We start from the raw sequence: 144,179 nt of genomic DNA, 5'->3' as shown, positions 1-144,179 counted from the left end.
TCCGGAAACATGTGTTTATTAACATGCACTGTCCCGACCAAATAAACCAATGAATAAATACATGAACATGAACGAACATGTGTTTATCTGATGATAAAGTGATCACTGAGTCAGAAGTGTGTGATCACCTGTTGCATGCATTAATGCATTAAGGCTCATGAGTCAAACACACGGCTCGTGGGCCAGATCCGGCCTAGGAGATGATTTAATCCGGCCTATGACTTGTATTTATTTATTGGTTTATTTGGTCGGGACAGTGCATGTTAATGAACAAACCTCTCTGGATTGTAGCCATGGGCTAATTTGCATCCGTCGTCCCACACTCGCACACTCAAACACACTCTTCTTTTGTACATGTTTGTGGTGGTAAGAAAAACAGAAAGGGAATTGAACCTGGACCTTCTAGCTGTGAAGCATGAGCACTAACCACTGCACCACCGTACTACCCCATAAATTACTGAGTGTTTTCTGTTTTTAAAGTAAGCCTCTTTATAGAGGGCTGCCTGATTAAGCACATGCCTGATTTGCATTTTTAAAGAAATAACCAGAATGGTCTCTTCAGCCAGTAGGGGGCATCTTAAATTAAAAAAAAAGGAACAGTTGAGGGCATTGACATAATAAGAGATCAGGGTATTAACAACACATTATAGCCACGTGTCAGTCTGTCCCAGGGCAGCTGTGACTCACTGACATTAATCTCAGAGACCTGGGATGATTCGTTTTCAGGTTAAACCCAGTTACGGGAAAAACTACTGAAAAAGGACGTTCCACTTTATTAAGCAGATCATCATTTTCAAGCAATATGGGAAAGAAAAAGGGTCTTTCTGCTGATGAAAAGTGTGAAATAGTTGAATGCCTTGGTCTAGGTATGAAAACCTTCGATATTTCATAAAAGATTAACTGTAATCTTCGTACTGTTAAGAGATTTGTGGATGGTTCAGAGCACACTCGGGTTTGTGCAGATAAAGGCACAATATGGACGGTTTCTGCCAGACAAACACATCAGATTAAGAGAACAGCTGCTACAAAGCAGCATACAGGTATTTGAAGCTGCTGGTGCCTCTGGAGTCTCCTGAACATCAAGGTGTAGGATCCTCCAGAGGCAGAAAATGCCACTAATGTAACATTGGGGAGAAAATGTGAAAACCCAACTTTACATAAAAAAAAAAAATTTTGTTAATAAGACTTTATTTGGCTTTTTTTTTTTTTTTTTAAATAACAAAACACACACACACATACACAAATAACACTGAGCAGACTATATAAAACAAATTAAACATGAAATAAATAGAAGATGGGCACACCATGAAAAAACAAAACAAAATAAAATGATTCTTCCAACACGGGCAACAACATCAAAGTTAAACATGGTATTATTCATCTAAAATATTAGGCTACTGTAGCTGATCCTTTAATAATAACATCTCTAAGATTTCCAGGTAGGTGATCTATAAAAGGCTGCCAAATATCTAAAAACAAATCATCATTTCCTCTCAATTTAGCACTTATCCTTTCCATTGGCAACATTTTAAAAATCTCACTGTACCACTCTGTGACTGTAGGTGGTTTGTCCATAATCCACTTGTTCAATATACTTTTCCTAGCCAAGGAAAGGAATTTTTTCAATAATTTAGAATTAGAATATGTTGTTTTAGTAGGCAGTCCCAATAAAAACTGACCTGGATCTAAGATAATTTGGCATTTTAAAATGGCACCTATCTCTTTGGCAATACAAGACCAAAAGTGTAATATTTTAGGACATGACCAAAAACAGTGCATGTATGTCGCCGGTGACTGCTTACACTTAAGACATGAAGAAGATCTAGAAGGATCCATTTTATTTAAAATGTAAGGGGTCCTATGCTGCCTATGAAAGATTCTAAATTGCATTTCTCTTAATCTGTTTCTCAGAAACACAGAGTAAATATCACGAATAGTTTTTTGCCAATCAGCTTCAGTATAAGTAAAACCAATATCTTCTTCCCATTTCTTAATAAGCTTCTCAACACTATCCCCAGTACATTTTTGCAAAACACCATAGCAATGGGAAACAAACCCCTTTGATAATTTAAACGTGGTCATGAATCTCTCAAGGGGATTAAGTAAAGGTCTATCCATATGTAAAGATTTTGCATGAGTATTAATAAAATGGCGAACTTGCAGAAAAGCAAAAAAGGCATTGTTAGGAAGGCCAAAAGCCTCCTTTATCTGCGTGAAGGACATAAGACAACCATCCTCATTGAAAAGGTTCTTTGCAATACGCACACCTCGTCTATACCAATCATTATACACAGTGCTACTTATTCCAGGAGGAAACATTTGGTTGTTCAATATAGGGGACAGAAAAGAAAAGCAGCCCCTCCTCCCAACATGGGGTGTCATATCCTTCCAGCTTTTAACAGAGTTTAACAACAAGGAGTTGTTGCGCACCTCAGGTGACATGTTCTTGGATGTAATTTGTCCTATAAGGTTATATGGGGCACATGTCCATGATTCAAGCGGGTTCCCATTTCCATTTAAGTACGTCTGTATCCACTCCCGGATGATACGGCCATGACAGGCCCAGCTATACATCCTAATATTAGGGAAAGCCAGCCCTCCCCTCTCCTTAGGCAGTTGCAATGATCTCATCTTCAACCTAGATTTCTTACCATTCCAAATAAATGCTGAAAAGACTCGTTCAATTTCTGTAACTTTCTTCTTAGACAAATATATAGGCAGCATTTGCAGGGGGTACAAAATTCTGGGAAAAACATTCATTTTTAACAAATTAATTCTTCCAAACCAGGATATTGGCAGATCTTTCCACCTTGTAAGGTCATCTTTAACTTTCTTACATACATCCTGAAAGTTAGATTTCAGTGTTGTCTGAATACATGGTGAGACATTAATTCCCAAATAGGTAAATCCCGAGGTAGACCAAGAAAAAGGGAAATCAGTTAGGGATGGTAGGTCCTGACCATAGCCAAGAGGAAGAGCAACTGACTTTTCAAAATTTATTTTATAGCCCGATATGTAAGAGAAAGATTGAATAGTTGTCATCAATTCAGGTACTGACACCTCTGGATTAGAGATAAACAACAATATGTCATCTGCATAAAGTGCAATTTTAAAAGTGTGATTATTCATTTCAAATCCAAAAATATTTCTGTGGGATCTAATAGCCTCTGCAAGGGGCTCTACTGCCAGAGCAAAAATTAAAGGGGAAATGGGATCGCCCTGACGAGTTGACCTACCCAGTGAAAACTCCGATGATTTTACTCCATTGACCAATACACTCGCTCTTGGGGAATGGTACAGCAACTTCACAAGCTGTATGAAGCTTGCACCCAGTCCAAACTTCTGCAACACTGTAAACAGATAAGGCCATTCAACCCGATTGAATGCCTTCTCTGCATCAAGAGAAACAATTAGGCCTTTATGATTGTTAAGATTTGCATGCTGGATTAGATTAAGTAATGTTCTCATATTCGTAAATGGTGTCCTATGTTTAATAAAACCCGCCTGGTCCGAATTAATTAGTTTCGGAAGGCACACTTCAAGTCTTTTGGCCAAGATTTTTGACAAAATCTTACTATCAACATTAATCAAGCTGATGGGGCGATATGAACTACATTTATCAGCAGGTTTATCCTTTTTTAATATTAATGAGATGTTAGCTGAGTATAGTGACTGAGGAAGGGAGCCTTTTTCCACCGAATGTAAATACATGTTCAAAAGAAGTGGATTTATAGAATCCTGAAGATGTTTATAAAATTCAGTACCATAACCATCTGGCCCTGGGGCCTTTCCATTAGGTAAGGATTTAATTGCAGCTGTGATTTCCTCAATAGAAATTGGTTTCCCCAAAGAAAGCCTATCTATATCAGAAAGCGTAGGTAGATTAAAATCGCTTAAAAAATCTTGTATTTGCTCTTCCGAAGCATTATTTTCTGAAGTATATAATTTTGAATAAAATAGCCTCATTATTTCCACCAATCTTTGGGACTCATAATGACTTTTACCATTATCATCTTGCAATGACGAAATTGCACTCATATGTTGTCTGCCGGCTGCCAACCGTGCAAGCAGGCGTCCTGGCTTATCACCCATTTCAAATAGTCTATGTTTTGCGTAAAGTATACTTGCTTCTGCCTTTTGGGTTAAGAGTTGATTAACCCTCGTGTCGCCTTCGCGGGTCTTTTTGACCCGCTGTCATGTTCCGGGCATTTGGATGCAAGGTGACACAAGGGGGCGCTCTTCCAACCTTCTCAGTGGAAATGTGAGTTGACTTTCTTCAGAGTGAGACTTTAGGTCAGACACCATGAGTGACAGTAACATGACGCTAAATACAGTGAGCTCTTTGTTTCCAGTAAAAAGTCTGAGGCCTCATTGCTCTTCAGTCACAGACTGAGAAGTGAAGAAGGAAGTCATGGAGCTTCTGCTTTAGACAGAACTTCAGACTTCTGCTGCATGTAGGGGTCATATTACATCAAATCAAATATTGTAATCTGTAAAGCACTTTATAAATAAAGATTGATTGATCATATTCTGAAAGTCAAAGTAGTAAAAACATAATATATGGAAATAATGATTACAATTACAAAAAGAAAAATATTTGAAAATCATGTATCTTATCAAAAAAAGGTTTTATTTACTCTGATTTTAAAAAAACAAACAAATAAATAAAACAAACAAACCCTAATCATTTGTATCTGCTGTAAAGTCATGTTTGTCCCAGTTCTTCTGAGTCATGGTGGGTCATGGTGGACCATGACAGATGTGGACAGGACTGTGGTAGATCTACTTTTACTTTGGAGAAAATAGTTACTATAGTAACTGTTGAAGAAATGAACCTCATGAGCTTCTTCTGTAACATCTGTCCACATCAGTCCTGCTGACTCATGAGTCAAACACACGGCTCGTGGGCCAGATCCGGCCTAGGAGATGATTTAATCCGGCCTATGACTTGTATTTATTTATTGGTTTATTTGGTCGGGACAGTGCATGTTAATGAACAAACCTCTCTGGATTGTAGCCATGGGCTAATTTGCATCCGTCGTCCCACACTCGCACACTCAAACACACTCTTCTTTTGTACATGTTTGTGATGGTAAGAAAAACAGAAAGGGAATTGAACCTGGACCTTCTAGCTGTGAAGCATGAGCACTAACCACTGCACCACCGTACTACCCCATAAATTACTGAGTGTTTTCTGTTTTTAAAGTAAGCCTCTTTATAGAGGGCTGCCTGATTAAGCACATGCCTGATTTGCATTTTTAAAGAAATAACCAGAATGGTCTCTTCAGCCAGTAGGGGGCATCTTAAATAAAAAAAAAGGAACAGTAGAGGGCATTGACATAATAAGAGATCAGGGTATTAACAACACATTATAGCCACGTGTCAGTCTGTCCCAGGGCAGCTGTGACTCACTGACATTAATCTCAGAGACCTGGGATGATTCGTTTTCAGGTTAATAAACACATGTTTCCGGATTGTAGCCATGGGCTAATTTGCATCTATTGTCCCACAATCGTGCTCTCAAACACACTCTACTGGTTTACTTGTGAATTCTGTCACAGAGCTTTACCTGAGGCTGCTCTAATGACAACCTGATTAAGAACAGGAGCTAAAATCCTTCATATCTTTCCTTTAAACGTCTCTATAGCAATAGGTCTATAATAAAGGCCCTGTGTTCACTTTGATCCAAATGCAAAACTTCGGGACAATTTGAATGTGCTTCGTTTGTGAAAGAGGAACATCCCAAAATAAAACATCCCAACGACTTCAGCCACACCCAGAACTGAGCAGCTCCTGCACCTGGAAAACCATTAACACTCTTTGTCAGTTGTTCACTTCAAAACTGGAACTTTCAAACCAAAATGATTTATTAAAAATAATCTAGCTTCATCCACTGTTATATTTCCTCAAACCAAAGCTGCGTTGCCATTTTCTGCTGAACTGACTTTCCTCTTTTCATACATTTAGCAGACATTGGTTGAGTGTATCTCTGCAGTCGCTTCATTTGTTTCTGGAGCTGTTTTGTTCTGTTGTTCCTGTTGTCATTGGCCTGTTGCCTCCTCCCAGTCCAGCTCCAGTGCACCTGCTGCAGCATTTTAGTTCATCTTTGTTAGTCTCAGTTCTCTTGTTTTATTCACAAGAAACTTCATTTGCAGAGGCTGTGACAAAACAGAATATGTACACACATACATCAACATCAAGTAAATCCTTTATTCACATCTCTTTAAATGATCAGGATTATTGTGTTTTAAGATTATCGATAAAAGCACCAGACTATCACCGCTGATCCCTCTGCTATAACGTACCGATATAGTGCTGTAACAAAATAATGGTGGCTTCATTAATAATTAATATTTACTTTTTTTTTTAAAGGCCACAAACTCAGACATTTTTTTTGTAATAAGCTCATGATAACTAATAATTCATGTGTTACTAATTAATGACACAGTGACCTGCATCAGACTGGACTTTTCAAAGTACAGTTAAATTCATCATCCAGGAATGGAAAGAGTCTGGCATCACTGCAAACCTACCAAGATCCGGCCGTCCTCCTAAACTTACTGACCGAACAAGGACAGCACTGACCACAGCTGTTACCAAGAAGCCTATGATGACCCTGGATGAACTGCAGAGAGCTACAGCTCAGGTGGGGGAAACTGTCCACAGAACAACTATTAGTCGTACACTGAACAAATCTGGCCTTTATGACAGAGTGGCATTTTTAAAAGAAAACCATAAGAAGTCCTGTTTTCTGTTTGCCAGAAGCCACATGGGAGACACGTGGTCCCACAAGATGGCCGCCACGTTTACCGTGTGATCTCGAGTTTTATGAAACACTTTTTAAAACGGCCTGTCATGGTTTTGGTGATACACTCTAATTCAGTTGGACAACAATACTAATACTTAAGTAAATAACAAAAGTTGGTAGTAACTATAGTCCTTGTTAATCTGGTGCTGGCCATCTCCAGCTGGCGTTGTTGGCATATTCATGTTTTAAACAGCTCAGTTAACGCTCGCATTGCCACATTTTGTTTACTTTATTGTCCCCGTAGGGAGATTTGTCCTCTGCATTTAACCCATCCTTAGATGTCGCTGGGGTGACCCGTAAGGAGCAGTGGTCGACAGCAGTGCCGCGCCCGGGGACCCGTCTCCATGATGTGAAGCCAGGTCAGAATCACTTGGCTGGAGGATTAACCTATTGTACATGTTTTTACTGGCAGGGGACACCAGAGTACTCGGAGGAAACCTTCGCAGACACGGGGAGAACATGCAAACTCCACACAGAAAGGCCCCGTCCTGGTTGGGAATCGAACCCGGGACCTTCTAGCTGTGAAGTGGAGGCGCTACCGTGCTGTTTCTATATTTTCAAACACCCTTAGGTATGTCAAAGATTAGCAACAACTTTAAATAGTTTTTATGGGAGTTCCGGTGATGACGTCAAGCTGAGAGGTGCGGGCTCGATAGCTCCCGACCAAGCTACCGCTAAAGTTATATTTTAAGGCTACATACGCAAGTTTAAATAAGTACAGCTGAAGCTTAAGGGGTCGCAACAATGTCTGGTAAGGATATGGCATCGGATAGCACCGATAAACAGAAGTCTCAACGATTCACCCGCAGCCAAGCTAACAACGAGCTCAACGCTAAAGATGGCGACGCTGCTGAGGCTAACGCTAATGACCTTAAACCATGCACGCAAGGGGACTTGCTAGCATTTTCAAGTAAGCTGTCGGATAATATTGTAGCAGTAATTGACAAGAGGATGTCACAGATTTCCGACAAGCTGGATACAATCACAGCCAAGATCGAAAGCGAGGCTCAGCGACTAGACCAGGCCGAGCAGCGCATCTCTAACACAGAGGACTGTGTGATGGAGTTGGAGGCTAAAATAGCTAGCGCTGAAGAAAAGCTGGCTAGCGTTACTAACCGACTGGACGAGCAAGAAGCAAGGAGCCGGAGGGACAACATCAAAATTCTTAACGTGAAAGAAGGCGTGGAGGGGCGCAATGCTATAACCGTCTTCGAAACCTGGATACCGACGTTTTTGAACCTGGAGACAGCTAATGGCCGTATTACACTTGATAGATGTCACCGCCTCGGCCGCCGCCTCAAATCAAGCGCTCCCAGGCCGGTTATAATGAAGCTTCATTACTCTGCGGATAAAGTGAAGATTCTGGCCAGGAGCGCAGGTCGTAAGTTGGAATTCGAGGGAAACACTATCTTTTTTCGTCAAGATTTCCCCCAAAATGTCACCCAGCAACGAAGAGCTTTCAATGATGTGTGCCAAAAGCTCATTGCCAAAAACATCAGATTCAAGATGAGATTCCCTGCGACGCTGGAGTTTACATACAACAGGAAGGAGTACTCTTTTGACAGTGCGCCAGCGGCTTCGGCCATTGTAAACGTGCTCGAGGAGGACATCTGTGAGTGACTGTACTTATTTGAGTTACCATAATGCTTGCCGTACAATATTTTTTGGGTCGGGAGTGAGTGAGTGCAGACATAGGAGACTATGATCGATACCCGGGAGTTCTTTATCTGCACTTACAATTTGCGTTGCTTCCTCTCGGTATCCTGGAACCAAGTTTTGTTGATTTTTGTTAGGGTTTTTCCCCCCTTTGTTTGTGTGTTACGTTTGTTGCATGTCAATGAGTGCACGTTTTTTGCGCTCAAAACTGTGTGTTTACTAGTTGTGACACTGAGCAGACGTTTTCTGTATTTTACAGTTGTATTTCTGTGTATGGGGCTTGGCATGAGAACCACTAACTTGGCTTTATTCTGTATGTTTTATTTTTTATTTGTTAAAGCTCATGTCTGCCACTAAATACATATCTTTCAATGTTAAGGGTATCAATAATGCTGTTAAACAGAAAAAACTTCTAACCTGGCTTAAGAAAGAAAAGGCTAATATTGTTTTAATGCAGGAAACGCATCTTATTGATAAGGAGCATGAAAAGTTACGGAGGGAATGGGTTGGACAGGTTTATTATTCTTCATATTCTTCAAGCAAAAGGGGAGTGGCAATATTAATTAATAAGAATACTCCTTTCACCTTAGAAAAATGCGTAAAAGACAATCAGGGGCGTTATGTTCTGATAACAGGATATTTGTATGGGGAACATATATTTATAGGGTGTGTTTATGCTCCTAATATTTACCAAAAAGAATTTTATTCTGATCTGTTAGGTAATGCCACTAACATGTCTTTACCCTTCAGTATTTTGGGTGGTGACTATAATTGCACTATGAATCCCGAGGTAGATCAGTTTCCCTCTTCCAAGCCAACTCAGTCTAAAATGAGACAATCGACCAATCAGCTCTGTCGTGACCTTCAATTACACGATGTATGGAGAGTTGTCAATCCTTCTGAAAAAGATTATACATTTTTTTCTAATCCACATCACAGTTACTCTAGGATTGATTATTTTTTTGCCACAAGAGGAGTACTGGATCGAACTGAAGAATGTAAAATAGGTACACGGTGATCACGCTGAAGTGTCTATGTTGGTCCTTCCCCCTTGTCCCCAATTTACATCAAGACATTGGCGCTTAAATCCCTCACTTCTTAACCAACCATCCTTTGTTACCTTTTTGAAAGAACAGATAAGAGACTTCCTTGCTAATAATGACAATGATGAAACTGACGCTTCTATACTTTGGGATACCTTGAAAGCATACCTACGTGGAGTTATTATTTCGTACAGCACAGCTCGGAAAAGGGAGGCGTTGAAAGCGCAACTAGGACTTGAAGCACAGCTTGTGGTACTTGAAAATCAGATGAAAATGTGTCCATCTCCAATACTTGCAAAAGAGCTGGAAGTAATACGCTCTTCCCTTAAACCCAGTTAAGGGAAAAACTACTGAAAAAGGACGTTCCACTTTATTAAGCAGATCATCATTTTCAAGCAATATGGGAAAGAAAAAGGGTCTCTCTGCTGATGAAAAGTGTGAAATAGTTGAATGCCTTGGTCTAGGTATGAAAACCTTCGATATTTCATGAAAGATTAACTGTAATCATCGTACTGTTAAGAGATTTGTGGATGATTCAGAGCACACTCGGGTTTGTGCAGATAAAGGCACAATATGGACGGTTTCTGCCAGACAAATACATCAGATTAAGAGAACAGCTGCTACAAAGCAGCATACAGGTATTTGAAGCTGCTGGTGCCTCTGGAGTCTCCTGAACATCAAGGTGTAGGACCCTCCAGAGGCAGAAAATGCCACTAATGTAACATTGGGGAGAAAATGTGAAAACCCAACTTTACATAAAAAACTATTTAAAGTTGTTGCTAATCTTTGACATACCTAAGGGTGTTTGAAAATATAGAAACAGCACGGTAGCGCCTCCACTTCACAGCTAGAAGGTCCCGGGTTCGATTCCCAACCAGGACGGGGCCTTTCTGTGTGCATGTTCTCCCCGTGTCTGCGAAGGTTTCCTCCGAGTACTCTGGTGTCCCCTGCCAGTAAAAACATGTACAATAGGTTAATCCTCCAGCCAAGTGATTCTGACCACCAGCCTGGCTCCACATCATGGAGATGGTTCCCCGGGCGCGGCACTGCCGTCGACCTCGGCTCCTTACGGGTCACCCCAGCGACATCTACGGATGGGTTAAATGCAGAGGACAAATCTCCCTACGGGGACAATAAAGTAAACAAAATGTGGCAATGCGAGCGTTAACTGAGCTGTTTAAAACATGAATATGCCAACAACGCCAGCTGGAGATGGCCAGCACCAGATTAACAAGGACTATAGTTACTACCAACTTTTGTTATTTACTTAAGTATTAGTATTGTTGTCCAACTGAATTAGAGTGTATCACCAAAACCATGACAGGCCGTTTTAAAAAGTGTTTCATAAAACTCGAGATCACACGGTAAACGTGGCGGCCATCTTGTGGGACCACGTGTCCTCCATATGGCTTCTGGCAAACAAAATGGGACTTCTTATGGTTTTCTTTTAAAAATGCCACTCTGTCATAAAGGCCAGATTTGTGCAGTGTACGACTAATAGTTGTTCTGTGGACAGTTTCCCCCACCTGAGCTGTAGCTCTCTGCAGTTCATCCAGGGTCATCATAGGCTTCTTGGTAACAGCTGTGGTCAGTGCTGTCCTTGTTCGGTCAGTAAGTTTAGGAGGACGGCCGGGTCTTGGTAGGTTTGCAGTGATGTCAGACTCTTTCCATTCCTGGATGGTGTTTCTAACTGTACTTTGAGAGATGTTTTTATAACCTTTTTTTATAACTTGATCCTGGACCTTTCTGGTGTGTTCTTGGACTTCATGAAGCTTCTGCTTTTTTTTTTAATTGTTTTTATAGTTTTTTTTAATTGAATATTGTCCCAGCTCTTATGAATAAATCATCACCACAGAGACATGTTTTTTTTATTCGTAAATATGAGAAAGACGTTCCTGAGGTTTATGGAGATTTATTGACCAGTTCTATTAACGGACAATATTTAAAGATGAAATATTACACAAAACAAACGACACAACACATAAAGCACGAGACGGGGAAGAAATGAGTTTGTTTTTTTCTGTTCTGTGTGGAGATCAGGACAGAGCGAGAGGAGAAAGGAAACATGAATGACATGTTTCTAATCCTGGAAACAAGTGACCGAGACGACAGACGAATAAACGACATCATCTTCAGAAAGATACGGCTCTTTAGACGGGATTTTACAACAAATGACTGATTAAAGCAAATAACAGACGTGTGAACAAATATAAACCATAGATTATAAGCATGCCTAGAGTTTAACACTACTACTACTACTACTACTACTACTACTGTTACTATTACTACTACTACTACTACTACTACTACTACTACTACTACTACTACTACTACTACTGTTACTATTACTACTACTACTACTACTACTACTACTACTACTACTACTGTTACTATTACTACTACTACTACTACTACTACTACTACTACTACTACTACTACTACTGTTACTATTACTACTACTACTACTACTACTACTACTACTACTGCTACTGCTACTACTACTACTGTTACTGCAACTAATACTACTACTACTACTGTTACTGCAACTACTACTACTACTACTACTGTTACTGCAACTACTACTACTACTACTACTGTTACTGCAACTACTACTACTACTAATACTACTACTACTACTACTGCTACTGCAACTACTACTACTACTACTACTACTGTTACTGCAACAACTAATACTACTAATACTACTACTACTACTGCTACTACTACTACTACTACTACTACTATTGCTTCGACTACTATTACTGTTACTGCAACTACTAATACTACTACTACTACAACTACTACTTCTCACAAACGGCTGGTCTCCGGAGTCGTCGTCTCTGAGCCGCTCATGTCATGAAGCTCTGCCATGTTTGTTTTTTTGCCTTCATGCAGGAGCCACCGACTTTCTGTAGCTTTGTTTTCGTTCATCAAACTTCACTTCGTTATGACTGACTTGCAGTAACTCGTCCACACAACAGACCTATCCTTGTTCTTTTTGTTTTGTTCTGACTAAAACTAGACGAAGATTATCACACTTAAAAATGACTTCATTTTTTTTGTGAAGTTTCTAAAACCCTGAACACTGCAGTCTGTCAATAGCGTTGCATTATTCTGAAGTGAATCCACACACGGTTGGATTCTGGAGTTATCAGTCACTGGAATGTCGCTGATGAGACGCCTCTGAAAGGGGGAAAGAGCAGACTGAAGCTGGCTGAGCTGGTGCTGGTGCTCCCTCTCACATGTGGAGCTTGTCCCATCTGTCAAATGAGTGTCATATATCTGTGTTCTGCTCTGATCATTTCATCTAAAACCATTTCAAATCTTTAAAAGGGTAGAGTTCATGGGCCCGAGTCCTCCGATGTGACGGAGACGTGAAGCACTGGTGTGAACTGCCAGTTTCATTTGGTATAATTACTATTATTATGGCAGGATTAGGCCGTGGTGGACATGATGTATTCAGGGGCTCATTTATAAAGTGCTAAATAGGGAACATATGTAAGCATGCTGGACCTAATTATGTGTGATATGTTTAATAGTAGGGCTATAAATGCGATCTGTAAATGTTGGAAACTATCTCTTTCATCGTGTCCTATTAATTGATGTGAAAGTGAGACTCGTCGAACTTCTGCAGACGATGACGAGGCCACAGCTTTTCCACTTCAGCCTCGGCCTCTTGAGACGTTTGATAACTTCTCTGATTAGACACAGGGCAGTTGTCTCTCTCGCAGAACCTCAGGTTCTCTCCGAGCTCGTGGTCTTCAAACTCCAGCACCTGAAATGCACAACACACGGCTTTAAGTCACAGCAGGATATGAGAAAAAGAAGCAACATGCGGTAACGGTCACGAATATTGCTCCAATGCATGAAACAAAAAGATAAAGAGTTTGTTCTTCTGCAAAACAAGACTCAAAAACACTAAATCAGCACCAAGAAGGCTAAAATTGGAACCAGATTAGGAAAATCACGTGGGAACTTCCATGTTTGAAAAGTTTGTGGTGACGTTTCAGAGTCCATATGTCCAAAACAAAGAAAGCACCGACGAAGACTGACGAAGACCGTTGCAACACCTGAAAATGTGGAATGAGTTTGTCTGTCTGCGCTCTACCAATCGTTCAGTTGCTTTTGTTCTCAGTTCTCCACGATGAACACCATCTTCACACAGACTTTATTCCTTCCCCAGGTGCCTGATCTCCCTGAGGGGGAGACGTAAACTGGCCTGCGTACACGCCTGATCTGGCTCTGTGATTACCGATCCCGGTTTATTTCATGGTATGTAACGATCGTCCACAGACCCTGAAGACCTACAGAGTAACTCACAATCTTCTCAATAAGTCTTTTGTCAATGCAGGCCAACATACTTATTATAGTGAGTTTAGTGTGGTGTTTATTATAGTGACATTAATCTACTGTAGTTTGGGTGTTTGGTCAATAGAGGGCACTATATGACTGCTGCTGATGGAGTCTGATTCACTTCAATGGCTGCTGTTCACCTCGTGCTGTAGCTAAACTAGATTACGGACGTGTCTTATCCCAGATCCTGACACTGACAATAACTGCCTCCTGTATTAGCTGTTCACATCATCACCCGGTGGGACTCTCTGTAAGTTTCACTGCCACTCAGAATGTTTCTTAATGTGATGTAGTGTCTTTGAAGCTCGATAACACTTTATTGTCAGCACAGAGAGTGCAGCGAACCTTAATACTGTCATCTTTATCCGACACAAACACCAAAAGTGACTATTTGGTATTTCCAGTGCCTCTCTCTCCTCCTCCTGTGGTTTGTCTGGGTAAGCAGCATTCCTCTTTTGACTCATTTGGCTGCACCTTCCCTCCCTAATGTTGCTTCCTTGTACAGTGTGGCACTTCTATTGGTGCTTTAGTGCGCGTTCTGTGCAGAAGCCGGGAGTCCACCTCCTTTGGGATCTAACTTGGGCTGCGTCTGAAACCGTCAAATTACAGACTCTAAGCCAGTGGTTCTCAACCTGGGGGTCGGGACCCCAAGGGGGTCGCGAGACAAATTTGAGGGGTCGCCAGATCATTTAGATAAAATAGACATATTTTCATTAGCATGTAATCTGATATTTTGTTGTAGCATGTGTGTGCTATTTTACCAGAGTGACATTATTTGTTTGTAGTTTGATGAATTTCATTTTAGCCAAAAAGGTGACGAAAAATTGATGAAAATGTGACAAAAAATGACCAAAAAAATGACAGAATGTTACAAAAACATTACAAAAATGTGATAAAAATTGGACAATAAAACTACCAAAAATTGACAAAAATTGACAAAATCAATGACAAAAACGTGACAAAAAAATGACAAAAACGTGACAAAAAATGACAAAAATTTGAAAAAAATGACAAAAATGTGATAAAAAAAATGACAAAAATGTGATAAAAAAATGACAAAAATGTGATAAAAAATGACAAAAATGTGATAAAAAATGACAAAAATGCGACAAGAAAATGACAAAAATGTGATTTAAAAAAATGACAAAAATGTGACAAAAAAATGACAAAAATGTGATAAAAAATGACAAAAATGCGACAAGAAAATGACAAAAATGTGATTTAAAAAAATGACAAAAATGTGACAAAAAAATGACAAAAATGTGATAAAAAATGACAAAAATGTGACAAAAAAATGACAAAAATGTGACCAAAAATGACGAAAATGTGACAAAAAATGACAAAAATGTGACAAAAAATGACAAAAAGTTCCTCTCGGTTCAGGCGGGGGTTAAGAGGTTAAGAATTATGTAGGCTACTATTTCTATTTCTCACGGTGTGACCCGAGCAGGGGTCATGAATCCCTTTTACTGTTAAAATGGGGGTCGTGGCTCCAAAAGGTTGAGAACCACTGCTCTAAGCACTAACACTAGCTACTGATCCTTAACCTTTCATGGGGTCGACTGTTAGATCTATGCAGTTAGGGAACTAGAGCTTCAGAGCTATTTTGCACAATCCGATCGTCCTTACCGAAGGGGAAGGGGGTGTGACAGAAGCGCATGTCGCCACCTATTGTATTGCATATGCAACAACAGAGTGTCCAAATAAAGACATTTAAGGAGAAAAAAAGAAACATCCAAATGAGACATCACTTTTCCCTTTAGCCTTATTTGATCTCAACAGTTGTTTCATAAAGCTACAGTAGCAAATGATCCATGTGGCTTAAGTTTCTACTAAATGAAGCAAAAGCACAAACTGCCTTCATTGAATCAGTTTCCTGAGTTTCCTCTTTAACACTGACATGTGACTGAGCTGTGGGGACGACAACATGGATATTGTCACTTTTATAAAGTTTGGCTTATGCACAACCTAATCCTACTTTTTTTTTGTTTTATTTAATGTGCACATGTCAATCAAAGTGGTTGCGCATGAATCACTCGAGGGTGGGGGCGAGGGGGGTGGGGGGATTTGGTGCAGTGGCTTATGGCAGTGGTTTCCAACCCTTTTTGCCTCGCGTACCCCTTGAGTCGTGGATTTATACTCTGAGTACCCCGTACCTTGAGGATTTTGCCGATAATATTACAAAGCGACCAACTAAATTAATATTATACAGTATTTAACAGTATGTTGTTGTTGTGTTCAAAATTATGCTAAAATAGTCTCAAAATCAAACCATTTACTGAAAAACATAACTAAAACTAACTTTCCTTTGAAAATCATATTGAAATTCTACTCAGTTTCACCTTCTTTTTTTTAATCTGAAATAATTCCAAGTACCCCCTGCTTAGTATTCAAGTACCCCCAGGAGTCCCCGTACCCCTGGTTGGGAAACACTGGCCTATAGGATGGCACATAGCTCCTAATCACTGGTTAGTTAGCATCAGAGGTCCCTATGCTAAAGTGGCTATGCTAGTTAGCATTGAGGCTCCTTTTCCTAACTCCTTCCTAACTGACAGCCCAATTCGGAAGCTCCTTATCATGGCGGACGCTGACGCACATCCGCTTTGGCGTAAGAGCTATTGCCAGTCTGCTCGTTTCAGACGGGGCATTTGTGTGTTTGCACCCCAGCAGGACCAAGCTACACCTCCCGCGTCCCACACCAACTTTTTAACTGTAAATATACCTGGTGTTTTAGTTTATTTTGCTTTTTGTGAACTTTTGTTTTTCTTTTCTTGCATGTTGTGTTTTATTGGAATTGAAATTGTTGTCTTCATTAACTTCCTCGGTTTAAAAGAAAAGCAACCGGTTTTAAAAAGAAATATATTAAATAAAAGTGTATTTTTATAACTAAGTCCTGTCTCTGCCCCTGCTTAAAGTAAAACTAACCTGTGTCTGCCTTGTGCGGGGTCCTCGGCCTACACTAGGCGGCATTGTTGACAATCCATAGCTACTTATCAACCTGCATTTCTCGTCATGCCACACACGTCTTCTGATCTCGATGGTTTCTCTGATCCAGCGCTAATACTTTGGGCATGGATGACACGCCTCCCTATTCCCTCTATGCCTCCAGGGAGCCGTGTAACATCGCAGTGAAAATTCATAAATCCATAAAAGGCAGAAGTTCCTCCTCCAAGAAAACTGCTGTGAGCTTTTCATGATTGCACGTGGTCTATTTTCTTTTGTAAATGAATAGATAAGCATCATATGATAAAATAAAATGAGCCTTTTCCACATCCAAAGAGTGTCCAAAACAAAAAAAACACATCTTAAACAATAACACGAAAAAGAAACCAAAACTATAGAACACAATTTTGGGTCAAGAAAATTCTGAAAAAGGCTTTGTGCATGTGCGCTACAAAAACACACACAAACATAAATGAAAACTAGAAATGCAATGGCTGCGCCATTGCGATTGACTGCGGAATTGCGGGAAGCGAATGCAGAAATTGCATAAACTGTTCAAATTCCATAAAGTGGTTAATTTGCATAATCTATTTTGCATAAACTGGTAAAATCATGAAATGTCATGTTGCATAAACTGTATAAACTGCATAAAGTGGTAAAATGCATTAATGGGTTAATTTGCATAAATTATGTAAATTGCATAAACTCTTTAAAATTCATAAATCCTAAATGGCATAAACTCTTAAGTTGCATAAACGGTTTAAAATGCATAAAGTGGTTAATTTGCATAAATTATTAATATTGCATAAACTTTTATATTCCATAAACTGGTCAAACTGTTGAAATGGCCTCAGTGCTTGATTGGCAGAAGCTGCACAAATGGCTGAAAGTCCTGGAGTTTCCCCATTGGCTGGATTCGCACATACACACCAATGCAAACATTTCAAACTCTCGTATAAAAAAACTGGAAATCTGCAGAAGGCCATTTTTTTCTCAAAACCCACAAGTTGCAGAAGCTAAACATGCACAAAGTGCAGAAATTGCATAAAATGCAGAAAAAAGTGCAGAAAAGCATGGATTTGCGGCAGCCCCATTATAAGTCAATGGGAAAAATCTCCGACATTTTGGCCGATTGCGGAAAAAACGTAAATTGCAGAAGTCCAAAAAGTAATAGCACCTTCTCCTCAACATGCGGAACATTTTGATGCATAACTTGCATAAATTGCACAAAGCATGAAGGTGCTGAAAGCTCTAGAAAATCGGGAAAAAGATGGAAGAGGAATAATAATAAAGAACATGAAAACCAATAATTGACTGCGGAAGAATACCGCAGTCAATCAATTAAAATTAATAATGATTTTTTTTTCTTTCTTTTTTTGGAGGGGTGCCACAATGTGTCGCTCCAAGTGCAAATCAAACCAACAGAGCCGGACAAACCTCATCGTCCACGTGCAGCGCCAGAGTCACATGGTCCCAGACGTAAAAATGGTCGAAGTGCACATTCTCCACGCGCAGCTTCTGTCCGTCCTCCACCAGCGCAAACCTGGACCGACAGAGGCATGACCGGGGTCAGACAGCAGGGGGCGATGCACATGACCAAACACCTATGTCTCATTATCCACCGCCACAGACTTACTTTATCAAGGTTAAAGTGTCTTTGTTATATCTAAGTGGTTACTACTGCATCTTTACAACTATTAACACACTTGAGAGGGATTTTGGACCTTTTTGAATAAGCCAGTTATCAGTGGCAAAATGTGTAAAAATTCAAATATCTCCTCGTATTTTGGGTTCAAAGCTCAATAAATCAGGCAGGAAAAAGATACTGAAAAATTCCTGTAAAAAAAAAACCCTTCCAAAGTGTGGAGTCTGTAGGAGCGACTAAAGTGGAGGTTGTTAAGGAGTGGAATGAAAACGGACCTCAAGTTTCGTCACTTTTGTGCACATTCTGTGTACATTTATCCCGTGTTTAGTCTTCTGTCTCCCATAAAGGAAATGACCATATTTGGATTACAGTGTCATCTCGGTCACAGACTTTCGTGCTACACGTGGATACCAAACATGTCAGTATTTGTGGATAAATAAGCATGGGAAAGACCAGGGGCGGACTGGCCATATGTCCATGCTGGAAGAGCACAGAGGGGCCACTGGCTCTAGGGCCACCGGTCTGGCCCCTCACTTTACCTTACCCTTACCCCCGGGCGCAACCGAGCTTTACCCAAATCTAAAAGCTTAAAAGAAAAGCATCCAAAAACAAAAATGTGCTGGAAAAGCAACAAAAAAGTGACAAAAACACAACAAAATGTGACGAAAACGTGATGACAAAGCAATGAAAAAAGCGGTGGAAAAAACAACAACATGACAAAAAATAACCTGAAAAGGACAGACAAAAACACAACGAAAAAGCCACAAAAAAGTAGTGAAAAACAGCAAAAAGCAACAAAAACAAACAACAACAAACGAAAATGCAGCGACAACGTGACAAAAAGTTACCATCACTTTTCTCGATTTTAGCTTTCAAATTAGGCGTTACAGTGTTGCTCTCCAGTCAAGAAGCCTTTGGATTTGGGTAAAGCCGAAATGGAGAAAATGCTCTCGGTTAAGGCGGGGGGTATGAGGTTCACATATGTATTTGTGGAAGTGTCGCATTTACGCTAATTTGGGCCAGGCTGGCCAGAGTCCAGGGCTTTTTTTCAGTAGTCCGCCCCTGGGAAAGACCATGGAGCGCCACAGCCATGTTGGAGTTACTTAGCGTAATGCATAAAACAGTCTCTTTAATAACATTACTGGTGGAATGACTCGCCTGTGTGTCTCGCTCATGGCCTGTGGTCTCCAGATGAAGTGCGGCTCCGGCTCTGCTCTGAAGGCACAGATGCAGTGAGGCGTCTCCTCCAGCAGGGGGAACTGAGAGAACTTGTTGTTATGTTCCGGACTGTGGACCAGCACTGCATACATCACTTCCTGTTTGTACAGGATGGTGGAATAGACCCTGAGGACGGGCTCCTCTCTATCACAGAACTGCACACACACAGAAGATATGAAATTGTAGCTGTTTCCATTGTTGGGACTTTAAAGTGATCGTCTGTGAGATTGCAAAATGAGGATTAGAAAGAGAGCTTTAAGTTAAAGAGGAGAGAAAGCATAGAGTGAAGAATTAGCTCTGCGCATGCACAGTTATGTACAGTGGTATGCACAATTGTGTCTTTCACATAAAATTTAAATTAAATATATTTCTGTTTATGGTCCATAGTATGGCAAAATTTCGAAAAGTTAAAGGGGGGCTGATGCTGATGCAACCCACTGTAAGTGCTGACGATCATGCCGGAGAAAGGTCAGTGACAGTCCGCTCTATTTTTCACAAAAAGAGCACAACCTGCTGGCTGTACTTCTCCAGGACATCCCTGAGGCTGAAGGTGAAGCGAAATGAGCCGTATCTGGAGCTGGACTTGAAGGCAGGAGACGAGGCAAACTCCTGGAGGAAGTTTCTCTCTGACAGGGCCTCAACGCCCTCTGCTGCTCGCTCTTCTGCCCGCGGCCCCTCCGGCACTCGCTCTTCTGCCCATGGCCACTCCGGCACTCGTTCTTCTGCCCATGGCCACTCCGACACTCGCACTTCTGTCCATGGCCACTCCGGCGCTCGTTCTTCTGCCCATGGCCACTCCGGCGCTCGCACTTCTGTCCATGGCCACTCCGGCGCTCGTTCTTCTGCCCATGGCCACTCCGGCACTCGTTCTTCTGTCCATGGCCACTCCGGCGCTTGCTCTTCTGCCCATGGCCTCTCCGGCGCTCGCTCTACTGCCCGTGGGCCATACGGCGCTCGCTCTTCTGCCCGTGGCCCCTGCGGCGCTCGCTCTACTGCCCGTGGGCCGTCCGGCGCTCGTTCTTCTGCCCGTGGGCCGTCCGCCGCTCGCTTTACTGCCCGTGGCCTCTCCGGCACTCGTTCTTCTGCCCATGGGCCCTGCGGCGCTCGCTTTACTGCCCGTGGCCCTTTCGGCGCTTGCTCTTCTGCCCGTGGCCCCTTCGGCGCTCGCTCTTCTGCCCGTGGCCTCTCCGGCACTCGCTCTTCTGCCCGTGGCCCCTTCGGCGCTCGCTCTTCTGCCCGTGGCCCCTTCGGCGCTCGCTCTTCTGCCCGTGGCCCCTTCGGCGCTCGCTCTTCTGCCGGTGGCCTCTGCTGCGCTTGCTCTTCTGCCCGTGGCCCCTTCAGCGCTCGCTCTTCTGCCGGTGGCCTCTGCTGCGCTTGCTCTTCGGCCCGTGGCCCCTTCGGCGCTCGCTCTTCTGCCCGTGGCCTCTCCGGCACTCGCTCTTCTGCCCGTGGCCCCTTCGGCGCTCGCTCTTCTGCCCGTGGCCCCTTCGGCGCTCGCTCTTCTGCCCGTGGCCCCTTCGGCGCTCGCTCTTCTGCCGGTGGCCTCTGCTGCGCTTGCTCTTCTGCCCGTGGCCCCTTCAGCGCTCGCTCTTCTGCCGGTGGCCTCTGCTGCGCTTGCTCTTCTGCCCGTGGCCCCTTCGGCGCTCGCTCTTCTGCCCGTGGCCCCTTCGGCGCTCGCTCTTCTGCCCATGGCCTCTTCGGCGCTCGCTCTTCTGCCCGTGGCCCCTGCGGCGCTCGCTCTTCTGCCCGTGGCCCCTCCAGCGCTCGCTCTTCTGCCCGTGGCCCCTCCAGCGCTCGCTCTTCTGCCCGTGGCCTCTTCGGCGCTCGCTCTTCTGCCCGTGGCCCCTTCGGCGCTCGCTCTTCTGCCGGTGGCCTCTGCTGCGCTTGCTCTTCTGCCCGTGGCCCCTTCAGCGCTCGCTCTTCTGCCCGTGGCCCCTTCGGCGCTCGCTCTTCTGCCCGTGGCCTCTTCGGCGCTCGCTCTTCTGCCCGTGGCCCCTGCGGCACTCGCTCTTCTGCCCGTGGCCCCTCCAGCGCTCGCTCTTCTGCCCGTGGCCCCTCCAGCGCTCGCTCTTCTGCCCGTGGCCTCTTCGGCGCTCGCTCTTCTGCCCGTGGCCCCTTCGGCGCTCGCTCTTCTGCCGGTGGCCTCTGCTGCGCTTGCTCTTCTGCCCGTGGCCCCTTCGGCGCTCGCTCTTCTGCCCGTGGCCTCTGCTGCGCTTGCTCTTCTGTCCGTGGCCCGTCCGGTGCTTGCTCTTCTGCCCGTGGCCTCTGCAGCGCTCGCTCTTCTGCCCGTGGGCCCTCCGGCGCTCGCTTTACTGCCCGTGGGCCGTCCGGCGCTTGCTCTGCTGCCTGTGGGCCGTCCGGCGCTCGCTCTTCTGCCTGTGGCCCCTTCGGCGCTTGCTCTGCTGCCCGTGGCCCCTGCGGCGCTCGCTCTACTGCCCGTGGGCTGTCCGGCGCTTGCTTTGCTGCCCGTGGCCCCTCCAGCGCTCTCCTCTTGGTCACACCAATCTCCTCTGGCTGGTCCTCCTCTGCTCCGGCCCATGTTCGCTTCCTGTCCGGTCTTCCCCTCTGTGTTCCACCCTCCCTCGGTAGGTTCTCCACTGTAGCCAGCGGTATCTGCTGCAGTGTCTCCTCCTCGGGTCGGTCCTGTGGTCCAGGCTGAGGTCTTCTCTCAGGTCTGAACACCCGCTCTGGTTCGTTGGGGGGGACTAACATCATGTCCCTGGTGTGGGCGTGGCACAGCTCCTCTGGAGAAGGTGTTAGACTGAACCACACCAGGTCTCTCTTGCTCCTGCGGATTTTTGGATTCCTGAACCCTCCGTCTGCCTTGATGCCCCGTAAGCCCTTGAGGTCGGTGCTGTGGCTGACGTGGGACACGAGCAGCTCAGGCCTGGGGTAAGTTGGAATGTAGTTTTTATCAAGATATCTATTAAAGTCATTCTTTACATGAAGCTCATGTTTTAATGTAACCAAAGGCAGATGTTGGCTATGTTTGGTGAATGACCCACGCTCACTCATTGTGACGGTAACGCTTGTCAGCAGTTATGAGTTGTTATAGTAAAAAGGAATCTTTATTTACCTTTAAAGCCCAAGCTATTTTTATTGAACTGGTGAGGAAGCAGAACACTAACCGAGTCTGGATGATGAGTGCCTGTACTGATAGATCAGCCCAAGGTCAGCTGTCGGAGCTGGTGGACAGTACCTACCTACTGACCGCTAGCAGTGACAGCACTGCTATGTTTAGGTGGTGTCAGTGTTAATGTAGTAAATGCAAGAAAAACGTTTACATGCACTTTCAATTAGTTAAAAAATTAAACAATCAGTGTCAATGGTGACAAAATGAATGAGGGAATCCCAAGCGATGGTTCGAGTTGCGAGTGGTTGAACCAGAAGGAGATATGTCGATGTCAAAAGGTCCTTGAGTTGTCCGAGCCGTAGCTTATTCCATCAAACGTCCACAAAGAGAGACATCCGCCTGAAAAACATAAACAAGACTTAAATATGAAGCTACCACGCCCTTCCACGGCCACGCACAAAGACCAGACAGGTACGTATCAACTCGTCTAAGCTCAGGATGTTTTCAGTTAAAATAACTGAGTGGTGGGTCTGCAGTACAAAGCTCCCCCACTCACCTCGCCACACATGCAGCAGCCGCACAACATTCATGCAGAACCATAGACATATTAAATAGTCGACTCCTTCTGCTCACTCCTCTTTGTTTACGTCAATGACTATGTTCAAGAGGGAGTCCATGCTGAATTTACAGACTCCTCCTACCCAACTCCGACCGATCATGTTCCTAAAAAGGGCATAAGGGCGGGATCTTCACTGTAGATGCGGTCCTCATGAGGCGTGTAGTTTGGTCGTAACCACGCCTTTAGCTCTGATGCTAACGGCCTGCCAAGTCAGGCCCTCATTAATATACAACATTTCTAAAATGTACTTTACGAAAACCAGCCTGGTTTCTTTAATTGTGCCCAACCCAGCGCTACAACAGGAGGAATGTCTAGCTGTAGAAACATTATTGGAAACAAGGCAAAATAGTCGCTTAAAACGTGTGTAAAGAGCAATGATTTCTAGAGCAAAACTAGCGTTTTCTGCTGCCACTAGGTCAAGGTTTATCTATATAGCACATTTTCAAAACCAAAGTGCTTTTCGTATTCAGTGCAAAAACACAGACACACAAAAAGCTTGAATGAAAAGCCAGTGCAAAGAGATGCATTTTCAACAATTAGGCCATCGGCTAGCTCTCAGAAAGGGCTTAGAAAATGACTTTTGTTCCAGGAAATAGGAAATACTTTTTATTTTGATTTTTATCAAGTACAATAGTTAAACTTCTTCCACAAAAATTTCCACACGCAGACTCCCTGCAGTTAATGAGAAATTGGCTCCTAAAGCGGGGAAGTTTGTGAAAAAATGGACATTTTAGCCTCTACAGGCATTTTTGACTCCAGTTATTTCAAAAAGTGTAAAGGCCACAGACTTCAAATTTTACAATCATAAAGACAATACTAAAAATATTCAATATGTGGAAAAAGAAGGTGGATAGGAGTTCTAGTTTTTAAGAAATAACTTTTGAAAATATGCCTTTTTTGAAATATGCGTCCTATTGAAACAAGCACACTATGGGACCTACCATTTCCACATGACATTTTTAAATTAGATTTTATGAACATAAATAACAAATTGCTCCAGATAAGTTTCAAACATTCTTTTATTTTTTGTGATTTTTGGGTTTTTAACCATCAGAAGCAGATCAAGAGTATCTTGGCATATGGACGAAAGCTTGACTTCAGTCTTGCGTGTTAGATCTTGTAATTCATTCAATATAAGACCTTCTACTGCAGTGGTTCCCAACCTTTGTTCTTGATTCCCCTCCTGTGCATGCTGTAGTCAGGCTGCGCCCCCCCTCAGTCGAAACAAATACAATAAAAAAATCAAAACTTGAAAATATTTACCGATATGCATTTTAAACACATTTTCTGAAATTAGATAGTTTTATGCACCTGTTGTGATTTTTAACCATTTTAATTTGTGCAAATGTATGACCTGACACTCTGACCAGACAAAGCTCTGGGCCCCACCTGCCGTCCCAGGAGCCCCCGGTAGGAAGCCCCGCTCCCCAGGTTGGGAACCACCGTTCTAACGCACTCTATCCAGACAAGGAGGCTGAAAAGTTCTTGTCGTTAGGGTCCTTTAAAGGCTCTTTCTGATGTAGAGTGTAACTCCTGAATTACTGTCTTCGTTCAGTGTTTCAAAAGTTCACTATTATTTCTCAGATTAGACGGTGATCGGAGGAAAATCAGCTCGAATCCTTGACATCAGCCGGTCCGATCTGAAATCAAAAAGTACCGTTAAGTTTAATTTACAACTACTTTATTGTATGTTGATGGTAAATACTTCATATACCAATTTTTTTTTAAATTACATTGTATGTACTGTTTTGGGGCCCATATGAGTAGATTATTAGTCAAAAAATAAAGTCTAGTATCTGGGATGATAATGGATGATTGTGGATCTGTGAGGGGTTAGTTGTGCCTTTTCTGAAACCGCATCCTCCTTCCTTTTCCTACTCACTAACACTGGAAATGCATGTTCCCTCGAAAGAAAGGTCTGTCCTAAGCAGAACACGCAGCAGGAGAAGTGGTTTATAAGCATGGATGCGACTCACAGGTGTGTGTTACACTAGAGAGCAGCCTCATGCACCAAACTATTTCTGTTCCATGTTCATTTACAAGAGTCACATTTTACAGTCATATAGATATTTGATAATGAAAAAGAAAGCAGAAATGAGACCTAATATTGGCAAGTTTTAAGAAGCTAAAATATAGTGTACATATGAACAATCTGAATCTGAAACTCTAAGAGGAAATTAATGTTCAATTCAAAGAACTAGTGTAAGTGTGAAGCAAAAGGAAGAAGGCGTTTCAGAAAGGGCCAAGGTCAGATGCCACAGAGTCAGACACATTTTGTTCTAGGCCCAAGTTAGAATTTGATGGGAAAAAAAAGAAATCTCACTTCTCTGATATTAATTTAGACCAACCCAATAAATCCCTGTAAATCTAAATGCAGGACTTGATTATAAGACGGTGATAAACAGAAAAATACATGACATACCTCTGATCTGAGGCCTCTGACGAATCTGCAGTTCATTGATGATCTTTAGCAGAGTCTCATCAGGATCATTTCTCTGTTGTCCAAAGTCCTCCAGACCATCACAGGAGATCTTGTATGTGGCCACAGATGGCAGGTTCTCCCACTGTAAAAATACAGACAAAGCACATTTTAAGTTTTTAACAAAAAGTACAGTCAAGAATCAAAGCCATATCTGAGGAGCCAAAATGACAGAAACTGAGGATTCAGAGCTTAGATTAATATAATATTTACTACAATTTTCAGTCAGATAGTCTTCAAAACGTGTTAAGAACATTGCTATAAAAAGGCCTCTCGATAAGTGTTGGATAGCAGTTTGCAGAATATGTTCAGCATTTTACAATGTGAATGCAGTTGTTCCAAGCCCTGGAGGATTCATTCTGAATGTCCCATGAATACATACCTCACTCTTTCATGTTGAGTCTTTAAATGAAGTGAGGCGAGGCTTTACAGGACCAGGCTCCACCACAACATGTTTTCATCACGTAATTGTTCTGGAAAATGAAGCAGATTCAACAGAAATAACTACAGTAGTAGGGCAGGCCTTATGTATGATGTACAAGTAACTGTACTAATATTCTCCATTTTATCATAGACTTAATTGGACTTTGGAGTGAAATAAGAAAGGATCAGGATCTTATTCCAGCAATAATAAACTATAAACCACAGTTTACTGCTGTGAACAACCACAGACTGTAAAAACAACAGAGCTGTTCACAGTGGCACTCTTTAATTTACTTTTTTGATTGATTTGCGCTTTATTATAACAACAACATTTGACAAACTTTGATAGGTTCAAATGTCAACATGCTTAAACATCTTTTTGGTGTAACTAACTGGTAAAGTTATTTGCTATTATAATTTCTAAAGCAAATCAGACAAATGGGGAACTACATCCTGAATCAGAACAAACTACGAATTTTCTTCGGGTCAAACATGCAACGTGAAACAGTGAAACGTGAGGCACAACACGTGTGTCGCTCCCTCAGGCATTATTTGTATTAGCATTATACTACACAATAAATATGAATGTACTCACGAGTAGGACAACCACCTGGCTGCCGTTTTAGGAGTCTTTGCCTGGGGTAGGTCTGACGATCTTTGAAGAAGAGTTTGCAGAAGTTTGCAGTTCATTTTCCTCGCTGTCCAGGGATTATAACAGGTCTATGGTCCAAATCCACTCGTTTGCGATCTTCGTGAGTGTTGCCCACTCTGCTCGAGTTGTTCTCGCTGCAGAGGATCTAAAGTTTGCCTTCAGAAAGCAGGATTTTCTTTACGATAGTAGCTGACAGCTGCGCTGTTAGTGAAGGCGCTCCTCTGGGATGCGTGTTTACTTCCGGGTTGCGGTGTCAACGCGATGCGCCGATTGGTCAGAAGTAGGTCAGGTGACCCTAAAATCATACGCGCCAGAAGAAAATAGTTCCCATTTCACGCTCGAATTTCTCAAAAACTGCAGGGTTTCTGCGTGTGGAAACTTTATTTGACCCCTTTTGTTTTATATAGTTTCAGAATATGCAAAGAAATTGTATTTCTGATTTCCTGGAACAAAACTTCACGCTAGAAAAGCTAGCCAATGGCCTAAATGACTTATAATTTTCAACAGTGGAGGCCATTCTTATTGCCAGAGGCTGAGAGTTCCAGAGTTCTGTTTTTTTGTTTTGACCATGGGCAGTCTAAGAGCAACTGGTCCGAGGACCTCAATGTTCTGCCCAGAGTGTGCACATTCAGCAAGTCTTTTAGGTACGAAGGTGCCAAGTCATGAAGAGATTTAAAAACAAACAGTTACATTTTAAGCTAGATTCTAAAAGTCACAGGAAGCCAGTGGAGAGAGGAAAGCACAGGAGTAATGTGCTCCTGTCGTCTGGTCCCTGTGAGCAGACTGCTGGAGTCTGCGGATGGACGACTGGTCAAGGCCATAAAATAATGAGTTACAATAGTCCAGCCGTGACGTTATCCGTGAGCGCATGGATTACTCTCTCAAGTTGGCATGGTGGTAGGTAGGGTTTGACCTTGTACCTTGTTATTTAAATTTAAAAAATGTAGTGACATCCAGTCCTTTACATCATCAAGACATTTCTGCAGGGCTTGGATTTAGTTTGATTTAACATTAAATGGAGGATAAATCTGAACATCATCAGCAAAGCAGTGGAATGATGTGTTATGACTTTTAAAGATAGATCAGAGCAACATGTACAGTGAAAACAAAACAGGCCTAAAACCGAGCCTTGGGGCACTCCCCTATCAAGAGGAGCTTTTCTTAAGTCAAAAGAACCCAGGTTAACAGAAAACCGGTGAGTCAGGAACGATCGGAGCCAGTTGAGCGCTGTGCCTTTAATTCCTGCACATGACTCGAGGCGGGTGAGAAGAATTCTGTCGAACACAGCTGTCAGATCAGGGGGGAGGGGAACAAGACTACACACAGAGGAGGGAGGGGAACAAGGATACACACAGAGGAGGGAGGGGAACAAGGATACACACAGAGGAGGGAGGGGAACAAGACTACACACAGAGGAGGGAGGGGAACAAGGATACACACAGAGGAGGGAGGGGAACAAGGCTACACACAGAGGAGGGAGGGGAACAAGGATACACACAGAGGAGGGAGGGGAACAAGGCTGCACACAGAGGGGGGAGGGGAACAAGGATACACACAGAGGAGGGAGGGGAACAAGACTACACACAGAGGAGGGAGGGGAACAAGGATACACACAGAGGAGGGAGGGGAACAAGGATACACACAGAGGAGGGAGGGGAACAAGGATACACACAGAGGAGGGAGGGGAACAAGACTACACACAGAGGAGGTAGGGGAACAAGGCTACACACAGAGGGGAGGGGAACAAGGATACACACAGAGGGGGGAGGGGAACAAGGATACACACAGAGGGGGGAGGGGAACAAGGCTGTTACTGGGCAGAATAGACACAGAGGGGGGAGGGGAACAAGCCTGTTACTGGGCAGAATAGACACAGAGGGGGGAGGGGAACAAGGCTGTCTCTGGGCAGGATGCACGCAGAGGGGGGTGGGGGGTGGGGGGGGGACAAGGCTCAGTGTGTTGAGCTGAGCAAGAGGGGAAACAAAACACTGCATCGGCACATTGTGTATATAGGTCATTATGGCCAAAATGTATTTTTAGAATTTAATTCAATGAATTGCATTGTTTTAAAGCACAGTAGTTATTATTGGATTTAATACAGGCTTAAATAGAACTGTGAATTAAACCCATATGTACCTTTGCCTGACTTTGTTTTCAATTTGGACCTTCATGAAATTGAATTGGTGACCTTTGTTCTAATATGTCAGGGGTCCTGAACTACGCTTCACTGAGGTCCATGTTATATCAATATAACATGGTGATTCAACCCCACAAAAAAGCAGAAACTAGACTATGACTTAGCCTTTATCTCAGAGGACACTCACACTTGGCGTCCCCCTTCCCCCCATCAAAGATACATGTTTGAAAAGCATCTGTGGTCAATAACTAATGTCAAAGGTACTACAGAATAAGAAGAATATCACTTACCGGTCACAGCTTCTGTTCCCGCTCTCGGACTGAAGCAGACTGAGCGGGAACAATGTGTTCTGTTTGAAAAACCCACCCTGGGACACGTGACTGTGTAGGGGCAGTCACATGTGATTTCATTGCATCATGTTTCTGAACCCTGTGTTTGTACAGCTGCCGGAGGAGAAGCCCCCGCTCTACGGCTGTATGTCATAACTGAGTCCAGCTTGGCTCTTGTAGAAATCTTAACTCATTGCTTGCTTCTAAATGTTATAAAAACCTTCGGAGAGGCCATCTACTTGTACTTTGCCGTATGATTTCTGTTCTGCCATGGTTATATAAACTGTTTGTAAATGTTCTGGTCAAATTACCATCAGACTGTTCTGGTGAGAATAATGTCAGACTGACCAAACAGCAAGGTTAATGATTAGTGGTTAAACAAACTGGTTTTGCCCAAACTGCAAGTATTATCTGAGTCAAAAGTCAGGTTGTGTGTCTGGTTTAGAAGCAGGACTGACAAGTATATAATGACAAGACAGACTTCCATAGACAGACTTCCATAGACACACTTCCATAGACAGACTTCCATAGACAGACTTCCATAGACAGACTTCCATAGACAGACTTCCATAGACACACTTCCATAGACACACTTCCATAGACACACTTCCATAGACAGACTTCCATAGACACACTTCCATAGACAGACTTCCATAGACAGACTTCCATAGACAGACTTCCATAGACAGACTTCCATAGACACACTTCCATAGACACACTTCCATAGACACACTTCCATAGACAGACTTCCATAGACACACTTCCATAGACAGACTTCCATAGACACACTTCCATAGACAGACTTCCATAGACACACTTCCATAGACAGACTTCCATAGACACACTTCCATAGACAGACTTCCATAGACACACTTCCATAGACACACTTCCATAGACACACTTCCATAGACACACTTCCATAGACAGACTTCCATAGACACACTTCCATAGACAGACTTCCATAGACAGACTTCCATAGACACACTTCCATAGACAGACTTCCATAGACAGACTTCCATAGACACACTTCCATAGACACACTTCCATAGACACACTTCCATAGACACACTTCCATAGACACACTTCCATAGACACACTTCCATAGACACACTTCCATAGACAGACTTCCATAGACACACTTCCATAGACACACTTCCATAGACACACTTCCATAGACACACTTCCATAGACAGACTTCCATAGACACACTTCCATAGACACACTTCCATAGACACACTTCCATAGACACACTTCCATAGACAGACTTCCATAGACAGACTTCCATAGACAGACTTCCATAGACACACTTCCATAGACACACTTCCATAGACACACTTCCATAGACATACTTCCATAGACACACTTCCATAGACACACTTCCATAGACACACTTCCATAGACAGACTTCCATAGACAGACTTCCATAGACACACTTCCATAGACAGACTTCCATAGACAGACTTCCATAGACAGACTTCCATAGACACACTTCCATAGACAGACTTCCATAGACAGACTTCCATAGACACACTTCCATAGACAGACTTCCATAGACACACTTCCATAGACAGACTTCCATAGACAGACTTCCATAGACACACTTCCATAGACACACTTCCATAGACAGACTTCCATAGACACACTTCCATAGACACACTTCCATAGACACACTTCCATAGACAGACTTCCATAGACACACTTCCATAGACAGACTTCCATAGACACACTTCCATAGACAGACTTCCATAGACACACTTCCATAGACAGACTTCCATAGACAGACTTCCATAGACACACTTCCATAGACACACTTCCATAGACACACTTCCATAGACAGACTTCCATAGACAGACTTCCATACACACTTCCATAGACAGACTTCCATAGACAGACTTCCATAGACAGACTTCCATAGACACACTTCCATAGACAGACTTCCATAGACAGACTTCCATAGACACACTTCCATAGACACACTTCCATAGACAGACTTCCATAGACAGACTTCCATAGACACACTTCCATAGACAGACTTCCATAGACAGACTTCCAATCCAATGCTTGTTAAGTTGTAACTTGTATTTTCGTGCTATTTGATTGAGGGTTATTTTTGAGTCTCGGACCGGAGCAGATATATCAATACTTTACTCAAATCTAAAATCTTCTGGAAAAAAGTGGCAAAATAGTGACAAAAAAGTAATGACAAAGTGATAAAAATGGTGCACTTTACACATTATAGGCATTAATTTCAGATGTGGAGATAAACTGGATTTAACCTCTGAGGGCAGCTATCTTGGATTTTTCAAAATGGCCACCGTCAAACGTGTTTTTCTAAATTTGTTCGCTTCTAATTGACCAATAGTTTTGATCTTAGTGTCAAAACCTACATTTAAAAGGGCAAGGAATTCAATGGAATCAAATTCAATGAGCTAGACCTGACCACAATGCTGTTTTACTCCTTAATTTTACTGATGTTCAACCAAGCATCATGGTACACTTTAGTGCCATAAAATACAATTATAGGCAAGGCAAATGTATTTATACATTTCATGCACAAGGCAACTCAATGTGCCTCACAGCAACACCAAAAACACAATAAAAACACAATAAATCCAGCAATAGAACACAGCCAGTGCAGAGACCGGAGCACTGGACTAATATGGTCGTAATTCCTGGTTCTGGTCAGGTCTGACAGCTTGTTTAGTGAAGCCGGTGAACAGGCCGTTACAAACACATGAATTAGGCGAATCTCTCCAAATCTGTTTTTGACACTATGTTTTTTTATTTTAGCAATGTTTTTGAGATGGTACTAGGCTATCGATGTAATGGACTTAATATGACTGTTAAAATTCAGATCTGAGTCCATGATTAACTCGAGATTTCTAACTTGGCTTTTCGGTCCCAGTGAAAAACGTTTCAAGATCACCAATGACAACCTCTCTGTGTTTTTGTGCCAAAGACAATGATCTGTTTCTCTGTTTGATACAGTGACACGGTGAATCCACGGGCCCCTGTTCACCCGCTGTTAGTGAAACATAGATCTGAGTATCGTCTGCGTAATGGTGATAGGACACGTTGTTACTGGATGTTAATTGACCCAGTGGAAGCATGTACCGATTGAACAAAGGGGGCCCCAGAATCGACCCCTGGGGAACCCCACAGGTCAATGCCATCCTGTCCGAGACACAGCTATTTATCTCATCACAGTATGTCTTGTCTTGAAGGTAGGCCACAAGCCACTCAAGAGCTACTCAAGAGATACTAGTCATTTTGGATTCGATCTGATACCAAGTAATACCTGGGGCAAAAAAGTCTATATCAATCCGATACCGGGAGTATTTTTTTTCTTTATTTTTTTCCCCCATGTTTCATCAACAGCTGAACAAAACAGTCTATATTCTGGCTTACATGAACACCAAAAAGAGCCATTTAACAAGACTGGTGCAAGTGCAAAAAGAAAAATAAATATGCAATTTTCTGGGTAAAACGTATAAAGACCATGTAAATACAGGAGTGAAAAAAAAGACACAACTGACTCTGCGGCTAATCCACTTTTGGATGTGTGACTTTTTTGGGGGAAATGACTCCCATAATCATGATTGTACACCCACCATGGCTGCCTTCACCAGATGAATGGTCTATTTTCACTTTCACAAATGACATGCCATATTTAATCCAGCGGAGTTCCCCACCTGACTGCTATATCGATATTTTGGTATCGATCCGTCTATCCCTATTTCCCACCTTGGCTTTAAACCTCTCTAGTAAGATCCCATGGTCCACTGTGTCAAACGCAGCAGCAGAACTAAAACTGTGACCTTGCCTGTGTCTGCATTTAGCCTGATGTCATCAGTCACCTTGATCAAGGCCGTCTCAGTGCTGTGACAGGGTCTAAAGCTCGACTGGAACACGTCAAAAACATTATTTACAAGAAGAAAGTCTGTAAGCTGGTCATACACAGCTTTTTCCAGGATTTTCAAAAGAATGGCAGATGCACTGCATTCCAAATTATTATGCAAAGGTTCTCAACAGGCTTGAGGCAGTGGTGTAGTCTTCAATTTTCTAGTGGGTATACTGTATTTTTAGCAGGCGTGGGGGATAGCCATTTATATGTACTGAATAATCATATTAAATGTTCCACAGTCAATTACATAGATTATAAACCAAACAGTGAATATACATGTTATTGAAATAACAAGCAATAGACCTAGAGGATTGTTCTTGAAATTCACAGGCTGTAATAAGGCTGTGGGATTAAGCCAAAAGGAAGGATTTTATTTTTTTTATTTTTTTTAACCTTTTTGACACTGAATACAATTTGCATAATAACTTGGAACGCAGTGTAGAATTGTTCATTTCTGTGACATCAAGATAATCAGATATAAACAGATAAAAGTGGAAGTTCAACAGATGAGTGAAAATACTGCAGTTAGAAGTAGCATGTGTAGTATACCGAGGGACTAATAACCAGATAGAAAAAGGACACAAAGGTAAGTTTCTGATAAAATGGACAGAGACGTTGATTTCAAAGTTAAAAAGCAGTTTATTGAGATTTTATTTGGACTGGAATCTTCAGAATTGGCTGTAAAGTAATAAGTTAAAGCAGGAGGCAGAATTTAAGAAAAATCCAAATTTATTAATCTACTAATTGAACATGTTTTATTTTATTAGAGATAAAGCTAAAATTTGAATATTCCTAGTGTTTTAAAAACACGGCGAACCCAGTTGGCTAACAATTGCCACCAAAAAGGCAGTTTACAAAAGTTATACACTCATAACAAAGCAATCAAAAGACCAAAATTAACTAAGCAGTAACCAAAACAAAAAGCTAATTACAAAAGGAAACAAAAAAGGCAAAACTATATCAAAAGAAAAAATATAAACTAACAAACAAAAAGAAGGAAATTAGCTGTTAAAAAGACTCACCTTAAAACAAACAGTGTTTATGGCACCCTAACTTACCACCCTTGATGGTTCACAGGGCCCTAGAGTAAACCAAAACCTGTTTAATTTAGTTTCATTGAACAAATACACTGAAATGAAACGGGCCTTTTTACTACCTGACCATTAGAAAGGCACGGCTGCCACTCGGACCACATAGCACACGGGACGCTATCGCGAGCTAGGGCCAGCACTAAGGAGGAATGGCTTTTTAGTTTAACATTACTTTTGAAAATGTAGCGTGAGCGGTGGTAGACCACTGAAAAGTCCCAACAACGCCACCCAGGGTTATGGCCCTGGGACCAGACTGGTTCAGTTTTACGTGTAATTTCTCTCAAAGGCCGCGCTCGGTCAGGACAATAAAGGGGTGAGTGTTATTACAAAGAATATTTATTTAACAAGTACAAAAATTAAAATAGGCCTAGCGTTCCTTTTTTTAAAATAACAGTTTCAACATACAGTGCAGCATTAAACAGTTTCCAGTCATACAGTGCAGCTTTAAACTGTTCCAAGTCGTACAGTGCAGCTTTAAACAAGCGAGGGCGGCACCTTGAAATGAGCAATTAAATCAAATGGGAAAAATAAAGCAATAATTACAGCAGGAAAATAAGGCAAAACAACATATCAAACCATGCAATAATAACCCAAACCACACAAAAATTAATCAAACAAATGAAAAGAAAATGAGCAAATTAACATGCAAAGCAAACTGGCAAAATACTCGGTGCAGTCCACGCCCGCATAGGCGCACACTGAGCGCTTGTTTTACACGCAGTGAGACGGCGGACAGAACCAGAGGGACAAGGCAACGGCCTCCTTAAACAGGAGGTGGCAGCTCCAACGTGGGCCGCGCACACTGTGCACCTCGTGCCTAAAAGAAGAAGCACGAGCGTGAGCCACTAACTAAAGATTTGCCCTGCATTAGTAAAGCCTTCGGTGTCTTACCTGCCGGCCAAAGTGCGCGCACCCGCAGGCAGCGGGAGGAGGGGGAGAGACGCGGGGAATTCGCGGCAGCGTCCCGCAACAGCCCAGGACCTGAATGAGAATTTGGGTATCAGCACAGCACCAAGCCCAAGTTGCGGCGAGACAACGAACACACTCACCCCGAGAAGAGCCTGGAGCCCACGACGCGTGCCAAACGCACGCACTCCCAAGGAGAAGGAGGGAGACCACACAAGCCGGCCGGACCGTAGTCCTGGACCTAAGACAATCAATGTTAAGCAGAGCTGGCATAGGCAGGACCAGAAGAGGAGGTAGAACTAACCTGGATAATAATGCGGATGAACGCAGCGGTTGGGGAGAGATTCGGCCCAAACCAGGTAGTGCGGGAGCCCACAGCACGCCGCCACCACAAAGCCCACTCAAGATAGTGTGTGTAAGAGAGCGCGTGCACGCTGTGCACGCGGCTTTAAAAGCTACGTCGGCGCCACCCACCATTCACCTTAAAGGTAACCTACACCAACATGCCACAAAAAGTAAAAAAGCTAAAGAAATAAAAGGTCTTTGATACCTCAACGCCAGGATTGGGGACATGCAAAAGGCACCCAGATAGTAGCAGCAAGGGACACCACATTGGAAACAGGTGTCTTAAATAACCCTCCTAACTAGGGGGTGGGCTAAAGTGCGGAGCCAGGTGGAGCACTTCAGAAACTGTAGGGGAAAAACAAACCACCCCACTGATGGTTTAATCATCGGCCCGGCGATTGCCACTTACTGCCATGGACGAAACACAGCACCCTCTCTGGGCACAGGCGATTGGGTGTTTGCCCCTATTGCACTACTCCCAGCTGATTGAGGCAGGTGGTGAACGTTTGCGTGTCTTCCGGCATTGGATCGAGTGATCCTCATGACATCGGTCTCCCTTGATGGGCCTGTGACACAAGGTACTAGTTCCATTCGGTGGTTACTTGATATAGGGATAAGAAACTGACCTGGTTAAGGTGGTACTAGGGTGCTTGGTTGGGTGTGGTCAGAAACCGGCTCTAAGATACGCAAGAACCACTCGCCATCTCCTAGCGGTTCTTCTGGAGCTATGGGAGCGGTGTCCTGCACAAGCTCGCTGGCCGGGTTCTCATTCACATGGCCAAATTTGCCTTTGAGCAGTGAACGGTGGACATGTTTGATCTCACCTGGATATTCTACGGGGCCAATGGTGTCCTGCACTTTATGGCGGCCTCGTACTCCAACATTTTTCAGGTAGACCAACTGTCCTTGTTGTAGTGGCAAGTCTCGCACCTGTGTATCATGACATGCCTTTCTGTGGGCGGCTGCATCAAGGCGCCTTTTAGCTTCTTCAAAGGCGTGCTTTAGGCGCCCTTGATGCTCCACAATCCAATCCTGAACGCTGCCTGGCACTGGCTCCTCAACTCGTCCTTGGAGAAAATCAACAGGCAACTGCGGATCTTGGCCGAACATTAGAAGGAAGGGAGACTCACCAATGGACTGGTTTGGTGTGGTGTTATAAGCAAAGGTTACTTGGGGCAGGTAACAGGCCGTTCTTGGTCGGAGTGGATGCGAGCTGGCACTCCATGCCTATAAAACCACTCCATTACCAGGACTTTTGCCACTGTAGATGCCAGCAGGTCATGTGTTGGTACTGCTTGAGTGTACTTTGAAAACGCATGTGTCATGACCAAGACATTCTCCATCCCATTCTGTGAAGGCTCCAATACTGTAAATAAATGGCAAGTATCTGGTTAGGTCGGGATGCCAGCAAATGTCCCATATATTGTCCCATATATATATACTGCATGGACCATCGACTACCTCACGGACCGACCACAGTATGTGCGGCTGCGCAGCTGTGAGTCTGAGGTGGTCGTCTGCAGCACCGGGGCCCCTCAGGGCACCGTCCTCTCACCGTTTCTCTTCACCATCTACACATCGGACTTCACATACAACACGGACAGCTGTCATCTCCAGAAGTTCTCCGACGACTCCGCCATCGTGGGCTGTGTGTCTAAGGGGAACGACCTGGAGTACCGGTCAGTCATCATAGACTTTGTGGACTGGTGTGAGCGCAACCACCTGTGCTTGAACATCAGTAAGACGAAGGAGATGGTGATCGACTTCACGAGGAAGCCACTACCGCACACACCGCTGAACATCCAGGGGGAGGACATTGAGGAGGTGGACAGTTTCAAGTACCTGGGTGTTCACCTCAACAATAAACTGGACTGGTCCCACAACACCAACTCCCTGTAAAAGAAGGGCCAAAGTCGCCTTCACCTTCTGAGGAGACTGAGGTCGTTCGGAGTGAGCCGGCCTCTGCTCAGGACTTTTTATGACTCTGTGGTGGCCTCTGCTCTCCACTACGCTGCCGTGTGCTGGGCCCCGGGCAGCACAGAGCGGGACAAGAACAGACTGAACAAGCTGGTCAGGAGGGCCAGCTCTGTCCTGGGCTGCCCCCTGGACTCTGTGGAGGAGGTGAGGGACAGGAGGGTGTTAGCCAAGCTCAACTCCATCATGGACAACACCTCCCACCCACTGCACGGGACTGTAGAAGATCTGAGCAGCTCTCTCAGTGGCAGACTGAGACACCCTCAGTGCAGGACGGAGCGCTACCGCAAAGCCTTCATCCCCACTGCTGTCAGACTGTACAATAAGACTGTGAAGTAACATGTGCAATAATCTCTGTATCAGCTGCACTTTATTAACTCTTCTTCTTGAACGCCGACTGTAACAAGTGAATTTCTCCTTTGTGAGATCAATAAAGGTTTATCTTATCTTATCTTATCTTATATATGATTTGGCAGCGGGCCGACTGTCTTTGGCTACTTGGCATCGATCGCATTCCTGGCACCATCTCTGAATTTCAGCATACATCCTGGGCCAGTAACACTGATGAACCAGATGAACCAGATCAGATGTCCTTTCGATACCTTGATGGCCATGTTCCTGATGGAGCTGACTCAAAACCAAGGTGGTAGGTAAAACCAGCTGGAGGGCCTCATCTCCTTTGAGTGTAATCCTACAGCACACCCTCCTTTGTGAGGAGCCGGGATCATTGTCGGACCAGGGTTGTAACATCCTTGGTGAGGTGGTGTCTCTCTGCAGCATCAGGGCCCTTCCCCCGTCTCCAGAACCTCAGGAACACTCCAATAACTGGGTATGCTTCCTGTAAAGCATGCAAATCAGTTACAGAGGTCAAAAAGGCAGGGCAGAGACGGTGTTCGTTGTAGCTCTAGCTGAGTGCTCAGCTGTAATTGCTTGCTGTAGTGGCTCTGGTACTGGCAGACCCAAGGACACCGGAACAGAGTCATTAGTTCTTGCTTGGTTTTGTCGTGATAGGGCATCGGCATTCCCATTTGCTCGACTGGGCCTATACTTTATGGTGAAATCGAAGTCAGCCAGCTGGGCGGCCCAGCGCTGTTCCAGTGCACCCAGCCTAGCTGTGGACAGACGACTGAGAGGATTGTTAACCGTAAGCACCACACACTTTTGTAAATAGTCACTAAACTTTTCAGTCATTGCCCATTTAAAGGCAAGACACTGAAGTTTCATTGAACTATAATTGTCCATATTCCGCTCAGTGGGGCGAAGGCCACGGCTTGCACAGGCCACAGGTCAAATTCTCCCCTCTTGTTCTTGTGAAAGGACTGCACCAAACCATTGTAGCTGGCGTCAATCTCAAGAATGAAGGGTAGAGAGAAGTTGGCGTAGGCTAACACAGGAGCACTCACCAACCTTTGTTTGAGCTCACAGAAACTCCTCTCACATTTTTGAGTCCATACAGCAGACCACTGGTGGGGCCACTTCAACCTGGTGGCAGTACTGAGGGAGAAGCACACTGCTTCTCATGCAGTGTGCTGAAAAACAAACACAGAAGGGACTGAGTGACTACGAGCTCTCCCATCCACTGGCATCCCTTCCTGTTCCCAAGTAATGGCCTCAGGGCGATCCTCAATTAAGGTGGTCATAGGTTTATTTCAGACGTACTGTTTTAAGGTCTGGTGAAGGGAGCAGTCACGTGTTCAACAAATTGGTCCCTTAGTAAAACCCCTTTGTTCGTAACAGGAGAAGGAGCCTTGGTCCATTAAACACAACAAAGCATGGGAGAATTCTTGGAGGGTTTCAGCCTCTATTTGTTTTTGGGAAAAGAACTCTTCTTGCAAACACATTATGACTTTGTACAATCATACAGTTCCTGTAATATGGCTAAAGCTCTACTTGGGTCCTCATGCTCCTCTGATGAGTGATACCTTATCTCTTCTCTTACTTCACCTTCCAAATGGTCATATATGAACAAAGCTTGATCAGTAGGAGTAAGATGACGTGAGCGTGGACAAGCTTGAATTAAGGGGTTAAGCCTGAAGCTGAGGCTGACGGCGCAGGGTGATCCGGGGATTGGTCCTGACGTATCCTTTGGTTGTCAGCTTGAAGCTGCTCGACCAAGTCCTTGAGGCAAGCTAGTTCTTCCTCCATTGGACACGAACTGGGCCACAAAACACACGTCTCTGTCACTTTTCAGAATCCTGCCGACAATGCCAATGTGGTAGTTTGGCGCACCGGAGCTTCTGAGGGCGTCAAGCACAGTAGCTAGAGATGGTGCCGCGGGCATCGTGGGTAGGCGTTGGAGCAGTCTCGTGGTTTTACGTAACTTCTCTGTCGTGCAGCTAACGGCCCTATTCTTTCTAGTCCTTGGCGGCTCGGGGATTGTTGCGACTGTTGCGGTACGGCCAAAGGGTGGTGCGACATCACTGTACGTCTTGGTATGTCCTTGGTGTCATGTCTTTTTGTTTATATGCTTATGTTGCCTATTTATGATTTGTATGTAAACTGAATGTATCAATGTTGCCCAGGCTTCTGCTGGCGGGAGTCTCCCCCTTTGTCTGTGTGCACTGTGGGGCCTTCGGATCCGGGTGCACAGCTGTAACCACTGGACTCACTAATGGGACTGCATTATTTTATTTTTGTTATACCCAGTTGTGAATGGGGATGTTGCACAACGTGATTGATCCTTAAAACGTCCAAGAATTATATTTGAAATGCTGTTTTATATATCGTAAAATAAATTAACATAAGAAAATTGACTTTTGTCTTGTAATCATGTGTTTCTGTCACTTCAGTCAACGAACCTGTGTACAGCCTTTTGGTGTATAGAACAAAATCTTTCTGGTTTAACGAGTGACGTTGTCTTGGATCGAACATAATTGTATAAAAATATCACCATCGACCTCACTTGGTCACACATGCTAATGCTAGTTTCAGTCAGTCACACTTAAAAAACAGATCCGTTTAGATCAGTTTTGTAAATCTTAGCTTTCAAATGAGGCGTTACACTGGCCTATGAGTCAAGAAACTTTTAAATTTGGGTAAACCTAACTGGAGAAAATGCAGAGCGCAGTCTGTTTTTACAGCCAAACTACAGGAGAGCTCCACGTTAATGCAGTTTTTTTGTTTTCTCAAGTTTACTCAAAAATTGTAGCCACCAGCAGAGAGCGGAGAAAAAAGGTCATTTAAAAAAAGGTCATCTTAATGTTTATTACTTCACAGAACAAACGCGGACTGCAGAAGATCACACAAACTCCAAAAGCATCACGCTCCTCCAGGAGTAACGTAGTCCGTCGCCGTAGAAACCAACTATATACACATAATAGTTCATGGTTTGAATGGTCCAAAGTCTTCAGAAACGGTACTGGCGGTGAGCGTGCCTCAGGGGGCGCTGTTGCGGTGGATGCAGAGCGGGCAGCAGTGCAGCGTGTCGTGGATGAACAGGTCACAGTCCACACAGAACACTCCGGAACAGGACGGACACTCAAACACCTGCAGGAACAGACAAATATAAAGTAGATGCTGTATTTATGTTCATGTATCTGCCACACACTCGCACTGTCGGTGCAGACGTCTGTTTAGTGTTGGTAAAACAGACACTTTAAGGCCAGACGCTGCAGGGGAAATCATGGATCTCCAGAGATTTGAGTCTAGTTTTGTCTTCCTGGTCTTTCCCATGTGCATCCATTCACAAATACACATGACATGACATGGTGTGACACACGGAATCCCCCCGACAACACAATGTGATCCAAATATGGTAATTTCCTTTGTGGGAGACAGCAGTGGCAAAAGACGTTTTTTTTTTCCTGTTAAAATACAAATTATGGCCACCGCTTCTTCTTCGTCCACCATGTTTGTTTACTATGAAGATGGATGGGTTTTTCTCAGGCCGATGACGACATGCACCGCTGATATTTTAAGCCAAATGTTAAAAAATGTCTGGTCTATAATCCTGTGTGTGAAGAGTGTTGAACAGTGACTGCAGGGGGCGCTGTATATTCATGTTTAGTCAGTACTTCAGAAGGAGCTTGTTTGAAAGACAAAAATCAGTAGATTCCAAAACAAAAAACAGTAAGTCTCTGTTTGTCATGGTTCTGAAATTAGACACAAACGTCCACAACATAAAATATGTAAAATAGTTGAACAAACATGTGACCGAATCTCACCGCGATGTGTCTCCCCTGAGGCTGAGGAAGTTGTGGGAGGGAGGGAAGTTCTGACTGAGCTCTGACTCTTTCTGTGGAAAGTTCGGTTCTGTTCGGTTCCAGAGATATCGGCCGATATTGAAAATAGCCTAGTATCGGCCCTAATGCAAACTCCACACAGAAAGGCCCCATCCAGGCGGGAATCGAACTTGGGACCGTCTAGCTGTGAAGTACAAGTGCTAACCGCTGCACCACTGTCTCTCCCACAGGAATGTTTGTGAGAGAAATGTGTTTGTGTTAAGGCTGGGCGATGTGACCAAAAACAAAATCGATTTTTTTTAACTCAGTTTGGACGATTACGATATTAATCGATTTGATTTGTAATAAACAGAGTTCTGCTCATTTATATTTAGATTCATAATGTAGTCGACAATAAGGCCTATTAAAAATTGTTGTTTCTGTTTTAGATATTCCTTGCTCTCAAAAGTCAAACTTCTTAATCAGCCATGGAGTTTTCAAAAGCGTTTTAGTTTAACCGTCTCCATGGAGACTCACGGGGAAAGGGGCGGAGTTAAATGGTGCCGTGTCTCCACTATAGACTGTATACATAAATAGACAGGCTCCTGCTCACTCCTCCCCATTTACCACAATGCCCACGTTCGAGGGGGAAATCATGGCTGATTTACAGACTTGTCCTCCCCAGCATGTTCCTAAAAAGGACATAAGGGCGGGATCTTCACTGTAGACTCGGCCCTTGTGTGACGTGTAGCTCGCGCTGCTCCAATGCTAACACTAGTACGAGATTTCACAAATCTTTCTTACAAAAACCAGCCTGGTTTCTTTCATTGTAACTAACCCAGCGCTATCACAGGAGGAATATCGAGCTGTAGAAAGTTTAAGAAAAAAATTAGAAACCGTGCTGTAAAGTTGTTTTTCACGTGCCTAAGTCCAATACATTCCAATGGGAGACTAGCGGCGACATGGAGGTACTACAGCAACGGTGGCCTCTAGTGTCATCGTCACAAAGCAGAGCCTTTGTAAAGCAGCAGAGATCGTCCGAAAGTTTCTGAAAACAGTCGCTGTGGAGCGGAAAATCAGCCGACAATTTGAAATCTTCCCGCGTGAACCAGGCTTTAGGGCCGTCGAGGTTTCCATGCCCCTCTTTAACGACATCTCCACTTCAGTCGCTCATACAGACTCCACACTTTACAGACTCTCACTCAACTACATTTGGAAGATTTTTTCCATGCAAGGATTTTTCAATATCTACTTCCTGAATGATATATTGAGCTCTGAACCAAAACAAACAAGGATAAATTGCAAATGAACAACAGTTAAACATTATTTTGATTTTGTTGCTGAAAATATCAGTGATTTGGTCCATTTTTATGCATAAATGCCTTATTTTGACATAAAAATGACATGTTCACCTGCAGCGTCTCGCATTAACCTTCACAGAAGTTCAGCTCGTGGTAAGTTGGAGGAAATACTCACTGTTTTGTCCCTGAGTTCGCCCTCACAGGCCTCACAGAACCTGCAAAAAAATTTCAAATGAAAATTACTATTTTTACTAGTTTTTGGAACGACATTCAGCCTGATGTTTACTGATGAAAGGAGTGACAAAGGGCCTGTCTGACCTATGTCCCGGATGCCCTTCCAGAGGCCTCTCGGTGAACGGCTCCAGAGGAAACAGGTGATGGAAGGACCGGGCCAGATGCGGCGCAGACACCAGCGTCAGACCTGCACAAGACACTCGCTAAAGAACAGGGCTGTGTACTGGTGCAGATATATACATACCAGTACTTTAAACATACTTGGTTTATGATACCAGACGGACATATGTGCCGTCTAGAAACCAGAACAATAATGTGTGGAAGATCTGCAAAGGATCAGGAAACATTGGGGGGGAAAATGGGAGGAATTGTGGAAAAAAGTCTGAAAAAAAATTGGGTGGTGGAGAAAAAATTGAGAGAAAATGGGGAAAACATTAGTGATAAAAAAATGCAAAAAAATTTGAACAAATTCAGGCAAAAAGGAAAAAAATATATAACAAATAACAAAAATGGAAACATTGGGCAACCACCAAAATGGGGGAAAGATTGTGGAAAATTGGGAGACATTGCGGCAAAAAATGATTGTAGGTGGAAAAAAATGTGGAGAAAATAGGAAAAATATTAGTAAGGGAAAATTGCCAAAATAAGGAACATTCAGGGGGGGAAAAATGTGAAAAATAGAAAAAAAAAATAGAAAATTGGGAAAAAGCTTGGACGAAAAAAAAAGGAAAATTGTGTAAATAAAAAAATATATATGTGAAAAATGGGGCTAACATTCACATATAAATGTGAAAAAAATGGAGAAAGTGTGGCAAAAGTTCAGAAAATAAATGTGGTGAGGAATTGAAGAAAGAATTGGGATATTATCAGTAATAAAAAATGGCTAAATGAGGAAAATGTGTACAAAAAAAAAAACTACCAGCAGTACCTAAACTTTTTCTGATGATTCTGAAGAAACTGTGGCATTTCGTTGCAGAAACACCATACCAACTTTACTTATAGTGCACTGTAAAAACATTACAGTTGGCCACAGGGCCGTACACACATCTTAAAACAAGGGAAGGATTAATAACAGTCTTAAAGGAACAGGCCACCGTTTTTCCATACTGAGATATGTTCTTACCTGAGCTTAGACGAGTTGATGCGTACCTGTCTGGTCTTTGTGTGTGCCCTCAGTCAAAAAGGCTAAAGATGTTGCTAGCATTTGGCCTCTCCCAGTATATTCCTATAGCTCCAAACGGGGGTGAAGTTAGAAGTGACCAAGCTCTTCCACGGGACCAGACAGGTACGCATCAACTCGTCTAAGCTCAGGCAAGAACATATCTCAGTATGGACAAATCCAATTTTTTACTGTATGTAGAAATGGTTGAAGGCGTCTCACCGCAGACTTTACACTCGACTGGGAGCTCCGTGTATTTAGCGCTGCACTGAGGACAGAAGTATCCGCCCAACGACAGGCCGGGACCCCCACTACTGCAGTCCAGGTGTCTGAAACACACACAATACTGCATTACTACAGTACTTCTGCAGTCCAGCTGTCTGAAACGCACATAATAATAGGGGGTCTTACAGTGCCAAATATGTGTGACAAAAACTCCACAAAAGAGCAACAGAAAAGTGACGAAAATGCAACAACAAAAGCCACAGAAGAGACAGAAAAGCGAAAAGAGTGATTGATGAAAATGTGACAAAAAAAATGAAAGGCAATGAAATTAGTTTATTGAAGCGTTTGACCATTACACTGCAAAAAATAATTAACTAGATCAGTATAAACATCTCAATTTGAGCATAATAATCCAAATTGTTGTTTGACTAGTTAAGAAGTTGTTGGGCATTTGTCCTGGATTATTTCACTTGTTCTGAGATGTTTCTGACTCGTTTCAATACATTTCGTCCTTATTTCAGGTCATTTTCTTTGCCAATGGGGTGAGAAAATTGGTCTTATCTCATTGGCAGTTTTACTTTCTTATTTCAAGCGAGATTTACCCTAGAACTGGTCTGAAATGTCCTCAAACAAGCAAAGGAAACTTGGTCCGATCAGGAAAAGTGTCTAAATGAGTGAAAACTGCTCAAAACAAGAAACATTTCCTCAATTCAAGTCATTTAAGCCAATGCTTGATATTTACTGTGTACTTTGCATCTTATCCTGTCATCTCTTTCCTCACGACCCTGTCGGCCATTGGAAACAAAATGGTAAAGTGACTCACGCCATGCTGAAGGAGGGCTTGGCGTCCCGCTCGTTCACATTCACCATGGTGTGCTGGGGGAAACCTGAGGAGACACATCCGGTCAGACTCCGTGTGCCAGACTGTGAGTCCGAGTGAGCCAGGCGCCCTACCCATGCGTATGAGGGAGCAGTCGGAGGCGCTGGTGGAGGGCGGAGGCTTGACGTGGATCTGCAGCAGCTCTCTGAAGTGGCCCTCGTCCAGGATGACGTGGTACGAGCCGCCCGTCTCTCGGGTCAGGACCGTGCAGACTCGGACCTCGGCGGAGAGACCGATCACCGACACGCGCACTCGCAGCTCCTTCAGCGTCTGCGGACGACACGGCCAAAATCAAAGCACACAGCTCGTGTCATGGATTAGTTCAGCAGGCACTTGCAACATTACAAGAATATCATTAAATACACACATTTTAAGTGTTTTGTCTGTTAATCGTTGGGCAGAAAGAAAGTTGAACGAATGAACTGCTGAACTAATGAATAAGATGGTGCTTTTATTTTGGTGTGCTGGATCGAAACAGGAAGTCACATCTTGGGCGGCGCTGTTATGACATATTATGCACACACAGTCAATTATCATTTTATTTCAGTGAAGCAGCAATTTTAATATAGAAATGTTGGGCAAAAAAGTTATTTGAATTTTCAAGCTGCTGACAGGAAGTGACTAAGAAAAGGTAATGCTTCAGCAGTTTGACTCATTGACATAACATGCAGCAACAGCTTAAAATAGTTTGCCTCTATCTACGTCACTTCCTGTCAGTGTCCAATAAGGAGATGAAACAATAAGCATCACAAAAACGGTCAAAGCAAAGAAAGCTGGGTACAATCTTGTACTTCTCTTGTACTAAATGCATCCATTGTCGCAAAGTACGATCTGATCTTGCTCCTGGACCAGCCGTTTGGAGAGAAACTGAGAATTAGCGATTGTGGCTAACATTAGCCTAGCGCCGTCCATTGGTTTACATGTATCGGTTAGCATTGGATATGAAGTCGTGTTTTCTCCAAAGAATTCCCAACAAAATTAAATCATACCTATCTGTACATGACTTGATGAGTATTTTTAAAGGCTAGTTTTAACATTGTGCTTTGAATGAACACACTGGTAAATGTGACAGCAGTGACTGTTACCGTTTAAGGCAGATACAGACTGTGTTTAACCTGATGGTCATGGGCCAAATCCAGTCTGTTAATAGTTTAAATTGTAGGTTAAATCATCAGTACAAACATTAGACTCGAAATCAGTATCGGGAATCGAGTTTGAAATGTTACTATCGTGACAATCGCGACTCTATGAATTGCCAAAATAACCGTCAGTTAGAGCTTCAGATAAAGCGTCTAGTCCTGGATCAGAATCTGACCTTGATGAGCTCGTAGATGTTGTTGGGGTCACAGGTCGTCAGGCTGCTCATCACCACCAGGACCTCTCGACTGGTGTGGCCCGGCATGTGCCTGATGAGGAAACAAAGACATTTAGCATTTCAAACCACAGGCAACAGAAGCAGCAGTGAATGAATGATAATGAATCCCATTTGTAAATTTAAAAAAACAGAAAAGTATGAACCCAGCGAGTGGCACTTCAATGCGTTCAACTGCAAACATCTGGCAAAAGATTTGAACCAAAAAAATATCTCTTCTAACAGTGACATCTTGTGGACAAACTTTGTCATTGCAGCAAATGACCAAAACCCAATGGTCGCTGGCTGTTCTTCCATTCCCAGACAACCCTGCCCATGGCTCTCGATCACCTAAACCCCCATCTGAACCGAGCAGATGGTTCAGATGGGGGTTAAGAGGTTAACGCAGGATAACGCAGCAACGACAGACACCGCCCTCCTCTGATTGGTTAACTCCGCTTCCTGTTTGCTAGCGTATGTAGACGGTGACATTGAAACCAAGACAGAGCGCCCCATATAAGACGTGTTTACTAGAGCTTGCCGTCTGATGATGACCCTGCAGGACGTAGAGACTCACTTGAGCGTGCTGATGGCGAGGCTCAGGGCGTTGTACAGCGAAGGTTCTCCCAAACACACGGTGTCCACGGCCTTCCTCAGCGCTGACACGTGTTTGGACGGATTCCCTGCACAAAAACATTTTTCACATCAAATCGTGTTCAACTGAAGTTAAAGTCTGTGACACGAGTCTGAGCCTCACCTGTCAGCTCTGTCAGCTTCTCCGCGCGTTTGTTCTTTGTCGTGATGATTCCCACCTGGAACGCAGACACGTCAGTCAACACATGTATAAACCACTGAGGAGCCTGGTGCTCATGGACTTTACTGAACCTGGCTGATGGGGTTCTGGTCAAAATACTCCTCCACAAACTTTTCCAGAAGCTGAAATGATCAAAATGGCAACGGTCACAACGATCAAACCCCAAAGTCGATTACAGTTTACACAAATCGATTACAGTCACATTGAAAACTAAATTGTTGCAAAGACAGACGGGCTGTGAGGAGCACCTTGAGCGTGGAGGTGAGCCGGTTGGGTTTGAGGTCCTGGTCGTCCATGCTGCGGGAACAGTCCACCACCACGAACAGGTGACGCATCTGAAACCAACCAGGAAAGACTCAGCACGAACAATGAAAACCAAGAGAGGACTTTCATGTTTATCGTGGAGATCGACCCGGGAGTTACACTGACATGAACCGGAAACGTAAATGCAGGAAATTCCACCTGAGCTCTCTAGAGCACTGAGTGAAATAGTCTATAATGTCGGTGTATTGTAAAAGTGACCTCACACCTCACAGATCTAAACAATGAAAGAGAGTAAGCATTTGAAAATGTAACTTGTCGTGTCCAAACCAATGGGCGAGGAAGGCGCTTCTCTATGGTCCTCATGGCGGGGAGCTGACATTGCTGTAACACCACCCCCTGGCGGCCAGTGGCGACTCCAAAAGACACTTGGTAAACAGGATTCCTATGGTGACTTAACAAATGCTGTGACCCATGTGACAACACTGGGCCGGGAGACATATTTTTAACCACGCTGGTTTTTGTACAGCAGTAGTAAAAAGTGGAAGGCTTTTCAGTGGCCCGCCTTTTTGCCCTTTTAAGGAACAGGCTTCATGCCCAGGCTGAATGAACCTGAATGCAAATCTCATGTTGTACAAACTATGTAAATCTGATTCGAATATTATGATGTGTAGAGACAGAATGGGTAAATTTAACAGGCTCCTTCTGTGTTGTGTTCCTGTTGATAGGTGAACTTTTGTCATTTCAGTTTTTCCTTTGTAATTATGCATTTTCTTTTGTTTCTGCACTTTGGTTGGATGTTGTATATTTTAATTGTGGGTCCCTGTGCATAAGCATTGCGGTTCTGGGGATTTTACAAAATGGATGGAAGCAGCCATGTTCATTTCACAGGCGACTCTGGACCATAACTATGAATGGGGCTGAATCTGCCGATCTGCATTTATTAAATCTATGGTCCAAACACATGTATCTTGTGCGTGTGACCGCTGTGAAACAGTGGTTGTACTAACGATGATTTCTCTCCATCATTTTGACGAACAGTGTTCTCCCCCATGATCTATTTTTATCCATTAATTAATCTTGAGATGCATTTTTGAGGTTTTTAATGAGATACAGTGGGAAACAGTCGTTTACATACACTTTATAAAAAGACACCTTTGCATTCTCTGACATGAAACCAGACTTTGACTTTTAGGTCAATTCGAATTTTACAAAACATTTCCATTTGCTGAATGCCAGAAGAATCAGAGATAGAATTTTCTACACCGTTTTACAGCAAAGTTGCAAATTGGAGCTTATTATTTACATTTCCTCAATGTTAAACCTAATGTAACGCTGTGGGCCAAGATTGAGCTTTAGAGAGAACCCAGAGGGACTGCCGTGCTTAATGTAACCTCTGTGCTCAAGATACTGTGTGTTTGGACATTACTTGCAGTTTCAAACAAAAGAATCAGCTGCTCAAACCTACCATTCCCAGACGAACCTGCCCATGGCTCTCGATCACCCTGGAAGATTGTAGAGCAAAAGGAGAAAACAAAAAGTTTAAGTGACGACTTTTTGACTTTTATCATGTCTCAGTCCAGACGCTGCAGATGAAAACAGGGACTTGCTTTAGTGTTTAGATTTGTGTCTAGTTTTGTCCGTGACATTGGCGGGTGGCGCAGCACTCATCCCGGGTTCAATCCTCAGGTGGAGCCTTTCTGTGGAGTTCGCATGTTCTCCCCGAGCCTGAGACTGGTTTCCGATCTGATCTCTTATTATGTCAGTGCCCTCTGCTGGACACGTGTGAAAATCTTTCCTTTAGTGACTGGAATGAGCGTTCTGCTTATTCTTTAAAAATTCATACCTCCGCACGGGAATGAGCTAGACCAGGAGTCCCCAACTAAATCAGCTCGAGGTCCACAAACCTTTCTTTCATAACTTTCAACATATTATCTCCAGGGTTTGGACATATGCTGTCATTGCTCGGGAAAATGTTAAAACATGCACACAGGTTGTCTCGTTACATGGCAGAGCTGATCAATGAATCGATAATTTTGCCATTTCATTTCAATGTTATTCAAGTTGTTTAAATATTTTTTTATTCAGCCTCAGAAATTAAGTACATAGGGAGGGAGAAAAGGCTTTGGGGTCCGGACTGAGGCCTCTCGAGATCCGGATCTGGACCCAGGTCCGCCAGTTGGGGACCCCTGGGCTGGAGACGTACTTTTTTTTGGACATACGCTGAGATTCACGCTCTACAAGGCAGGGGCCAGATTAAATCATCGTGCAAGCTGGATTTTGTTTGACACCCCTACTTTACAGGCTCCCACTCCACTAGGAAGATTTTTTTTTTTCCACACAAACTATCTGATACCTGCTTGATTTATTGAGCTCTGAACCCCAAAAAACAAAGAAGAAATTTAAATTTTTCCCCACTAATAACTAGTTTATTAAAAAAAACTTAAGATCCAAAATCCCCCTGTAAAAATGTTTAGAAATAACACAATTAAAGGAATAGGCCACCGTTTTTACATACTAAAATATGTTCTTACCTCACTTTAGACGTGTTAATATATCCCCGTCTGGTCTTTGTCCGTGCGCTCTGCCAGGCAAACGGAGCACATACGCAGCCTCTCCCACATGTCACATAGCTCCAAAAAAGCTCACGATAGAAGCTACCAAGCTCTTCCACGTGTTCCCTATTTAAATAAATTTACGTGAAGTGTTTTCATGCGAAGTATATTTACACAGAAATGTAACATGTCGATTTTATAAGCAAATAAAAAGGGGGACTATATTGTGAGGCGTAATGATACGAGGAGTAAAACGTCCGCGCAGTAACTCCTAAAGACTTCCCCCGCTCACTTCCGTCAATAACCTTTAGGAGTTACTGCGCGGACGTTTTGCTCCTCGTATCATTACGCCTCACAATATAGTCCCCCTTTTTATTTGCTTATAAAATCGACATGTTACATTTCTGTGTAAATATACTTCGCATGAAAACACTTCACGTAACTTTATTTAAATAGGGAACACGTGGAAGAGCTTGGTAGCTTCTATCGTGAGCTTTTTTGGAGCTATGTGACATGTGGGAGAGGCTGCGTATGTGCTCCGTTTGCCTGGCAGAGCGCACGGACAAAGACCAGACGGGGATATATTAACACGTCTAAAGTGAGGTAAGAACATATTTTAGTATGTAAAAACGGTGGCCTATTCCGTTAATGTCAATTAATTTTTCACCTGCGCAGTCTGGATTTAATTGTTCTTAGACAGTCAGCGGAATTGTGTGAAGAGCAGGGCTGGGCATCGCTACATTTTCCCCCCCAATGTCAGTAGTTTAACGATACTTGGTTTTTGATATCGATACCTATACTCAAATATTTGTTGTCTAAAACCAGAAAATAGAGCAATAATGTGTAGAAGATCTGCACAGTTAAAATATCAGGTTCACACAAGAACTGTGTTAAATATGGGAGGGAATTAGGGAAAATATTAGTAATAAAGTAATTAAAAAAATCTGCAAAAATTAGGGAAAGAAATTGGGATAGCAAGATTAATTGGGGCGAAATTAAGAAAGGGAAATATTGTGCAAAAAAGAAAATAATGGGAAAAAAATGAACAAAAATTGGGAAAAAATGTGTTGGGTACCCAGCCCTAGTGAAGAGTACAGAAAAACCTGTCCGACCTTTTCCGTTTGGACTGAAAGAGGATTTCTTCGACGGTGGCTTTGAGTGAACCCGACTCGTCCTCCTTCAGCACCTCCCTGAAACGGCACGGAAGTCACCAATCAATGATCAACGACCCACAATGCACCATGAAGAATGAAACGGGTCTGACCATGTCCGCTCGTAGCCGCCCTCCCAGCGCTTGGCTCGCTCCGGCTCCTCGTCCATTTCACTGAAACACAGGGAGCCACTTTATCTGGACATTTACAAAAAAAAAGAACACAAGCCACTCCCTTTGGTCATTTCAGACAACGTCCTTTACAATAGTGATGGGATTCATGGCTATTTACAAGGAGCCGAGTCGTTTGGGATCTATTCATGTAAAGAGCCGTTCAGAAGAGCTTTTCATTCAAATGATCCACAATGACGACGGACTGAATGAACAAAAAGACAGGAATTATGGTAATAAATCTTAATAAGATGTTTAAATCTTTTTGTAGGTGTAAAAATGTATTATTCCACTGCAGAGTGTTTTACTTGACAAGTCAAAATGGAATTAGAATCAGATATCCCTAATGTTGTAATTTTAGATCTAGATCCCGTTCACTAAGGAAGGATGCTGCATGAGATTGTTCTGTTTGAATCTGTGTCAAATTGGCTTGTTGCACAATGTGGCTACGCTAGTTCCTCTGCGCTGAAGCTGTGGGCGCTAGTACCTCCTGTCCGTATTAATTTCCATTAAGATTAGCTTAGACCCGTTCAAATCATCGGATTTCCTACAGATTCTGTGGTGGACAGTGAGTTCCTGGTAGATGGTCACTTCCTGCAGGTGAACGAGTTGCTGCACAGAGTAAATATTTCAGCGGAGGAGACGTCTATGTTTATAAGGATCAGTGAGTTTGTCTTAAAGCTAAAGGCTAACATTAATTTCATGCATTATACATATTGAAATAGTGCCTCAAATATAAATTAATACTTAAATTTTTTTAGCGCTATATTTTTTTTTATAGCATGTTAGCCTTTAGCTTCAAGACAAGCTATCAATCCTTTATGATCACAGGTGTCTCCTCGGAACTCGTTCCATCCTACATTAAGATTTGAACACACAGTAAATGATCATCTACCAGGAACTCACCAACTCGCCCACCATGTAATCTTTAGAAAATATGATTATTATCCGAGGTCCGAGCTCATCTCTATAGGAAAAGAATACAGACAGGAAGTACTAGCGCTCACAACTTCAGGTCAGAGGAACTAGCATAGCCATACCGTGCAACAAGCCAATTGAATAAAAAAGAAAACCTGCACATTATTCAAGACGCCACAAAGCTACAGAAAAGTCAAAGTTAGTTCCACATACTGGAAATAAAAAGCACTTGTTCAGAACTTTGACTTTCATGGTCACTGCGTTCAAGTGACACATAAACATTCTAACCAGTATTTACACTGAAGAGGTGGGCAGCTTTTTGTTGCTTTTTTCATAGTTAATTGTGTTATTGTTGCTTTTCCAACACGTTTGTCTCATTTCTGTCCTGATTTTGACGCTTTTTTGTCATGTTTTTGTTGCCAATTCATCCATTTTTTGTCCCCTTTTCCTGTTATCATGTCGCTTTTTTGTCAGCGCAACGCCTGATTTGAAAGCTAAGACCTACAAAACTGATCGTAACTGTTCTTTGTGGCGTTGTCTCCACATTTGCCCCATTTTTGTCGGGATTTTCTGCGGATTCATCTATTTTTGTTGTTGTTGCAGTTTTGTATTACAGCCCATAGGCCGGTGCAACGCCTTATTTGAAAGCTAAGACCATGTAGTTTCTGAAAACATGTGTCAGATCTGTGTGTTCTACCAGTAATGACAAAAAAGAGACAAAAAAACAACAAAACATGACAAAAACACAACAAAAAACAACTACGAAAACACGAGAGTAGTGACAAAAACAGTAGGTCACATCTTTGCCACGTTTTCATTGCTTTTTGTTGCTTTTTATTTTTATTTTTTATTTTTAGCTTTTTTATTGTGTTTTTGTCACTTTTGTCACGTTGCATTTTCATCCCCGTTGTCGTCACTATTTTGACACTTTTTCCCCAGAAGCTTTTAGATTTAGGTAAAGCCAAACTGGAGAAAATATGCTCGGTCCGGTGGGATTAAAAGGTTGACTTTATCCGGTACTTTTTAATTAAATTTTATTATCATTAAAACTAGCATAAAATTATTATTGTCGTTTTGGTGCCGTTAAATATAAATAAAACCGTCTTTTCTGCCAATTTAGCAGATGCAAACATTAAAGTGACGTGATCGTAAATTCACCTTAGCATAAAAAACAACGCTGCATCAGTACAAACACAATTCTCACCTTCAGAAGCTGGAATTGTGAGGAAAATGATGGTAAAATGTTGCAAATGTTCCACTTTTCAGCCATAGACGCTCCGTGTGCGGCGGACAAAGGCTCCGGGCGGAAACAAGGAACAGAGGAGAGGACCTGACCGGGCTTGTTTTAGTGAAACAGCGCGGCCGTGTGGACATACGTGGGAATAATAACTGACACACGGAATCGACTAAATAACGTACTTGATTATATTAATTAATTGGTGAAAAATAAAACTTGTTTTTTTTTTATTGAACGAAAGATTAAAAACACGAAAAAGCACAGTAGTTTAAATGTAGGCTAGTAATGCCAGTGTCTGCTGAATGTGGGTCAGTGAGTCATTTGACAAAAAGTGTATGTAAAAAATATGCAAATCCAATGTAGCTATAACCACACAGTCTAGATCTAATATAATAAACTTTGACGTGTCTCGTTTGATTTGTTAACGTACACATTTCCCCACCTTTCCCCCTTAAATCTGCGGCTCATTGTTGTTGTGGGATGTTGTTTTTTGTGACTGGTCAGACTAGTCCGGTGGGTTTATCTGTGAAAAGAGTAAGAGCCGAAACTTTTTCTCATTTGCTTTAAGCCATACATTTGGCATACATTTTTATGAACTGTTTTGGACCATTGTTTCATTTATTTATAACGGGCTGCTGTATTTTAGTTCCCTATTGTGACACAAGTTTACGTAGCCTACGTGTTTCAAAAGATCAGGACCAGTCGCGGGTTTAGCTATCATTGTTGTTATTATTTTTTAATAAGGCTATAGTCTTATCACGGAGGTATTTTGACTTGAATCTGAGTGTTTTCCTCGTCTCTTTTATACAAACCAATCCCAAAGATTCGGCTCCTCGGAAATAGCCGCGAATCCCAGCTCAAACTCCCGGATGTTGCACCTGTCCCAAGAGAGAAGACCCACCGACGCGTCGTACGCCAGGTAAGAATCCCCCCCCAAAACCATCAAACCAAAGCCGCAAATGACCGTATTTAATCACGAATGAACAGAGTAGCTTATCGTAAACGTTCAGAGAAAGCGTCGCGTGATTTTGGTGTATTTTCGCTTCAGTTTTGGCTCAGAAAATCTCGAAAAAGAATCACCTGTTGTTGTTTCACTTGTCTCTATCCATCGCTCGGGCGTAAAATCTACATATTTCATACACACGTCTGAACGCGAGCCACGACAGCATCAGAGCGGGATGTTTTTATGTCGGGGGAAATGTAATGGAGAGATGTTAATGTGAAGCTTCGGCTGCACATTACTAACAGATGTGTTGCAAGTTTTCTGTCATTTCCTGTTTTCATATAAAGATAAGACATTTTATGCGTAAAAATTGCTGATACTCTCAACAACAAAATCAAAATGATGGACAGAGCCAGGTTTAAATGTGTGGTTTTATTTTGCGATATGTTGGTTTCAGAGGGATTTTGGATCCTGTTTAGTTTTTAAACTCATACCAGGTTTTATGTCTTTATGGTTTTATGTCTTTTTTGTTCTGTGTTCGTCGCTTTTTTTGGTCCTGTTTTCACCTTTGTTTGTCGTGTATTTGTCGCTTTTTTCCCTGTGGTTTCGTGGCTTTTTTTTTTTGTCGTGAATTTGTTGCTCTTTTGTCGCGTTTTTGACGCTTTTTGTCGTGTTTTTGTTGCCTTTTTGACGCGATTTTGTGGCTTTTTTGTCATGAATTCGTTACTTTTTTGGACATGTTTTCGTCTTTTTTTGTGTGTTTTTGTCTATTATTTTGTCTCGTTTTTGCCATTTTTTGTCGTGTTTTCGTTGCCTTTTTGACGTGATTTTGTGGATTTTTTGTTGTGAATTCATTGCTTTTTTGGACATGTTTTCGACTTCTTTTTTGTGTGTGTTTTTGCAGCTTTTTGTCGTGAATTCGTTACTGTTTTGGACATGTTTTCGTCTTTTTTGTGTGTTGTTGACGCTTTTTGTTGTGTTTTCGTTGCTTTTTTTCTCGTGAAATTGTTACTGTTTTGGACATGTTTTTGTCTTCTTTTTGCCCGTGTTTTTGTCTTTTATTTTGTCTCGTTTTTTGCCGCTTTGTGACGTGTTTTCGTTGCCTTTTTGACGTGATTTTGTGGCTTTTTTGTCGTGAATTCGTTCTTTTTTTGTGTGTGTTTTTGCTTTTTGTCGTGTTTTCGTTGTTTTTTGCTGTGTTTTCGTTGCCTTTTCCTAGTTTTTTTGTTGCTTTTTTGTCTTGGTTTTGTCACATGTTTTGTCACGTTTTTGCCCCTTTTTTTTTTTTTTTCCTTTTCGGCACATTTTTCTCGCTCTTTTGTCACTTTTGTGTCACATTTTTGTCACACTCTTGACACGTTTTCCCTTGAACCTTTTCGACTTGGGTTAAGCCAACCTGGAGAAAACGTGCTTGGTTCAGGTTGGGGTCAAGATTTGAAATAAACAAGTTATTGGTGGAACAAATATGTACACACTCAGATTGCTCAATAAACCAGGCAGGAATTAGATACAGAAAAAAACGTTCAAATGTAGTAGAGTCCGACCCTCTGAAGTTTGAAGTCTGCAGCGACTGAAGTGGAGATGTTGTGGAATGAAAACCTCATTTTATATTATTTAGAGAAACCAGCCCTAAAGTTTAGTCTCTCTGTCTGCACATGTGAAACCAGCCTGGTTTCTTTAATTGTATCTAACCCAGCGTTATCACAGGAGGAATATCTAGCTGTAGAAAGTTTAAGAAAATTAGTGACAAGGCTCTAAAGTGATTTTTAACATGTCTAAAGTCCAATGCATTTCAATGGGAGACTAGCGGCTATATGGAGGTACCACAGCAATGGCGGAGCAATGGCGACCCCTCGTGTCGTCATCAAAAAGCAGAGCAGCATAACACTATCAGTATTTGGAAATGAATAAGCGTGGGTAAAGTAAAAAAAAAAAAAAAAACGCCATAAAATAAACATCATAAAGGGAGAGTTGAATCTTTTTTATACTTTGGCAATAAAACTAAGGTGTCTAGTAGAAGGGTAGCTAGCTTGACATTGACCAGAGCGACCTGCTGCGTCTCAAAGACGAAAGTATTGTTCTGTGTTTTTAAAGAACAGGTAGACCTATAGAAAAAAATGGTAACCTCTACCCCGATTTAGTTTTAGGGAGTTCACCAAATATCTGCAGATTTTAGTCACAGAAACATTACTCTCTTGATGAAATATTTTAGTTGATGTAAACAGACCAAAATATGAACTGAACTAATTCAAAACTGCTCTAAACTGAAGGCTAGGCCGCTTTTTACACACGACAAATTGTGATTTAGCTTTATACTTTTGTCAGTGCCGGTGTTTTTGTCCCAAACCGGTCACGGTCGGGGCCCGAGGGAGCGGTTCTTAAATGACACCAGATTATAGACGGATCTGATTCCACAGAATGATCCTGGGAGGGTCTGTTCTCATTTCTCTGTTTTAGATGCCAGGGCGGTACAACACCTGCCTGTGACATAATCTGCATTCGGGCTGCGGCACCGTTAAACAATACCAGTCTGGTATCAGAAACAAGTGTAGTACAGAGAAAAAAAACAAACATATATATATATCTTTAGATCCACGTTTTTATGCTGTTGGTTCAGGGGCAGCATTAAGGAAGTGACTTGGTTGTTTTTTGGCTTGAATTCAATTTTTTCCCGTTTTTTTCCCTTTTCCACAGTTTTTTTTTTTATCGCTAATACATTCCCTATTCCCCCAGTTTCTCCCAATTTTTTCCCATTTTTCACACATGGCGATGAAACCGATAAATTTGCAGATTTTCCACATATGGTTCTAGACGACAAATATTTTTGCATAGGTACTGGAAAGAGTATCACTCATTAAAGTACTGGTATCGGGAAAAAAAAAAAAACAGTACCCAGTCTTAATTGGGACTTAAAGAACTAATCGATTAATCACCAACTAACAGATTATTGAAATAGACTCAAACATACACGGGGCGGACTGGCCATATGTCCATTCTGGAAGAGCACAGAAGGGCCACTGGCTCTAGGGCCAACCGAGCTTTACCCAAATCGAAAAGCTAAAAAGAAAAGCATCAAAATAGCGTGAAAAAGAGGATGGAAACATGAGAAAAACACAACAAAAATGATAGAAAAAATAATTTAAAAAAAACAAAAAAAATGTGGCGATCACTTTTGTAGGTCTTAGCTTTCAAATGCGTTACATTGTTGATCTCCAGTCGAGAAGCTTTTAGATTTGGGTAAAGCCCAGTATAAAAAAACATGAATGGTGTGCCACAAGGTTCAATTTTGGGACCACTATTATTTATTATTTATATTAATGATTTTGCTTCTGTTTCTACGACCACCTTTCCAGCTCTTTTTGCTGATGATACCAATCAAAAAAATAATAATAAAAAGCCGAACTGGGGAAAATGCACTCGTTAATGTTAAGGCGGGTGGTAAGAGGTTAAAATATGTATTTGTGGAAGTGCACAATTACGCTAATTTGGGCCAGGCTGGTCAGAGTCCAGGGCTGTTTTTCAGTCCCAGTCAGCCCCTGAACATACAGACTCAAAAAGGGCAGAAGTGACATGAAAATGTAGTATTTTTATGTTTCAAAGTGAGGGTCTGTGTGTGCTTATGTCATAAATATGGTGTGTCTATGTCTCATTCAGGACATCTATCCAATCAGAGAGCAGAATGACCTCCTCTTATTGTTGCCACATCCTATAGTTTAAACCAGTTTCAATATAAACTTCTTAAATCGCAGCTCCAGTGCCAGTGCAGGGGGAAAAAAACGTGATGAAAATGCAGAAAAAGTGACAGCTGATTCCCCGGTGACGTCTCTGGATCTGACCCGGTGACGGGTGTTTAAGTGAATGCGGCCAGTTCAGGTTCAATGCAGCGTTTGTCGCGCTGAATGACGTGTGTCTTGCTGTTTCCTCAGAGTCTGCGCTGAAGATGTCAGTGGGCGGAGCCTCCAGATTCGACCGCGTTCGACAGTATCCCATTTACGACGAGGTGACTGTTTATTCTTAAATAACCTAAAAACCGTTTCTGACGAGTGGTTTTCATCAGTTCTTAAAGCGAGACGCTGGTGGTGAACAGGGAAAAAACTGTAGCGTTATCCATGTGAATCAGTTTATGATTCTCTCTCCTCTGTTTCTCTGGCGTGCAGGTCCCAGGGGGCGGGTCTATGTACCGGGACTTCCCTCCGCCCCCTGCTCCAGTCTACGCCCCTCTCTCGTCCGGGCCGAGCCTCATGTCTCTGCCTCCTCCGCCTCTGCCCGGGGTACAGCCCGCCCGGAGCCTGGACCCTCTGCCGGCCCCGCCCCTGCCCACCAACCCCGCGGTGGGCCCCGAGTCCTTCTACCCGCCTAGTGAGGAGGGGGTGGAGCCTGACGCCGACGCCATGGACATCAAACCCGTGCACCGCTTCATCCCGGACTCCGTCAAAGACTTTTTCAGAGGCAGCGGCCGCAGCAGCAAACCCCGCAGCCCCTTCAAGTCTGAGAAGGCGGGCCAGAGCACGAAGGGCGTGCCCTGCTCTCCGCCGCCCTCGGCCCCGCCTTCTCCCTCGCTGCCCGGCTCGTATCGTGACCCGTACGGTGGCTCCGGTGGCTCGTACACGTCTCAGCGAGACGCGCTGCTGCTCGGTGCTGACGCCATAGACTCGGTGTCCACTGTGCCCACGCGCACGTCTGCGCAGTCAGTGCAGACGTATGCGGAGCGCGTGGAGCTGTACCATCAGAGATACGCCTACATGAAGTCATGGGCGGGGCTTTTGCGGATCCTGGGCTGCGTGCAGCTGCTGTTGGGCGCCGCCGTGTTCGCCTGCGTCTGCGCATACGTGCACAAAGATAACGAGTGGTTCAACATGTACGGGTACTCCACGCCGCAGCTGTACGGAGGGCTGGGGGGCGGGGCCTACGGGGCTAGCGGGACTCCGTACACGGGGCCTAAGACGCCGCTTGTTCTGGTGGTGGCGGGCCTGGCGTGGATCGTCACGGTGATCCTGGTGGTGCTGGGTGTGAGCATGTACTACCGCACCATCCTGCTGGACTCCCCTTGGTGGCCGCCGACGGAGTGTGCGGTGAACGTGGCGCTGGCCGTGCTGTACTTCGCGGCGGGTGGGGTGTACGTGCGCGACACCACGCGCGGCGGCATGTGTAACCTCCCGGTCTTCAACAACGGCCTGAACGGAGCCTTCTGTCGCGTGGAGGCGGGGCAAACGGCCGCCATCGTCTTCCTCTTCACCAACGCCGTGCTCTACCTCGTCAGCGCCGCGGTCTGCCTCAAACTGTGGCGTCATGAGGCGGCGCGGCAGCGAAGGGAGGCGTACAACCTGGAGGTGAGAGCCTAGTGTACATTTGGGATGTACCGATCCGCTTTTTGAGCCCCCGATCCGATATTTTGACACTTCAAACTACCGATCCAACATAGTCTTTTTGTATTATTATATGTTTATAAAATATATATCATTATATTGATATTATAGCCAATGGATATTACAGTAGTTGTAATACAGTAATACAGCAGTTGGCTTTTTTTTAGAAACATGCAAGAAGATTTGGCTTCAGCTCTGAATTTTAAATTAGAACGTTTTTAAGATGCAGGTGTTGGCGGTAGTCCAGCGACAGTAGCCTGACTTAGCGATAACATGAAGGCGGTGAATCTGCGGTCCAGGATCTGCAGCGGCTGCAGGTTTGCCACTGTGCTGCGGTAAACCTGCAGGCTGGAGCCGCTTCAGATCCTGGACCGCAGATTCACGGCCATCTTCGGACCCGATCCGACCATCAAATCCGATCCGATCCTCTCAAGATGCCTGGATCGGCTACCGATACCAATACTGAATATCAGATCGGCACATCCCTAGTGTGCATGTTTGATCTGACAGAGCCTAGTGTACATGTTTGTTCTGATCTGACTATGTTTGAGTCAGTGGTGCTGTCGCTTACAGCTATAAGCAAAATTAGGGCAAAAACAATATAAAAGAGAAATAACACGACATATTTGCCGATCATTGACAAAATAATTCAAAAATGTTTCATTCTTTTTAAAAAGACTTGCATTATGATGAAGGAAAAGTTGAAGGATCAATTTTCTGTCGTTATGTCATGACGTTTTTTTAGGGATATCATTCTATAGTGATGTGTATGTTTCATTTTAGCAAGTAGCTCTACAAAGTTTTAGTGCCTTTTTTTTCCCCCACAAGCCTTGAACCTGTCACGAACGTGTCCACAGTAAAAGGAAACATTGTCTAAACTACATCCAAACAGTGTTAATTTTGACAACATATTTTAATTTAGTTTTAGTCTTTTGACGAAAATGTAATTCCATTTTTGTCTAGTTTTAGTCAAAAAAATATCTTCAATTTTAGTGTAGTTTTAGTCGACTAAATTTAAGACTAATTTAGTCGACTTTGCATGGATAATATTCATTACAATCGTATTTAATCTTGTTCCTCTGCTTCATGGAGCTGCTCCACATGAACAAAGCTCAGAGCTGATCCTTTGGCAGTGAATTTACATGATCTGAGGCTCTTTCAGACGGTCAACAGAAGTTTGGATGATTTTAGTCTCTCCCTTTCATTTTTATTTAGTCTTATTTTAGTCGACTAAAATATCTGGACATTTTAGTCACAGTTTTAGTCTCATGAGAAACTTTTAACTTAGTTTTAGTCCAATTTTAGTCGTCAAAAATTGGACTAAAATTAAGACTAAATATTTTAGTCAACGAATTTAACACTGCATCCAAACCATTGTTCTTTATAAATAGATATTGATATACATTGATGTTCTCCCACTGATCGTTTGTTGTGTTTCTCAGATGAAAACCATCGCGTCCTCAGCCCCTCTGTCCATCGTAAGTCTGCACTTAGATTTGTTGTCCTTTTCTTATGTTAGCGTATTGTATTTCTGTCTAAACACTGACCTTTGTTTTGCTTGTTCACTTCCCTTCCACGCCCCTCTCTCTCTCTCTCCTCTTTCTTTCTCACTCACACCACTCTCTCCTCTCTCCTCCCTGTCATACATCTCCCCTCTCTCTTTCCTCTTTTTCCCCTCTCTCAACTCTCTTCCCCCTCTATCTTTCCTCTCTCCTTCATCCCCCTCACTTCTTCTTCTCTCTCTCCACTCTCCATCCCCTCTTATACCCATCTCCTCTCCCTCCTCTTTCCACTCTCCATCTACACTCCTCTCTCCCTTCTCCTCTTCTATTCTCTCACCCCTCTCTTCCCTCCCCTCTCTCCCTCCTCCCCTCCCCCCCCTCTTTTTCCCCCCTCCTCCCCCTCTCTCTCTCCTCTCTCCCTTCTCCTTGTTTCTTCTCTCTCCCCTCTCTTTCCCCCCTCCTCCGCCTCTCTCTCTCCCCTCTCTCCTCTCTTCCTTCTCCTTGTCTCTTATCTCTCCCCTCTTCCTCCTCCCCTTTCCCCTCTATCCCCCTCCTCCCCCTCTCCTCTCTCCCTTCTCCTCTTCTATTCTCTCACCCCTCTCTTCCCTCCCCTCTCTCTCTCCTCCCCTTTCCCCTCTCACCCCCCTCCTCCCCCTCTCCTCCCTCTCTCCTCCCCTCTCACCCCTCTCTTTCCCCCCTCCTCCCCCTCTCTCTCTCCTCTCTCCCTTCTCCTCGTCTCTTCTCTCTCCCCTCTTTCCTCTCTCCCTTCTCCTCTTCTCTCCCCTCCTCTCCCTCAGCTGGGTGGAAGCTCTCACCCCTCTGACCCCACTCCGCTGCCCACACTGTCATCGGTGGTGCAGCCCGACCTGATGGATGGCCATGCTCTTGGGCGCCCCCTGATGGAGCCTGAGATCCTGAGGGGACACATCCCGGCGGGACACATCCCCAAACCAGTCGTCATCGCGGACTACGTGGCGTGAGTCACTTTCTTTGAAAACATGAGAACATGGTTAACAAGGCAAGGCATGGCATGTTTATTTATACTGTGGACAAGAAGAAGTGCCGGTACTCTCTGGGTCTATATATTCTATGCTATATATTTTTTTCTTTTTTTTTTTGCAGCGTTATTGCAATATAAATTATACTAGGGCTCCGTTCTGTCTGCAGTCCGCCTCATCTCAGTCCGCAGAAGTTTGTTTCAATCCATATTTACCGCTTTGTTTTGTTTTTATCGCATCTACGAGGTCAAACGGGCACATGGCTCTCGTGCTCGTCGCCACTTGTGAGAACCTCAATGACCGCGGCACAGGTGGGGTCAGCCAGCGCAGCCAGCCTTGTTCTTTTACTACTTTGAAGCCAGGAGAGCATCACGTTAAGTTGTTAACAGCTTCACTCATACGACTCAAGGGTGTCTGGGTAATGTAGTCTCTGCTCACGCTGGGACGAAGTAGGAAGCGTGCATTGTGAAGGGCGTCTGAAAAGCGGCGGGGCAGCCAAAGGATTAAAACAGATGTGCTGATGAGCGTACCGGTACGCTAAAAGCACGTTCTTGGTGTACGGAGAGGTGGCGGTACTGAGTACCAGCGTGTACCGGCTCACTTAAAGCACTGGCGCATTTCATATGAAAGGTAACTCAATATACCTAAAAACAAAAACCTCAAAGTAGGCTTATGGGCTTGATGCTTTGTCGCATGAAGCACTAAAGCCCTGTTCGCATGGGATTAGGATGACTTGGGGACCTCAGGTAAAAAGTAAATATTACTTTCGTCCTCGGAGTTTCCATTCCTGTGAATCTGCCATGTCAGTAATTTGGAATGTACAAATTCCCCCGATTTTTAACTTTAGAATATAATTCTGCAAACTCTGAGGTAGGGCTAGGCAATTTTGAAAAAAAAGAAAGGTCCTCTGGCAGGTCCCCGTGTGTGTCCTGGTCCTCTGGCAGGTCCCCGTGTGTCCTGGTCCTCTGGCAGGTCCCCGTGTGCGTCCTGGTCCTCTGGCAGGTCCGCGTGTGTGTCCTGGTCCTCAGGCAGGTCCGCGTGTGTGTCCTGGTCCTCAGGCAGGTCCCCGTGTGTTTCCTGGTCCTCTGGCAGGTCCCCGTGTGTGTCCTGGTCCTCTGGCAGGTCCCCGTGTGTTTCCTGGTCCTCTGGCAGGTCCCCGTGTGTGTCCTGGTCCTCTGGCAGGTCCCCGTGTGTTTCCTGGTCCTCTGGCAGGTCCCCGCGTGTGTCCTGGTCCTCTGGCAGGTCCCCGTGTGTGTCCTGGTCCTCTGGCAGGTCCCCGTGTGTGTCCTGGTCCTCTGGCAGGTCCCCGTGTGTGTCCTGGTCCTCTGGCAGGTCCCCGTGTGCGTCCTGTTCCTCTGGCAGGTCCCCGTGTGCGTCCTGGTCCTCAGGCAGGTCCGCGTGTGCGTCCTGGTCCTCAGGCAGGTCCCCGTGTGTTTCCTGGTCCTCTGGCAGGTCCCCGTGTGTGTCCTGGTCCTCTGGCAGGTCCCCGTGTGTTTCCTGGTCCTCTGGCAGGTCCCCGTGTGTGTCCTGGTCCTCTGGCAGGTCCCCGTGTGTGTCCTGGTCCTCTGGCAGGTCCCCGTGTGTGTCCTGGTCCTCTGGCAGGTCCCCGTGTGCGTCCTGTTCCTCTGGCAGGTCCCCGTGTGCGTCCTGGTCCTCAGGCAGGTCCGCGTGTGTGTCCTGGTCCTCAGGCAGGTCCCCGTGTGTTTCCTGGTCCTCAGGCAGGTCCCCGTGTGTGTCCTGGTCCTCTGGCAGATCCCCGTGTGTGTCCTGGTCCTCTGGCAGGTCCCCGTGTGTTTCCTGGTCCTCTGGCAGGTCCCCGTGTGTGTCCTGGTCCTCTGGCAGGTCCCCGTATGCGTCCTGGTCCTCTGGCAGGTCCCCGTGTGTTTCCTGGTCCTCTGGCAGGTCCCCGTGTGCGTCCTGTTCCTCTGGCAGGTCCCCGTGTGTGTCTGTCACCAGGTCCTCTCCTCTGGTTGCCGCATGTGCCGTCCTGTGCTTCCTGTTCTCTGGGCCAAGTGTTTCCCTGGGATTGACCTGACAGGCGCTGCAGCATTGCAACGTCCATATTTTTTTCCAGAATGCGACAGGACTGGCCAATTCTCCTCGATTAAAACGCACCACACGATTATCATGAACGACCTTTAATAAAATCACGATTAGATTAAAAATGTGATTAATTGCTCAGATAAAAACATCATTTGAATCAAAAGGTGCTCCGGTCTCACATAGGATGAGTTTCCTGCCTGGAGTTTTGCATCAAATTCCTCTCATCGTGTTGATGATCGGCAAACCGCCCCTGTGTCTTTTATGGTCCACAGGAAGTATCCGAGTATCCGCAGCGACGACGAGAGGGAGAAGTATCGCGCCGTGTTCAACGACCAGTACGCGGAGTACAAGGAGCTGCACGCCGAGGTGCAGGCGGCAGCAGCACGCTTCGACGAGATGGACGAGATGATGAGGAACCTGCAGGCGTCAGCGCCCAGCAACCACCTGGTACTAAACACTGAGCCCATAGCAACCACCTGGTACTAAACACTGAGCCCATAGCAACCACCTGGTACTAAACACTGAGCCCATAGCAACCACCTGGTACTAAACACTGAGCCCATAGCAACCACCTGGTACTAAACACTGAGCCCATAGCAACCACCTGGTACTAAACACTGAGCCCATAGCAACCACCTGGTACTAAACACTGAGCCCATAGCAACCACCTGGTACTAAACACTGAGCCCATAGCAACCACTTGGTACTAAACACTGAGCCCATAGCTACATCCTGGTACTAAACACTGAGCCCATAGCAACCACCTGGTACTAAACACTGAGCCCATAGCAACCACCTGGTACTAAACACTGAGCCCATAGCAACCACTTGGTACTAAACACTGAGCCCATAGCTACATCCTGGTACTAAACACTGAGCCCATAGCTACATCCTGGTACTAAACACTGAGCCCATAGCTACATCCTGGTACTAAACACTGAGCCCATAGCAACCACCTGGTACTAAACACTGACCCCCTAGCAACCATCTGGTACTAAACACTGAGCCCATAGCTACATCCTGGTACTAAACACTGAGCCCATAGCAACCACCTGGTACTAAACACTGAGCCCATAGCAACCACCTGGTACTAAACACTGAGCCCATAGCAACCACCTGGTACTAAACACTGAGTCCATAGCAACCACCTGGTACTAAACACTGAGCCCATAGCAACCACATGGTACTAAACACTGAGCCCATAGCAACCACCTGGTACTAAACACTGAGCCCATAGCTACATCCTGGTACTAAACACTGAGCCCATAGCAACCACATGGTACTAAACACTGAGCCCATAGCTACATCCTGGTACTAAACACTGAGCCCATAGCAACCACCTGGTACTAAACACTGAGCCCATAGCTACATCCTGGTACTAAACACTGAGCCCATAGCAACCACCTGGTACTAAACACTGAGCCCATAGCTACATCCTGGTTCTAAACACTGAGCCCATAGCTACATCCTGGTTCTAAACACTGAGCCCATAGCAACCACCTGGTACTAAACACTGAGCCCATAGCAACCACCTGGTACTAAACACTGAGCCCATAGCAACCACATGGTACTAAACACTGAGCCCATAGCTACATCCTGGTACTAAACACTGAGCCCATAGCAACCACCTGGTACTAAACACTGAGCCCATAGCTACATCCTGGTACTAAACATTGAGCCCATAGCAACCACATGGTACTAAACACTGAGCCCATAGCAACCACCTGGTACTAAACACTGAGCCCATAGCAACCACCTGGTACTAAACACTGAGCCCATAGCTACATCCTGGTACTAAACATTGAGCCCATAGCAACCACCTGGTACTAAACACTGAGCCCATAGCAACCACTTGGTACTAAACACTGAGCCCATAGCAACCACCTGGTACTAAACACTGAGCCCATAGCAACCACATGGTACTAAACACTGAGCCCATTGCAACCACCTGGTACTAAACACTGAGCCCATAGCAACCACATGGTACTAAACACTGAGCCCATAGCTACATCCTGGTACTAAACACTGAGCCCATAGCAACCACCTGGTACTAAACACTGAGCCCATAGCAACCACCTGGTACTAAACACTGAGCCCATAGCCACCACCTGGTACTAAACACTGAGCCCATAGCAACCACCTGGTACTAAACACTGAGCCCATAGCAACCACCTGGTACTAAACACTGAGCCCATAGCAACCACATGGTACTAAACACTGAGCCCATAGCAACCACCTGGTACTAAACACTGAGCCCATAGCAACCACCTGGTACTAAACACTGAGCCCAAGGCAACCACCTGGTACTAAACACTGAGCCCATAGCAACCACCTGGTACTAAACACTGAGCCCATAGCAACCACATGGTACTAAACACTGAGCCCATAGCAACCACATGGTACTAAACACTGAGCCCATAGCAACCACCTGGTACTAAACACTGAGCCCATAGCAACCACATGGTACTAAACACTGAGCCCATAGCAACCACCTGGTACTAAACACTGAGCCCATAGCAACCACCTGGTACTAAACACTGAGCCCATAGCAACCACCTGGTACTAAACACTGAGCCCATAGCAACCACCTGGTACTAAACACTGAGCCCATAGCAACCACCTGGTACTAAACACTGAGCCCATAGCAACCACCTGGTACTAAACACTGAGCCCATAGCAACCTCCCCTCTTCCTCCTCCCCTTTCCCCTCTATCCCCCTCCTCCCCCTCTCCTCTCTCCCTTCTCCTCTTCTATTCTCTCACCCCTCTCTTCCCTCCCCTCTCTCTCTCCTCCCCTTTCCCCTCTCACCCCCCTCCTCCCCCTCTCCTCCCTCTCTCCTCCCCTCTCACCCCTCTCTTTCCCCCCTCCTCCCCCTCTCTCTCTCCTCTCTCCCTTCTCCTCGTCTCTTCTCTCTCCCCTCTTTCCTCTCTCCCTTCTCCTCTTCTCTCCCCTCCTCTCCCTCAGCTGGGTGGAAGCTCTCACCCCTCTGACCCCACTCCGCTGCCCACACTGAGCCCATAGCAACCACCTGGTACTAAACACTGAGCCCATAGCAACCACATGGTACTAAACACTGAGCCCATTGCAACCACCTGGTACTAAACACTGAGCCCATAGCAACCACATGGTACTAAACACTGAGCCCATAGCTACATCCTGGTACTAAACACTGAGCCCATAGCAACCACCTGGTACTAAACACTGAGCCCATAGCAACCACCTGGTACTAAACACTGAGCCCATAGCCACCACCTGGTACTAAACACTGAGCCCATAGCAACCACCTGGTACTAAACACTGAGCCCATAGCAACCACCTGGTACTAAACACTGAGCCCATAGCAACCACATGGTACTAAACACTGAGCCCATAGCAACCACCTGGTACTAAACACTGAGCCCATAGCAACCACCTGGTACTAAACACTGAGCCCAAGGCAACCACCTGGTACTAAACACTGAGCCCATAGCAACCACCTGGTACTAAACACTGAGCCCATAGCAACCACATGGTACTAAACACTGAGCCCATAGCAACCACATGGTACTAAACACTGAGCCCATAGCAACCACCTGGTACTAAACACTGAGCCCATAGCAACCACATGGTACTAAACACTGAGCCCATAGCAACCACCTGGTACTAAACACTGAGCCCATAGCAACCACCTGGTACTAAACACTGAGCCCATAGCAACCACCTGGTACTAAACACTGAGCCCATAGCAACCACCTGGTACTAAACACTGAGCCCATAGCAACCACCTGGTACTAAACACTGAGCCCATAGCAACCACCTGGTACTAAACACTGAGCCCATAGCAACCACCTGGTACTAAACACTGAGCCCATAGCTACATCCTGGTACTAAACACTGAGCCCATAGCAACCACCTGGTACTAAACACTGAGCCCATAGCAACCACCTGGTACTAAACACTGAGCCCATAGCAATCACCTGGTACTCACCATAGCTACATCCTGGTACTAAACACTGAGCCCATAGCAACCACCTGGTACCAAACACTGAGCCCATAGCAACCACATGGTACTAAACACTGAGCCCATAGCTACATCCTGGTACTAAACACTGAGCCCATAGCTACATCCTGGTACTGTGGAAGTCATGTTTCTGTAACTGAAATGAGCCTAAAATTAAAGTGAACGCGGTCAACGAAACTAAAACTGTGACTAAAAGGTTTGCCCATTTTCTCCCTATTTTTTTCCTTTTTTACCCAATGTTTTCCAAATTTGGGGATTTTTTTCTACCCTTTTTTAACCTAGTTTCTTTCCAATTTTTGCCAATTTTTTTACCCAATTTTTCTTACCCACATTTTCTTCATTGTTGTCACAATTTCTCCCAATATTTACCAATTTTCCCCAAATTATTCCCATTTTCCCCCCACTATTTTTTCCCTATATTTTTCTTTTTCCCAATTTGTTTCCCTCATTTTTGCTCATTTTTTATTACCAATGCTTTCCCTATTTCCCCCATTTTCCCCCGATTTTCGCCCCATTTTTTCCTTATTTTTGCCACAATTTCTCCCAATTTTTTCCCCATGTTTTTCCCAAATTATTCCCCATTTTTCACACGTCTTGACTTTGAAGATTAACCCGAAAGTAAATGTGCAGATCTTCCACACATTATTGTTCTGTTTTCAGATTCTAGACGCCAAATATTTGTAAATTTGTAAATATAATAGAGCGACAAAAAAGTGACAACACCTTGACAAAAAAGTGACACATGCGTGATGGAAAAAGACAAAATGTGACAAAAATTACTAAAAGGTGACAAGGCGAGGAATTAGGTCCATTTTGATGAGTTTGACCTTATGTGTGACCTTATGGATTTGGGTAAAGCTGACCTGGAGAAAATGCACTGGGTTAAGGTGGGGGTTAAGAGGTTAAATAATGTTCTCTCTTCGTTTATTATGCATTATTAAACTGTATATTATCGTTAGATTGTATTGAAGAGGTCAATTCAAAAGGCTTTCATTTTAAAGGGATATTTCAGGATTTTTGACATAGGGCCTCATTTCCTAGTTATCCAGAGTGTTGCTGATGGCTTGTGCTAGGCTAGCACATTTCTATGGTGTCAGCTAGCCTGCATTAAAAACAGTCTGAGCCGCTCCACAGTGATATAAATGTCTGTGTTGATAGAATAAGTTTAACCATTTTGCATTTAAAAGACCTTATATTTGAGCAGCATCAGCTTCGTGGTTGTATAAGCTACGCGGCGGCGGAGTGATCTGCTAGAAAATAGTCCCTCAAAATGCGATCATTCAGTTCCAGTTTCAGAACCGGTTCTTTCGTTTTCCACTGAAAAAAACGCTAGCTCTTGGTTGCAAAATCTGGTGCTGGTTGGGAACCAAATAAAAGCTGGACCAAGAAACGAGCACCAGTGATGTCATCAGCTGGGGGCGTGGCTCTCTCCTCCCACAAACAATCAATATTAGTTGGTTTGTGCTTAGAACTTCCTGGAGAAGCCAAAACAGTCTCTGTGGAGGAAACTGTTGCTTTGCTTTATGCTCTTTAGCTAAAACAAGAGTTAGAAAGAAGAAATCAAAATGTTACCGGCTGCTGTGACAGAAACATAAACTTATTTTTCTGTATTTTATAACCAGAAGTGGCTGTAGTAAGATGTTTCTATCCATTTTTGATGTTGACTTCCCAAAGCGTTGCCATGACAATAGGCACAGCTCTCATTTTGGTGGAAAACCAAGTCAGTATGGAACCAACCCGGCACCAGAACCAGCTCTGAACCAGCCCAGAACCAGCACCTTGGTGGAAAAGCCCCGTAAGTGATTTGCCTCAGGTGCTCTGTGGAGCGGGTCAGACTGTCTTTAATGCAGGCTAGCTGATACCATAGAAATGTGCTAGCCTTGCATTAGCCTAGCGCCACGTAACTCTTCAAACATAAGAACTGATTGAATTACAAAAAAAATATCTCCAGAAATCAGCAACACTCTGGATAACTAAGAAATGAGGCCCTATGTCAAAAATCCTGAAATATCCCTTTAAATCAATGATACCAATCCTGATGTTAAAAAAAATCTCCAGGCCTCGCTGACTTTGAATGTAGCTCAAGCCAAAAAAGTGTGGACCCCCTTCTCTAATACAGGCAAATGTTTCTATGGGAACTTTTGATTTAAAAAAAACAGCATTTCTCCAATACTGTGCAACCACCACAGATTGACCAAAGGTTCCATTCTTTGTTTCGTTACCCACCAAAACAAGTGACTCATTCAATTTTGACATATATTTTTATTGTTTTAACCTAAGCGAGTGTACTTTCCCCAGTTCAGCTTTACCCCTTTAGACCAGAGTAATGCCTCATTTGAAAGCTAAGACCTAGAAAACTGATGCAAATGGATGTTTCGTTTTTTGTCACTTTTTTGTTGCTCTTTTCTTACATCTACATTCCCCCCCCCCCAGCTTTTAGATTTGGGTTAAATGGAGAAAATGTGCTCGGTTCAGGCGGGGGTTAAGAGGTTACGTTGAGCCACATATTCATGAGCTGCTTCCTGTGATCTCATCGAGATCGCTGAAAAGTCCACGCTCCGAGTCTCCGCCCACAAGTCTGTTCCCTGGTGTTAAGTATGGCATATGCATCCTGGGAACTGAGAAACGGCACGGTCTCCTGGAAACTGTGGATTATCCCCATGAGAGGATCCTGGTTTGTCATTGTCCAGGAAACTGACATGAGACTGCGTTTACCTGGACACGGACAAAACCAGGAAACTTCAAATCCCTGTTCATAACCGAGAAACCTGAGGAAACACTCACTTTTGGTCTGCTTTATAGGATATGTTTGTATTCTAGATCTTGACTTGAGTTGTGATAAAAGTTGTGCGATGTTTTGACTGCGTTGAGTGAAAGTAACGTGTGTGTTTGCAGGAGCAGGAGCGGATCAACGGGATCCTGCAGGAGTACAAGAGGAAGAAAAACGTGAGCAAAATACATTTTTACAGATTTCTTCCACTGATAGATATTCAAAAATTAAACAAAACACAAAATAATGGCTAATCTCTGTCAATGGTCAATATGGGGAAACGGCGCCATCTGGTGAAAGTGTATCATGCCCTTTGTGACTTCTTTAGTCAGTATTACTGGGCTTCAGGTGACACCACAGCCTGTATAAGACTTGTACAGGTGGAGGGCAGGTCACATTATTTCGTTTTTTTGGTCTTGTACAGAGAGACCATGGACCATGGATGATATTAATGATCATTTTTGTAATTCATACATTTTCTTTTTGGATACTACTTGTGAAAGTGTAATGCAGTTAATAGGAACAACAGCCTCCTGCCCCATCATCACATTCTAGAACCTGAAAACATCTAGAGTTCTGTTTCAGTTGGAGCAGAGGCCAATACTTTTCTATTGGAGAAAAACAGTTTTTGAAAGAAATATTTTTCACTTTTGGACGCTTTTATCCATCCATCCATCTTCTTCCACTTGTCCGTTGCCGGGTCGTGGGGGCAGCTGTTGGAGCTGCCCAAATCACATTGCACCAGCCCCTATGGCTCCTCCTGCAGGTGGTGGGTCCACAGAAGGACGGCCTCACGATTAACCGGGCCTGTTGGTCTCTCATAAGGGGCTTCTGAACCGCTCTTTGTCTGACCCGTCAGGACCAGGACCTTTTTGCCATGGGAGACCCTACCAGGGACACGAAGCCCCCGATAACAGAGCTCCAGGATCATTCGGGTGCTCAAACCCTCCACCATGTTAAGGTGGTGGTTCCAGGAGGGGTTGGACGTTTTTATGAGGGAATTATTAGTGCATATGAGCTGGAAGAGAGGACATTGAACTTCTACTGCTAATTTCTCTGGAATTCCTGGGCTAAATCACATGAAACAAAAACTGGAACAAAGACCAGAAATCTGCATGAAGACAGTTACCATAGTTACCACCATGGAATTTTCAGTTGCCGTCCACCTCAATTTTAAACTATTGATACAGACGGCATCTCTGGAATCGCCCATATATGATCATGTTTGAAAACAGTTAAAGGGGCTAGATGCAAGTTTGCCATTTTATACTCGCTACTGCCACCTCAGGTCATACATGTAGCTGCACCTTCTATATTAAGCTCGTGCATGACGGCACTTTCTGAGTGACAGTGCAGGATTTTGAGGCAGCTGTGGTGAACAGGTCTGAGCTCATTCTACACATTAGGACATTGTTGGAACATGTAGGGGGAGGAAAATACATCATTTTAACATTTTTAAATTCTGTATAGTCCCTTTAAGGGGGAAAACAATTGACAATTCTCTAATTATTCAAAAACTACTTTAACAAATGCTGAATTATGAATATAGTTTTCTAATAAAATAAAGATACAAAGACATGGAGAGGAGCAAAGTGGTTCAACAGCCCATTATTATATAATTAACAGAGAATGCTTTTACTGAACAATATGCTGTGAGAAAATATCCATAATGGGCCCAATTTAGACTTGACTTTATTCATGTGTGATAAACGAGTTCATATTCCACCAGAAAATGGCTAAAAAGAGTGGAAAATTGTGTTTCCCAAAAGATTCTATTGTCCCCGTCTGTATACGTTTGTTAAGTGGTGACGTCACAGCTCTACTTCCGGGTCGGCAGATGTGCGAGAAATTACAAAATCTTTAATACCACAATCAATATTTCTGAAACTCAACAGAGACTTACTGAACATACTTATTTATCAGGCCTATTAGCCAAAAATGCTGCACCTACTGCTATAAAAGTCATATTTACCAAAATCGCTACATCCGGTTTAGCGGAGAAAAATGCTAACGGTGCAGCAGCTACGCTAACCCCGGAAGTAGTGACTTTTGTAAATATTACTTTTTTAGCAGGAGGAGCGGCATTTTTGGCTAATGAGTCTGAGAAATAAGTAGGTTCAGTAACTCTCTGTTGAGTTTCAGAAATGATTAATAATAGACAGTTTTTTATGTTTTTTTCTCGCATATTTGCCGGTCTGCTAGGACCCGGAAGCAGAAGTCGTGACGTCACACTGAACAAACGTATTGGCTCTTTAGAATGTTGTAATGTCAGGTGAATGCAGCTTATATTCGGCCTGATTAAATTACAATGAGTTTTAACGCACATTAAGGTTAGCGATAGCAGCTGCTCATTGAAATGTGGGTATTTTCCCCTCACAATCTATACTTTTATCTGACTGGCTGCCGCATGTTTAAGCCCTGCCTAACCTCCTGTGTGTTTTATTGACCTTTCAGGACCCGACGTTTCTGGAGAAGCGCGATCGTTGTGAATACCTGAAGAACAAGCTGTCGCACATCAAGCAGAAGATCTCGGAGTACAACCAGGCCACGGAGCAGTGAGGGGGCGAAAGACTGAGAAAAAGACATTCTGTTTGGAACCAACACCGTCCTTTTAATCACATGTTCATCCCTCATCTGCTGTTAGCGCCATGTCACACCGCTATCTGTAGTTTTACTGTTAATCCCCGTCAGTTCCCAACAAAACCACTATGTTTGGTATCCACGTGTTGTAGGGCTGCACGATTAACCTTCATCGCATTGAAGTTGCAGTTTGAGTTGCTGCGGAAACTTTACCTCGAGGGCTGAGGCCGTTTTTATTCCCTGTGTTTGAGTGAAAGACAAGTTCCCCCATCAGAATTCAAACAAACTGTTCTCACCTGCGAGTCGGAATGTCAAGATTAACCAATACAATCACCACAGTCATAAAAGTTTGGCATTACCCAAATCTAAAAGCGTGAAAATAAAGGATAATAAAAGCAACAACAATGGGTTGAAAACGCAACAAAAAAGTGCTGAAATGGCAAAATGTGACGATAATGTTATAAAAATGTGACCAAAAAGGAAACAAAAAAAGCCAGTAAAGGGCAACAAAAAAAACAAAAACAAAACAAAAAAGTGGAATAAAAAGCTATAAAAAGGTGGCAAAAATGCGATGAGCAGCAGGTTTAATAATCAAATGTGCAGAGACCAAATCTTATCCAAAGGAAGAGTCCCACGGGAAGAGTCCCAAAGCAAGGGTCCTAAGTGAAGAGTCCCAGGGGAAGCGTACATAATATAGGGCTGGGCGATAAATTCAATTAATTCATACTTTTTAAAACAGACGATGGGGAAAATGGCTAAATTGTAAAATCGTGTCCGCCTGACGAGCGCCGTGCTGCTGATTCGTAGGGACTGTTTTTGAAAATGACACCAGTGGAACCAGAGACTTTCTAAAGATCTCTGCTGCTTTACAAAGGCCACGTGTTGTGTTTTCGCTGTGCACGATGGAGTTTTCTTCGCTAAAACAAAGTTTTAGTCTGATTCTCTCCCTTATCTCACGCTGAGCCATGCTCTGAGCTGCTGCCGCCGCTGTATTTAACTCCGCCCTTTTCCCTTGAGTCTCCATGGAGACGGTTGTCAATCACAGCTGAGCTCGAGGATGATAAAACTAAACGCTTATTAGAAGTTACTGTTAATATTTAAAACAGAAATAACATTTTTTAAAGGGCCTAGTTGTAGGCTAAATTATGAATCTTAATATTAATGAGCAGGACCCTGAGCAGTTTTCTTCATATGAAAAATCAGGAGGCCTTTTTAAGTTTATTTCCTATAAAATCGTAATCATCTAAACTGAGTAAAAAAAAGTGAAAAATAGAGATTTCCTTTTTTGGTTTTTTTTAGTTAGTTTTTTTTTTGTCAAAATCGTGCAGCCCTAAAGTGGCAACAAGGCAACAACATCTCCTCTGGTCACTCCTACAGACTCCACACTTTACTTTCTCGGACTCAACTACATTTGGAAGCTTTTTTTTTTCCGTTTGCAATATCTAATTCCAAAAACTAAGATCCAAAATTCTTCTGAGCAAATCTTTGTCACTAATCTGCAAAAAACACATTTAAACTTGGTTCTGTCCATTATGTAGATTTTGACGCTGAAAATGTTTTTGCCATTTGTATGGATAAAATATTTTTATTTAGTATTTATACGAGTCCATAACATGAGTGAAACCTTGCCACACATTTGTTCCTCAGATTTCTGTCTGGAATCAGCAGTTTCACAGTGATATTCTGGTCCATTTTTCGCAACCGTCTGCTTTGTTCAGTGCCAGAGCCTGACTTCATTGTCTCGTATTTAGTTTTACAGAAGTTATTGTGCTGTATATAATCTTGTTTTATCAATGTTTTTTTTTATTAATGTCAAATTAAACCAGGTACTTTTTTATTTGTTTAGACGTTTAATAAAACACTGGATTTGTATTTGCGTGTCATTGGTCTCTTCATCCATAAATCTCACCGATTCCTAGTTCAGTCCAATGTGGGTCTGTTTGAGCCTCTTTTCAGACCCGGTTTAGTCCAGGCGGTACTTGGAGTGTCAGGTATGTTACTCAGAGATATTTTATTGGCTGGTACTGTGAAGGTAAAGCGTGACCTCTCCCTCACAGAATCACAGACCGGTCGAACTGGTCTGAAAAGTTTCCGGTGTCATTTTTTGAAACTCATCTTGTCTCTGTCCAGAGTCAGCTCTCCTGTGATTGGTCCATTCATTTGCCCCAGTTTTTTTATTTTTTATTTTTTTCAAATAACCTATGAATGAGCGGATGTTTTGCTACGTAAACTGTCCAAAACCATCCCCTGCAGACGTAGAAACACTGCTGCCGTCGTCCTTTTCAGTCATACCAAACATTTCATAACTCTGTAGTTTTGTTCCTATAAAACCTATTATGCAATCACATCATCATTGTTGTTAGTCTTTTTTGTTTTTTTGTCTTCTAAGTGAAAATATGTAAAAGCTTGAAATACTACATCTGGAACTGGGTCATTAAAAATAACGATTTTATTTTTACAATAATAAAAACAACATAATAATAATAATAATTAAAGCCGCAAGCGGCATTTAGAGGCCCTCGCGAGCAGCGTTGGCCGGTTGGCGCACGCCGTCGCACGCCACCGCAACAACCGGGGGGCGCTAATGCGCCCTACGTGATTCAGCTGTCGCTGCCACCCTCGGTCGAGTTTATAAAAGAGCAAAGGCAAGAAACGGCGCCTTCGGCGCCAGACCACGCGATATTTCCCAAAATGGCCGACTTTGTGGGGGTTGCCTAGCAACCACGTAATGTATTTTTTTGTTCGGAAAGTCATGACGAAGGTGTGTACCAATTTTGGTTTGGCTACGCCAAACTTTATTTCGGGTCGTTGCCACGGCAACACGGTGGGAAAATGGGCGTGGCCATAATTTACTTTTTGATCGGGGTCACGTGACGGATGTGTGTGCCAATTTTTTTTTGTCTACGACAAAGTTTACTTTTTTTCCCCATTCATTTTTATTCGGTGCTCTGCAGGGGGCGCTATTGCGCCCATTTTCAAAATTCCCATATCAAAACATCCGGGGCCGACGACTCGACCAACGATTCAAGTTACGGTAAAATCGGCCACAGTTTGTGCGAGTTATGACTCTTCGAAGGCGACGGCGAACGCCGAAAACGAACGCCAAATTCATGGCGTTGCCATGACAAAACCGGAAATCCTATTAGAAAGTTTTTAATAACTTTTAATGCCCCACATGTGTAGATGATCTGGAGCGACCGGGGAGTCGCTGCGTTCAACGCCCTAGGACGAGTTCGTTCAAATGCGAGGGCACGAAAAGGCGCCTTCGGCGCCAGGTCGCTCTTCTGGCCAATATGGCCGCCATACAGATGGTTGCCTAGCAACCGCGTAATATGTTTTTTTTTCTGGTTCCATGTGACCAATCACTGTGCCGAATTTTTTTCGTCTACGACGAAGTAAAATTTTCGGGGTTTTCGGGATTTTGGGGGGTCTGGCCATAGGCCGCAATGTTAACGTCGTTTTTCCAGGGGGCGCTGACGCGCCATTTTTTTGAATTTTTAAAATTTGGAGATGTGAAAGTTTTTTTTTTCACCTAATTGAATTTTGGGCAAAAATTCAGGACTTTTCATCAGTGGGAAGTGGCCGAAACGGCCTCCGGGGGGGGAGAAGAAAAATAATAATAATAAGAATAAGAAAAACTCTTACAATAACAATATAGCGCCGCCTCCGGCGGCCCATCTTTATATCGTCGGAAAGGTCTCACGTCCAGTAACCCACCCGTAAGGTTCATTGTCAAATACGAGCGCGTTGCGCTCGTATTTTACCACTTCTTTGTCAATATTTCTTAATGCGTTTTTTTTTCAGATTTTTGTGCGAGCAACAACAAATATGCCGCTTTCGCGGCAAACACCTATATCATTGGATAGGCCTCAATGCCTTGAGTCACTCTAGTAGTGTTTTGGGCTTTGGGAAGTGGCCATGGTCGATGACGAGCGCGTTGCGCTCGTCATCGACTACTTTCTTGTCAATGTTGCGCCTTCATGGGATTTTTCACCTTTTTTCACACGAGCAGTTACAAATGTGCCGCTTTCGCGGCACACGCCTATTTCACCGGACAGGGCGTGGTGCCGGGAGTCCCCCCATTACTGTCTAATGCATGGGGAGCGCTCCGCGCTCTGTTTCTTGAGCGCTGCGCGCTCTTTTCGGGACGTGCGCTATGCGCACGTCTTTCTTCAGTGCGCTCCGCGCACTGCCGTACAATTACAATAGGCCCGAGCCCTGCCAGGCCGCTCGGGCCTAATAATAGTAGTAGTTGAAATACGTTTTTAAAAATAAATGAAATAATTATAAATATGAATACAAAAAAATAAATAAAAGGATTAATTAAAATCGATTTAAAAATAAATAGGCTAAAAAAATGAATGAAATCATAAATAAAATGAGATAAAACAAATAAACAACAAATAAATAAATTAAATACAATAAATTAAATACAATAAAATAAAATTAAATAAAATTAAATGAATTAATAAAATACAAATATTAACTAGAAATGCAATGGCTGCGCCATTGCGATTGACTGCGGAATTGCGGGAAGCGAATGCAGAAATTGCATAAACTGTTCAAATTGCATAATTTGCATAAACTAATTTGCATAAAGTGGTAAAATGCATAAATGTCATGTTGCATAAACTGTATAAACTGCATAAAGTGGTAAAATGCATGAATGGGTTAATTTGCATAAATTATGTAAATTGCAACTCTTTAAAATTCATAAATCCTAAATGGCATAAACTCTTAAGTTGCATAAACAGTTTAAAATGCATAGTGGTTAATTTGCATAAATTGTTAATATTGCATAAACTTTTAAATTCCATAAACTGGTCAAACTGTTGAAATGGCCTCAGTGCTTGATTGGCAGAAGCTGCACAAATGGCTGAAAGGCCTGGAGTCTCCCGATTGGCTGGATTCGCACATACACACCAATGCAAAAATTTCAAACTCTCGTATAAAAAAACTGGAAAACTGCAGAAGGCCAATTTTTTCTCAAAACCCACAAGTTGCAGAAGCTGAACATGCACAAAGTGCAGAAATTGCATAAAATGCAGAAAAAAGTGCAGAAAAGCATGGATTTGCGGCAGCCCCATTATAAGTCAATGGGAAAAATCTCCGACATTTTGGCCGATTGCGGAAAAACCGTAAGTTGCAGAAGTCCCAAAAGTAATAGCACCCTTCTCCTCAACATGCGGAACATTTTGATGCATAACTTGCATAAATTGCACAAAGCATGAAGGTGCTGAAAGCTCTAGAAAATCGGGAAAAAGATGGAAGAGGAATAATAATAAAGAACATGAAAACCAATAATTGACTGCGGAAGAATTCCGCAGTCAATCAATAAACGTCCAAGTCTCTCCATCTGCTGTGAATTCCCCGGACTCCTGTTCCTGACCGCGCGGAGCGCCTTTTCTCTGACAAACAGGTAAATCCGGTCTCACCTGAGAGGAGAGGAGGGGGGGCGGGGCCACACCTCCGCGCGCGCGTGTCCCTATTGTGTCACCTGAGCGCGCGCGCGGGCGGAGCTGCTGAAGACGAGCCTCGTTATTGTTCGGTTTCATCCTCGACAACAAACTGACACGACGGGACTCTGCCTCGCTCTGCTCTCACTCAGGTGAACATAACTCTCTTATTTACCGTCTGCCCTCGCGGGAAAGTGCCATTTTACTTTGGCCTCAAGCACGTGCGCGTGTTTAGGACGGGTTTTGCAGATTTTCTCCCAAATATCGCGGTGTAAAGAGCCACTGCGCAGGGGGGAGACATCTTGGACTGGGATCGTTCTTCTTTAAGCTTCAGCTAATCGCAAACATTTAGCATCAATTACAGCTGTCCAGATTTCTACACCGACTGTTGTTATTTTTATTGTATTAATTTGACAAATCGATCCATGCAACAGCACACAACTGTAAGAAAATGTGCTACAATACACCTGTAGCAAATGAGTCCGTAGTAACGAAGTAAATCTACTCCAGTACTGTACCTCAGGAGAGTGTGGTGTTTGTGTTGACAACTTCTTACTTTGACTCCAGGCCATTTGAAAGATAAATATAACTCTTTCTACTCTCACTACATTCCTGCAAAGGCTCCAGAGTCAAAATCGTAAAGTTACACTTAAATACTTTGTGTTTTCTACTTTGAATACAGCAGATACTGCAGTACTTTCTCTGCGGGTGGATGTGGAGATATCAGTGTGAAACATGTGCTGCAGATCACTGACATACATATGAGAAAATACAGGCCTTCACTTTGCATGTTTTCAGTGGTTGTGTGTTTTCATATAAGATAAATACATACGTCATTTTACGCATGAAAGAGAGCTGCAGTTTCAGTTTCTGTCACTTAAGATTCGGGCTCTGGTGACGGTCGTTTGAAATAGTTTGGTGACTTTCTGCTCAGACTGTGTTTGGACAGCGTGTGAGAGACCATAGCGTCAAAGCTTCTGTTTTCCTGCACAGTTAGTCCTGGACACAAAGCTGGTACACGTTAAGAGTCTTCTCTGTCCGCGCTAACAGAGTTAAAGGTGCACTATGGAACTTTTTATGTGGAAAAAAGTGCGTATTTGACCTCTCAAATACACATTACACACTAATGTGTATTGAGAGGTCATAGTGTGATCGTATCTTTGCTTTCCATCCCGGTGGCCTCGAGGACATGCCAGGAACCAATTAATTTAAAAAAAATTTTTTTTAGGGTTTCTAGTAGGTTTTCTGGCTGGAATGTATGCGTATTAAAGGGATATTTCAGGATTTTTTGACATAGGGTCTCATTTCCTAGTTATCCAGAGTCTTTCTGGAGATTTTTTTTTTTGTCATTCAAGCAGTTCTTATATTTGCAGAGTTTCGTGGCGCTAGGCTAATGCAAGGCTAGCGCATTTCTATGGTATCAGCTAGCCTGCATTAAAAACAGTGTGACCCGCTCCACAGAGCACCTGAGGCAAATCACTTTTAACACCAGACTAACCATATAAATGTCTGTGTCCATAGAGTAATTTTAACCATTTTGTATTTAAAATAACTTATATTTGAGCATCAGCTTTGTGGTTATATAAGCTATGAGGCGGTGGAGTGATCTGCTAGAAAATAGTCCCTCAAAATGCGATCATTCATGTGATGCAAGGTCAGTTATATGCCAGACATGATTCTATGGACGATGACATTGGTTAGTCTGGTGTTATAAGTGATTTGTCTCAGGTGCACTGTGGAGCGGGTCACACTGTTTTTAATGCAGGCTAGCTGATACCATAGAAATGCGCTAGCCTTGCATTAGCCTAAGAACTGCTTGAATTACAAAAAAAAATATCTCCAGAAATCAACAACACTCTGGATAACTAGGAAACGATTGAGGCCCTATGTCAAAAATCCTGAAATCCTGATTAAAGGGATAGCCTTTAATGGAGACAGTTCCATCAGCAGTGAAAACCCATCACGAACTCTAAAAACAATTGATCCTGGAGTGTCCTGGAGGCCACCGTGATGGAAAGCAAAGGCACTATTATAACCACCCAAGCCTCCGCTGGGTCACTGAAAGGTCAAATAAGTATGGACTGATTTTCCATCCACGTGTCCTGAAGGACGACACTGCAGCCCAAATAAGGTTGTGGTGGAAAAAAAACTGCTTTTGGTGGACACCAGTGTGGGGTGAATCAAAGACGGTCCAATGAAAGGTCCGACAGAGTGCACTTCAACAGCCAGACCCCGAGCTTCAGAGCCCAGTTTAACCTCTCAACTCCCGCCTGAACCAAGAGCATTTTCCCCAGCTCAGCTTTACCCAAATCCTGTAGGCCAGTGTGACACTTCATTTGAAAGCTAAGATCTACAAAACTCATCTAAATGGATCTTTTTCCTCACGTCATCAGATTTTTTTCCATCTTTTTTGGGGGGGTATTCAACTCATTTTTGTAACTTTTTTGTCTTTTTTGTAATCAATTTTTTGTAATTTTTTTGTCATTTTTTTTGTCATTTTTTGTCACATTTTTGTAATTTTTTTGTCACTTTTTTTAATCAATTTGTTTTGTCATTTTTTGGGTCATTTTTTTGTCTTTTTTTGTCTTTTTTTGTGATTTTTTTTTGTAATTTTGTGTCTTTTTGGTCATTTTTTAATCACATTTTTGTAATTTTTTTCGTCACTTTTTTGTCAAAGTTTTCTCACTTTTTTGTCACATCTTCATCACTGTTTTCGTCTCAGTTCTGTCGCTATTTTCACACCTTTTTTCCCGAAGCTTTTGGAATGGGGTAAAGCCAAAACTGGAGAAAATGTGCTCGGTTCAGGTGGGAGTTAAGGGGTTAAATAGCATTACATAATGGGGAATGAACACTGGAAAGTCTCTTAACCCCCGCTTTAACCAATTACGCTTTGTACAGTTTGAGTTTGGCTTTATCCAAATCTTAAAGCTTCAACAACAACAAAAAAAGCATCAAAATAGCAATGAAAACGAGGATGAAAAAGCAACAAAAATGTGACAAAAACACATCCAGCAACAACTTTATGATCACTTTTGTAAGTCTTGGCTTTCAAATGAGACACTGTGGCTCTCCAGTCGAAAAGCTTTTAGATTTGGATAAAGCCAAACTGGAGAAAAAAAGCTCAGTTCAGATGGGGTTTAGGAGTTTAAATAACGTTTTCATAAAAGTGTCCATAAGTGGGGACAACACACGGCAGGATTGGACCAAAACACTCACAATTAGCAATCAGGCGGCCATTTTGGACATTTGTTTCTCCCACAGAGTTGTATCGGCGCCTGCTCCACCTGACATCATGACCTCATCACATTCTATTCTGCGAACGCAACCTGTTATTAATGTCGATTGATTGAGCTCAGTCTTGTTTCAGTTCACTTTCAGCCAAGGCGACCGCACTTTAGGTAATACTGTTGTTGGAAAAGATGAAAGAATCAAACCAGGAACCAAAAAAGAAAATCTTCTCTGTTTTAGATCCAAGTTTTGATGCAGTCGGTCGGAGTGCCACTTCTTGGATGAATCTAAAAAGCAATCTAAAAAGCAATATAAAGTCATAGAATAAACATCGTAAAGAGAGAGTTTGGGCTGTGTTTTTTTTTTTTACTTTGACGTTAAACTAAGATGTCCGTCCGTTGAGCCTTTGGAATTGCGGTTGTTCCCCGACAGAGTGAAGTGTTTGAGTTGCAGCTGAACAGAAGTAGGTCAATATTTGAGAAGTTGTTGCTTGCGTTTTTTTCTGAGTTCCTTCCCTGCAGGAGAAGCCTTTGGGCCCACATTCTGTTCCACTAACTGTGAACCGCTGGCTTTGTGTCATTGAACGCTATAAAGACTTCCATCTTCAAATGAATGTCATGGCAGAATCTGATTCCATTTCAATGCCCAAATACTATATTTTTAATGCCAACTTGCGCAAAACAATGATCATTTCTTAAGACTTGCGGACGATCAAACGGCAGATTGAGGGGAGTTTCTAGAACACCTGCATTTGAATGGGCTTTGGACCATACTTGTGCGTTTTCTGTGATACGGGTATGGCAGCGGCCGATACAGAGATACGAGTGGTTCCCAAGCTGTGGTAAGCCTACGCAAAGAATCTTTGGCAAAATAAAATATGTTCATCATCAAAACCTTGTATACAGTTGGTTACAGAACAACAGTCCTCCATGTGGCTTCTGGCAAACAAAATGGGACTTCTTATGGTTTTCTTTCAAAAATGCTACTCTGTCATAAAGGCCAGATTTGTGCAGTGTACGACTAATAGTTGTTCTGTGGACAGTTTCCCCCACCTGAGCTGTGTCTCTCTGCAGTTCATCCAGGGTCATCATGGGCTTCTTGGTAACAGCTGTGGTCAGTGCTGTCCTTGTTCGGTCAGTAAGTTTAGGAGGACGGCCGGGTCTTGGTAGGTTTGCAGTGATGCCAGACTCTTTCTATACCTCGATCGTGTATTTAACTGTACTTTGAGAGATGTTCAGAGCTTTGTACATCTTTTTATAACCTAACCCAGCTTTATACTTCTTAATAACTTGATCCCAGACCTGTCTGGGGAGTTCTTGGACTTCATGATGCTTCTGCTCCACAATAGTCTCTTAACAGACCTCTGATGGCTCCAGCAAGTTTTGGAACCACTGGTCTAGTGCACAGATGTGGTCAGGTGATGTGGCTGTAACAGGAGGGTTGTGAGCGTGGCCACTGCTCTACTTGACATGAAAGAAATCGGAGGAATCTTCATTCAGATCACCATGGCTCAAAATTAACTTTTTCTTGGTAGTGCTTGTGCTCCTAATTCTGAAATTTTTAGACTAAAATAATAATTACACGGAGCGTGTGTGCTTGGATAAGGTCAGCTCATTTCAGCAAACATGAGACGACTAACATAATCAAGTGACAGCTCTCATATCGACCCACTCTGACACCGACTTGTTTCTCCAGGTTGACCGCGGGAAGATTCCAAAATGCCCAGCAACAAACATTCCAGCAGCAAACCGTGAGTATCTCCAACACAGAAATGACAGAAATGCCTTTCACTATCTGATCCTGTTCTACAAATGAGTATGTGAGCTACAATAAACAAGAAAATCTCAACGGAACACAATTCACTTAGGCTTAGGTTGTTTAGTGTGACATTACACACTTTAACTAACTTTAACTACAGGTGAAACTCGAAAAAAAAAAAAGTTAATTTACTTCTGTAATTCAACTTAGAATGTGAAACTAATGTATGATATAGACTCATTTCATGCAAAGGGACATATGTCAAGCCTTTGTTGACAGTTTATAAAAATCCCAAATTTCAAAATCTCAGAAAATGTGAATATTGTGAAAAGGGACTATATTGTAGGTTCAAAGTGAAACCCTTTCATTAGCTAATGAATCCAAAACACCTGCAAAGGGGAAATAGAGATGAAGCTCATCACTTAGCAAGAGGATTGCATTAGCATTAGCATTAGTAATATTATAGTGACAGACCTTATTTATTTGTTGGTTTATTTGGTAGGGCAGTGCATGTTAATGAACAAGCCGCTCCGATTGTAGCCATGAGCTAACAAGAGGATAGCAAGTAGCATTAGTATATACTCTTGAGACGGACTTAACCAGGGGATAGCATTAGCATTAGTAATAGTATATACTCTTGAGACGGACTTAACCAGGGGATAGCATTAGCATTAGTAATAGTATATACTGTAGCGACAGACTTAAACAGGGGATAGCATTAGCATTGGTAATCTATTATAGAAAACGCTATCTCAATGGCCGCCGCCTGGGCGCCGCCATGTTTATTTCCCATACCGACTTTGAAGCTAAGCAGGGAAGTGCCTGGTTAGAACTGGGATGGGAGACCGTTCCTCCGATGCTAAGCAGGGAAAGGCCTGGTTAGGACTGGGATGGGACCGTTTGGGAACACCAGGAAGCCTGGCGACAGTACTGAGTCTGTGCGTGGTTGGTGTTATTACATCCGCGGCCGGCCCCCACGTGACGAGTCCCACCGGCCGCGGGCATTGACCACGGGTCCATATGGACCGCGGTGCTGCTGTCCGAGGACAACCCGCTGTCACAAAAACGCGAGTGCACGAGATCTGACTGCCGTGCGTGTGCGCGCGTACAAACAGGGCGATGTGTGTGTGTGTGTATGTGTGCGCGTGCGCATCCAAACAGGGCCATGTGTGCGTGTGTGTGCGTGTGCGTATGTGTGTGCGTGCGTGCCCAAAACCTCCTCAAACACGAGCCTCTAATCACACGCGCTGCTCCGACTGATTTATCCTCCGTGTGCGTAAAAGCGAAAATGACACTACAACTTAACGAGCGCATGGCCTGCACTGCGTAGTTTTTTTCCTTTTTCTCTTTTTTTTTCCTTTGCTGCTGTAACATTTGTTTTCTATTTTGCTTTCACGTATTGAGCCCGGAGGTACATTTGATTCTAAAGCAGCTTGGAAAGCATTGCCAATTTTATTGTAAGGTTATAAATACTGTCTAACAACGATAATTAGGCTATTTCATTTCAAAACCTACTCATTATTTGTTTGATTGTTCACTACCGTGATGCACCAAACCACGGGTCCTGCACTTTGAACCAAAGCGTTAGAGCTGAACCCCTAATATTTATCTATCATTATTCCACTGTCTCTTGAATTCTATTCCCTGAGTTTAGCGAAAATATTGTCGTTGTAGTTTATAAGAAAGGAGCACGGGTGCATCAAACACTCCAATTGCCGTTTGTTTGACATTTTTTTTTGCATTCATTCTTTTACTCATTTGTAGTGGCCATAGTTTTTGGCATGGGTTGGGAACCACTGGCCTACAGCTCAACTGTGTGACGGGTTGGACATTTCTTTGTAATCACTCATAATCTCAGAATATCAAATGTGGAGACTAGCGAGGCCTGGCCGAAGGCCGGGTCTCAGCTAGTAGTATATACTGTAGAGACAGACTTAACCAGGGGATAGCATTAGCATTGGTAATAGTATATACTGTAGAGACAGACTTAACCAGGGGATAGCATTAGCATTCGTAATAGTACATACTATAGCGACAGACTTAACCAGGGGATAGCATTAGCATTAGTAATAGTATATACTGTAGCGACAGACTTAACCAGGGGATAGCATTAGCATTAGTAATAGTATATACTGTAGCGACAGACTTAACCAGGGGATAGCATTAGCATTAGTAATAGTATATACTGTAGCGACAGACTTAACCAGGGGATAGCATTAGCATTAGTAATAGTGTATACTCTTGAGACGGACTTAACCAGGGGATAGCATTAGCATTAGTAATAGTATATACTGTAGCGACAGACTTAAACAGGGGATAGCATTAGCATTAGTAATAGTGTATACTCTTGAGACGGACTTAACCAGGGGATAGCATTAGCATTAGTAATAGTATATACTGTAGCGACAGACTTAAACAGGGGATAGCATTAGCATTAGTAATAGTGTATACTCTTGAGACGGACTTAACCAGGGGATAGCATTAGCATTAGTAATAGTATATACTCTTGAGACGGACTTAACCAGGGGATAGCATTAGCATTAGTAATAGTATATACTCTTGAGACGGACTTAACCAGGGGATAGCATTAGCATTAGTAATAGTATATACTGTAGAGACAGACTTAACCAGGGGATAGCATTAGCATTAGTAATAGTATATACTGTAGAGACAGACTTAACTAGGGGATAGCATTAGCATTCGTAATAGTATAGTGACAGCCCTAGTGGCGGCGACTGTCCCTCTGTTCTTACACTGCTGTAACCTTCTCTCTGCTTCAGCCACAGCAGCAGTCGCCACAAACACAGCGAGGTGATGACAAACCCCGCCTTCTCCCACTACCCCGACCATGCGCTGCATTATTACCGCTGGACGTCCCCGCCCGGCGTGATGAAGATTGTCTCCATCATCGTGATCATCATGTGCGTGGCTGTCTTTGCCTGCGTGGCGTCCACGCTGGCGTGGGACTATGACATGGGCATGATGGGGGGCATGGGAGGCATGATTCCCGGCTCGTATGGCTCCTATGGCTCGTACGGCGGTACGGGCATGATTGGATCAAATTACGGAGGGAATTACGGAGGCTACGGCGGTGGCAGTGGCACCAGCTACGGCGCTGGCAGCGGCTACGGCTCCGGAGGAGGCATGTACATGGACCCAAAGAGTGGAAAAGGTACGGCAGGAAGAATGGCGAAGGCCACGTTGGTTTTCTGGAGTTAATAATAATAATAATAATGCATCGGTTTTATATAGAGCTTTTCTGGACACTCAAAGATGCTTTACATTGCATTATTCATTCACTTCATACTTGGTGGAGGTAAGCTTCTATTTTGCTTAGCTTCCAAAGTCAGACGGGATTGAGTTCCATTTAGTTACATACATACACTAGGGATGCACCGATAACACATTTGCTAACACCGATACAAGTATGAGTACTTGCAGATACTGATATCTGCAATATGCAATTTGTCGTCTTCGGTGCTGGTGGCTGACGCGAGGGGGGGTGTTGCCGCTGGTGTACTTCTGCTAGGGCCGTTGCATTTTAAACCCTAACCGCCATTTTGACCGCTGTGGTGGTTCTATACGACACGTGTTTTACATAGTGCATATATTTATTTATTTATTTAACGCAATATGTGGCGGCCGGTGTTGATTCTGTGGCGGTGCGCCACAGATTAGTCTGTGTGTGGGAAACGCTGCAGACGCACATCACATGAGAATAGAAGCGATCTAAATGCACACACAGTTTATCTGTCAGATTTAAGACAAATAATAATAATAATCCAGTAGCAGAGAAATGAAACGTGGACCGATGGAGCACGTAATAATCGTTTGAATAATCACGATTATTCAAACGATTATTTGTTGCCTTTAAAAAAAAGTATTTATTTTATTTATATATTTATTAATTTAAAAAAAACGATGTTGAATATTTTCTGTTTTCTGAACCGTCATAAAAGTACAAATGATTTCAAGTTTGCCTCGATTAAGGAGAGGTCTGTGTTTCACACCTGCCCCCTGCTGGCCAGCCCTCACACCTGCACAAGCAAACTGAGCAGCGCGGCCTGATGACATCATCACACTGCGCTGTTTTTATGTCAGGAAAAAGCATGAGCCATGGCACGTGAAATGTGAAGGGAAAATAATCCCAGTGCCATGAAATAGTGCAAGTCTGCTTTGCCAGAAAAAAATGAAAAAGAATTTATTTATTTATTTATTTTTAAATGTAAAAAAAAAAAAATCGATTATGCTAATTTTGTAATCGTTTAGTGTAATAATCGAAATCGTAATCGAATTTCGATTAATTGCCCATCCCTACTACAGACCCAGCGCTGCGGCACAATGAAGACAACATTTAGCACTGGCTATTCAGCACAGACTGATTTAGGGAGTGTCGTCGAAGATTAAATCAGCTCTATGTGAGGTGCACGCCAAATGGTGTCGGTTTCTGGTATTGGGAGTAAAAGTATAAGCATGTGGTATCGAGCTGATACCCAATGCTGGTGTCGGTTCATCCCTAACATAAACATGACTGCTGCTGCTCATGAGAGACACTGGATATTCCACAAATGCCTTGAACGGTATTGGACTAAACCTCGGTCCTTCCCTTTCCTCTTAGAAGAGTATTCAGCTCATCTTACACTTTGTTGGTTAGAAAATGATACTTTAATCTAAAACAGATGAGACTAAATCTCCTGTATTTTCATTGCCTGATTTTCTGGAGTTCCCCCCACAAGCCCCTCCCACCCCCTCCTCTTGCTCCTCCCCTTCACTGGATCTGTTTCAATAAAGATAGCAGATGTGTGGCTGTAGTGAAGCTATGGCGAGTGTTTTTATTCGGCCATGAAAGGATGGAGCTTAGCCGTATATAGAGCGGTGAGGAAAGCCCTCGCTCACCTGACCAACCTCTCCTCTCTCTCTCTCGCCTCCGCAGGCTTCATCATCGGCGTGGCGGGCGTCACCTTCATCGCGGTGCTCGTCATCTTCGTGCTGGTGGTGTCGCGGCAGAGCTCTGCGCGCTCGCACAAGTTCTACCTGGCGGCCATCATCATCGGCGCCATCCTGGCCTTCCTCATGCTCATCGCCACCATCGTCTACCTCGTGGCCGTCAACCCCACGGCGCAGTCCTCGGGCTCCATGATGTACAACCAGGTCTGTGACACCATCTGCATACCCCACAGTCTCTTAACTGTGTAACAGCACTCCAAACCTGTGCTCTTACATGCCTGCTATTTGAGTGGCTGTCCAATCAGAAGTGTAGGGTTGCAAAAGAGCGGGAAATTGTCGATAAACGTTCAACCATTTTCCAGGATCTTTCAATGGAAACTCAAGCTTGGAAATTTTGGAAGTTAATAAAAAAACGGTCCCAATGCTTTAATAATTGTTATATTTCAGCATTTTCCGTTGAATAAACCATAAGTAAACCATTTGTAACCCATTAATTATGTTTTTTAACCATAAAACATGCATTTGACTTGCACCAGAACCTTAAATAAAATATATACAAAAAATGTACATTAAGTTCCGCTGTGGGGTCAGGACTCTCCTGGAAATGAGACTCTTAATCACAGTGGGACTTTTCTGGTGAAATAAAGGTCATATACATAAATACACAAAGTGAGAGTCCTTATGTTTGTCACTCAAATATTGCCAATTTCATTCGAAGACTTTTACTGTCTAATGACGATCTTTAGGCTATTTCATGTCACTACTTAGTGCAGGTCCTATAGTGAGCGACGGGTTAGAGGGACTTGGGTGGACATTATTTTTGTAATAACTCATAACCTCAGAACATCAAATGTGGAGACTTCAGCTAGTATATATTATTTATTTATATTTGACTGCTGCGGGTCAGTCAAATATCACATTAATATTGTACATGTTTTCTCCTGTTGTTCCAGGTCCGACAGCTGTGCGCTCAGTATCAGAACCAGAATCAGGCCCAGGGAATCTTCCTCAACCAGTATTTGTACCACTACTGCGTGGTGGAACCGCAGGAGGTACGTCCCGCCGCAGGGAGGGCATCTGACACACACACACACACACCTAAAGAGGGAAACGTCTGCTGTAGATCACTGACATAAATATGAGGGTTTTCTGTCATTTGATATTTTCATTTAAATGAGTCATTTAATGAGAAAAAATGTTGGCGATGTTTTCAGCAACAAAATCGAAAGAGGCAGGTTTAAATGTGTGGTTTTATTTTGTGACATGTTAGTTCTAAAGATTTGCTCAGAGGGATTTTTGGATCTTGTTTAGTTTTTGAACAAACTAGTTATGAATGAAAACATCTGTAAAAATCCTTTAGCCGCTGCCGTCTCCCACAAAAGAAATGCCCATATTTGGATTCCAGCGCATTAGAAGCCAGATTTAGAATGTCGTAGTTCCTGAAGAGTTGGACGTTGTCACCGCAGCAGTCGGTCGGTCACATTCTGATCAGTCTCGTCGCTGTGAGCCTTTTGTTGTGAAATATTAATCTCTCAGCCACTGACATCATCATCGGTCTCATCAAGTTCATTTGTTTATGCGTTCGTTCCCAAATGCTGACATGTTTGGTATCCATGTGTAGCACGAAAGGCTGCGACCGAGATAACGCTGTTATCCAAATATGGTCATTTCTAAAGACGGGAGAAATATACACAGGGCGCATGTGCAGACAGAGGGACTAAACTTTAGGGCCATTTTCTAGGGATGGGCGATACCGAACGGCTACTTTTTATGTATTGAGGTAATTTGCATAATGTTAAAAGAAGGCGTGGCAGGTATCGGCAAAAATGCCCCCAAAGGTGTTGGTATCAATTCCAAAAAATGTGGTATCACCTACTGTTATCTCTAAATGAGGTTTCCATTCCAAATATGAATTTGTACAGTTTTTTTTTTTTTGCTAATAGCCTAAATGTGATCTTTTAAACTGATGTGTCACAAAACAAAACCAACCATTTAGACCTGGCTCTGTCCATTATTTAGATTTAGTCACTAAAATATCTGTGATTTCTGAGGAACAGAGGAATATGGAGATTTGAATAAACTTTAATATAGTTTCTCTCTCTCTCTCCTCTCTCTCTCCTCTTTCCCCTCTCTCTCCTCTCTCCCCCCATCTCTCCTCCCTCCTCTCTCCCCTCCTCTCTTTCCCCTCTCCCTCCCCCTCCCCAGGCCATAGCCATCGTGCTGGGCTTCCTGGTCGTGGTGGGGCTGATTATCCTGGTCGTCTTCGCGGCGAAGACTCGCAGTCAGATCCGGCGCTGGGGCGAGCACCGCGTGCTGTGGGAGGAGGTCAAAGTGCTGGACAACGGCACCCACCACAACAGCATCGGCGAGTGGGTGAGTCCGTAGGGGGCGCTATAACGAAGAACAGGATGTGTCGCTGCCGATGAAAAGGGACAAAATAAAATGTAGATAACAATGTGAAACTTCTGCTGTAGAAGATCACTGTCATAAATATGAGGAAAAGGTGTATTGTAAGATCTATGTGTCCCTGACATGGGCCTGTAGATGCTCTGTCTGTTCTGTTGTTTTGCATCCACAACCTGCTCTGTTGGATGCAGTGACAGAGAGACTTATCCATGCATTTGTCTCCAGCAGGTTAGACGACTGTAACAGCTGCTCACTGTCAGACAACTGCAGAACATCCAGAACCAGGAAATACGAGCATATTAGTCCAGTGCTCCGGTCTCTGCACTGGCTTCCTGTCTCAGAGAGTAGAATTTAAAACCGCTCTGCACCAAAGTCCGTCTCTGACATGTTAGAGCCGTATGAACCATCTCGGGCCCTGAGAACTTCAGGGAGGGGGGTCTCCTGGTGGGTCCCAGAGTCAGGACTAAACACGCTGAGGTTAAAGCTAAAATCTGGAACAGTCTTCATGAGGATGTGAGACAGGCCTCAGACTCAGGCTGAAAACAGTTCCTTTTACCCATGCATATGACAGCTAAAAGTAGGGAGTAGTTTGAAGGATAAATCGCCCCAAAACCTCTTAAATAATTAGAATGATGAGAATAAATGAATAAACGCTGAAGCTAATGTAGCAACAGCTTTTAGCATTTGTGCTAGCATCTCAGCTAAACTTAGCAGTTGATCTGTTGTACAGAAACAACAGACCGTAGAAAAGTTGTATCTGTCGATGGGACAAAGGGGAAACTGTTCATGAACATTCCCAGACTTTTGCCGTTGCGTAGACTCCACCTGTTTGTGCACTGGAGACGAAATACTGAAGGACTGAGAGAGCATGCTGCAGAGCTCACCTGAAATCACCTGAATGACCCGCCTTTCAGCTGAGAATAGATTGATAATAATAATTATCTGCTAATGAGGAGAAATAATGAGCTGGAGCCTGAGGAACATTCCTACAAAGCGGAGAATACAAAGCTAAGACCTGTTTGTTAGCAGTAAGTCACTGACTGACATCCATTTACATCCTTTTTCATCACAAAGGCTCATGATGCTGGAGTAATTAGATCACCCAATAATCAGACCTGATTCATTTATATTCACTTCAGAAATCTGATTATCCAAAAGACCGGTTTTACATGAGTCAGGAGGAGCTGATCCATATTTGACCAGTGGAGACGGCACAGGTTTACAAACTCAAACGTCCAGGGTTCAAGCCATTACTTTTCTTCCTAATGGCAGTGATCTCAGCAAAAAAGCCCAAACTGCCCTTTCATTTTGAACAAGGATGTAAGGGATGAGCGACGCATGGACCGGGCGGGGAAGGAGGCGATGTGCCGTTTCAATGGATCAGTGGAGCACTGAGGGCAGCCAACCGGGTTTCTCGCAGGTCCTCTGGTTTCCCCGACCTCCAAAAACAGGCGGCTGCAGCTCAAGACTAACACCTAAACACAATTATGTTTGACAAATAAAGCACTTACTTTCTTATGTAACACATATAGGCTAGGCAGACCGACTCTGAGTGTAGTTACAGTAGGTGGTCAGAAGTAGATTCGGAAGGGAGCCATAAAGTATGTAAACGAATACGGACACAAATTAAGTTTTAGTTAAAAATATATATGTTTTATGATGAGTTTAATATTATCATGAATGAGTTATTAAATAATAGTTTATCTATATGATCAAAAACTATATTGATATATATTAGTTGCTGTGTGGATCAAATGTTCCAGTAACAGTGGGCAACCACAACAAAATAAATTTTAAAAAATGTCCACGCGTGTGAGCATTGAGTCCATAAGTATCGAGATTCGTAACGCAAAGTCTTTAGGACTGAGACCAACAAGTCACTTCCGAGTTCAAAGGGGAAATAACAATAGTCCAGATCAGTGGTTCCCAAACTTTTTGGAGCCGTGTACCCCCTGAAGCTTTGGGTGAGGAGTCGCGTACCACCTACTTTAACGCGGTTGAAAACACTGGGAATATGTAATATTATGCTCTATACCCTCCGTCGGGTGCTTGAGGGTTCGTGGGAGTTCGCCCAACCAGTCCACATGTGTTTTGTGGACTTGGAGAAAGCGTTCGACCGCGTCCCTCGTGGTGCCCTGTGGGGGGTGCTCCGGGAGTATGGGGTCCGGGGCCCTCTGTTAAGGGCTGTCCGTTCCCTGTATGAGCAGCAGGAGCTTGGTTCGCATTGCCGGCAGTAAGTCAGACCTGTTCCCGGTGCGTGTTGGTCTCCGCCAGGGCTGCCCTTTGTCACCGGTTCTGTTCATTACTTTTATGGACAGAATTTCTAGGCGCAGCCAGGGGCCGGAGGGTGTCCGGTTTGGGAGCCTCAGAGTCTCATCTCTGCTGTTTGCGGACGATGTTGTTCTGTTGGCTTCATCAAACCAGGACCTTCAGCTGCTCTGGGGCGGTTTGCAGCCGAGTGTGTAGCGGCCGGGATGAGGATCAGCACCTCCAAATCTGAGGCCATGGTTCTCCACCGGAAAAAGGTGGTTTCCCCTCTACAGGTCGGTGGGGAGTCCTTACCTCAAGTGGAGGAGTTCAAGTATCTCAGGGTCTTGTTCACGAGTGAGGGACGGATGGAGCGTGAGATGGACAGACGGATCGGTGCGGCGTCAGCAGTGATGCGGTCGCTGTATCGGTCTGTCGTGGTGAAGAGGGAGCTGAGTCGGGGCAAAGCTCTCGATTTACCGATCGATCTACGTTCCCGCCCTCACCTATGGTCATGAGATTTGGGTCATGACCGAAAGGACAAGATCGCGAATACAAGCGGCCGAAATGAGTTTCCTTCGCAGGGTGGCTGGGCGCACCCTCCGAGATCGGGTCAGGAGCTCAGTTACCCGGGAGGAGCTCGGAGTAGAGTCGCTGCTCCTTCACGTCGAAAGGAGCAGCTGAGGTGGCTCGGGCATCTGTTTCGGATGCCTCCTGGTCGCCTCCCGCGGGAGGTGTTCCAGGCATGTCCTAGTGGGACAAGGCCTCGTGGAAGGCCCAGGACACGGTGGTGGGACTATGTCTCCGAGCTGGCCTGGTGTCGCCTCGGGGTCCCCCCAGAACAGCTGGAGGAGGTGTGTGTGGATCGGGAAGTTTGGGCATCTCTGCTGAGACTGCTGCCCCCACGACCCGGCCCCGGATAAAGCGGAAGAAAATGGATGGATGGATGGATGTTTATTTCCTACGTTATTTCAGTGAAGGTTTTCCACATTCAACATTTGTTTGCTCGTCTGGGTGATTAAGGCTTTTAAGAATACATAAATACAACAAAATGAAATGAAAGAGTGTTTTGCTCAGATTTGGACCCTGCGCTCTGGCCCCGCCCCCTCAGTCGTACTATCAAACCACTGGTACAGATTCAAATGCACTGGTTTAAGCTTTTGTTAACGTGAAGATAATGTATACACAGGACATGATCATATTTGCATGTGCCACCGCACATCAGCTCGTACATTTACATGTGTCAGATACAAAGCCACAGGTTTAGTGGCAGATGAGGACAGCCACAGACGCTTCTCCTTCTCTCCTCGCTCCTCGGATCAGAATGAGCGGGAAACAGCTGTTTGAAATGGAAGTCACCATCAGTCTGACGGCGCACAGGCTCCTCTCTCTGTATGACAGATACTGTTTTACAGACATTTCTACTAGATCAAACTTTGTCGCTGTCCACGTTAAAAAGAGCTGCTGTTCCAGCGAAGGGTTTTACTCGGGTCCAAAGCGGCTCTTGAGGTTTATTTCTGGAGTGACACATTTAGGTTGAGAACAAGCTCATCCACATCTGAATTATTAGACTCTTTCGTCTGTATAAGCACGTGTGACGGTTTTAACGGGTCAATATCGATCAGATTATGATAAAGATTTTTTTCTCTCCAAAACTTCTTTGCGTACCTCCCTGGGATGCCCTTTGTCCCTGGTCCAGAGAATCAGAGTTCATCAGAGTTAAAAAATAATCCAGAAAACGGTTCAGAGTTCATAAGTCCAAAGGAGGACAAAAATAGTTGGATCTCATACCAGAAATTGGTGGTTGGGTTGCTTAGCTCGCCATCAAACTGACAGGAGGAGTGGAGGCCATGGATAGGAGGGTGGGGGAAAACCTGCCCGCTGAGCGAAGTGTTGTTTATGTCCTAACTTCAGGTCTCTCTCCTGAAATATGTGCTTGACTGGAGTTCCACAAACACAGAAGTGAGGAAGTACACACCTCTGATATAATGAATACGTCTGGTCCAGTCTTCTAATCTCCAAACCCCAGTGTGGCTTTGGACTGAACCAGGTCTAAACCAGGACCCTGTGCTCTCCCACCACTCACTGAGGCGCAGAGTCCCAGCTGCGTCTCGGTCTGCCTGCCCCGGGGCAGCTGTGGCGGCTGTGGCTGAGCCTAAAGTGAATGTGCCGTGTGGCGCACGTCGATGTGCGGCACATTCCTGCAGCTCCTGTCACACAAACAAAAGAGTTTCATCTGCAGTTTCAGGGTGTGGACTAATGGTACTACTGTGACTGGTACTACTACTATTACTGCAAATACTACTGTGACTGGTACTACTACTATTACTGCAAATACTACAACTACTGCCACTGGTACTACTACTATTACTGCAAATACTACTGCCACTGGTACTACTACTATTACTGCAAATACTACTGTGACTGGTACTACTACTATTACTGCAAATACTACTGTGACTGGTACTACTACTATTACTGCAAATACTACTGTGACTGGTACTACTACTATTACTGCAAATACTACTGTGACTGGTACTACTACTATTGCTGCAAATACTACTGCCACTGGTACTACTACTATTACTGCAAATACTACTGTGACTGGTACTACTACTATTACTGCAAATACTACTGTGACTGGTACTACTACTATTGCTGCAAATACTACTGTGACTGGTACTACTACTATTACTGCAAATACTACTGTGACTGGTACTACTACTATTACTGCAAATACTACTGTGACTGGTACTACTACTATTACTGCAAATACTACTGTGACTGGTACTACTACTATTACTGCAAATACTACTGTGACTGGTACTACTACTATTGCTGCAAATACTACAACTACTGCCACTGGTACTACTACTATTACTGCAAATGCTACTGTGACTGCTACTACTACTATTACTGCAAATACTACTGCCACTGGTACTACTACTATTACTGCAAATACTACTGTGACTGGTACTACTACTATTACTGCAAATACTACTGTGACTGGTACTACTACTATTACTGCAAATGCTACTGTGACTGGTACTACTACTATTACTGCAAATACTACTGCCACTGGTACTACTACTATTACTGCAAATGCTACTGTGACTGCTACTACTACTATTACTGCAAATACTACTATGACTGGTACTACTACTATTGCTTCAAATACTACTACTACTGCCACTGGTACTGCTACTATTACTGCAAATACTACTGCCACTGGTACTGCTACTATTACTGCAAATACTACTGCCACTGGTACTACTACTATTACTGCAAATGCTACTGTGACTGCTACTACTACTATTACTGCAAATACTACTATGACTGGTACTACTACTATTGCTTCAAATACTACTACTACTGCCACTGGTACTGCTACTATTACTGCAAATACTACTGTGACTGCTACTACTATTGTGATTACTATTACTACGACTTATTTGGGAAACATAGACCTCATTTCCAAACTACATTAATGCTTTGTGTAGCAGAAGTAGCTGAACCAAATAGTAGTATTATTTCGTAGTATTTGTAGCAGGAGAGGTAGTAGTACAGTCTCGATCAAAAGTTTAAGACCAGTTGAAACATTTAAAAACTTTGTTTTTTTTGGATCTTAACAAGGTTGAAATAGAACTTGAGTCTGCAACAGGAACAATAAATGAGTGAGACAAAACAAGAGTGTCCCACCTCAGCAGGGGTGGTGTCCTGTGAGAGGCTCAACAACCCAAACTCCATCAGGACAAAGTCATGACAGAGGGAAAACCTGACAGAAAATGAGACTGAAGCCACATTTTGGCACAGATTTGTCCTTTTTAAAGGCATGTGGTCCTAAACTGTGGATCAGCTGCAAAAACAGACTATTTCAGTTTAATTGATTTTAAATAAAAGTTTTTTGCATGACTCCCACTCCTTGTTGCAGATTGAAGTTCTATTTGAACCTTGTAAAGATCCAATTATGCAAAATGTGAATTTTATTCCATTTTTCTACTGGTCTTAAACCTTTGATCGAGACTGTGCTACTACCTGTCCTGCTACAAATACTACTGCATGTGGTTCTGCTACTTCCGCTACACACAGAATTAATGTAGTTTGGAAATGAGGTCAGTGTTTCCCAAAGAAAGTGAGCGCCCTCAGTCGTCCAGGTGTGTCCCACAGGGCCCGGGCAGGTTGGTCTGACCGGTCGGTTCAGTCGTGTTTATGCACTGCACAAACCACAAACAGCTCCATCACACAGGGCTTCAAATGCTACATCCAACTTGTCCCTGACATTGTGTGACTATTTTCCCTCTGTACGTTTGTGTTTTTGACCACAATTGTTTGTGTGTGGCAGGTGAATAACGTGTCCGGAGAGCCTGAGGTCATGCTGAACTCTCCCAACACCAGAATCGGAGGCTCCCGCGACTTTCTCGACAACCTGGACCCAGAGCGCCCGCTCTACCTGCCCGGGTAAACCACCTCCGACAGAACCGTAAAGTACAGAGAGGAAAGAGTCCCGCAGCAGCAGAACACACAGCCCTCTCTCCTCCTCGTCAAGATTCTTTATAAACTCTAAAGCCGGATGGACACTGCGTGATTCGGTCACTCATCGTGAGGAAGATCTTAGGTCATAGCTGAAAATGGCAGGTCGAGGTCTCTTTAGGTTCTACCGGTACTGAAACAATGAAAGCATCAAAAGCAGAAACCGAACAAAAATCTTCTATCTTTAGATCAGTTGATGCTTCTGGTCCAGGGACAACATTAAAGGGACTATAGGGAGTTTAAAAATGTTAAAATAATGTATTTTCCTCCCCCTACATGTTCCTTCATGTCCTAATGTGTAGAATGAGCTCAGACCTGTTCACCACAACTGCCTCTAAAATCCTGCACTGTCACTCAGAAAGGCGTTAATTTGGGTCCGAAGTGCCGTCATGCACAAGCTTAATATAGAAGGTGCAGTTACACATATGGCCTGAGGTGGCAGTAGTGAGTATAAAATGGCGAACTTGCATCCAGCCCATTTAAAGAAAGCGACTTGTGTGTCTTAGCTCAAATAAACTATTATAAACAATTTTTTCCCCTAATTTTTTGGTCCTTATTTTCCCTATATGCCCTACATTTCTCCCTATCTTTCCCCCCAGATTAATCCCACATTTCTTGACATTGGAGATGAACCTGATATTGTAAATATTGTCGTGCAGATCATCCAAACATTATTGGGCCTCATTCATGAACACTCTAATACACTGCGAAACTAGACACTCTTAATACATTGCATGTGTGGTTTTGGTAGCTCTGTGATGATTAGACATGAAATAAATGACAATCAAACTCTTGTGAAGAGTCACAATCTGGGCATTTCAATTATTTTATTGCGTTTCTTTTCTTTTGTTTTAGTCCTGGGGGCGTGGTGTTGTGTAGCGAACAGCTGTAAACCCGACACTTCTCTCTCGCTCTCTGGTGCGCGTTGAACAAAGCAGAGCGGCTTCTCATGTAAAGATCGAAACAGTTGAGATTTTAACATTTCTCTGAGTTTTTAAAACGTGTCAACAATGTTGTCCTTGAAAATTGACTTGAAACTAATATATTTAGGCATTTGCCTCTTCACATAACGTTAGTGTCCGTCCAGAGAGGAGAGAGAGGAGTTAATCTTAAAGGAGTGTGTTTCATAAAACAGGAAACAAATCTGTGATTTTGATCACATTTTGCCTCTGTTCAGCTTTGATTTCTCAGGAACGTAGAATTAAACTGTTTTCACCTACGAAAGCTTAGAGTCTCACCTTTCAAACGAACCATAGCATGTGTCCATATCTATAACATAGAATACGCTGTGGTGCTACAATATCATGAAAAATGGTCTGGGTTGTTGGCACTGTACAGCTCAATCCCCAAAAACAGCGCAGGCTCAATGAGTATGTTCTGAGTTTTGTGAATCCCAACTTGGAAGCACATGTGTGTGAGGACTCATTAGTTTAATGTCAGCGTCTCTGATTCACCATATTAGGACAAAAAAGTAAAGGCAGTAAAGAAGGAAATAAATGACCAAACACAAATCCAAGACTAATAAACGACAAGACCCCAAAACAATCTGCACCATGCGCTCAAGGACCCCCCTAAACCTTTGGGCACGTGGATTAGCTTTAAACACATATAACCTGTACATCGTGGAAGGGTTTACCTTCTCTGCCCGCTGGTCAGTCGATTAAACAGACGTGGCGACAGTGCACCACTCTGCCTGGTTAGCTCATCGGGTAGAGCGCTCGCCTCCGGTACATGAGGTCTTAGGATCGAGGCCCACGTTTGTCTTTATCAAATAAGGTTCATGCAGCGCTTTTAATGCTGCATATTTGTGAACCGCAGCATTCAAAAGTTTTAGAGTAAAACATTGGTGCATTAATAAAAGTAGACAAGTGATATTACCAACTTATTACTGTATAAAGGCATCTGTGATTTATGATGAGGATATTGAGTGTTTTCAGGATTTGTTCTTACAGAGGAACGTTTTCAGCTAAGTTTTGTGAATGTCAAAAATCTTCCTAAGAAGGCCTTAAGAACAAATATTTTATATTTTAGTTGGGGTGCCCTTCACCTTACAGAGAACATTCTGCTCCGTCCAAACCCCTCTGCCCTTTTCCAGTGTCACTACTGCGCTCTGACCGTCCTCTTTGGTGATATACGGCCCATCTCTGACCAATACTGCTAATCAGCTACTCACAGCACTATTAGCTTTATATTAGCTCTCACCTAAAAACAAGCTCCTTTTGAACCCACACTTCTCTGTTGTGGTGAAAGCTGTGGTGAATGTTTTTTTGTCTGTTGCAGAGAGTCTGACGTGAGCTCCGTCCTGAGCCCCAAACCACGCGACTACGACCTGGGGGCGGAGTCAGCGGACGAGCTGGAGGAGCACGACTTCAGCAGGTCAGAGGCACTGTGGGGTTTGGCAGTCTTTTGGGACAAAAAAAGGAGGAGATAAAAAGAGGGGGGAGACGGAGGAGAGACAGAGAGAGAGGATAGAAGAGAGAGAGGGGGAGGAGGAGAGATGGAGGGGAGAAGGAGGAGCGACTGAGGGGAGAAGGAGGAGAGGATAGAAGAGGGAGAGGGGGAGAAGGAGGAGAAGGAGGAGAGCGAGAAGGAGGGAAGAAAGAGGGGGAGAAGGAGGAGAGGATAGAAGAGAGAGAGGAAGAGGGGAGAAGGAGGAGAGAGAGGGGGAGGAGGAGAGATGGAGGGGAGAAGGAGGAGCGACTGAGGGGAGAAGGAGGAGAGGATAGAAGAGGGAGAGGGGGAGAAGGAGGAGAGCGAGAAGGAGGGAAGAAAGAGGGAAGAAAGAGGGGGAGAAGGAGGAGAGAGGATAGAAGAGAGAGAGGGGAGAAGGAGGGGAGAGGGTTGAGAGAGGAGAAGAGAGGGATGAAGGAGAGAGGATAGAAGAGAGAGAGAGTGGAGAAGGAGGAGAGAGAGAGGATAGAAGAGAGAGGGAAGAAGGAGGAAAGAGGATAGAAGAGAGAGTGGAGAGGAGGAGAGAGAGAGGATAGAAGAGAGAGAGGGGGAGAAGGAGGGGAGAGGGTTGAGAGAGGAGAAAAGAGGGATGAAGGAGGAGAGAGGATAGAGAGAGAGGGGGAGAAGGAGGGGAGAGGGTTGAGAGAGGAGAAAAGAGGGATGAAGGAGGAGAGAGGATAGAGAGAGAGGGGGAGAAGGAGGGGAGAGGGTTGAGAGGAGAAAAGAGGGATGAAGGAGGAGAGAGGATAGAAGAGAGAGGGAAGGAGGAAAGAGGATAGAAGAGAGAGAGAGTGGAGAAGGAGGAGAGGATGAGAGAGAGAGGATAGAAGAGAGAGGGAAGAAGGAGGAAAGAGGATAGAAGAGAGAGTGGAGAAGGAGGAGAGGATGAGAGAGAGAGGATAGAAGAGAGAGGGAAGAAGGAGGAAAGAGGATAGAAGAGAGAGTGGAGAAGGAGGAGAGGAGGAGAGAGACGATAGAAGAGAGAGAGGGAAGAAGGAGGAAAGAGGATAGAAGAGAAAGAGTGGAGAAGGAGGAGAGGAGAGAGAGAGGATAGAAGAGAGAGGGAAGAAGGAGGAAAGAGGATAGAAGAGAGAGAGAGAGAGTGGAGAAGGAGGAGAGGAGGAGAGAGAGGATAGAAGAGAGAGGGAAGAAGGAGGAAAGAGGATAGAAGAGAGAGTGGAGAAGGAGGAGAGGAGGAGAGAGAGGATAGAAGAGAGAGAGGGAAGAAGGAGGAAAGAGGATAGAAGAGAGAGAGAGTGGAGAAGGAGGAGAGGAGGAGAGAGAGAGGATAGAAGAGAGAGGGAAGGAGGAGGAAAGAGGATAGAAGAGAGAGAGAGTGGAGAAGGAGGAGAGGAGGAGAGAGAGAGGATAGAAGAGAGGGAGAAGGAGGAAAGAGAGGGGGAAGAGGGTAGAAGAGAGAGAGAGGGGGAGAAGGTGGGGACAGAGGGAGGATGATGATGATGATGATGAGTCAAATGTTCTTATGTGTTTGTGTGATTCAGCCCGTTTCCTGAGATCGTGGACGAGGCGGAGCGGCTCTCGTACAAGCGTGAGTTCGACCGAGACCACCAGGAGTACCGCGCCCTCCAGGCCGAGCTCGACCTCCTGAACCAGGACCTGGCGTCGCTGGAGCGGGAGCTGGACCAGCGAGCCCCAGGCAGCCCGCAGTACCTGGTGAGGGCGCCGCCGAGTCGGCTTCACTCAGAGACCGGTTCAAACACTTTTACATTCTTGTCCTTATTCCTTTCAGGACGCGCTGGACGAGTTCAATCGACTCAGGAGCCAGAAGAAGGTGAGGTCTGATCTGTCTGAACAGTCGAAGGGTTTGACATGACGCGGACCAGCGCTCTCATTTGTCCTGTGACGCAACACTGTGCTTCCCTTTAGAACTGATAATTAAGTGAACACAAGAGGGACATTTGCTGCGTTCCATTTGTCCTGGTTGGTCTGAACTCAGAGCTAGGAAAGTTGTTTTTCCGAGTGTCAGTGTCCCAGTTGTCAAGAATCATTTAAGCTGCAATGCTGTTAAAAATCCAACATAACCCTAACTCACTTGTTAAGCCGAACAGTTGGCATTAGCCCGTGAGGGACGTTAGCAACATTAGCATCGCAAACTGTCCATGATAAAACTTCTTTTTACTTGTACTTGAGTAAAATAGTTTAAAAGTAACGTTGCTCTTAACACATTGAGGCCGCGCTGTTTTGGGGATTTAGCTACAGAGTGCCAACAATCCGGACCATTTTGCATGATGTTTGTAGCACCACAGTGTATTCTCTGTTTTAGCTGTGGACACATGCTGTGGCTCGTTTAAAAGCTAAGACTCTAAGCTCTCCGTAGGTGAAAACAGTTTAATTCTACGTGCCTTGGTTCCTTGGTGTCGGCTACAGAGCTACCAAAATCACACATAAGGTGGATTAGAGTGTCGGTTTTTTTTTGTCCATTTTTGGCACTCAATGTGTTATGTAAATATTTTGGCGACTCTACTCACCCCTGACTAATAAACGTGTTCTCCACAGTCGCCTCAGTATCAGATGAAGAAGAAACGCTGCAAATATCTGCGCTCCAAACTGTCCCACATCAAGAGGCAGATCAGCGACTACGACCACAGGCCCTGAACCCCGGACCCGGAGCCGACATCTACCCGACATCTACCCAACATCTGCCCCACATCTACCCGACATCTACCCCACATCTTCCCCATATCTACCCGACATCTACCCCATATCTACCCCACATCTACCCGAAATCTACCCCACATCAACCCGACATCTACCCCACATCTACCTGACATCTACCCCACATTTACCCGACATCAACCCGACATCTACCCCACATCTTTCCCATATCTACCCGACATCTACCCGACATTTACCCGACATCTACCCCACATCTACCCGAAATCTACCCGACATCAACCCGACATCTACCCCACATCTACCTGACATCTACCCCACATTTACCCGACATCAACCCGACATCTACCCCACATCTACCTGACATCTACCCCACATTTACCCGACATCAACCCGACATCTACCCCACATCTACCTGACATCTACCCCACATTTACCCGACATCAACCCGACATCTACCCCACATCTACCCGACATCTACCCCACATTTACCCGACATCTACCCGACATCTACCCCACATTTACCCGACATCTACCCCACATTTACCCGACATCAACCCGACATCAACCCGACATCTACCCCACATCTACCCGACATCTACCCCACATTTACCCGACATCTACCCGACATCTACCCCACATCTACCCGACATCTACCCGACATCTACCCGACATTTACCCGACATTTACCCGACATTTACCCGACATTTACCCGACATTTACCCGACATTTACCCGACATCAACCCGACATCAACCCGACATCTACCCGACATTTACCCGACATCTTCCCCACATCTACCCGACATCTACCCCACATCTACCCCACATCTACCCGACATCTTCCCCACATCTACCCGACATCTACCCCACATCTACCCCACATCTACCCGACATCTACCCGACATCTACCCGACATCTACTCGACATCTACCCCACATCTACCCGACATCTACCCCACATCTACCCCACATCTACCCGACATTTACCCGACATCTTCCCCACATCTACCCGACATCTACCCGACATCTACCCGACATCTACCCGACATCTACCCGACATCTACCCGACATCTACCCGACATCTACCTGACATCTACTCGACATCTTCCCCACATCTACCCGACATCTACCCCACATCTACCCGACATCTACCCCACATCTACCCGACATCTACCCGACATCTACCCGACATCTACTCGACATCTACCCCACATCTACCCGACATCTACCCCACATCTACCCCACATCTGCCCGACATTCTAGCTTTTGTTACTCAGGAATAGATTGGACTCTGAGCCATAATAGATTCTCCACAAGCGCTCGTAATGTTTTGAATCTGAAACCTGTGATCAATATAAGTATGAACTGTAAAGAACAATTTTGGCGTAAAATCCACTGAAATATCAGTGCCCACTTAAAGGTTGCACGCTGGTTTTATATCCACTGCTCCTCCCGGACACGCCTGTAAATATTTCCAAAGTGTGTATTTTCCGATGATGTAAAGCTGATTGATTTGTAGATGCAGATTTCTGTCGTTTATAAGCTCTTTTTAAAATCACATTTTATTTATACTTTTACTGTTTTGTCTTTGAAACTGTTGAAGGAAGTCGTTTGCACTGTGTCCAAACGAATCTGTTTGTGGAGGAACTACTTTTAATAAAATGTTTGGATTCAGCTTTGGTTCATTTCTGCAGTTTGGGACAAAAATTTTACTACTACTACAAAAAAACACGTTATGCATGTCCTTATAGTCCGATAGTTTTAAAGTTTTTATAGTTTATAAGTGAGAAAGAAATCCTAGTTCTAGGATTTTGCCACCTTCTCTTTGCCACCTTTTCTTTTTTCTTTTTTTTTTTAGATATGGGTAAAGCTAAACTGGAGAAAATGTGCTCGGTTCAGGTGGAAGTTAAGGTTTTTTTTTATCCAACCATACAGCGCCTCCTAATGTTCGGGGGAGAAAGAAACATCGAAAGAATGAATTTAAACATTTATTTTTAATTTTTACATCGACCTGTTACATAAAAAGTAATTTATGTCTAAAAACTGTGGAAAATTTTAGGAATAGAAAGTCAAAAATACAATAAAGACGTTTTCCCGGCGTTTGGTAAAAGAAACGCCACCTGGACCAATCGGAATCGTCAGCGTACTTCCGTGTTGTCAGACCTGTCAGGCTGTAATTGGGCGAGTCTGCCCGCTGTCGCGCTGTGATTGGCTGAGGCGGCTTGTTGGCGCGGATCGTGTTCCGTGTTCCGGGATGAGCTCAGATGCGGAGGAGGAATAGAGCGAAGATGCTGCGGCTCGTACCCGGCTCCGGGCCGCTCCTGGGCCGCCTGCTGCTGCTCCTCACCTGCTCCTGGGCCTGGGCCTGGACTGGGGCTGAAGCTCGGGACTCGGACTCGAGCCTCGTGACCTGCGGATCTTTGGTGAAACTGCTCAACACCAGGCACAACGTCCGGCTGCACTCGCACGACGTCAAGTACGGATCAGGTAAGCACGGACATTCATCTTTTTATCAATAAATGTCGACTTTTATCCTTAAATATCAATCTATTTCGTCACAGTCACTTGCCAAACATCATATTACAGCTTAGTCTGTCCGTAAACCTCATGTAACACGGGAGTTAATTCATTTCCTTTGCCTTTAGGTGTTTATTGTTTCAAGTGTTAAACGCTGTGCCAAAATTTAGAACCAGCTTCTTCTTCTTTTTCTTCTTCTTTTTTTTTACACAATAAAAGTTATTGACCTGACGAAGTAGTGGGCAAAGAAATGTTTAAAATTGACGCCCTCCCGTTTTAGCCATTCTCAGCTGTGCACATTTTACACCTGTCTCAGGAAGATGTGGGTCACAACATCCGGGAAACGATAAGCCTTCCCTTTACGCTCTCTAGGTTCAACAAAATCATTATTAGCTTACTTTTTTCATACTTTTATATTTACTTTGATTTCTGTTTCGTTCTGTCCCTTTTTAAAGAGGGCATTTTCTCCAGTTTGGCTTTACCCAAATCTAAAAGATTCTCTACAGGAGAGCAACAGTGTAATGCCTCGTTTGAAAGCTAAGACCAACAAAAGTGATAATAACCTTTTTGAAGCATTTTTGTCGATTTTTTGTTGTTTTTTGTTCATTCAGCACGTTTTTTTTTTTCTTTGCTCTATTGTCGCTTTTTTGTTGCTTCTTCGTTGCTTTATTGTCACGCTTTTGACACGTCCTCGTTTTTGTCGCTATTTTGATGCTTTTTTGTGTGTGAAGCTTTTGAATTTGGATAAAGCCAAACTGGGGAAAGTATGCTCGGTTCAGGCGGGGTTTAAGAGGTTAAGTCACAGCCTATAGGCCAGGCCTCATTTGAAAGCTAAGGCCTAGAAAACTCATCTAAATGGAGCTTTTCTCCTTTATATTGTCGCCGGGTTGCAGTCACTTTTTTTTACCTTTTTTTCCATAGCTATTTGGTCACACGTTTTTGTCACGTTGCATTTTTGTCAAATTTTTGTTGCCATTTTGACACTTTTTTTTCCGATTTGGGTAAAGCTAAACTGGAGAAAATGTGCTCTGTTCAGGTGGGGGTTAAGAGGTTGATATCTTATTCCGAGCCTGTTTTTTTTTTTCCTAATGACTATCAATTCATAAACAAAACAAGATGCAAAATTCCGCTGAGCAAATGGTTGGAACTAATATATGGAGACGCACTGATCCAGCTTTTTTGCTTCCGATCCCGATACTGAGGGTTTGAGTATCTGCTGATATCCGATATTAACCGATACCAAGGGACTTCCTTAAAAGTGATTTTGTGAAAAAGTGAATGTTCCTTTTATCTTAATTGTGAGATCAATAAAGTCTGATCTTTTCTTGTGTTGATGTTGCAGATCAATTATAAATTATCTACTAAAAAACTAATGGAAAAACGTTTATCAAGGATCACTGGCTTGTCACTGTCACTTGCACTATCCTTGGGACAGGCTATTTTACATTAATAACCAGCTCACTTAAAGTCATCTGATCATACAACTGTCAAATCAAACACTTGGCTCCAGCAGTGGCCGATTTTATTTATTAGGCCACTGATCATAGTCATAGTTTCTGACCCAGCCTTGATTAGTTTCCGTTAGCATTTAGCATGCTGTTGGTAACCGGCGATCAGACATGCATTTGCAAAGGTTAAAGCTAACTCTGTGATTGAATTCTACAGGTTCTGGCCTTCAAAGTGAGGTATAGCATTCCCATATACACTTAGGTGGGAAATCCGCTCTTGACTACAATAAAGTAGTGAGCTTTGTTAATGATTAAATATGTTGTAAAACCCTCTGCGAAACAGCGAGGCCGCGTCAAATGATTATGCAAATGAACTTTTTCTCTGATTTTCTAAATTGTCAACTCAAGTGACAGTCAGCATCATTTTCAAGTCTTTAACTGTTAGAGGATCATATGAATGTGTTTGAAAAAACCTCCCAGTGAGAATAGTCATTTCAAAAAGCTTGGAATTAACTGAAAATGGTCATTTGTTGAATTTGTAGCATTAGGAGGTCATACTTACTGAAATCAAAAGCTATTTCAATCAGAAGCATCTTAACAGGTCGAGTTATATTTTACCATCGGAGCCCTTGTGTGAGAGCATTTGTTTGCAGGATGTTAGAATAACCTCCCAGAGCTGCTGTTTGGATGAAAACTGCCTCCCACCCTCATAGAAGTTTTTTTTTGTTGAGGCTCCAAAGGTTCTCAACAGGGTTGAGGTCAGGGGAGGAGGGGGTCCACATCATGAGTTTCTCTCCTTTTATGCCCATAGCAGCCAGTGATGCAGAGGTTTTCTTTACAGCAGGACATGGCGCGTTGTCATGATGAAGATGATTTTGTTCGGGGAAACATCTTCTTTTTGTAGCATAGAAGACAGTGGTCAGTCAGAAAGAGGTCATTTTCACACCTTCAGGGATCCTAAAGGGACTGACCAGCTCTCTCACCATGATTCTGGCCCAAAACATGACTCCGCCCCCTCCTTACTGACGTCGCAGCTTTGTTGGACATGTTGGTCATTCACCAACCATCCACTACTCCATCCATCTGACCATCCAGGGTCACACGGCCTCATCAGGGAACAAGACTGTTTGAAAATGAGTCTTCATGTATTTCTGAGCCTCAGTCATTTCTGTTCTTCAGCTTCAATGAACAGTTTAGGAGAGGCTTCTAAACTTCTAAAAAACAGAGTGTGTTTCCTTGTGAACCTGTTGCTGATTGTGTGTCTGTGTCCAGGCAGCGGGCAGCAGTCTGTGACCGGAGTGGACACGGCGGACGATGCCAACAGCTACTGGCAGATCCGAGGGAAGCCGGGCCGCCCGTGTGCCCGCGGCGTGCCCATCAAGTGTGGGCAACAGATCCGCATCACGCACATGAAGACCGGCCGCAACCTGCACTCGCACCACTTCAGCTCCCCCCTGTCCAACCACCAGGTAACAAACACTCCCCCTGTCCAACCACCAGGTAATAAACCCTCCCCCTGTCCAACCACCAGGTAATAAACACTCCCCCTGTCCAACCACCAGGTAACAAACACTCCCCCTGTCCAACCACCAGGTAACAAACACTCCCCCTGTCCAACCACCAGGTAATAAACACTCCCCCTGTCCAACCACCAGGTAATAAACCCTCCCCCTGTCCAACCACCAGGTAATAAACCCTCCCCCTGTCCAACCACCAGGTAATAAACCCTCCCCCTGTCCAACCACCAGGTAATAAACACTCCCCCTGTCCAACCACCAGGTAATAAACACTCCCCCTGTCCAACAACCAGGTAATAAACCCTCCCCCTGTCCAACCACCAGGTAATAAACACTCCCCCTGTCCAACCACCAGGTAATAAACCCTCCCCCTGTCCAACCACCAGGTAATAAACCCTCCCCCTGTCCAACCACCAGGTAATAAACACTCCCCCTGTCCAACCACCAGGTAATAAACCCTCCCCCTGTCCAACCACCAGGTAACAAACACTCCCCCTGTCCAACCACCAGGTAATAAACACTCCCCCTGTCCAACCACCAGGTAATAAACCCTCCCCCTGTCCAACCACCAGGTAATAAACACTCCCCCTGTCCAACCACCAGGTAAACCCTCCCCCTGTCCAACCACCAGGTAATAAACCCTCCCCCTGTCCAACCACCAGGTAACAAACACTCCCCCTGTCCAACCACCAGGTAACAAACACTCCCCCTGTCCAACCACCAGGTAACAAACACTCCCCCTGTCCAACAACCAGGTAATAAACCCTCCCCCTGTCCAACCACCAGGTAACAAACACTCCCCCTGTCCAACCACCAGGTAATAAACCCTCCCCCTGTCCAACCACCAGGTAATAAACCCTCCCCCTGTCCAACCAATTCAATCACTGAGTTTTAACCTCCACAATTGTATTTTTGATCATCACGCAAAATGCTGCGGTTAGCAACAGTATGCTAATGCTAACAGCAGCATGCTAATGCTAATGGAAACTTATCAAAGCTGGGACAGAAACTATGATTGAATCAACTAAAGTGATAAAATAAAATTGCATATCGACATCGGCCAATAAAGATCCCCAAAAAATGGGCATCAGCCTTAGAAAAACCTGTATCGGTCGACCTCTAGTAATGACTCCCCCATGTCTACTACCAGGTTACTTTAGTCATAGTTTTCAGGAGTTTACCAAAATATCTGCAGATTTTACTCACAGTTTCCGTCTCCTTAACTACTTATACTTTAGTTTTAGTCTCAGTCACGGCTTTGACCAGAGCGATGATGGAAAGTGTTTCTCTCAGCTGGAGATCGGGCGGATCTGTCTTTGTGTATTTTCTGCAGAAACACAAGTTGTAAGTGAATCCTGGCGGTCAGGTTTCGTGGTTTTGTCTTTGCGCTGGCCGGCTCTGGGCGTGGCCTCTTCATTGTGAGGAAATAGTTTCAGAGCAGCCCTGAGGAGAAAGGGCTGGACTAAAACGGCTTCAGTAACCAGTTTATTCTTCTGCCTGAAGCCCTTGAACACACCATGGCTTCACTCACCGGAACAGAAGACCCTCATTATCGGGTTTAGTTACATTTATATTTTCACTGTAAAATGTGTCAGTCACGGCTTAGGACCTAAAAGTATGAACTAAAGGTGAGAGAGCTTCAGGTAAAGGAGGGAAGAGTCCAGAGGCTTTTTAAAAATTGGTCCAAACTAGTGATGGGATTTACAGCTCTTTTCATTTCAAACAGCCATTCAAAAGACAGAAAACCCATGGATGCCTAAGGGAATGCTCAATGCATGCAAGAAAACAATTTCACTTTTCAAAAAATGTATAAATAATAGAACAAAAGAATTCTTATTATCTTATTTATGGAACATCTTAAATAGAATAATACGAAATAAACCAAGAATCATCAATTATCCACAATATTTCAAAGATGAGGTTTAAACTCAATACATTTAATAAATTGTTTGTAAACGTTGGCCCGGAGCAGTGTTAATTTTGACATATTTAAATTTAGTTTTAGTCTTTTGACGAAAATGTAATTCCATTTTTGTCAAGATTTAGTCGACTAAAATTGCAAGTAAATTTAGTCGAGTAAATTGAAGACTAATTTAGTGGACTTTGCATTGATAATATTAATTATAATCGTATTTAATCTTGTTCCTCTGCTTCATGGAGCTGCTCCACATGAACAAAGCTCAAAGCTGATCCTTTGGCAGAGAATTTACATGATCTGAGGCTCTTTCAGACGCTCAATACAAGTTTACATGATTTTAGTCTCTGCTTTTCATTTTTATTTATTCTCATTTTAGTCGACTAAAATATCTGGACATTTTAGTCATAGTTTTAGTCTCATGAACAACTTTTAATTTAGTTTTAGTCCAATTTTAGTCGTCAAAAATATCACTTTGACTAAAATTAAGACTAAATCTTTTAGTCGACGAAATGAACACCGGCCTGAACCTCGCTGCAAAAATTGCAAATGTTGAGAAATATAACTGTGAGCTCATAGACACAGATCCTATGACTTTGTTCCTCAGACCTGTGGAGGAAAAGGAGACACTGGACATTGTTAGATGGTGTAAAAAAATTACGACATAGATATGAAGACTTTGAAAAGTGTTATTGAAAGTATCTCTCAGCCGTTAACATCCATCTGTAACTCATCGTTGTAAACCGGACAGTTTCCTGACAGTATGAAAGTATCAAAAGTGATTCCTCTGTTCAGGCAGTAGATAAACATCTTTATAAACTACAGGCCTGTTTCCCTTTTACTGTTGTAGAACTTTTGAAACATTTGTAAATTCAGTGCATCTTTGGGCTGAGTTTGCAAAACAAAGTGTCATCATCAGTCAGATTCTTCATCTGTTGTGATATATTGTGGCTTCTCATCGCCTGATATCCCGATACGATTTATTTTTGTGCAGCGCGAGTTGTTCGTGCATTTAGTTTGCACTTTAGCGCAGACTGCGTTGCCTTGTGTGGCCTGCGCCGCTGTTGGGCTGACTCGTGTCTTCGTTCAGGGGTGTTCTGGGTAAAATTGACTGAAAAGAAGATCCAGCTCTTTTCACAATGGAGACCGGGTTTGAAGCGTCCTCCTTAAAGAGCCGCTCGCTCAGGAACGTGACTTCCCTCATGCAAACGTCTCTTCCCACAGGAGGTGAGTGCGTTTGGCGAGCGCGGCGAGGGCGATGACCTGGATGTGTGGGCGGTGCAGTGCGACGGCGTGACCTGGGAGCGTGACGAGAGCGTGACCTTTAAACACGTGGGTACAGACGTGTTCCTGTCCATCACCGGCGAACAGTACGGCCACCCCATCCGCGGGCAGCGCGAGGTGCACGGCGCCAGCGCCCTGAGCGCCCACAGCCACTGGCGCACCATGGAGGGCGTGTTCATCCAGCCCAGCACAGAGCCGCTGCGCCACGACGAGCTGTAGAGCGAGAGGAGCGCCACCTTGTGTCTGCGCCTGAAGTGCAGGACGCAATAAATAAACATCACTTTAAGTCGATGAACTTTAAATGACTTTAAGTCAACCCGCAAACTTTCACTTCATCAATCACTAAGAAAAATGAAGCTATTTATAAATCAGAATGAACTTATCTAATGAAATGCAGTTCCCATCATGTCCACCTGGTGGAGCCTGAGTTATTGTTTTGTTTCTCCAGAATCAGAGTAAAGTGTAAAATGTGGTTGAGAGCTGAAGTGAACCATGTTATCAAAGAGGGACCAGAAAGCACAATCATTTTTCTTTTTTGGCAAAACTATACTGACAATGAACAAAACTTCCTAAAGTGGTGTCCAAGACCCCCCGGTCCACTCCCATGGCACATTTTTTATTTCTGTCTTTTAGTTTTTGCCGCTGATGAACGTCGTGTTTGTGAAAGGGAAGATTCTTATTTCTGTTTAGATTTTTTGGGGGGTGTGGGTTGTTTTTACAAAACAATAAAACGACACATAAAACAGTTTCATTTCTGAGTCATGTGACTGAGCTGTAACTGCGGTCTGTGTCCTGCAGGGGGCGACAGATGCTTAAATTTGGACATGACTGCACATTCAGAGTTTCTTCAGGATTCGAGCAGTGAAAACACACAGAGGACATGACAAGGAACAAATATACAGACCCTAGTGTCGCATCAAAAGGAATTCAAATAATCTGTCGTCGGAGCAAATATGACATTTTGGATCATGTTCAGGGGAGAACGAGCCAAAATGAGTCACACACTATTTAGGAAACTATTATCTACACTGACATTTTAATTCCATGTAACAGATCAGAGCATCACATCAGTTCAACCTGGATACGATTCAAATTCCCCTCATTCCTGTTTGCAAATCTTTAAAGAAATAAAGCCATGTTTGTAGCTTTTTTTGTTTTCTTCATAGCAGTGAGAGGAACCTCCGCTTCTCTCCAGTCCCTCACATGTTTCTTTCTCACACCAAACTTCTTTCTGCCGCTCGATTACCGTTTTTCTTTCTCATGGTCAAAAATTAATTTACAAATGAAAGGATTTAAGACAAACACAGTGGTAAGTTTATTTTTTATTATTGATGTAATTGGACAAGGAAAACAAAATGGCTTGAAAATACTAATTATTTTCATATGTTTCATAGTCTTAGTTAAATACGGTACATGTTCTTTTTATTACAGCATCGTTTGTGATCAAGGAGCAAACAAGACAGTTCACATAACTGAACCAAAAACACTTTTATTAAACCATCAAATACGTTAGCAGTAGTAGTGGTGGTAGTAGTAGAAGTGTGCGGTACTGATGCCCTTTCAGTATTGCACTGCTCGCTGCTGCCCCCTACAGGAGTGCAACAGGGAAAGAGGCTCAGGACCACACAAACCCCACACAAACTGACAAAATGTAGATCTTACCAGTTTAATCGCGTAACATCAAGAATAAAAAAAACCTGGTCGAAAACTGATTTCAGCTGCAGTTATCGATGTGAAGCTTGAGCTGCAGATTACTCCTCCGGGTACTCTCTTACGTCCGTGTACTCTCTCTCACCTGCAGGTTAGAGTGCGGATCGGGACGATTGTTTCCGTCCGAGCCCGGCCCTCGTCCGACAGAGCAGTGATCGAATCCACACCGACCCCGATAAGCGTTTAGATATTTGTGTCTGCGTCCGACCGAGCTCAACAATTAAAATCAAGGACGTGGGAACTACATTGTTCGAAGGGGGGGGCGGGATTCTTGAGAGGGGGCTCTCAAACCCGCTGTTGCCTCCTGGCGCCTTGTGCACTGCTTTGGATCAGCCATTAAAGCCAACGCACCGCGACGCTTTGAAACAGTTTCACCTCAGAGGTGATGTAAACACTGGCTCTTTACCCTTCGGCAGTGACACAGACGACTCTAAGGCCTGGGCCGGACATGGACACTGCTGTAAACTTTGTTGGGAGGGACGAGAGAAGCAGCGGAAAAAGAGAAACTATCGCCAGAACGTCACTCTGGGAAGGTAAACTCCTGTCTGTCGCCAACTCACTGTAACCTGTTTGCTCTCTCTCTCCTACAATCATGTGTTTAAAGCACTGTACGGGTGTTTAAAGCACTGTACGGTTTAAGGAAAGCGGTTGAAGTGCCATGTGCCAACACACACTGGAGCGCTGCGTCCTGCACCGCCACAGTTTCAGACAGTACCAGACTGTCTCCATCACTTCACCTCTGAGTTGAGCGAGCTCCACGGGGCGCTCCCTCTCTAAAGTCGGACATCCCGGAGCAGGGCCTGAGCTCCGGGTCTTGCTGAGCTTGGTTCCTCTGGTTGTGCGTAAACACAGCGGTCCGCTAATGCCCCAGCCATGTGTGGGGCGGCTGACGTTATTTGATTTTTTTCTCACAAAAACCAACGCTAAGTTGCATCAAACGAAACAGGCCCATTTTAATTATGCATCAGTTTCAGTCTTAACGCGCTGATGTGTCCGAGTCCGACCGAGCCCGTCGGGTTCTGACAGGTCCCGTCAGACTTCAGTCGGGTTGGAGCTCTCTAGTCCAGGTACTTACTCTCCTTTGGGTACTCTCTCTCCCCTCTGGGTACTCTCTCTCTCTCTGTAGTTTCTCCTGGAGGTGAGACCCTATAAGCAATATTGCACTACTGACTGAAGCGGAGCAGAGGCAACATCGATAGGGGCCCACCCCCAGGACCAACACGGCGAGGCGCTGGGCGAGGAGCTCCAGCCTGTAACGGAGATGACAGTGAGCAAAGTACATTTACTGCAGTCCTGTACTACGAGTTTAATTGAGGAGTATTTGTGTTAAGAACGTATTATGGTGACAAAAGCTCCTGTGTGCAGTCATCCACCCATACAGTCCCGAACCTGCTCATGAGTGTGTAAAAAAACTATTTCCACTAAAATGAGATTTGTTTATCAAATTTTACACGCAATATATTTTCTATTATGATTCTTTTATATTAAGCTTTTTTTTTTCACCAGCAGATTGTTTCACTAACCACAACAATCAACAGTAAATGTACAGTATGTAGGGCTGCCAACTTTGATCTGACTAAATTCAGATTCAGACGACTTTATTTCTCCCCGAGGGGCAATTCACTTTCAGCTTCCCGGACAAACATTCATCCATCCCATAAACGCAGTACAAAGAAGAACAGGCCTAACACACACAAATAAATAAAACAAGTCAGCAAGAAAACAAAGACTTGGAGCCATAATTGATCTAAGACGACACATTAATGATTAAAATGAGATTCATCCTTGTTTAGCAGCTTTACAGCTGAAGGTATGAAATAACAGATAACGAGTCTTTGTAGTTGGCTTCACATTATAGCGCCGCCCAGAGGGCAACAACAGAAACTCAGAGGACAGAAGGTGCTCTGTTCAGCTCATGATTTGTTTGGCCTTATCAGTATCTCGTTTCTTCCAGAGTGAACTTAAGTCCTTCAGCTGGACTCCTATCATATTAGAGCCGCTTTTCACAATGTTGTTCAGACCGTTCTTGTTTTTTTCAATCCCTTGAACCGACAAGGTTCAAGGGAAATAAGGGAATAATAATAAGGGAATAAAAGAATTGTAAAAGTTACATAGAATTGTCTCAGACATTCAAAGAACGGAGCTTCCTCAGAAGATAGATTCTCTGTTGACCTTTTTTAATAATCGCTTCTGTATTTGACTCAAACGTTTGCTGAGGGTCAAATATGGTGCCCAAGTACCGATAAGAGTCAACAATGTCCACATTTTTATTATGAAGACTGCTCCTTCCACAAGCATCCTTACTGCGGCTAAAGTCAATGATCAACTCCTTTGTTTTGGAAGAGAAAGTTTGAACATTGAGGAGAGTGTGGAGGACGGGAGCGTCTCCTGTGTGCACATAAGCAGCTGAGGTCAGTGGCTCTGTGTCTTGGTGAGATGTTTCCTTCAATAGGCCAGACTTCTACAGTTGTTTAAACCTCAGATACTCTGGTTCTACAGTGAAACAGCTGATACGTGAGTCTGACGCCCGTCCTCTGTCAGCGGCTCTGCTCACACATACGGGAGAACGAAAGTGAAAGTAGCTACAACGTGAGGCTCAGCAGCTCATGGACCCGCGGTGTCTTTCTCCACTTCATCCTGGCTTTTTCTGAGATAAATAAGACGAGGAGCTCCAAGTAACTACACCGTGCAGCGCAAAAGTCGAAGAAACAGGCCTGACATGGAACAGCCGAGACGGTGCATTTCACAATAAAGCTCATGGCTCATGTTTACATTACGGTGAAACAGAGACAAGTGTCACATAGAGATGTCTGACCCCGAGGACATTAGAGAACAGGGACGATGATGGAAGAGGAAACTACCGCTTTATTTGGATGATATGGCTGTATGGACAGCACAGGAGTGAGGCAGGGAGAGACTGGAGTCTGAGATTAAAGGTGAGATTAAAGTGACTTTTTACACAGAAATGCACCGTTTACGTTGCTTCTGTGTATAAATAGTGACAGCACGAGAAGTTGTATGTCTTATGAGTGCAGTTTGGGTCAGAAAAGTTGTAGTTTTGCTAGCATCATGCCACGCCCCCTTTCAGTCGCCTGATCGCTGCTCAGAGAATGTGTTTGGTTTCCTAACAGTATGTATTTCACTAAAAGTTTACTTATTTTTAGATTTCTTTGTGCAGTGAACATGAGCGGACTGTTTATTTCTAATTTTCTTTCTTTGTCATTATTTAAAAATGATTATTTTTCTTCTTTATTATTTTTATCTATTACTTACATTTTTTTAAATAGTTTTTAAATATTTTTTTTTAATCTAGCATAACTGTATTGTATTGTATTTTGTTATTTTGTATCTTTTAGTTTATGATACGTTTTATTTAAAATGGCTTATTTTACATATGCTCATTCATAAAAAACATTTTGCCTGATGAAGGCCACTGGCCGAAACGTTAAATAAAGGAACACTCCTGTAGCAGACAGGAGGGGGAACTGTAGCAGACAGGAGGGGGAACTGTAGCAGACAGGAGGGGGAACTGTAGCAAACAGGAGGGGAAACTGTAGCAGACAGGAGGGGGAACTGTAGCAGACAGGAGGGGGATCTGTAGCAGACAGGAGGGGGAACTGTAGCAGACAGGAGGGGGAACTGTAGCAAACAGGAGGGGGAACTGTAGCAAACAGGAGGGGGAACTGTAGCAGACAGGAGGGGGAACTGTAGCAGACAGGAGGGGGAACTGTAGCAAACAGGAGGGGGAACTGTAGCAGACAGGAGGGGGAACTGTAGCAGACAGGAGGGGGAACTGTAGCAAACAGGAGGGGGAACTGTAGCAGACAGGAGGGGGAACTGTAGCAGACAGGAGGGGGAACTGTAGCAAACAGGAGGGGGAACTGTAGCAGACAGGAGGGGGAACTGAACAGACAGGAGGGGGAACTGTAGCAAACAGGAGGGGGAACTGTAGCAGACAGGAGGGGGAACTGTAGCAGACAGGAGGGGGAACTGTAGCAGACAGGAGGGGGAACTGTAGCAAACAGGAGGGGGAACTGTAGCAGACAGGAGGGGGAACTGTAGCAGACAGGAGGGGGAACTGTAGCAAACAGGAGGGGGAACTGTAGCAGACAGGAGGGGGAACTGTAGCAGACAGGAGGGGGAACTGTAGCAGACAGGAGGGGGAACTGTAGCAGACAGGAGGGGGAACTGTAGCAAACAGGAGGGGGAACTGTAGCAAACAGGAGGGGGAACTGTAGCAAACAGGAGGTGGAACTGTAACAGACACTAGGGGGCGCTGTAGCAGTGGCAGACACTAGGGGGCACTGTGGCAGTGGCAGACACTAGGGGGCACTGTGGCAGTGGCAGACACTAGGGGGCACTGTGGCAGTGGCAGACACTAGGGGACACTGTGGCAGTGGCAGACACTAGGGGGCACTGTGGCAGTGGCAGACACTAGGGGGCGCTGTAGCGGTGGCAGACACTAGGGGGCACTGTGGCAGTGGCAGACACTAGGGGGCGCTGTGGCAGTGGCAGACACTAGGGGGCACTGTAGCAGTGACAGACACTAGGGGGCACTGTGGCAGTGGCAGACACTAGGGGGCACTGTGGCAGTGGCAGACACTAGGGGGCGCTGTAGCGGTGGCAGACACTAGGGGGCGCTGTAGCGGTGGCAGACACTAGGGGGCACTGTGGCAGTGGCAGACACTAGGGGGCGCTGTAGCGGTGGCAGACACTAGGGGGCACTGTGGCAGTGGCAGACACTAGGGGGCACTGTGGCAGTGGCAGACAGTAGGGGGCGCTGTAGCAGTGGCAGACACTAGGGGGCACTGTGGCAGTGGCAGACACTAGGGGGCACTGTGGCAGTGGCAGACAGTAGGGGGCGCTGTAGCAGTGGCAGACAGTAGGGGCGCTGTGGCAGTGGCAGACAGTAGGGGGCGCTGTGGCAGTGACAGACACTAGGGGGCACTGTGGCAGTGGCAGACACTAGGGGGCGCTGTAGCGGTGGGCTGATGCTATGACATTACTATTGCACTGCTTTAGAGATGGAACAGTAGTGCAACAACGTCAAAGCCACAGACCACCGCAGAGTCGTCTACATCAGGGGTTCCCAAAGCAGGGGCCGCGGGACCATGGGGGTCCGAGTGCGACGCCCTTTTCATATTGCACTGCTCCTCCACAGGCCACAGGAGTCCAACAGGAAAAGGGCCTCGCACTCAGCAGGAACATCCGCCCGAACACATGACGTCGCCAACGGAAGAGTCCCAAAAGAAGCACACCAATTTGCTCCTATATGACTAATAATGACATTCTACTGGTTATTCATTCATTTAAACTCTTCACTTCATTTCTTTTTAACATTAGGATGAAAGCATGACGATAAAGAAAACACAGGCTGATTGTTTTCAATTAACACAACCCTTTAATCATCTGTAAAGGTTTGGATTTTCTCCCTTTTGATATGGCTAATAATATTCCATTGTCAATTTATTCTTTTGTAGGCTGAATGTTTAATATATTCTCAATTTAAAAAAAACTTAAATACACATAAAAATGTATATATGTCTTGTATTTTAGACTGGACTGCACAGATTTAGAGAAATGATCTGTATTTTTTCCCCTCATTTTGATAACCGTGAATAATCGTAAAGTCGCAATATCTTTCTTCACAATAATCGGACATTTAGTCATGATTATAGTGACGTCCCTAATATTGAGATTAATATGACAACAAAATGTGTTTTCTGTCGCTTCATGTTTTTGTATAACAATCATTTGTTTCATGCTAAAGAATGTTCAGAGCCAGGTTTGAATGTTTTATTTTGTCACATATTCGTTATAAAGATTAGATGCCATGGGGTAGACTGACAGAAGCCAGGCTGAAGGCTTGGACTCTGCAGGAGTAACTTAAGAGGACATGTTGTCGGCAAAATGTGACAAAAATGCATTTGGAGAAATGGCCTTTGAGAGTACAATTTCACAAATAAATCTGTGGAGAAGCATTGACTCAGTGAAATAATGTTATCGTCAAGATTGGGTTTTCTTTCCCAAAACCTTGAAAACCTTGAGTTTTGCTGCCGTGTCTGGCCTTAATTAAAACATTTAAATTGTGTGGATCTCAGTCAGATGAAAACTTCAGTGATGTTGCCATAGAGTCTGGCTTCTTGCGATACGGATATTGCAGCACCTAATATCATACAATATCTGTGTGATATATTGTGCAGCCTTACTTATGAGTCACAATTATTCTGAGGAACAATATTGCGATTTTAAGATCATTCATATCTTCAGAATTCTTTAGGAGAGACGTTAATACTGCACGGACGTCGAAGTGCTCCTAAGGTGTTGCTACGCCTTATAATATAGTTCCCTTTTATATCCACTTAGAAAATCCACAAGTTTCATTTTGTGTAGCTCGACTTTAATCATGTAACTACTCACATCACTGAAGAGCTTGGCCACTTCCAACTTCACCCCCGTTTGGGTCGATGGCATTTATTCTCTCCAGCATGTTCCTAACATCATCTTTGTGCGTGACTGAGCTCGGGCTAAAACGACAATCGATTAATCGACGACTAACCGATTATTGAAATAGTCGAGAACTATTTAAGTAATTGATTAATCGTTTTCTGGTTCACACAGACTCAAATGGATCAAAATTGACATAAAAATGTAGTATTTTTGATGAAATAGTTAGGGTATGTGTACATTTTGTTCAGTGTAAATTTCATAAATAGAGCCTCCAACAAACATTTCCCTTTAGTTTACTCCATCAACACATCCTCAAGCAGCGCCACTTAAGCTATGTGTGATTAAAAACAATAGAAAAAATACAATTTTCCTACACCATTCACAGCCAAGCGACTACTCGATTAATCGTAAAAATAATTGATAGATTAATCAATTAGAAAAATAATCGTTAGTTGCAGCCCTAGACTGAGCGTACGCGTAAAGACCAGACAGGTACACATGAACTCGTCTAAGCTCAGGTAAGAACATATCTCAGTATTGTGGAAATATGTGTCTTCTTGTTTGCAGTTTTCTAAATATAATATGTTCTTAGCTTAAAGTGAAATAACAGTTGTTTCTTTGCTATCTCCTGTGACCTCCTGTTGACCTAAGTTGGCCTTCTCCTGCTGACCTGAGTGACCATGAAAAAAAGTTAGATTACAGTTGTCCACTTGTTGTTACAGTTGTATTTATGACATCTGTTTGTGTGTCCTGGTAAAGAATGCTTTGTTGTAAACCACTCTCTGTGGTACAAAGGCTGGCTGCTTTGTTAAACCTGCAGACTCTCCTGCGACTGTCATCACGCTGTACTCTTGTGCTAATAAAGGCTCTAAGAACTACTTTGCTTTTAGCATTTTTGTTAGCCACAACATCCACAGTATGTAAAAACGGTGGCCTGTTCCTTTATTAATGTGCATTATATTCATGTATAGGTGAGGCGTACGATTAAACCCACACAGCTGCTCTTGAGTAAAGAGCTTTGAGTGCAAATGTCCTTCACTCACCATTTTAGCAGTTTATGCATTTAAATGTATCAAATATAAAAATTGCAATGGTCGTGGAAAGAGTGCAGCCCTAACGTCTGGTATGGACTGACGGGTTATTCATTTCTATATCAGCACATGAACACGCGTTCCCAAAGGGCTGCACATATTTCAATCATTATCTGCCAATTGGACATTCATTTACTCACAGATTTATATATTAACCTCAGTTATTCTCACTCCACCTGGAACATTTCTGCCTGTGGAGGGACATTTTTTGCATTCAAAATAAGAAAAACCTTATTTGCAGATCACATGACACATGGCGCACATGAATGAATAAACTATGACTATATTTTTTTTCTCATTATTAATGTTGTGCAACAGCACCACACGTATGCACTCACACACACTGTTTGGAATCCGCGGGACGAGGGCCGGGTAGTTACATTTCTTTCCATGCCAGTACTTTCACGACACTTGATTTATGACACCGATACCCGAACAATCCTTTTTTCCTAATACCTATACTCAAATATTTGTCGTCTAGAACCAGAAAACAGCACAATAATGTTTGGAAGATCTGCACATTTACAATATCGGGTTCATCTCCAATGTCAAGGAATGTGTGAAAAATGGGGAATCATTCGGGGGGAAATTGGGAGAAATTGCGGCAAAAATAAGGGGGAAAAAAAAGAAAAAAATTGGCAAAAATATGATATATCGAAAGTTTACAGCGGGTACGTCATACATCATCTGATACGATTGGCCGTGGCGACTGCAGACACATATGAGAGACATTCAGCACAATAAACGACTATGGACGATCATAAACCACACCTCTCCTACCAGAAAATGAACTGGTGGTCCCAGACTAAATACAACTTGTGATATTTCGCCAGCTATTGACCAACAGCATCAAAACTTGGATCTAAAGATATAGGATCTTTTTCTTTTGGTACCTCCTCACCAACACATCAGGCTGATATTTTTAGGATTGCATTGGAAAGAGCAAAGTCAGGGCTTTAAAACGAGTCCTCCAACTTCTCCCTAGGCCTCAGGGGAACAGAGATGAAAACAAAGTTAGCTACAAGTTTGTTCAGTACAGGTGAATATGCTGCGTGTCAGTTTGAAGCTCAGAACCTGGAGAATTCAAATCGCTGAGTTGGTTTTAACCTCTGCAAGGCTAGCTAACGGCATGCTAATGCTAACGGCAACTAACCAAAGCTGGGACAGAAACTTTGATTGGATCACCTAATGTAATCGGGTTACATCGGCCTCTGCTGGACACGCTCTGTCATCCAAATATGGTCACTTCCTTTGTGGGAGACCCCCGATGACAAAGGTCCGCTAAAATTGCAAAGGGCCTGATATTTTTGTGAATAAAATCTTGCGCCACAACTAGGCCTGTCACGAAACCACTAAATCGGTAAGAGGTCTTACGCCAAACCGAATATGCGTCAGCGTCCGCCATGACAAGATGCTTCCAAATTGGGCTGTCAATGTATCGAATTTGAAGTTCGATACATTGAGGCAGGAAAGTATCGCGATAAACGATATTATTGACGCTAACGATACTAGATACTGTCAACTCTCAGGCATAAAAGTGCATAATTATATCCTAAAATACTATACAAGCTGCAGTAACCATGAAATATAATGTAACTCAATTTGCTTCAGTTAGAAATCTAAGTTTTACCAAGAAAAAAAATAGGGGGGAAATGCTAAATGTACAGACGATAAATATTGAGCCCAAAAATGCATCATTTATCTGTTATTTATTGAACGATAAGTCGATATAATAGTAATTACCGTGACAGCCTTAGCCACAACTAACAAAGAGAGTCGCTTTTTAGTGGATGTACCTTTGCTTTCCCTCGTGTGGCCTGCCCCGTCGTTGGGCTGATTCTTGTGTTCCTTCGGGGGAGTTCTGGGTAAAATTGACTAATTTGCGATCTGGTTTGAGCCGCTCACCTTAAAGAGCCGTTGAAAAAGAGCCGCTCGGTCAGGGACGTCACATCACTACATTCCACTCTCGCAGCAACTTGTCCACTTCAGCAGCTCCTCCAGACTCCACACTTTAAAGGCCTGGACTTGGGGAACATAATGCTGGCTCGGTCTCAAAATATTAAAAAAAAATGATCTGTTTATGTTTTTTTGTTTTTGTCTTTTCATCTGCAGCGCCTCGCCTTCAGCTCCTGAACAAACCATGGTTGAATGTGAGACTAATGTACAGCCCAGTCCCTGCGGGGGGTAGCACAGTAGAAGCAGCAGTAGTAGTAGTAGTAGTAGTAGTATGTGGTATTTGCAGTAGCGTGAAGTCCTAAACAGGATTTGACCCGAACAATGGGCCGCGGCGGCGACTCCAGGAAACTCCCGAAATTAATCCTTTTACGCCATTATCAACGCCACGATAACCGCGAACAAGAGGAGAGGAAATATGCAACATCAGCTGTTTAGATGGAAGGTACGAGAATGAAGCAAATGTCAAAAATGGTAAAAATGAATTTAAAAAATAGAAACAGAGACAAAAATGAGGAAAATGTTGAAAGAAAAAAACAACAATAAAAGATAAAAGAGAAGTTTGACTATGTGAGTTCATCTGTTTATTTTCAAGGCCTGAGAATGAATTTAATAACAAAAATGGTAAAAAAAAAAATATATATATATAATTTAAAAAAACTAAAATGAGAGGGGGAAAAATAAGGAAAATGTTTAAAGAAAAAAAAATGGTGAAATAAAAATAATTTCATCAGTTTGAAAGTATGTGGGATCAAATCAGCAAAAAGTAAAAAAAAACTAAATAAAAAAAAAACACTGCCACAGGAGCCTGTGAAAAGAGAGAAAAAATAAGAGAAAATGGAAATTTGTTGACAGCAAAATGGTGCAGAAAAAAGGACCAAAAATAGAAAATAGAAATAAAATGGAGGGGGAAAAAACATGAAAGGTGAAGGGAAAATTACAAAAACAAGAAGGAAAAATATAAGGGAAAAAAAAAAACCCAGAAAAGTGGCAAAAAAAAGAAAATTAAATATGTAATTCCAGCTGTTTGAAAATATGGGATTCAATCAAATCAAAAGTCAAAAGGCCTAAAATAGAGAAAAAAAATATGTAAGGGAAAAAAAAGACAAAATTTGTGAAAAAGAAAGAAAGAAAGAAACATTTTGAATATGTTCAGTTTAGCTGTTTAGTTTGAAAGTATGGGAATAAATTGGTAAAATAGTAAAAACAAACAGTAAAAATGAAAAAAAAAATGAAAAAAACAAGAAGAAGAAAGAAAAAACAGGGAAATTTAGCGAAAGAAATAATCAAATGGCTGAAAAACGAATAACAATTTGGGTTTAAATGAAATGAAAAGTATGGCTGTAATATCGTCATGGTGATATTACACCTGTGTCACATACGTATATATCAAGACATCAGACGGATCAGTTAATGCATTTACATGAAAACAATTCACTAAAACGTTGGTTCTCTCACACGGACAAAGCACAGACCGTCTCTTTCTTCACTCCCTTCTTTTTGACTAAACATCTGCAGATTTTAGTCTTTTTCCTTCAGTTTGGGCCTCCTTTGAGCCTCAGTCATGTGTCTGTGACTGAAAGTGTGAGGAGATACTTGAGCGAGCGCAGAGCAAAGCAGTGGATTCCTGTTTGGTGCAGGTGGAGGAGAAGAGCCACATGAATGTGGGTCAAAGAGCACATTCTTACGTAAACAATACTGTCTCACACTAAAGGCCTGTGCCACGGCTGTGTACTACTACTACTACGACTACTACTACTACTACTACGACGATTTATCGCTCACTAAATGACAGATAATAGGTTTTTGGTCTCAGTGTTTATCGTCTTTATGTAATCACAGTCCGCTGTTGTTTTCTTGATTTTTGTATGTAAATGTTAATGCTTTTAATGTTCATTTCATTTTCTTTTATGCCACAAACGCGACAAATCATGTATAATTCCTTAAGACTTGCAAACGTCCGATGAAGCAGAGGAAAGAACTGAAATTTGGCGCATGTGAAAGTCAATTTGACAGATTGGGCCAAAAATGTGTAAAATGGAAAAGTAATGTGCAGTTGAATGTGTTCCGGACACAGATCTAGTCTTTTTAAATTCATTTATGGCCTAAAAGCTCAAGCAATGTTGTCATCGGTCATTTTGCTTTAGAGTTAATCGTCTTCAGGGTCGATATTATCGTTTATCGCGATATTTTCCTGCCTCAATAAAATGAACTTTGAATTTTCATATCGTGACAGGCCTACTACTACTACTACTACTACTACTACTACTACTACTACAGCCCTCACAGTATTCAATGAGAGTGGCGCGATATTCGATAACTTATACAATATCGCGATACGACGCTCTCGCAAATCTGTTTGGCTTCATTTTGGATCAGTCGGTTTACCGTCAAATGGCTTGAAAAGTGCTTGAATTAAAGGGATATTTCAGGAGTTTTGACATAGGGCCTCATTTCCTAGTTAAAGAATAATTTTAACCATTTTGCATTTAAAATACCTTATATTTGAGCAGCATCAGCTTCGTGGTTGTATAAGCTACGCAGCGGCGGAGTGATCTGCTAGAAAATAGTCCCTCAAAATGCGATCATTCATGTGATGCAAACATTATTCTATGGACACAGACATTTATATGGTTAGTCTGGTGTTATAAGTGATTTGCCTCAGGTGCTCTGTGGAGCGGGTCACACTGTTTTTAATGCAGGCTAGCTGATACCATAGACATGCGCTAGCCTAGCATTAGCTTAGCGCCACGTAACTCTTCAAACATAAGAACTGCATGAATTACAAAAAAAATATCTCCAGAAATCAACAACACTCTGGATAACTAGGAAATGAGGCCCTATGTCAAAAATCGTGAAATATCTGAAATATATCTATACAAGACAATAAATACTGAGAAAAAGTCAAAGGCAGGAAAAATCATTCTTGTTCCATTAGCGGTGGAAGACAAATTCCGATAATTCAAGCACTTTTAAGTCATTTTTGTCTAAGATACGATGGCACTTTTTCCAGTGAAGTCTTTTAAACGGACGAGCACAAAACAGGGCCTTCATAAAACCCGCGATGGTTTGTTTACGGGACATTCTAGAACTTCCGGATCTCGTGGACCCATTCATCATTTCTGATCCAAAACGAACCCTTTAAATGGAGACGGTTTTGAAACATCCGTAAAAACAGCCTCTTGTTTTCTATCGTTTCCGAGGCCTTTTACCGGTACGGATGATACGCCTCGTTCTGGAGCGCGGCCATTTCCCGGTTTCCTGGAAGGGCTTGAATGCGTCGTGGCAGGTCGGAACGGACTAGCTTTAGCGCGGGGTTCAGAGTACAGATCACTTTCCGATCGATTCGTAGAGACGGCTTATTTAGTGCCATCTTTTGATGCTGTAAAACCGATCTCTTCGGGAGGCCATCGGCAAAAAACTGGAAAAAGGGCGACTCGTTTATTCCACCAGATGACACGGATGGCATCATGGGTGTCCATTTTTTAGTGAAATCTCTTTTTATAAACTGTTACACTGGCTCTATGTGCCATTATGACGTGAGAGTGTTGTCGTAGCGCGTGCAGGAGCTGCTTTTCAGAGGAAACCGCCTCCTCTCAGTGTGGACACTTCACCGCGGTTTCATCCGGTATCGTCTCCGATTGATACGATCCTTTCGCGGCGCGTTGTTACGAACGGTTTAGAATTTTGCTGGATCTTTCCGAGGCCGACGATTCCCCGCGGTTTGAAGAGTTAACGACTTGTAGTGGAGTGAATGACATGAACGCCTCACCCAGCAGAACACATGGAAGTTCTAACGCTCTGGATCCAACGTCTGCATTGCCGATGGTACAGAGACTAGTTCAGGACTGAGCACACTTAATGAACTTCAGGAGGAAATGTAAATGAGCCCCCCCCCCCACCCCACATTTGTCTCACAAACACTCAATCTGAAACTAGAAAAGGCGGTCACAGACTCACTTGGTTGGTTTTGGGAGCTTTTCAGCGGTGGATCAGAGAAGGACCGGGTTTTAAAGCCTCAAGGCCTTTTTTAGAGACAAACTTCTGCTTCTACTCCCAAAGCTTCACCCACAAACCAGCTCCGTCAGCCCCGCTTCAGATGAGATCAACCCATGCGTCTGTGTCCAGCCCACGTCCACAGTGTCCACAGTGTCCACAGTGTCCTCAGTGTCCTCCTGCAGCCGCTCACTCACCAACGTCCCTGATCTGGTCTTGGTGTAGTCCTAGCCCCAGTCCCAGTCCCAGTCCCGGTCGTTGCCCCTGCGCAGCTGGCGGCTCATGAACGGAACCGTGGCGGCTCTGGACGCGCTCTGACGCCGCTGCGGACGCTGGGGCTCCGGTAAAAACGAAACGGAAAAAACGGGGAATAACAAAAGCGTCAGACCGCACACGCCGCTCCCGCCGCTCCTCCCGCGCGGCAGGAGCAGCGGGAGCGGCAGGCGCCTGGGGCCAAAGCACATACCTGCTCCTCCACCGCTCGGGCTGCTCCGGGTCCGCGCCGCTGCAGAGGCGCTCGGACTCGGCGGAGACTCGATTGGGACTCGGCGGAACGGACCGTCTCCGCGGCGGTAAAACGCCCGCGGGTTCGTGCGCGTGCTCGCGGTGGTCCTGGCGCGTGCGCTCGGCCCCCACGGCCCGCACAGACGCGCACACGCGGGGACCACACGGGACCGCGGGCCGCAGACTCCATCTTTGACTCGTTGACATTCCGCTCTCGCAGACACAGCGCAGCCTGGACCCGCGGGCCGGAGCCACACACCCAGGACCGCAGCTCCAGGACCGCACATTCACGACCGCGCAAAGTTGGAATAGGGAACACAACAGGCACTAATCCGCATTTTAAAGCTTATTTTATTACACACTTTATTCTGTAAATTAGGGCAAGGACATATTTAGTCTCTGGGAAGTGTCTGACCGTCCCACACACGGGAGCATTGATATGGCTTCAGATTTCACACTTCATTTATCTGTATTTATTGAAATTTTTTTTTTTTTTAATTTTTTTTTTTTTTGTTTTTTTTTTTTTTTATTACATGTGCGATACAACAAATATGGCAGGAATGTTCCGTATTACAAATTGTTAAGTCAGAGCAGGACATAAACACACACAAAAAATAAACAATAAAATAAAAAATAAAAAATAAAAAAAATTAAAAAAGTGAAATGCAGTACTAGAGGATGCTTGTTAAGTCCAGATCATCAATGATGTTTTTAAGGTTCACACCAGCGTTTTTTCCCATGAAGGAAGCAGAGGAGAAAAATAGAGACAGTTCTTTGTGAAAAGTGACAAATGATGGTTTTGTTTTTAAGAATCGACATTTGTGGATGAAGAATTTACCCAATATAATGATAACATTTAAAATAAGTTCTATATTGCTGTCCTTTTTTAAGATTCCAAAAATAATGTCCTTGCTTGAAAAGTCCTGTAAATTGGGAATCTTCGGGAAAAGCCAATAATGGATGTCATCCCACAATACTTTGGAGAACATACAGTCATAAAACAAGTGTTCTGTAGATTCAATATCAACAACACAAAAAGTACAACAGTTATCTTCCCACCCAAAACGATGTCGAAGAAGATCTTTGGACGGGTAAATGCCCGAAAGTACTTTAAAGTGAACTTCCTTGGCCTTTGGAGGAATGGGAAATTTTAAATAGTTTGTTCTGATTTTCCGCTTCTCATTGTGTGAGAACATTATCGAAATTGAATTTGGGTTTGAGATAAAGGGGAAAAGGATCTTAGTGAAGAGATTTCGAATTTTGCAGTTTGTAAGATTTGGAGAAGTAATGTTAATTCCATTTACCAAAAGTTTAGGAAGACACGGGGATTTACAGCTAGGATTAGTAAACAAGAAAGAAACTGTAGCCAAAATATTTTGGGGGATGGCCTGAGTGATTTTTTGGTAATCTTTCTTTACTGTTTGCAAACTATATTTCATAGAAAACTCTTCAAAGGACAAAAGATTGCCACTGTCATTTAATAAGTGCATAAGGGACCAAATACCTTTTTCAAACCATTTCAGTTGGAATAACGACTTGTTTTTAACAGTTATGAACTGGCAGTTCCATAAGGATGTATTGTGTGGGCTATAATTGTGCTTGTAAATTAATCTCCAGTAAAGTAGAGCTTGTTGATGGAAAGAGGAGAGGTGAATGGGCAGTTTTTTTATATTGAAGTCACAGGTCAGTAAGAATTGAATACCACCCAAGTTTGAAAAAATTATATCAGGGATAGTAAACCATAAACATTTTGGGTTCTTTAGAAAGGAGCGAAGCCAATTAATTTTCAGAGTACCATTCAGGCTGTCAAATTCAATCGCTTGTAACCCTCCGTCCTCATAGGATTTGATCAGATTGCCTTGTTTTATATAGTGTGTTTTTCGCTTCCATATAAAGTTAAAGTTAGTTTGATTGATAGCTTTTATAGCAGATTTAGGTACACCAATGGAATAAGCAGGATAAATCAGCCGTGAAATACTCTCAGTTTTGGTAAGGAGGATTCTACCCAAGATAGACAAATCTCTTTGTGACCAGTTATTCAAGAAAGAGGAGCATTTTTGAATTTTGTCCCAAATATTTAGTTTTTCTAGATCATTTATATTTTTGGTTATGTGCATGCCTAAATATTTGACAGTAGATTTAACAGGGATATTGCTGACACTGGTATCATCACAATCTTTTAAAGGTAATATTTCGCATTTATTTATATTTAATTTGAGGCCTGAAGCTTTGGAAAAATGATCTATGATTTGGAGGACTTTAGGGACATCATTCAGGTTGTTTAAAAAGACAGTTGTGTCATCAGCTAACTGGCTGATAGAAATTTCTTTACCGGCAACAGAGAGTTTGCCAAACTCAGCATTTTTTATTAAAATAGATAACATTTCTGCAGCTGCAATGAATAGGAGGGGAGAAATTGGACACCCTTGTTTTATGCCTTTGCCAATACTAAATCTTGGAGAAGTTCCCTGAGGTAAGCAAACAGAGCTGCTAGTGTTGTTGTATAGAGTTTTTATAACATTGATAAAGTTATCCCCGAAGCCAAAGGATTGCAAAGCCTGGAACATAAAGTTGTGCTCAATCATATCGAAGGCTTTGTAGAAGTCTAAGAATAATATGAAACCTTCATTATCAATGAGGAAATTGTAGTCTAGGAGGTCTAGTACAAGGCGTAGATTATTGTGAATAGAGCGGCCTTTAATAAAGCCAGATTGAGTCTCAGAGATTATTTGCGTAATATCTATTTTGAGTCTATTTGCAAAAATGTGCGTTAAAATTTTATAATCGTTATTTAAAAGGGTTATGGGTCTAAGATTGTCAAGGTGAGTGGGATCTTTACCTGGTTTGGGAATGAGTGTAATCACTCCTTGTTTCATGGTGTGAGTGAGTGAACCAACCTCTAAAACTTCTTTAAGCATTCCAAAAAAAAGGTCTTTGATATGTACCCAGAAAAATTTATAAAAATTACTAGTGAGGCCATCACAACCGGGTGCTTTATCTTTAGACAAAGCGTCTAATGCTTTGTCCAATTCTTGCATAGTAACCTCTGCCTCACAAATTTGTTTAAAATTATCATTGATTTGGGGGATTGAATTTTTGATAGAGTGCAAAAAACTGTCAGAGTGAGGTTTAGAGTATGATGACGAGTACAGCTTACTATAAAAGCGGTAAATTTCTTTAGAAATTAGTTGAGAATCAGTACATAGTCTATCATCAATGTGTAAACTTTTGATAGCATTCTTTTCTTGCCTTTTCTTTTCTAAGTTGCAAAAGTAAGCTGTACTTTTTTCACCAAATTCCACCCATTTGGCTCGTGACCTAAGATAGGCACCTTTGGCTTTTTTAATATAGAGATCATCAAGGGAGCATTGAAGAACACTTTTACGTTGTTTATCATTTTCATCTATAAGAAGTTTGGAGCAAATTTGGTTTATTTCACTAACAATTTCAGCTTCTTTTAGTTTTCTTTGGGTAGCTAATAATTTGCTATATTTTAGGGAAATTTGGCGCACCTTGAATTTAAAGAATTCCCACTTATTAATAAACCCCTTTAGATTATTGTCAACAGAAATTATTTGTAACTGTTCAAGGATATCGTTGCAAAAATTCTCGTTGGTAAGGAGCGAGGAATTAAATTTCCAGTAACCTCTGCTGTAAGATTTTCTCATTTGAGAAGTAATATCAAGTTGTATCAAACAATGATCAGTTAAAGGAGCAGCAGAGGTACTAACAACTACCTGATTTTGCATGAGATTGTCTGAAATTAGCCAGAAATCAATGCGAGATTTAATGGAACCATTTGGCTTGAACCAGGAAAAGGATTTTTTAAGTGGGTTTGCAAATCTCCAGGGGTCAGTTACATTCAGGTTCAAGCAAAAATTTTCCAGAGCAGTGTTTTTATGGTGAGTATTGAATTTAGATGGTGATCTGTCCAACCATTCATCGAGTACCATATTAAAATCACCTCCCAAGATAACATTGCTGGTGCAATATTGCTGACATAAACTTTTAATATGGACAGATATTTCCTCTAAAATCTGTTTATTTTGGCTAGGAGTATTGTAACCGTAAACATTGCATAGCACCAGAAATGAATCAGTCATTTTAAGAACACAGATAACCCAGTGACCATTGTTATCCTTTATGTAAGTGACTATTTTATATTTTGAGTTTTTAAACATCAAGGCTACACCAGCTGATTTATTTGTACCATGACAGAAAATTATTTTTTCTCCCCATTGGGTAGACCAAAATTTTTCGTCTGATTCTACTGAGTGTGTTTCTTGCAACAAGATGCAACTAGCTTTCACATTTTTGCAAAATAAGAATATTGACTTTCTTTTAATACTATCTCTTAACCCTCTAGTATTCAAGGACACGAAACTTACATTGGAATCAAAAAGTGACATAAAAAAACAAAAAATAAATTAAAGACAAACAACAACTGATTGTACTTTAGTACTGAAGTAAAGTGAAGCGAGAAGTGCTATTGGACACTAGATCCCTTAGAATAAGATCAAATGATGCGGTAGACCTCAAAACTGTATAGTGATAACTTAAGGTGCCAAACAGGTAATAAAGCTGAGCAAAACTTGCCTGCATGAACAAAAGGCACAGTGTTCACCAGAAACAAAAGTGCAAACGTTTTAACCATAGAAATCAAGAGTCATTTGGGAATAATGCGATGGTTAGATAACTCTAACTCATTTAAGATGACTTGGAAAAAGTCAATCTGGATGAACTCTGACTCCGTTGATGTATCCGACGTGACCTCGAAAGTAGATAGTCGCTCCTCCGGCTTTGGCAGTTGCCATTTTTGGCCAAACTGCAGCTCTGGCCTCTCGGTCTTCTTTGCAAAGGTCCTTCTTGAAGAAAATGCCAAGCTCCTTGCAGATGTGGGAATCCTTTGTTGCCTCCCAGAAGAGATCCGCGTAGGTTCTCATGGTGAACTGGATTATTATTGGGCGGTGCCTTCCGACGTCTTTGGTCCCCAGGCGATGCACTGTGTCTACAGCGATGTCCAGCGACGAAGCACAATGCGGTGCGATCTTGGCTAGGATGCCCTGGACCTCTTTGCGGGTGTTCTCGTCACTTTTCTCTTTTAAGCCCTGTAACTTCAGATTCCAGCGACGTTTGTAGCGCTCTTGCTCTAACACCCGTTCTTTCAGCTCAGCATTTTCTTTAACAAGTGCAGGGGTAATCTTTTCCAGATCGCGTAGTTTGGAGCTACAGTCCTTAATGTCGGCCGAGTTTACTTCCACAATCTTGGACAGGCTGGCCATCATCACTGAGTTTTGGCGGAGTTGCACACCAAATTCATCAAATCTGACCATTAATTTACCTATGTCAGGGCTGACAGCTCAGCACCGTTTTGGTTTGAAACAATTACCTTGCTAGGTGGTGCGCTTGGTTTGGTGGGTGTATTCGGGGATTTTCTTTTAGCAGATCCAGCCGCTGCCACTTCCATTGCGTATCCATGCTCCGCAGCATCATCAGGCGCGGAGCTCTTCGAGGCTAGCTTAGCCGGCGCATCACGAGTTTCCCGCGGCATTTTTAACTACTCAGTTTGGTACTCAAGCAGATTTTGGAGGACTCAAAATAGTGCGTTTTGAGGTAGAAAGGCAAAAACAAGAACGTCAACCTGTTTGACGGTTAGGAGTTGAGGTCTAGAAGAAAATTTCGGGATTTGTGCGCGACAGCTTAAAAAAGTTTGCCTGCCCGGACCGCCATTTTGCCGGAACTCGTATTTATTGAAATTAACTCTCGTCTTCAAGCCGCGGCTCTGGATCTGCGGCGGCTCCGCTCTGCAGACGCTTCACTCCAGAGAGCTCCTCATTTGCATGCTCCGCTCTGATTGGCCGCTGCCTGCCCGCGAGCTCTGACTGGCTGCGCGTGCGCTCCGTCACATAGACTTTCACAATGAACAGATCTGATCCATTCACAAATCACCGGGACATCATCTGCATACCCCACATTTACACCGGGACATCATCCTCATGCCCCACATTTACACCGGGACATCATCTGCATACCCCACATTTACACCGGGACATCATCTGCATACCCCACATTTACACCGGGACATCATCCTCATACCCCACATTTACACAGGGACATCATCTGTATACCCCACATTTACACCGGGACATCATCTGCATACCCCACATTTACACCGGGACATCATCTGTATACCCCACATTTACACCGGGACATCATCTGCATACCCCACATTTACACCGGGACATCATCTGTATACCCCACATTTACACCGGGACATCATCTGCATACCCCACATTTACACCGGGACATCATCCTCATACCCCACATTTACACCGGGACATCATCCTCATACCCCACATTTACACCGGGACATCATCCTCATACCCCACATTTACACCGGGACATCATCCTCATACCCCACATTTACACAGGGACATCATCTGCATACCCCACATTTACACCGGGACATCATCTGCATACCCCACATTTACACCGGGACATCATCTGTATACCCCACATTTACACCGGGACATCATCCTCATACCCCACATTTACACCGGGACATCATCCTCATACCCCACATTTACACCGGGACATCATCTGCATACCCCACATTTACACCGGGACATCATCCTCATACCCCACATTTACACCGGGACATCATCTGTATACCCCACATTTACACCGGGACATCATCCTCATACCCCACATTTACACCGGGACATCATCTGCATACCCCACATTTACACCGGGACATCATCCTCATACCCCACATTTACACTGGGACATCATCCTTGTACCCCTGTGTTTGGGAAGTGTTGGGTAAATGACGCGCTGCTGTTGGAATGTCAGGAATGCACGTGCACACTGCAGCCAGGCATGCACGTGTGTGTGTGTGTGTGTGTGTGTGTGTGTGTGTGTGTGTGTGTGTGTGTGTGTGTGTGTGTGTGTGTGTGTGTGCGTGTGCGTGTGCGTGTGCGTGTGCGTGTGTGTGTGTCCCAGGGCCCAAAAGAGACAAATGTAAATCAGTTTTTGCTGAAAATCTGTGTCCAGTCCTTTATAAAAACAAAACAAAACAAAAACCAAACTGAATGCACAACCTTCAAATCCTTTAGTCATTTTAAGATGATTATTTTTTTAATCAGTTCCATCACGTCCCTCAATCATTTGCCATTTATAATCATTATAAACCAAATGCTCCGGTTTCTGACACTACATTTCATGAAACTTATTCCTGTTATGTTTTGATGTTGTTCTGGTTCTGGATGATTCTCCTTCTAATGAATAAATAAATGTGTTCAATAAATGATGAGCATTTTTCAAAGAGCAGATAAGGTGTGCGTGACTAAATACGACAACCTGATGTTAGTTCGTGTTTGACTTTTCAGTGACCCCAGCGGGTGGTCAGCATGGCCCCTTTACTCTCCATCACTGTGGTCTCATAACTCTCCAGGATCAATTGTTTTTAGGGTTTAAGGTAGGTTTAGGACTAAGACAGTTCCTCTCCTGCCTCTTGCAGACGGGTTCACTGTGAGCTCTGGATGTCCACAGGGCAGCGTGTTGTCACCAGTTTTGTTCTGTCTTTTTACAAATGAATTTAAAATCAATAACACCCAATTCAAATAGTTCAAATACGCAGATGATATAGCGCTCTTTGTTGAATCCAAACACCCCCATCAGCTAAGGGGGTCTACCTAGACCAAGGCCCTACAATACTGGTGTAACAGCTTCAAATGAATGTGGCCAAAACCAAGGAACTTGTTTTGACATCTTGCTCCAATGACAACACATTTTACATCAACAGTCAGAGTGTGGAGATCGTGAGCACTTTCAAGTACCTCGGCACAATCTGGGACGCCCAGATCAACTTCCAAAGCAAAGCTGAGGAGGTGTTCAACAAGTGCTCTCAGCGGCTGTACCTTCTGAGAAAACTCAGTAGTATCGGGGTCAGTCCACACATTCTAGAATCTGTGTACAAATAGTTGAGTGTTCTGACGTTCCACCTGACTGCCTGGTACAATCACCTGCAGAACAAAAAACACCCTGAACAGGGCGATGGGCTCTGAGACTGTGGGGAGACCTGAGCTGTACAAGGAGAGGACACTGACTGAAGCTGCAGATATACGAGCCATCGCTGTTATTGGTGAATGGTCGGCAACAGCTGATGCATCCATTTGACATGGTTTTATAAAATGATAAATCTGCTACAGCGAAAGAGAAGCAATGCCCTGTTTATGAACATTGTTTTTTGCCGATCATAGGATTCTTATCATTTATCAAAACATAAAATACCTGCCACTCCGCTCACCCTCTGAACCCTCAGTTTGAGCTTCTGAACTCTAGGAGGCGATACAGAGTCCCACTGGCTCTAAAGGCTGTGTGAAGTCTTTGTCCCCTGTTCTGTGGATATTCTGAATGAACAGCGACCTGAACACAGTCGCCACAGAAATGGACTGTTCTGTAATGTTTCTGTTTTATGATTCTATTGTCCCTAGTCTTGTGTTCTTATGTGACCGTGAGCCAGAAATAAATGTCTACCTCGGTAGATGATAAAAATATATTCTATTCTAATTTGGTCCATATGGACATGCATAATAGCATGAAGCTAACGTTCGCATTATGGTTAGCCTTGTCCGTTATATCTGTATATGGGGGCTGTTGGACTGTAGCAAGTCGGCTCGTCCGGGAGACTTTTCAGAGTCAGTTAGCCTGCTCAATGTTTATTTCCTATACTGTTAGCATTAGCCATCAAACATTGCAAATTATGAATAATCCAGATGTTTTCAGCTGTTGTCAACCCATCGACCACATTTAGGTCAAAGCCTCATTAGCAATTATTAATGAATGTACAGACCATTGGAGATTTTACTTTAGGTACAAATTAGCGTGCAAAAGTACTGTCGGAATGATATCGTTGGACACATAGAAATGCCTTTAGCTATTTGAGCCTGTTCCTACAAATGCGCACATTGTGTTCGCCACCGAATCCCGGACCCTTGTTTAAATTCTATCCCATACAAATGAATAGGGAAGCCAGGCACGATACTAAAGAATGGTGAGGTATGTTTTGTCCTTTTCGTGGCATTTAAAAAAATAATAATAATTCTGTGGTTTCTTTATTATTCAGAAACTGAACTGAATTTGAGTTAGCATTTAGCTCCGAGGACACTTTCAGACGCTAATTGTCTTCTAAAGTGAAATCTACAAAGGTCTGTACATTCATTCATGGTTTCTGACGCGGCATTGACCTCACCTTTATGTTGTCGACGGGTGGACAACAGCTGAACACATCTGGATCGTTCATAATTTGCAATGACTGATGGCTGATGCTAACGGGTATAGGGAAAATACTACTCACTATGTCACTTTCCCACTGCGACTGCTGACCCTCTCTAATATGTTTTTGGGAATATTTTGGTCTAATTTGAGTTCTATAAGTTCTCATTCTTTGTACAGAAAAAAAAATCCTTATTTACATGTTTATTATTCTGATGAGTGAGATGAATACACTGAGCTTTGTGCAGGCGGGAGGGCATCTGGGCCCCGCCCCCTCCTGCAGTGGCGACCTCTGACCTGGCGGGTCGTATGTCAGAGGGGGGAGGGGGGTGGTAACCATGGTGACCGGTTAATGACTCAATATCTGTGGTATCCCTGGGTTCATCCACAGGAAAATTATTTATTTATGAATATATTTTATTTAAGTTTTACTTTTTCATTTTTTATATATAGTTTGTTTAACAATAACGTTTTTTGTGTCATAATCAAAGATAAGTCAGTGGGCTCTATGCACAGAGCCCCATTTGCTTTCTGCCTGGACAGTAACATCGGACATTCCTGTTCCGTATCTTTTACATTCAAAATGAGCAGGTCCTACCAGGGGCGGACTGGGACTGAAAACCAGCCCTGGACTCTGGTCAGCCTGGCCAAAATAAGCGTAAATGCGACACTTACATATGTTAACCTCTTACCCCCCGCCTTAACCGAGAGCATTTTCTCCAGTTCGGCTTTACCCAAATCTAAAAGCTTCTTGACTGGAGAGCAACACTGTAACGCCTCATTTGAAAGCTAAAATCGAGAAAAGTGATGGTAACTTTTTGTCACGTTGTCGCTGCATTTTTGTCATGTTTTTGTCGCTTTTTCATTACTTTTTTGTGTCCTTTTGGCGTGTTTTCGTCACTTTTTTGTCACTTTTTTGTTGTGTTTTTGTCTCTTGTTTTTTTTTTTTCATGTTATTGTTGTTTTTTCATCGCTTTTGTCATTGCTTTGTCGTCACATTTTCATCACATTTTCATCACATTTTGCTGTGTTTTTGTCACTTTTTTGTTGCTTTTCCGGCACATTTTTGTTTTTAGATGCTTTTCCTTTAAGCTTTTAGATTTGGGTAAAGCTCGGTTACGCCCGGGGGTAAGGGTAAGGTAAAGTGAGAGGCCCTTCTGTGCTCTTCCAGAATGGACATATGGCCAGTCCGCTCCTGGGTCCTACACAAATGAAGAGATCGCTCAGTATATGTATGTTTAAAGGGATATTTCAGGATTTTTGACATAGGGCCTCATTTCCTAGTTATCCAGAGTGTTGCTGATTTCTGGAGATTTTTTTTTTGTAATTCATGCAGTTCTTATATTTGAAGAGTTTCGTTTAGAATAATTTTAACCATTTTGCATTTAAAATAACTTATATTTGAGCAGCATCCGCTTCGTGGTTGTATAAGCTACGCAGCGGCGGAGTGATCTGCTAGAAAATAGTCCCTCAAAATGTGATCATTCATGTGATGCAGGTCAGTTATATTCCAAACATGATTCTATGGACACAGACATTTATATGGGTCGTCTGGTGTTATAAGTGATTTGCCTCAGGTGCTCTGTGGAGCGGGTCACACTGTTTTTAATGCAGGCTAGCTGATACCATAGAAATGCGCTAGCCTTGCAAAAGCTTAGCGCCACGAAACTCTTCTAATATAAGAACTGCATGAATTACAAAAAAAAATATCTCCAGAAATCAGCTAGGAAATGAGTCCCTATGTCAAAAATCCTGAAATATCCCTTTAATGGCCATTTCGATGTGTATCTGACTCACAAAAAGCAGAAACTGAACTGAATTTGAGCTAGCATTAAGCTCAGAGGACATTTTTATTGACCTTTTTTTTACAACACAAATTTTGTATCTAAAGTAAAATCTCCAAAGGTTTGTACGTTCACCGGCAATTTTTAACCAGGCTTTGATCTAAATGTGGTCTATGGTGAACAGCAGCTGAAAACATCTGGATCGTTCATTATTTGCGATGACTGACGGCTAATCGGCCAATAGTAAGGAGTTTCAGCCATAAGAAGACTGTGGCAGGTTTGTGAATCCAATCAATCCTCTTTTCTGAGATTCTCCTCTAAAACTGTTTCTCTACCACAGATTTGCGTTGGTCCTCGCCCTCCGTCTGAGATTATGACATCATTCATGGAGTTGGAACAGGGGCCGATACAACTCAACGGGAGAGAGGCAGTTTCGGAAAGAAATCTCCAAATGGGAATACCCCTGATCATTATTTAGAAGTTGGATTCACGAACTTATGGCTGAAAGTCCTTCCATCGTTCTGAATATTGTCTCTCGCCATGTGACCTTTGCTCATATGTGCTGAGAGAGAAGACGCCGGACTTCAGGACAGCTTTTGTTACCATAGTTACCACAATAGGATTCTTCGCTCCATTTTAAACTGTTTACAATGTTGAGTTCAAATAATAGCTTAAAGGGATATTTCAGGATTTTTAACATAGGGCCTCATTTCCTTGTTATCCAGAGTGTTAGACTGATTTCTGGAGATTTTTGTTTTTATTCATGCAGTCTTTGAAGAGTTTAGTGGTGCTAGGCTAATGCTAGGCTAGTGCATGTCTATGGTAACTAGTAGCCTGCATTAAAAACCTCTTCAAAATCACGGGGTCGTCCTCCAAACGTTGCCAGATCTGATTTGTAGAAAGCTCCTTTTTGAATTCCACATGTAGTGATGCCGGCCGCAGGTAAACAAACTACTGTAGATCCAGTAACCGAGCAGATCACTCCGCCGCTGCGTAGCTTACAACCAGGAAGCTGCTCAAATATAAGATTTTTTTAAATGCAAAATGGTTTTATTTCAAACATTATTCAGTCACACAGATATGTATATGGGTAGTCTAGTGTTAGAAGTGATTTGCCTCAGGTGCTCTGTGCTTGGGTCAGACTGTTTTTAATGCAGGCTTCTAGTTACCATAGACATGCACTAGCCTAGCACCACTAAACTCTTCAAATAAAAGGACTGCATGAATTTAAAAATATATATATATCTTCAGAAATCAACAACACTCTGGATAACTAGGAAATGAGGCCCTATGTCGAAAATCCTGCAATATCCCTTTAATAGTTCTGTAAAAATTCAAATTTCTCCTTGTTTTTTTTGGGTGGAAAGCTCAACAAATCAGGCATGAATTAGATATGTAAAAAATCCCTGTGAAAAAAAACCTTCCAAATGACTGGAAAGTTTGGATTCTGTTGCAGCTGCGGAAGTGGAGATGTTTTTTTAAACACGTGAAAGGATGGCCCTTGATATTAGAATTCTCTAAATAAATCTGTGGAAGAGAAACATTGAATCCGTGCAGTTATTGTGAAGATTAGGGTATTTTCTTTTTGTTTCCAGGTGAAAGTTTACATGTTCAGAGACCGAAGTAACGACACAACCTGAAAGTGTAGAAATGTGCGGCTCGACCTGTAAAACTGAGACGGCCTGTGGTTTTTAGGGTCAGACATGTCCCGACTCGAGAAGAGACTCGACACCAAAGGTTTTCTGCAGGATTCCACTCATTTTCTTCCGCTGATGAGTGAGTCTGTAAATCAGGCAGAAAACCTCAAACAGAACAGAAGCCGGTTTACAGGTCACAGTTCATGTGTGCAGTCTCTACAAAGTCCTGTATTCACACAAATACCCAGTGCAATAAGGAGAGAGGAACGCTGTTAGTTTTAGTTTTATCAGTGAGAAAATATGATTTTGTAATTCATCCTCTGTCATCGCGCTGCACCCAGGCTGTGTTCCTGATCACAAATCCATTTTATTGTGGGTGGAAACGGGAAATGTATCCAAATTTTTTTGCGAGAAGTCCTCCCCTGGCGACTGGTCTCCCCGAGAGGAGACTTAAACTGGCCTGCGTACATGCCTGATTTAGCCTGATTATTTCCTGTGGGGTTTTCTCCAATCCCTGGTTTATAACGATCGTCCACAGACCCTGAAGACCTGCGATTAACATCAACAAGACCATCAACATGTTTGGAAGAGACGAGTGGACCAAACCTTTCAGTTTTTTATTTCATTTCCATTTTTTTATTCATTCACTTTTTAATATTCAACATGAATTACCATTAGAATGACTCCATTAACCGTCTGCCATCCATTTTTCCTTTAACATGCTTCACTTAGTCCAGTGGTCCTCAAACTGCTCAAGCCCAAGCTCCCCCTGAAAAGGCCCGAGTTAATTCCAAATACTATATAATATAGCACCCAAATATGACAGGAAACACATTTAAATGCTTTTGTGGGCAGCCAAGAGTCTTTCAGCTCTAGTTTGAGAGATTTTTTTGCTCTTTCTTCCTTCCAAAAGGTCTTCCAGAACTGTGAGGCCTGCTCTTTGGACGTCCGCAGATCTTCAATGATATTTAGGTCAGGAGACTGTGAAGGCCACGTCAAAACCTTCAGACTGCCCATGCTGAGGGCGCCCATAGATTTTGAACTGTTTTTTTTTTTTTACTTTGCAGGCATTTGCTTTTAACATCAGCTATTTCACAGCTGGTCTTACATTTGGCTCACAATTTGTTGGAAATCAATTTAATTCATTCTTTGCTCGACCTAAGAAATGTTCCCTGTGCCACTGGCTGCAGTACAACCCCCAAGAATTCGGTGCCCTCTCTTCTCCAAACGAACCTTTGCACATTCAAGTTGGGAGTTGGGAGTACATAATGACCCGTGCAAGAACCAACTTTACTACTACTACTGCTACTACTAGTACTACCAGCAACTTCAGGAAATACTCGACTTGTCGCTGGATGAAGTTATGAACCAGTGACTTTTCACATGCACTGGAGTTTAGAGGCACAAACCGGATTGATGAGTTTATGAGTATATGAAATCATACATTTAACATGGGGTAAATTGAAATATTGGCAATCTAGCTATCTGTAAATATAGGAGAAAAATACAGTTTAGTTAATTAGTTCTCGCTCAATATATTTTCTACGTGCAAATAATTATTTAGCCTTTATCAAATTTGGAAATTGTTAGTAAATTGTATTTTTTAGCTTGAAAAGTCATGCAGATTCCCAAAAAAAGAAAATAGTCATAAAATATAAATATGTATTTTTTTTTTTTTCAAATGTATTTACTTGATTTGAGTGCCTGATTTTTCTGCTAAAATAATTTTAAACACCAAATAGAAAATCATGGCCTTATTATATATTTTTGTAAAGCCATGACGCATTTCGCTACAATAATGTACTTTTATTCCTGACAACGAAGCTAATATTTGTCGTGTTTTTATTTCCCTGTGGCCGCGGAGTGACACACGCGGCTGTGCTCTGTCCGCGCCCCATTCATTTAATCGCGTAGCCATGGCAACGCGCCTATAGACGCACTATACTACCTGTCCGCGGAGGGATACGCTAACCTTAAACATTCCTTACGTTGAGTTAGCGGCTAAAGCTAACGCTAACACCCGCTTACTTTTGGATTTTTTCAGTCACGTTTCAAAGTATTCCCCTCAGTCTCAGAGTGGGGGGTCACAGCGGGCCCCTGACAGCGGCCCCGGAGCTTCTGCTGGGCTAAATGTGGACGAAGGAGGCGAGAGCAGGCAGAGTACAGCGCGTCCTCTCCGGCCTCCACAGCAGCAGCTCCTCCGCTCCCCGGGGCCGGGGCTGTGGAGGCGCTGAAGGCCTCTGTGCCGAGCCGGCTCTGACAGGATTAAACCCGTGAATAAGCCCTTCACAGCCGCTGGACAAAGCCTGAGCGCGGACACGGCGGGGGCTCGCTTTCCCAATGTCACAAGAAATTATTCTGAACGAATTATGTGGCGACGCGAGCTTTAGAAACATATTTCCACCATAATGTGAGAACAAAAGGGGTTTGATGTTGACGTGGACGGCATTAATCAATTAGGGATCGATGACAGTTATAATGAGCTGATGTCTCTGTCCACAGTTTGGAGGAAGTGAACGATATTTAAGTTGAATGCAGAATAATGAGTGCTTTTATTTGGGCTGGCCTGTGTCTGAATTACCTGATGAACCCATGGTCACTTTGAAACAGGACCTGCTATTAATATCCTTCGAAAAATTAAAGATATTAAATAGAGGAGCTCCTCTTCCCTCAGGCTTGTCACACAGGCCACTGGTTCCCAAAGTGGGGATCGGGGCCCTCCAGGGGGTTCTAAGATGAGAAACAAAAATGGAAGATATGAACACTGTATTTGATGAAATTCCTAATCAAAAACAGCATAGGCCTGTATTCGAGGATAAAGATCACACTTAAGCAGAGTTTTAAGTTTTGCTGCCTGATCATATTCTAAGCACCAACAACGTTATAAAGGGGGATCACCTATTGTTCACATTGTCATTTTGGAGGCAGTGGCATGAAAGGCTTTGACATAGGTCGCATCATAAACCACCACCCTGGAGGACAAGCCATGACTCAAAGAAGAACTGGATTAGTTACATTTCCCACACATGACCATTAAATTAGCATTAAAGAAACAGGCCACAGCTTTTACATACTGAGATATGTTCTTACCTTAGCTTCAGGGGCGGACTGGCCATATGTCCATTCTGGAAGAGCACAGAAGGGCCACTGGCTCTAGGGCCACCAGTCCCGCCTTAACCGAGCTTTACCCAAATCTAAAAGCTAAAAAGAAAAGCGTCAAAATA

At 43.4% G+C, this 144,179-nt stretch overlaps 4 protein-coding genes and 2 long non-coding RNA genes across 6 annotated transcripts; 3 read left to right on the top strand and 3 right to left on the bottom strand.

The window, feature by feature from the left end:
- Nucleotides 1-25,835: 25,835 nt before the first annotated feature.
- LOC306967826 lies at nt 25,836-26,915 on the bottom strand. Its single transcript, XR_013793209.1, has 3 exons — nt 26,856-26,915; nt 26,220-26,310; nt 25,836-25,922 (listed from the first exon to the last, which is right to left on the bottom strand). It is a non-coding gene; the product is annotated as an uncharacterized lncRNA (long non-coding RNA).
- An 8,235-nt stretch (nt 26,916-35,150) lies between these two features.
- On the bottom strand, nt 35,151-35,510 carry LOC306969738. The gene is made up of 3 exons (XR_013793344.1): nt 35,423-35,510; nt 35,265-35,354; nt 35,151-35,190 (listed from the first exon to the last, which is right to left on the bottom strand). It is a non-coding gene; the product is annotated as an uncharacterized lncRNA (long non-coding RNA).
- A 5,298-nt stretch (nt 35,511-40,808) lies between these two features.
- On the bottom strand, nt 40,809-54,048 carry gtf2h2 (general transcription factor IIH, polypeptide 2). Its single transcript, XM_079568364.1, has 15 exons — nt 53,982-54,048; nt 51,803-51,862; nt 51,651-51,728; nt 49,452-49,488; nt 47,971-48,057; nt 47,794-47,844; nt 47,666-47,720; nt 47,486-47,591; nt 46,873-46,963; nt 45,632-45,827; nt 45,501-45,564; nt 44,675-44,781; nt 43,378-43,480; nt 43,235-43,274; nt 40,809-41,084 (listed from the first exon to the last, which is right to left on the bottom strand). The coding sequence occupies exons 2-15, from the start codon at nt 51,856-51,858 to the stop codon at nt 40,974-40,976; spliced, it is 1,182 nt and encodes a 393-aa protein (XP_079424490.1). The 5' UTR covers nt 51,859-51,862; nt 53,982-54,048; the 3' UTR covers nt 40,809-40,973.
- An 853-nt stretch (nt 54,049-54,901) lies between these two features.
- On the top strand, nt 54,902-74,195 carry marveld2b (MARVEL domain containing 2b; the record flags this gene model as incomplete). The annotated part of the gene is made up of 8 exons (XM_079565070.1): nt 54,902-54,933; nt 58,884-58,957; nt 59,115-60,287; nt 61,766-61,801; nt 62,623-62,801; nt 65,139-65,313; nt 71,762-71,812; nt 74,091-74,195. Exons 2-8 carry the CDS (start codon nt 58,898-58,900, stop codon nt 74,193-74,195), a joined length of 1,779 nt encoding a protein of 592 aa, XP_079421196.1. The 5' UTR covers nt 54,902-54,933; nt 58,884-58,897.
- Nucleotides 74,196-79,772: 5,577 nt separating this feature from the next.
- oclnb (occludin b) lies at nt 79,773-103,959 on the top strand. The gene is made up of 11 exons (XM_079568221.1): nt 79,773-79,824; nt 84,596-84,650; nt 87,439-87,830; nt 89,592-89,809; nt 90,559-90,657; nt 91,811-91,978; nt 98,601-98,716; nt 101,069-101,164; nt 102,742-102,913; nt 102,990-103,031; nt 103,757-103,959. Exons 2-11 carry the CDS (start codon nt 84,619-84,621, stop codon nt 103,853-103,855), a joined length of 1,434 nt encoding a protein of 477 aa, XP_079424347.1. The 5' UTR covers nt 79,773-79,824; nt 84,596-84,618; the 3' UTR covers nt 103,856-103,959.
- A 2,165-nt stretch (nt 103,960-106,124) lies between these two features.
- sdf2l1 (stromal cell-derived factor 2-like 1) lies at nt 106,125-112,789 on the top strand. The gene is made up of 3 exons (XM_079561679.1): nt 106,125-106,360; nt 109,111-109,307; nt 112,495-112,789. Exons 1-3 carry the CDS (start codon nt 106,138-106,140, stop codon nt 112,771-112,773), a joined length of 699 nt encoding a protein of 232 aa, XP_079417805.1. The 5' UTR covers nt 106,125-106,137; the 3' UTR covers nt 112,774-112,789.
- Nucleotides 112,790-144,179: the final 31,390 nt, after the last annotated feature.

The sequence above is a fragment of the Gobius niger genome (genome assembly GCF_951799975.1).
Source record: "Gobius niger genome assembly, chromosome: 1".
Taxonomy (NCBI): domain Eukaryota; kingdom Metazoa; phylum Chordata; class Actinopteri; order Gobiiformes; family Gobiidae; genus Gobius; species Gobius niger.
This window is presented reverse-complemented; position numbering and strand designations above follow the sequence as displayed.

Coding starts and splice junctions, on each gene's coding strand:
- gtf2h2 (XM_079568364.1), bottom strand. CDS start 51,858: ATGGACGAGGAGCCGGAGCGAGCCAAGCGCTGGGAGGGCGGCTACGAG. Junction 48,058..49,451: donor GGCAGGTTCGTCTGGGAATG/GTAGGTTTGAGC, acceptor GGTTGGTTTCAG/ATGCGTCACCTGTTCGTGGT. Junction 43,275..43,377: donor GAAGGGCATCCGGGACATAG/GTCAGACAGGCC, acceptor ATTTTTTTGCAG/GTTCTGTGAGGCCTGTGAGG.
- oclnb (XM_079568221.1), top strand. CDS start 84,619: ATGCCCAGCAACAAACATTCCAGCAGCAAACC. Junction 90,658..91,810: donor GCGTGGTGGAACCGCAGGAG/GTACGTCCCGCC, acceptor CCCCCTCCCCAG/GCCATAGCCATCGTGCTGGG. Junction 102,914..102,989: donor CAGGCAGCCCGCAGTACCTG/GTGAGGGCGCCG, acceptor TATTCCTTTCAG/GACGCGCTGGACGAGTTCAA.
- sdf2l1 (XM_079561679.1), top strand. CDS start 106,138: ATGCGGAGGAGGAATAGAGCGAAGATGCTGCGGCTCGTACCCGGCTCC. Junction 106,361..109,110: donor CGACGTCAAGTACGGATCAG/GTAAGCACGGAC, acceptor GTCTGTGTCCAG/GCAGCGGGCAGCAGTCTGTG. Junction 109,308..112,494: donor CCCCCCTGTCCAACCACCAG/GTAACAAACACT, acceptor CTCTTCCCACAG/GAGGTGAGTGCGTTTGGCGA.